The sequence below is a fragment of the Cryptomeria japonica genome, chromosome 8, assembly GCF_030272615.1.
Source record: "Cryptomeria japonica chromosome 8, Sugi_1.0, whole genome shotgun sequence".
NCBI classification, from domain to species: domain Eukaryota; kingdom Viridiplantae; phylum Streptophyta; class Pinopsida; order Cupressales; family Cupressaceae; genus Cryptomeria; species Cryptomeria japonica.
The window spans coordinates 123081876-123226054 of NC_081412.1; the positions used below are offsets into that span (position 1 = coordinate 123081876).

A 144179-nucleotide genomic window follows, 5' to 3' on the forward strand; every position below is an offset into this window, starting at 1 on the left:
TAATATCTTTGTTCCTTCTAAACATGCGTACACTAAAAATTTCAATGAAATCTATTATAGTGTTCCTCCACCTTTTCAATTAAAATATTCCTATAGGAGTGGCTTTAGCATAATATCAAAACAAGGTTTTAGAGGATGAGGACTTGGAAAATTTGAACAAGGAATTTGAGTCCTATAAACCCTCTCACACAAACTAGTATAGAATGCCTAGGACATGATCACAAATCTCCTATGGATGATCTCCTTAGGATTCAAGACTTCAAATATTATTTTGCAAGACAACAATCTATTTGTGTAGCTAAAAGTGCTTCTTCTTCAAAACCTCCTTTTTGTTCGTATCACCAAACTAATGATCACACTACCTATGATTGTCCTGATTTTCAAAAAAATGAAAGGACTCATTGATAGAGGCATAGTTAAAATAATAGATGACAATCATTCTTCTTCTAACAATCCTAATCCTACATCACAAGAGACAAAACCTAATCCTATTTATGATCAAGAAAGGTTAGCAACTAGACTCTTTTGGAAACTAAAATATGACAGGAATGTTGTTTTTCCTTTTGTAAAACTTAGCAAAAACCATAAAGAAGGTGATGAGAATTATCTTTTTCATCGTAGATATTGTCATTCTCTTGTAAAATGTAGAGCATTTAAGGAATTTGTTCAATAACAATTTGATAAAGCTCAGATAAATCTTTCAACTGATATTGCTATCTTTCTAGGTGAGAAAGTAGTGCCTTAGCACTCTTCTCACCATCCATATTGCTCCTCACCCTATGGCACAAGTGGTTAGCTTAATTGGGGGATCTTTTTCATAAAATTTGATGCTTTTTTTTTCAATTTTAAACATATTAGGGCAGGAACATGGTTCATTATTGCCTCTATACTTGGGGGGAAGAACCTTATTCTTTTCTTTCTCTTTACAATACCATTATTCCCTTTAGGGGTTGCATTTTTTATATCCTTTCTTGCATTTAATGTTATATCTCTTATCCCTCCTTGGGGGAATCTATGATCCTCTCTCTCTCTCTCTCCCTCTCTCTCTCTCTTTGAAGATTACCTCTTATTTTGAGTCGCATTTTAGATAAATTAATGTATTTTCTTACATTGAATATTCATGTGAGTACATTGTGTATTTTCTTATGTTTTATCTCTCCTTAGAGGTTTTGTAATTCTTCTCATTTTCCTTACACTTTGGGGGCAATGATATTTTCCTTCTCCTTTCTAAGAATCCACTTCTCTGAGGTGTTTGTTTATGATTTGGTGTCATTCCTTGTGTGAAATTGTTGTTTGCTCAAGGATTATCTCTTATGCAAGAGGTGTAAGTCCTTGGCTACAACCTCTTTTTCACTTGTCAATGTACATTTATCATAAACTTACCCCTTACATTGGGTCAAAAGTGTGTCATTCTTCATCAAGAATCCCTTTCACCTAGCAATAGAGAGAAGGTATGCATTCTTGTTCTCCTTCCCTTCTTTTGGTAGAAGATGCTATGTTTGTTCAAGAAACTCCTCTTGCAGGTAGATGTATTTTGAGCAATGATCTATTCTCCTCCAAGGATCCTCTTTACACTTGTTGCAAGATATCTATTTTTCAACTGTCTTATCATTGGTTGAAGAGTATTTCTTCTTTTAGATTGGATTTATGACATTGTTGCCTAAACGATAACTCCTTGGTATCGAAGGTTGATATCCTTGTTCTAATCTTCCTTAAGACATCAACATAGGGATATGTTGACACCTTAAGGGGGGCGCACCCATATTGCCCTCTTTGTACTCTATTGTACCATATTTTTGCATATCTTAAACGGGGTGTTCATTCTTGAAACCAGAGGAAACAAACTCTTATATGAGATGTTTCATGCCCAAAACTAGACACAACATTTGATATATCTCTTAGACATTGGTACACATTCCCGAAACCAGAGAAAACAAACTCTAACACAAGATGTCCTCGAAACTAGGCATGTATCTATCTTAGATGGGGTTACACATTCTCGAAACCTAGAGAAAAACTCTCAAGCAAGATGTTCCCAAAAATAGACATTCGCCCCTTGCCATTTACACATTCACCCCTTGGCATTTGAATTTGCATTATATGTCTTAAACAGGTTGAAGCATGCTTGAAACTAGAGGAAACAAACTCTTATACGAGGTGTTATACACTTGAAACCAAACATCACTTGCACACATGCATGAGGAAGAGTGGAACTAGCAGAACATGGCTAGATTATTCCTACTATCCTCCCCAACATGGATCACCTAGAAAAACACATCTAGCGTGTATATGTTCTCTCTTTTTCCTTCTTCTCATGAACTCATAGCTTTGTTATTGATGGTTCATGAATGATGCATGCTTTTCTCTTTTATGTGATCACTTGTGTTCTTTAGATGGAATTTTTCAAGAATGATATTAGTTGTTGAGACATTTTGATATTGAGGTCTCTTCATCTAGTTCACTTGAGGTCTTGTTTCTGGTCTTTAGCTTCTTTGTCTTTTGCCTTTTGTATTAGATTGTCTTTTTGTTTTCATTTTATTTTGTGTGCCCTTGCATATTTTGAGTGAGTTAACCTCAAAAAGATTGGGGGCTTGATCCCTCAAAATTAGTGATGTCTTATATACTCCTTGTGATTATGCTCCTCATTGCTCTTCTTCTTTATTTCCCTTTTATCTACTTTACCATGAGTATTTGCATAGGCTCATACTCCCGCTAAATTGGGGGATAAATGCAGTGTCCTAAATTGTACTCCCTTACAATTTGGTCCACATTTGGGCCCTCATCTCAGCATTCACATCCTTGAGCCGGATTAGGACCCAATTATACTCGTATCATTCAATTCTAGCCTAATCTCCACCTAATGCATCACATGGCCCTTTTTTTATAGCCCTAAAATGGGGTAGGACTAGGGTGTGGCTCCATGGTTCTCAATAGGACCATGGTGTGGCACCTTGGTCCTTTCAAAAAGGACCTTAATTTTGTCCCCCTTAATGGTCATAATGAGTTGGTGGGAATGTGATCTCTGTGTCAGGCTATGTCAAAAATTTGAGGTGTTTTTTTACGAGCAAGTATAAAAGGAGGTCCATCCCTCTCATTTCAGGGATCATATGAATAACAGGAGAATCATAAGGTGTCCAATCAATCCATATTCAAGAAATCTATCATTCAAGCATTGAATCAGTCATCATCAAGCATTTATAGAGATCCTCAAGGCTGCAACTTTCTTCATTTATCCATTGTGGAGAAACATTACATCATTCATATACAAGCATGTGTGTGTGATTAGGGTTTTGTCATTTTCATGTCATTTCATGTACAACATATGTGGTTACATTCAAGCAACAAAGCATCATTATCAGTCATTGTAGATCTGAGGTATATATTTCCACCATTTATTTCAATATTTGCAATGTGTCATTCAAGGTTAATTCCTAAACCGAGGTTTGACTTGGGCAAGCCCTTATTCTCAACCTATTTCCCCTTCTTTCTCTATGTAGGAAGCATGTACAAAGATGTGATCTTCAGAATAAGCATTATTTACAATGACGAATCGATCCCCCATTGGAGTGCAATTTAAGTTCAAAGGACCAAGGTGATAGGCACCACGGTCCCAAAATTTTAGGAGCTCTTTCTGGGAATAGGTCTGAATCTGCTTGCATTGCTTAGATTGAGGTTCCTAGCTCAATCTCACAATTGTAGCTTATTGTTTATGCATTTCTACTTCAATTTTTAGTGCTTTTACCCTAATTTCAACAATTCAACTCATAAAACAGGTTTTATTAATTCACATCATCAAAACCCCCAAGCCGATCAAAATTATCAGTCCTAATCCTTGTTGGTTTGTGACTAGATCTACTGGATTAGAACCATATTTTGAATGTAATGGTCTCTAAGCCACAAAATTAGTGATTTCTTCCTTCTATGGTGGAATCCCTATTTTTTCACCATTACAGAAATATAAACTCAAGAAGAGTTATACACATGTGCATTGGATCGAGGACCTATGGGCTGAATGTATGAATAAAGAAGATGTAATAAGGCTAGATTACAATCAACTTACATTGAAACATATTGAAAATCTTGAGCTTGCTAATATTCCTAATACCATGGAAGATGATGGTGATATCGTGGACCCTGTATATGTGCAAGATAAAATCATGGACACTCCTCTTCCAATGATACAATGGTCCCAAAAGGAATAAATCTACATAAGGGAAAGATTCCAGTTCATTCTTGCCAATACTAATATTTGGTTGCAAAAGGGATCAAGTTGAAGCCCTTTAAAAAAGGCTCAGAAGAGGATACTATGGGGCCTCCTAGATAGAATTTAGAGCTAAGGACAAAGAATAGGGAAGATGTCTCTACCCTATAGAAAGTGCCTAAGCTCAAATTTATAATGGGAAAAGATAAGAAGAAAGGAAAAGAGGAAACATATGTTCAAGTTCTAGAATAGGTTGATGAGAAAGTTTTAGAAAAAGATGAATAGTGGAAAGATAGGAAGAAGAATATCAGAAGGAAGAGCTACTATAGCCTCCTGTTACAACAAAGAAAGAATCTACCTTCGAAGTGGCTCTAGAGGTTTCCACCTTTGTCTCTACAACAACCAATTCTTGTGTCACTAGTGTATAGTCTCTTCCCCTTGTTTCTTTTGTATCTTCTATACATTATTCACCTACCATTTCCATTGTTGTAGCTACACTCATTGTTTCTACAGTCCATGTCACTATCCCAATTATCTCTACTCATTTTTCTACTTCGAGTGATCAATCCTCTACACTCCTTAGTGTGGGAAATATTTTGGTTCACTTTCTTCATTTCCTAGCTTGTCAAATTTCTCTACCAGCTTGCTCGATGTGTATTTCAAAGATTTTGACAAATTCATGTTTGGTGCTCTGCCTAATACTTTGGCTATATAAATTCCATTTGTAGTGATTACCCACACTGCACCCATTGTAACTGCCACTACATCACAACAAACCACATCTATTCAGATAGCAGTTACTAGTTAGAGGTAGATCATACTCTTCCTCCTTGGTTAGAGTCAGTTGCACCCAAAAGGAAAAAGCAATCCATCTCCCCAGATGACTTCAACTTCGGTCAGTTGGTTCCTTCTAAACCAAAGGGTGTGAAAAAGGTGAAAACTCTTTCAAGGGTAAGAGTGGATGAATCAAGAAATAAGTATGTAGAGGTAGCAGTACCACCATAGAATAAACCTGCTAATGAATTCCAAGAATCAAATTATGAGATAAGTAGGATTGAAATAGGAAACTAGACTCATGAAATCACTAAGGAAGATACTCAAGCCACACTTGAAGCTTTGATTGTGAGGTATGATAGGGACAAAGCTATTAAGGACAAACTTAAGCTTCAAGTAGAATAGCTCAATGTTGTGTTAATCAAGATCACTCAGTCTTCTGAGGTGATCGAAGCAATGGACACTTCAGTGGATGAAGAAGCTATCAGACAAGCTCAATGCATTGGAGCATAGGGAAAACAAGTGAGTGCATGGATATACTAAATGCTCTCAAAATATACACACTTTTTTGAGTTCATCAATCAAATTTGTGAACAATTTGAGCAGTGTAAGGTCTAAACTACACCGAACACTTGATTTATTATCTCAATAATTGGAAACACAAGAGAAGGACCTTGAAGCTTGGAACAAGCTAAATGACTTCAAGTTAGAAGGGTTGGTGGACAACAAAGTGATCCCCACCAAAAGTATGTACATACAACAAAGAGAGGCAATAAAGATTCAAAAAGAAACTCTTGAGCAATTAATGAAAGATTTGCAAGATGTAAAAGAGGAATGTATGGAAAAGGAAGTTGATATCACTACCAATGCCTTCGATCTTCCTTGAAATTTGCTCGATGAAAATTAGAAGCTGCTCCCTATAGACTCAGTTATCCAAGAATTCAATGCATTGGTCCAAAAGGAGAGCAAGGCAGAAGAGTACACCCTATCATCAATAAAAATTGATGGATTTTTCAGGTGACTTTGGATAGCTTGAGAATAATTTTTAAAAAGCACAAAAGGATACATCAGCATAAAGGATGCAATCATAGTAGTTCACACCATTTCTAGCCTTACCTCGGGACCTAATGAATCACAGATGCATGTTGCCCTCCATAAGTTTGAAGAATTTTTGAAGAAAGAATCTGATGAAGAAGGACACTTAGTATATTTGTATGCTTTGTAGGTTGTAGTTTGCTTCTTGTTATCAACATTTTACATGTCTTTTTGTATATATGAAATTGCATGTAAAAAAATACAAGTTCTAAATCAAATTGGACTGTATTTTTTAATAATTCAAAAGTAGTTGTAGGATTCCTAGTGTTTCTCAAGGCTCTTCTCTATATAAAGGAGAGCCTCATTGTATATAATCATCTCTAATTTATGCATTGAAAATCTACTGGTTCTGAGGAGTAATTTGAGACTTTGAGATTAAGTTGTAAATCAAAATTTTCAATCAATATAGAAAGTAGATCGACATCCAACCTTTGCTTTGGATTCAATGTGTGGCTGAAGTGAGATCTTTCTTATGTCTTTCTTGTATATCAGTTGAATTGTGCATTGTGGTGAAGGTATTTATTTAAAGAGAATCAAATCTAATATTGTAGACTTTGTGCTACATTGTTGTAATTGTAAATATTGTTATGCAATTGATAAATAGTTGAAGGCTTTGTGCTACATTATTGTAATTGAAGATATTGTTATGCAATTGATAATAGTTGAAGGCTTTGTGGTGTTTTTTGTTATTATATAAGAGTAGTTAAATTAGGTTGTGTGTGTAAGACTTTGTGTTGCACGTACATCACAGTATTGTTAGTTTGATCAAGTGGTAGAAATGATGAAAGGCTTTGAGCTTGTGTTAGTTTCTTGCTCTTAGTTATTTAGGATTTGCTTGTACACTCTTCAGTAAGAATTCTTACGTATAATTGTATTGTGGCCCAAATTAGCATCAATTTATAACAAGGAGAAAGCCTATTCTAAAATAAAAGAATAGAAAGAACACATGTCTTGAAGAAAGAAGGTAAGGTGAGTTTATCACCCATTAAATAGGTTAGTGAATATAGTGTAGTTTTAGATACTGGTTGTTGAAATACCACAAGAAGGCATCCTCCCCTTGATAGATATAATCTCATCATAGTTATGGATGAATCTACCATTTTGTAATCAACCGCTTGATTACAAAATATTCATCTAACAAATTTGAAAACATGTGGTAGAGAGAGAAAACCCTAATTGAGAGCATTATGGGTTGGTGGAAAGAGAGAAATATTTATAACGGTACAATCAATTACTATTTAAAAAAAAAAGAATTCAATTCTTGAAGAATAAACTTTGAATCTAGAATAAAGAAGTATTCAAGAACATATTTGAAGAAAAGGAAAATGTAGAAGCGGAATTAGAGGTTCTCAATGAAAGTATTATTAAGAACAGAATGTACAGAGAAGACTATTTAAAGGAAAAAGAATTAAAGGAAAGGATTTTTGAACTACTTGCTAGGGAAGAAATATTTTGGAAGGATAAGGCCAAGGAGAGTTGGATAAAAGAAGTTGATGCAAACACTAAATGCTTCCATACTTCAGTCAAGGCAAAATGTGCAATAAACCAAATAGAGTAAATTTAAGACGGTGGATGGATCGTGCTACAAGAATAGGATTGGTATAGGAGAGGTTGTGGTATCATATTTTCAATCTATCCTTGATTTGGGTAGCTTCTTATATAGTAATTCTTGGGACGGGTTGTTGTCATTGATACCAAAACTCATCAATAAAGAGGATAACAAAATGTTGCTTAATCTATTTTCTATTTTCAGTGGAGGAAGTTCAAGTTCCAACTACACAAACAAAACATTGGGACCGAATGGTTTCCCAACCAATTTTTTTCAGACATGTTGGAGCTTCATGGTAGAGGAGATATGGAGACTAGTAGAAGATGTTTGACGTAGTGGAAGATTTGTTAAATAAATAAACAATACTATCTTAGTGGTCATACCTAAAAAGAATGACTACAAAAAAATGGAAGACTATCATCCAGTTGCTTTGTGTAATATGGTTTACAAGATAATTTCAAAAGCCTTAGCCAACAAATTGAAAAAAATGTTGGGAAAGTCAATATATAACAAACAAAACGACTTTATTCTAGGGCACGACATTACTGCCAACATTATTCTCACTACTGAAACTTTGCATTCCATAATGGCGAACAAAATTAGAGGTATGGTAATCAAACCTAATACCAATAAAGTTTATGACAAAGTATGTTGGGGTTTTCTTTATAAGATTTTGGAAAAAAATGATTTTGATCAAAATTGGATCAAAATTATCAAAGGTTACATTGAAACATCTCAATACTCAGTGTTGGTAAATGGTTTTTTGTTTGGGTTTTTGGAGGGAAATAATGGACTATGTCAAGGTGATCCAATTTCTCCATTTCTATTTGTTCTTATGGCTTAATCCCTGAGTAGACACATTGGTAGTCTAAGAGCACAAATATTGTGGAAAGGCATTACAATTGATGAAGAGTTGGATCCTATTACACACTCACAATTTGTGGATGATACAATATTGTTTGGGAGGAGAGGAGTACATGTGTGTATCGAGATAAAAGATCAACCAAAAAACCTGAGATCTTTTTCTTTAATACTAAGAAATTCATACAGAAGAAAATAACAAACATTATTAGTTGTCTGATTGTTGAGCTTCCTATGAAATATTTGGGAGTTTGCTTATTTTCAAGTGCATCAAAAACAATGTTGGGAGGATTTAATCAGTAAATATAGAAGTAAATCGGAGGCTTGGAAGCATAAATGGTTGTTACTTGCTGGTAGAATCCAAATGATCAAATATGTTCTTACAGCGCTACCTATCTATGCCATGTCATGCTTTAATCTGACAACCAAAGCAATTAATGCACTAGAGAGCTTCATAAAAAAAAATTTATGGGAAGGCACTAAGGAGACCAAGTGTATCCCCCTTATCCACTAGGAGAAAGCTTGCCCATCAAAAGAGGATGGTGGAGCTAGGCTAAGAAGACTAGGAGTCAAGTTATCATGGAAGATCTTCAACAACCCAAAAAAAATTATGGTGCAAAATAATAAGGAAAACAAATTTGGATAGCAATGAATCAAATAGGGGAAAGGACCTAGTAGTTGAGTGCATTCTAATTCTTGTGATAGAAGTTGTTGATTTAATAGTTCTATACTTCCTGATTTAATGTCCATTTTTTGTACAACATTGCACCAATAGTTGTGACTTTAAAGTTGTTATCTCTACGATGAGTACCAATAATTAAAAAAAATATACCATTTGTTGTAAAAAGTAACCAATCATGTGATGCCACATTAGTTGCACAAGTACTGGGGGCCCTTCTGCTTGCCTATTGGTCTCACTTTTGGGGGGGCTGTTTTGGACACCTTGGCAAAAAGCATGCTGATGTGGCATCGTATTTGATGATGTGGCCCTGAAACCTTAGTTATAAGCAGGGGACTTGCCAAGTAAGTTGTTGTACAAAATTTGGAGTGATTTGAAATTTCCACCAAGGATTTTGAGAAGCGTGAAATTAGGGTGCACAACTACTGGGTCCTCTCCCCTAGAATTCTAACCTTGGCAAATACCTCAGGTGGATTGGCAGTGTGACATTTCATTTGGGAAATTTGACATGTGATTACAAAGCACATCACATGGAAGATCAGAAATGGAAGGAAAGCAAGATTTGGGTATGACTCATGGAATGGTTTTGATGCCATCATTAAGTTATTTTACACTCAGTGGATCAATGACATGATAAGAATAAATGGAGAATATGTAAAGGAAAATGTCTCTAGAAGTGACATTTATGTGTTGATCTCAATTTTGTATCTACACATTCCTAAGTGGCCCCAACTTATTTTGGCCTATGCTCTTAAGGAAAGAAGTGTCTCATTAACAACTAAGGAAGATGGAATTATTTGGTGTACATCTAAGTCGGTGAATATACTACCAAATTGGGATACAAAATTCGAAGGAAACAATTGGGGAGAAAGGATTGGCCTGACACGTTGTTGGGAAAGTTAACAGTTGTGTGGCTCCACGTGTTGGGGCTTTTCGACTCTACACGATTGTATCCTCACTAGAGATAGACTAAAAAATATGATATTTTGGGACCAAGTATTTGTCCATTTTGTATGAAAGATGAGGAAACATTGAATCATCTTTTACTTTGGTGCCCATTCGCTGCTTCTTGTTGGGATCAACTTTTGTCTTCTCTTGGGTGGTCAATGACAAGGAATAACTCACTAGCTTGTTTTCTAATAGGAAGTCTAATAATTGGAAGAAAATCATTATGCGGAAATGTATGGATTATTTATCCTTTACTAATCATATGGTATATTTGGAAGGAAAGAAATCGAAGAATATTCAAAGACAAATTCTATTTTGTGGAACAAATAATTAGGAAATTAAATGATGGTATCTGTGAAATTGCTAATGTCAAAATCTATAATAGAAAGGTGGAGAACATTTCACAATGGGACAAAAAAATCTAGGTGACCTAGGACTCGCTCAAATCTCCCTCAATCGACGTGACAAGTAAGGCCAGCAAAAGAAAGATGGCAAAATGGATTAGACCGCTGAATGGAATTAAATTTTGATGGTATTGTCAAAGGTAACACTGAACCAACTAGAATTGGATGTATAATCTAGAATAGTGAGGGTGAGTGTATGTGGTGCTTATATGATTATATCATAACAACAACAAATAATGATGCAAAAATTTTGACCCTAGATAGAGGAGTTAAATTATGTGTGGATAAAGGCCTTAACTCAGTTGATTTTGAAGGCAATTCTCAAATCACAGTGAATGCATTAAAAAATGGTCACAGCTCTAATTGGAAACTATCAAGATTGCTTCAGAATATAATAAGTAATTTAAACACAATCCTATATTACACCATTTCTCATGTATCTCAGGAAGCCAACATGTAATGCCTCGCCAAGAAACCCTAAAGGAAACAACTACAAACACTCAAAAAGAGTGCAAAATATTTTTGCATATATTTATACTATGTATTTTGAATTTGCAATGTTTATCTTGTACATTAGTGTGTTCTAATTAATTTTTTTTTAAAAATATTTTGCACTCTTTTTGAGTGTTTGTAGTTGTTTCCTTTAGGGTTTCTTGATGGGGCATTACACAACAAGACAACAGATTGTATTACTAACATTGGAGTATAGGCATATTGTAGGGAAGTCATTTTGAACAATCTCAATCAATGGCATGAAATACAAAGAATTGTTGAAAATGGCAAGTCTTGCCTCGAAGAACCAAAAAGAGATGGAGTAGTAAGAAGATTGAGGAACTATCGAAAAATGTGTAAATATGGAAAACTCACTATTATCCAGATCTTGAGAATATCTAATATAGGAATGAATGGTTTAGGAGACATGGCCCGGTCGGCTATCCTTTCTTGCTAGAATATGATTTACTTATGCAAACCTTGTGGATTGGTAAGTCATTTCTAATGGAATTGATCTTATCTTGAGTCATATACAATCATATCAAATAAGGATGCAAAGGAGTTATGTAACAAGATCACATAATATTTAAGGACGTGTATGCATGAGTGCAAAATGGAAAAAGTCATCAGAATGTTGTTAGTTTAGATTGCACTGAGATTTACAATCTCGAGATCCTTAGGCTTTTTCTATATATGATGCTCCTTTGATCTCTTAGTCTTCACATTTTTTTGTGTTGTTAAGAAGGTTGGTCACATGGGTTTTGGTGTTGTTGGTAATCATATTTCTATGGATTTGGACATCTAAATTTAGAGGTAAGAGGCAGATAGGGAATTTTATTGTCAAATAGTTACTATGTCATATTGTTTTGGTACAACATGTTTATGTAGGGATGATCATGGGAGGATCAATGTCACAAACTATTTAAGAAAATTGATGAGAGGGCTATGGAAGTGATGAAATCAGTGGTGAGTTCCAGCCTCAGTGAAGAGAATCACAAAACATGATGTGCAGATTTATCAGGCTCTTTTTTATCTGATTGTTCAGACTGTGGAATCAAGAGAGAAGGGTTTCCTCATTGGAAACAAGTTGGTGGTAGAATACAATTGGCCAACTGTGGCCAGTGCCATTTTTTACATAGAAATGGGAACGGTGTATTACCTCTATCCATATATTTTTATATAGAGGTAGATGAAAATGAGGAGCAAAAAGATGATAGAGAAGAGAATGAGGAAGAGGAGAATGAATAGAAGGATGAGGGAATGAATAGAGTGGAAGATAAGATAGTGAAGGCAACATGGAATGCATTTTAGAAAGGGGTGAGAAAAAATGAGTTCTCTAATTTGACCAAGATATTAGTAGAGTCTTCTCCATTCAGCGAGAACAATGTCTCTAGAATTCTAAAACTAGGAAAATATTAGCTTATCTTTGCAATATTTCTCAATAGTTAGTTCATTTGGTAGTGGCTTGGTAGGTAGGGATTTTGTATTAAGTTTCAAAATCACATGTAATGAATATATTTTGATCTTTATTAGATGGATATATATATATACAAAGATCTTATGCAAGTTCTGACAGTAATCAAGGGAAAGATGCTCCCAACCCTCAACTTTCCAATTATCACCATCTAATGAAGCCCACTTAGCCAAACAATCAGCTACTCTATTCCATTCACAAGGAATGTGGATGAAATACACCTTCTCCATCATAGCACTAATTTGCAAAATCTGGTGCACAATCCCTGCCAGCTGCCAATTAATCCCACTCACCTTCTGCTCAATCAACAGATTAAAAATAATATGTGAATCCAATTCATAGATAACCTTACACCACCCCAACCCATATCCATGCTTTAGGGCATAGAAAATTACTAATCCCTCCATAAAATTATTAGACTGCCAACATCCCCCATGCGATCCCTACCAACACCCCAAATCCTAGTAGGACCCAGATTACCCCGAGAGGAGCCATCGGTGTTAATCTTAATGGATTCATCCCGAGGGGGTAGCCATCTTCCCACCCTTTGAACCTTCTTCTTAGCACGACTACCTCTCCTGACACAAGCTGAGACGGGAGACATCTCCCGCAAACCCAACCTACTCACAATATCAACCTCTCCTCTATCCAGAGGAAAATTCACCTCACATATAGCTTCCACCATCTCCTGCATCATTACAATGATTCTATTCCACACTTGTTGAACTAACAGTCTAACTTCCCTAAAGATCCTCCTATTCCTCTCTAGCCAGATCTACCAAAGTATGAAAATGGGCCCAATGTGCCAAACAGTCTAGAGAAAAGAGGAAAAAATAGGAGGCCTACCTAAACTGCTCCAAAACTCCACCAAAGACTCTGTGTGGAAACAAGGCTGCTTCCACACCCCCCACTAGTAATGCCAGAGCAGCAACGGGAAAGGGCATCTGAAGAACAGGTGTGAGGAATCCTCCTCTCCATTACCACACAAAACATAGATGGAAGGCCTGTGAAACCCACGCTTGCGAATATTGTCCCAGGTTAGACATCTATTCAAAGCCAAATTCCAAGAAAAACAGTTACACTTTGGCCAAGAGAAATTGTTCCAAATATATTTCCACCAGTGCACCTCCCTCCCCTCCAATCTATGGGACAACAACTCTTGGTACCCACTGGCAACAGTAAAATCACCCTTAGGATTCAAAGACCAAGCAAGTATATCCCTATCCTTAAGGGAACTACAATGTCTACTAGCTAAAATGCCATGAAGCTTAGCGCAGTCTTCCTCCATACCAACAACTGGACATTCATTAGGAACTTTCCACCACACCATCTGTAATTGCCCACACCTATAAACAGACTTAAAGTTGCTCACCCTAGACCACCCTGCCTCCAGGAACCTTTGGCAAAGATTCACTAAATTAGGAAACTGATCAATAATGGGGGGGTAGCCATCCCAAGAATCGAACCAAAAAAGCACCTCTTCCCCCCCCTCTTACAGATCCAAAAAAGTCCTTCTTTGATCAGTGTAGCCTCTTTCTTGAGAGTACTCCAAATTGTACAAACTTTTTTCCCGCAAGCGGATATCTTAGGATTTCCTCCTTCAGGATCCTCTGCATATACTTGTAAGACAAAATCCTAGCCCAACCTTGATCATGTTCAACACACCACCTCCAGTACAATTTTGCTACCAAAGCCTCCCCAAATAAAGTAGACTGCCTTAAGCCAAGCCCACCCAACTATTTTGGGCTACACACCAAGTCCCATTTGACAAGACTCCATTTATAGGAGGACAGGTTGTTTGCCCATAAGAATTGTCTTGCCAAAGAATCCAATTCCTTCACAAACCACTTTGGGGCCACTTGGAGCATACACCTATAAATCGAAAGAGCTTGAACCACCGACTAGATCAATTGAACCCACCCAAGAAAGGATAACCATCTATGTGTCCAATGTTCAACCTTCACGCGGAATTTGTCCAAAATACCCTGCCAAGAGTCCCTGGGAGAATTACCAGCTGAGATAGGAATACCCAGGTAATTCAAGGGAAGAGAACCGACCTGGAATCTCAAGATATGAGAAATCCTCAACTGAAAAGTTCCAGGTGTGTTGAAGAAGAGAATGGAAGACATATCCTCATTGATCAATTGGCTAGAAGCAGCAAGATAGACATCCAAGACTTTACATAAATTTATAGCTTCTCTGATCCTAGCTAGTCCCATTAGGGCCGTATTATCCACAAACTACAAATGGGAATGAGGAGGTATGTCAATACCCCAACTCCAACCATGAATAATACCCAGTCCCACATTATACTTAATCAATCTCCCCAGACCCTCAACCAGAAGAATGAATAAGTACGGGGAAAGAGGGTCCCCCTGACGAAGACCCCTAGACACACCAAACAACTTAGTATGATCTCCATTAATTAACACAGAGAATGAGGTAGACGAAACATAACTCATAACCCATTGGATCCATTCATCAGCAAAACCAAAGGCCCTAAGAATCTTCTGGAGAAAGGACCAACGGACTCTATCATAAGCCTTTTCCATGTCCAGCTTGATAAACATAGCTTTTTCCTTGGAAGTTGCCATAGAATGAATGGTCTCAGTAGCAATGACCACTCCATCCAAAATTTGATGACCCTCCACAAACCCACTCTGCTCTTTAGAAATGACACCCTGAAGCCAATTCTTGAACCTTTCTGCTTTCAGCTTAGAAATAATCTTATAAATCACATTACAGAGAGAAATAGGGCCGAATTGGCCTAACTAGTCAGCCCCATCACACTTGGGGATGAGCGCAATGAAAGTCACATTAAAATCCCGAAGCATCTTCTTATTCCTCTAGGACTCTTAGACCACCTCCAATAAGTCCAATTTGATAATATCCCATAATTCTTGATAGAACTCAATCGGAAACCCATCCGGTCCAGGAGCCTTCCCCTTCTTCATGTGGAAAACAATACTCTCAAGTTCATCCAAAAAAATGGGTCCCATAAGCTGCTCATTCATCTCCCTAGTAACTAGAGAAGGAATACAAGCAAGAACCCGATTTTCCTCTTTCGATTCCCCCTAAGAATCCTCACTAAAAAAGGATTGGAAATACTACATAGACTCCCTAGAAATCTCCTACAAGGATAAACATTGCTCACCTCTATCATTAACCAGAATAGGGATGGAATTGCCATGTCTTCTTGCTTTCACTGAATTGAAAAAGAACGCAGTATTCTTATCCCCCACTTGAAGCCAATCAATACGAGCTCTTTGTTTCTAGTAGATTTCCTCCCTAAGCTCCCACTCCTCTAAATCCTTGACTGCCTTGACTTCCTCCCTAAGAAAGGCTTTTGACAATCCATGTTCTCTTATCTCTCTAGTAATGCCATTCAAATCTAATTGACCAGTTGTCTTAGCATGAAAAATATTACCAAAACATTGATGATTCCATCGTTTAAGTTGAAACTTAACAAATTGCAGTTGCTTGGAAAAAGTGTACATAGTAGTGCCAAAGGCTGACCTCCCTTTCTTCCACCACTCCGCAACATGATCCTGCAAAGAATAATCTCGCAACCACATAAGTTGGAATTTGAATAAAGGAGTGTGAGCGACCCGAGAAGAAGAAGACACCAATTTGATGGGCTAGTGGTCCAAACTTCTCCAATCTAAAATCTCAGAGCATGTGGACCATCCCCCACCAACCCAAAAACTAGAAACTAGAAAGCGATCCAGCCTCTCCGCAATCCAATACTCCCCTATCCTCCTGTTGTTCCAAGTGAACAGACCATTACCAGGTTTGATGTCAACAAGATTCAAGGTTGATATAGTATCCCGAAGAAGGAAGGAAGAAGAATCCAACCACATCACACCACCCTTCTTCTCACTCGACTTTAAGATGGCATTGAAATCACCCATCATAATCGTCAGATGAAAAGGAAAAAACCCATGCATAAAATTAATATAAGACCACAAATTTTGGTTACCCTGAAGATCAGTGGGGACATAAATGTTAGTAAGCAAGATATATTCCCCAGTCTCAAGACCAGAGGAAACCCCGGATAAAGATAATCTGGAAGAAACCCACCATATAGGACGAATCTTCAAGGGGTTCCAAAGACAAGTCGCACCTCCAGAGGAGCCAAATGCCCCAATACACTAACATTCGCCTCTCCCCCATAGCTTTGGCACTAGACCCAACATACTTTCCACATATAATTTAGTTTCCTACAAGAAAAGGACATCAGGAGAATGACTCCTTATCAATTCCCGAATAGATTTTTGTCTAGGGACACTGTTCAATCCCCTCACATTCCATGATAGCATAATCATTTTGGGGGTTAGAAAAATGAGAATCCAGAGTCTTTACTGACCTTGACTCAACCAAATTCTCCCCCATCAATTTGATCTTATCCAAGTCCTTCTTCCTACCAACCTTCAAAATCTTCTTCGTTGCTCCTTTTTTAATGTCTTTCTGAAGAAGACCCAGATGTAAAGGGATCTTATTACTTTTAACCCCAACAAAGTCCAATTTTTGTGCTGCAGGAGAAACATCCCCACCAGCCATCTTCACTTCAGCACTAGAGATGGGTCCCTCCTGAGCCACTACATGTTGATCCATCTCCATTTGTTGACTCCCAACCTCCTGCAGAACCTCGGTAGTATCCAAGTTCACATTATCAGGAATCAACCCTGTTGCACTATGATCCAAAGAAATCATCCCCAGATTCACCTCCTGCTGGCCAAGATCATCCAAGTCTTCAAATATGTTAAAGGTATCCTCCTCCTGAATCTCCTGCAAAGACCTCTTTTGACCTCGGTTCCTATTCTTAGTCTTAACTGGGATGAAACCCTCAGCACCCATAGCCTCACTAGACAAAGAAGCTTTTCTTTTATAAGCCTCATCAACGTTACAGGACGGTTGTTAAGGCTGATGCTCAGCCAGTTTAGACCTAGGGCACTTGCATTGCAAATGACCATACTCATGACGTAGAAATCACCAGAATGGTAAAGTCTCGTAATCAAGTTGTTGGACCCAAGAATAAGAGCCTGCACACATATCTATAGCATCTGGCAAAGGCTTGCTAAGAGCAATTTCAACACAAATACGAGAAAAAGTCATTACCTTTCTCCCCAAGGTTTGCGTTAAAGATCCAAAAGGATTCCCAAGCAATGAAGCTAGCATTCACAACACATCCTCCCGACAAAATTCCACTGGAAAATGAGGTAAACGAACCCACACTGGGATCCAATTTGGGAGCTCCTCCGAAGGGTTAAATCTCGCATGCCAAGGTTTGATGAACAACCCCACCTGGTTATAAAAATAAGGGCCTCCCTCAAAGACCCGATTGCAATCATCCATGCAATTAAAAGTGACCATGAAGTAATTGTTTTCCAACAACATAACATCCATTTCCCCTTTCGATGCCCAAGTCCTCTGACCCCAATTCTCCAAAAACTATAGAGAAACCCTCATCCCCAAAAATTTGCAGTATAATGAGTGCTTTGAGAAATATTCCACATCTTCAGCAATCATCTCAGGCGGAAATACAAATTTCGGCCTCTCTTTGCATCTCTCAAGACAACCATTAATCTTTGAATTATGAGAACCACTAGACATACATGCACTAGATATACCCGAATCTAGCACAAAAAGATTATTAACGAAGTTCTTAGTACCCTGGGACAGAGATTTCGAACCCAACGCAGCTCAAAAATCCATGTCGGGTTAAACCCTGAAGCATCACCACCAGCAATAGACATTGCACCCGGCAGCAAAACCACACCCCTAACAACAGAGGGCAACAAAGTCTCCCTCAGCAAGCACCACTCACCTACTACTCGCAAAAATTGACACAGGAAAAAATGGGCCCAATCCCCCTCACCCCACAAGCTCCCCACGGAGTTGTCGATAACCCAAGCCCCAATCGCACCCTACACAAACACTGCACCCACAAACCACCACGCAGTCGCCAAACACCAGTCATGCTACCAAAAGAAATTGCCCCACCTTGAAACGCTACACTACCCTCCCCGCCACGCACAGATAGAGAATCTGTCACTCACGTGCTAGGGCTCGGCTGCCCTAGTTCGAACCCTACAACCACCCACGCCCACAAAGCCATCCAATTTTCACCAAAGATATTATCAAATATTAACCAATTAATATTAAATTATTATTTACATATGATTATATTATTATGATTTAATATATTCGTGTTATTATATTTTTATATTCCATTAAACTCTTTATAAAAGAAAAAATAATTTCAGTACCAAATTATTATTATTATATTTTCATATTTCTATTAAAGCCTTGACCAAAACAAATAAATCTATTTAGACAAGTGGCTTTTATGTAGGGATACTTAACAAAAATAACAGAAAAGTCGCTTAAACGGAGAGAGCGACACTACTGGGATTGGTCATTCGACCAATCGGCATACTTATACACATTTAAAATAATGTAGAAATGTTTTTTTGTTTTAATATATATATATATATATATATAGTTATTTAGAATATTAACGTACTAATCTTGTAATAAAAATAATAGTAAATTTTTAAAATAAAAATAATTTTTTTATTTTTTAGACATTTAAATATAACAACATGTCAAATTAAATGTCTATTTTTTATTGATAAAAGTTTTTGCATCCATAATGTGAATGAAAGACACCTTCCATGTAATAATTATATTAAAGTTAAAAAGAAACCACAACATATTTTTTAAAGTAATGAAATTGTTTTAATTTTTTAATCTTTCTAAACAAGAAAACTAAAGTAGTGGCTTTATTCAAATGATCTTTATAATATCATAAACATAATAAAGTTAAAATAAGTTTTTTTTCTTTTGAATTTTAAGATTAAAATTCTAAAGATCATCACAAACAAGAAATCGAAGTGGTTGTTCATTAAAGGGATTATTTTTATGTTGAGATAAACTAATAAAAATAAAAATAAAAATAAAAAATAAAGATTATTATTTAAAAAAACATAATAAATAGTATATTTCAAAAAAAAATTAATTTTTAGGTTCATGTCTTAAAATTAATTGATAAAAGTGTGTATCTTATAACTGTATACATTCATTTTATATCATGTGTATACATCCTAAATGTATAGCCACGACATGTGATTTTTCTTATTTGGTACATAAATAGACCTTTAGTTTAAATCATTAATTTTTTACTGTTTAAACTATTTCATCATTAACCACTTCATATTTTGCAATGCTTTGTCACCTTGAGCTAGCCTATGTGGCATGATGTAGTCATAGACTAGTCAACAAAATGTTTCATATTCTTCCATATTTAATTATGTCACCTTTTAACACCCAAAGGATAATCCTCTTACAAAATAGTCACTTTGATCTAATGCATCAAATAATTTGAATTAATGATTATAGACATGTATTGTATGACATTTTATAGGCCATTTGAATACATCTATTAGATCATTCGAAACTTGAAAGATTATTTGACTCAAGAGCAATTAACGCTAGATTCTACCCATAGGCATTACATGAATTCACCACTTCATCATTCTACTAGATTTCACATTCATGTTATGTGCTTTGTATGTTTATAAAACCTTGATCCTCATTAGAAGCTTGACTAATATTAAGAAAATTTAAGGAAACTATTCTCTTTGAAGAAAGTCCTAATGTGCTTATCATCATTACCAACATCAACAAGTTCAAAAGACAAAGGTGAACAAGTCCAATTAATGTATAATACTAGACAATTAGGCCACACCGTTTGGACCATCTTATGATGTGACCTAATTGAAGACATGCCAATTGACACAAATCGATCAAAAGTAGTTAAAGAACACCACACAGTCGCCAAATGCAGAATTAATATATAGATTTTCAATACAGATCTTCTATCACAATGTTTCAAAAAGTCAAAAATGAGGTCAAATCACCCTTAAGACAAATCACATAAGCATATATCCCTTCTCTTGTTAGTTTGTTGCTTAAGTTATTTCTTAAATATAATGCATTACATATTTTATTTGGTCGTCTAAGTAATATCTAGATTATTGTAAAAGAAATAAGTAGGAAAACACTTATCTTCCACATATATATATGATTGCATGGGTGATGATATAATTTCATAAGATATTCATGATTTTAAGCATTTTTTAGTAAAAAAGTTGGTAGTAGAATAAAATTATCTCAAGGCTATGTAAAACTCAAAAATATATTTAACTATTAAGAGGGAGACTTGTTTATTTTTTATTAGAAACATTTCTAAGAGATATATATTAATTATAAATATATTAAAAGTATATATTAATTTTTTAATAATTAAAATTAGTTGATTGGTATGTATGGCTCATCAAATTACAAGATAAACCCCACAAAAAGTCATTACTCTCGAGACACATGTGGTTGCAATTTGGGGAGGAGGTGAATCATATTGATGAGGAACCACCTATAGATAGGGTTCATTAGAAGAAGGATTAGGGGCCTCTAACCATCTAGAGTTTCCTTGACAAAAAGTTGAACAAAGACACCCCACTAAGAGGCAAGTACAAATTTTGTGTAGATTCAACGTCCCTATACATGGGAAGAGCACATAGCCAAACCAATATATTTTTCATGTGAGGGCAGTCTAGTCCCTCTAGTGAGAAGGAAATGGAAAGAAATGGCTCCAATTAAATGTGATTGACTCTACTACTTAGAAGAAGATCATATCTCTATCTGATATGATCTTCTCTGGTATTCCATGCAACCTAAATATTTCCTTAACAAAGCGCCTTGCTAAGGTAGGTGCATCATCCGTCAAATTCCCTAGTATAAAGTGTGCCACCTTAGTGAGTTTGTCAATTACCACCATTATTGTATCATGCCTAGAAGGTGACGTGGGCAACCCTTGCACAAAATCCATGCTAATAACTTGTCACTTGTGTTGAGGTATATCGTGTAATTGTAATAATCCAGCTGGATGTCTATGTTCTGCCTTTACTCTTTGACACTCCAAACATTTAGCCACATACTTGACTATGTCATTCTTCATCCCTTACCAAAAGTATAACTTCTTTAAATCTGCATAAAATTTGTTAACTCCTGGGTGCCTTGAATAAGGGGCATAATGAGCCTCTGACAAGACTATTTCCCTTAAGTCTCCTAAGTTAGGAATATAGATTCTATTATTGTATCTGAGAAACCCATCTTTGTCTAATGTATACCCTTCAATCTTAGGATTGGTTGGATCATACTCTAAAGTCAATTTGACTTGTCCATACCATGGGTCATGTTCCTGCTCATCCATTACTTGTCTTTTGAAAGAAGTTTTGAATGTTGCTATAGTCATCAAGTGTCTCCTCCTACTCAAAGCATCTGCCACCCTATTTTCCTTCCCCTTAATATATTCAATTTCAAAATCATATTCACTTAGAAACTCTAACCACCTTCTTTGTCTAGCATTTAAGTGGGGCTGGGTAAAGATGTACTTTAGTCCTTGGTTATCTGACTTTAACTCAAAGGGCTTCCCTAGTAAGAAGTGTCTCCATTTCTGTAGGGCATGCACAATCGCTGCTAACTCTAAGTCGTGGGGTGCATAGTTAACTTCATGAGTCTTTAGCTTCCTGGATTCGTAAGCTACTACCCCTTCATCTTGGACAAGTGCTCCTCCCAAACCTTCGATAGAAGCGTCAATTACGACTATGAAGTGTCCATTCGGATCTGGTACTTTTAGAATGGGTGCTGAAGTTAGTTTCCCCTTCAAAATTTGGAATGCCTTATCACTTTGTTCTATCCACACAAACCTTTTACCCTTCCTCTATAATGAGGTGATGGGGTTTGCTATCTTAGAGAATCCTTCCACAAATCTCCTATAGTACCCTACTAGCCCCATAAAGCTTCTTACCTCTGAAACATTTTTAGGGATCAACCATTCTACTATTGCCTTTATCTTATCTGGATCAACTACTATTCCTTCCTTTGATATTATATGCCCAAGGTAGTGAATCTTTTTTCTCGAAGAAGGCACATTTTGACAGTTTCCCATATAACTTATGTTCCCTCAACCTTTGCAAAACAATTTGTAGGTGTACTAAATGTTCCTCCTCATTCCTAGAGTAAATCAATATGTCATCCAAAAATACCAAAACAAATTTGTCCAAGTAGTCATGGAGTACACTATTCATTAGGTTCATAAATGCAGTTGGGGCATTGGTTACACCAAAAGGAACTACTATGAATTCATAATGCCCATATCTAGTCCTAAAAATTGTCTTCGGAATGTCCTCCTCCTTAATTCTGAGTTGATGGTATCCTGACCGGAGGTCTATCTTTGAGAAAATTGCTGCTCCTTTCATTTGGTCAAAAAGATCCTCTATGCGAGGTAAGGGATACCTATTCTTTATTGTGACCTTGTTCAACATCCTATAGTCGATGCATAGTCTTAAGGTTCCATCCTTCTTCTTAACGAATAAGATGGGTGCTCCCCATGGTGATACACTTGGACTTATTAATCCTTTAGCTAAGAGTTCCTCTAATTGCATCTTGAGCTCTTGTAATTCAGTTGTGTTCATTCGATAAGGTGCCCTTGATACTAGTTCAGCTCCTGGTAGTACGTCGATAGAAAAGTCAAACTTCCATTTAGGAGGTAAGTCGGGTAATTCTTCTGGAAATACATCCTTGAATTCTTTTAAGAAAGGGGTATTCTCAAAGGTTGGGGTATTTTCCTCTTTTCCTTCATCAATTTCAACCATATAGATTAGGCCTCCTCTTCTTCTTTCCTTCTTTGATTGCATGGCTGATATGGTTTCTATACTAATGGGGTTAAACTTTCCTTGGATTTTGACCCTATTTCCCCCATCATCCAAACATTCAACAACTTTATTATAGAAATCTACATTAGCTTGATGGTCTGTTAACCAACTCATTCCAATAATTACATCATATAATCCTAGGGGTGCCACACAGAGGTCTACCCTTGTTTCAAACTCAGGAAATTGTACCCTTGCCCTCGGCAAACACTTAGTTACTTCCCTAGTTGCCTTATCCCCATATTGAACCGTCCATGATGACTCCATTTGATTAACTTTTAATGCATAATTTTCTTACTAATTCAGGTGAGATGAAACATTCAGATGACTTCGTGTCAATTAGGATTGAAATTGTTTGTTCAAATAGTGTACCTGTAGTTTCCATGGGAACATTCTGGTATCTTCCTCTTCGGTTCCTAACTACTGCATGAATCCTTTGTTGGGGCCCTTGTTGGGGTTGATTGGCCCTAATCTGACCTTGCATCCTAGGACACTCTCTAGCAAAATGTTTTCCCCCACACATGAAGCATCCACCTGGAGGACCCCTACTGCCTTGATTCCTAGGGGGATCATTCCTTGTTTCATTGGCCTTGGGTGGATAAGTTATCCTGTTCTGCTGGTCATTCCTGTTATAGTTGCCCCTGTTATTATTTTTATTTCCATTCCTCTGATATTGATTAGGGGGTGGCCTTCTTTCAGAAGAATTATTCCTTTGACTTTTGTTGAAGTTAGAGTTCCCCTTGAATTCCTGCTTCCTTTTAAAGGAGTGGTTCCCATTATAGTTCTGCCCAGCTAGTGTTTGAATCTTCCTCTCTTTCCTTAGGGACTTTTCAAGCACTTTGTTCATGTTTTTGGGTCCGTGCATGTCAACCTCTGCCCCAATGTTTGTATTTAGTCCCAAAATGAACTTCCTCGCTTGGCCTTATTCATCTTTCTGGTACATAGGTACATACTTAAGCAATTTGGCAAACTTATCCCAATATTGTTGGACTGATAGGGGTCCTTGACGTAGATTATGGAATTCTGTCACCTTCTCATCAAAGAACAATTGAGGGAGCCACCTTTTTTAGAAGTGGTGAACAAATTGATCCCATGTGATCGTATCCCTGCTATACCCATTTTGCTCCTTAGTGTTGGTCCACCAACTAGCTGCCTCCCCTATGAGTTGATAGGAATCCCATAAGGCCTTGGTTGTTTTGCTAAAATCTCTTAGTTCAAAATACTTTTCCATTTCATTTAACCAATTCTTAGCTCCTTCACCAATTTGCCTCCCATCGAACTTAGGAGGGGTGATTTTCTTTAAATCCTTGGAGAGTTCCAATATGTTATTTTCTTTTCTATTACCCATTATATTCCCTTGATTGCTACCAGGGTTTCCATTTTCCGTACCACTTTGATTTTCAATGTTATTCTGCCTTGCCCTAAGGTCCTGCATTGATTGTTCCAAGAAGTTAATTTTATCCCTTTGCTTGGTTAGAAGGTTGATTATAGCCTTGACCCCATCTTCATTATTCCCTGGGTTATGTTGATCCCCTTCATGGTCTTCCTCATGGTTTCTTTCATGGTTTCCTTCATGATTTTCTTCATGATTAGCTTCCCTTTGTCTCCTAGTGGTAGCACGACTTCCATTACCCCTTCCTCTTCCTCTTCCTCTTCCTCTTCCTCTTCCTCTTCCTCTTCCTCTAGCCATTCTAGGGTTTTACCTGAAAGTTAAATCATGCAGTTAGTTATTGGTTTAAGATTTTTAAAATTTAGTTCCTACCATTGCAAAACATTCCCTTAGTTGTGTAAATAGAAGTGAGCACAAGGCCTAGATTTGAACCTTTGCTCTGATACCACATGGAATAACCCACCTTGATTAACCCAACAAAATTGACCATTCTTTTTTTTTTGTTTAATTTAATCATTGTGTTTGATTCAATCGCATACTCTGGGCATCCATCCATTTGGATTAGGCATTCATCCATCTGGGATGAGTATCTAACCATACGGGTTAGGCATCTGTCCATACGGGACATAATATTTCATCTATCCAATATGGGATCCAATCGGGATAGGAGGTGCTCTGGCCAGAGACTTAGACTCATCGGGACCATTCGGGTCTTGAGCCACTCACTAAGTACTACACTCTTCTAATAGAAGTGCACCGAGGTCGCCGTCCTTAGGAGTAATTAAATAACATAATACAAGCTTGAATTCCGCCTCCGAATTTGGCTTAAAGCCTCAGGAAGTCAAGCGAATCCATACGGGATTCCTTCTGAGTATGCATTGAATTACTTTTTCCTTTTTATTATACTTATCTTTCAAATTAGGATTCTTCCTCAATCCTTCTTCTTACCAAGCCTAGACCCCACCCACGAACGCTTGAGTACTAGGGACAACTCCGTCCCAAGACTGCCTACATACCCGTTTCGGCACGGGATCAAGGCGTAAAGTATGTAGTTCTATTTTCTACTCTATGGTTTGATGTAAACTTATTAGTGGGTACGCAACCCTTTCTAGGGTCAATGTCCTAGACAGTTTCTCTGCGGTTGCTACCCACGGTGGTAGCACTTAAGCAAAGGCTCAAGATGGCCTATTGCTTGTGGCCTAAAACAACTAGATCCTAATTCTTATCATAAGCGTCACCCTTGACCAATTGTCAATCGACAACAATTCTTCAAGATTAAATCAATTTCATAAAAGCATTTCACTCAAACAACCTTAAGGGGGTTTAGTATGATTTAACTCAGCGAATGAAAAATCATTTAAAGATTATCTTATTAGATTATCGATCCAAGGGGGATTACCCGCCCCTTGGATTTTAACTTCCAAGTGTCCCTTATTACCCCCCGATGATTTATAGGGATGATACCGCAGACGTCATTCATGCAACTTTATTAGGCGTTAAGTGTAGTAGTTCAACACGACAGCATTACCCGTAAGCGTGACCCAGAGGCACTGTATATACCGAACGCTGCTAGGTTTTGGTTTCCATCTTCCTTTATTTAGTTTTCTAACTAAGAGCTATGAAAAACATCATACTTGAAAACAATTACGAATTGAACGTGTATAATTTAATTAATTGAAATAACTACTTGATGAACCACGTAGAATAAAAACCATAACTAAATTATTCGAAACTTGAAATATAACTTGTGTAAAAATGACAATTATGAAACTTGCATATTAATAATTAAATGTGTAACTTGCATGGAGATGAAAACGCCAATAAATGTAATTAATGTGTAAGTAATTTGCATGATACGAGAATAGTGTAACTTGCGTGCAAGATTAAGCAATGCATGATTCCTATCACGAGAATAATTAATTGTGGTCATAGGTTCCAAAAATAGCAATTAGTTTAGATATTTGATTCAAATCATATTAATATACAATAACTGCTTTTAATGAGTCCAAATACCAACTAAGTAACCCAATGAATTTTTAGTAGTTTTTATAAAATTCCAATTATAAAATTTAATACAATTTAATTTGAAAATTGCTAAAAAGAAATTAATTATTATAAATTTTACTAAGGACAATTATACAATTTAATTTACAATTGGAAAATTGCTAAAAATATATACATTTCGAAATTACCTAAGTTAAATTTTTATTAAACTAAAATTTGGATTTTTTTTGAAAAGTTTAACAATGTCCAAATTTATAGTGGCATTTCTTTTTGAAAAAAAAGAAAGGGGAGCAAGTGGTAGTGGGACCCACGGGTCCCATCACCACTGCGGGTCTGCGAAAGCAAGCCCACAGTGATGAGGGGACCCCGTGGTCCCCTCCACTACCCTGCGGCCACTGTCATGACAGTGACAGCAGGGGAAGTGGAGGGTACCACTTCCCCGGCGGTTACAATAACCGCCTCCACTACCCTGCACGCCGCCCGATACCCAAAATAAATTTCGAAGGACATAATTTTCATATTAAAATTACTTGCAATATTGAATATATTCATTTTCGTATGAAATAAATTTTAATATATATATATATATATGGTTTAAATTTTTCAGATTATTTAAAGGTATATAAAAAAGAGTATTTATGAAAATAAGAACAAGAATAGAATAGATAATCAAGATATCACAGGGGTAGATAATTGTTTTAAATTGATTTTACAGTAAACAGGAGATTAATATTCAGAGAGAGAGAGAGAGAGAGAGAGAGAGAGAGAGAGAGAGTTTATTCCTGCATTCACAGGGAGATAGTTTATTTCTACATTCACAGAGAGAGTTCATTTCTACATTCACAGGGAGAGAGTTTATTTCTACATTCACAGGGAGAGAGTTTATTTCTACATTCACAGAGAGAGAGTTCATTTCTACATTCACAGGGAGAGAGTTTATTTTTGCATTCACAGAGAGAGAGTTCATTTCTACATTCACAAGGAGAGAGTTTATTTCTACATTCACAAAGAGGGATTAAAGAATGAGATTTTCTTTCAGATTTCCATTCGAAGAGCCAGAGAATAGAATTCGAGAGAAGAATAATAAAGGTTAAGATTTATATCATTTAATCACACAGAGAAGAGTTTTAATCTCAAAAAAAAAAAAAAAATTAAATAAGGAGAATGTGATTTTTATTTTTTTGCACAGCTAAAAGAAAGAAATCTTTTGGAAAAGCAAAAGCAAGATCTGATATCTATTTTCTAAAGAGAAATAAATAATAAGTTTATCTTTTGCATGCAATATATGAAAATACTTTTATCAATATTTATCCTTAAATAAGAAGAAAAAGATTTACAATCTAATAACTTTTTTCTTTTATAAAAGAGGATCTAGAAGCTATTTTTTTTTATAATATAAATTTCTCATATGTAAATGAGAGATGACAAGGAAGAGAACCTGGCTTATCGAAGCTTGATGTTGAATCCTCTAGCTATCCTTTGATCCTTCCTTGCAACTTGAGAAAAATCTTCAAGAACAACTTAGCAAACCTACAACGAAAATGAGTCTACCAAAGAAGATCCTACTACTAACAACAAGGAAACTTGGAAAATTTTCTTCAACACATAATCAACTCCCTTCTTTGAAACTTGCATACAATTTTATAAGAAAAATCTCTTAATTCCACTATCTAGAGAAATTAATTAAGAGTGGGATTCTTTTCCAATATTGGACTCATGCAAATTGATTAAAAAACCTAGTGGGGGAGTTGCATGCAAGGCATTGAAGATTCCTCTAGAAGCTTCTAATTCCTCCTACAACATGTGCCATAATTGGGAGTGGGGAAATAAAATAAAAATAAAAATAATGCCTTTGAATTATATTCTCCAAGTGTGTGTGTGTGTCCATTTTTATTCTTTTATATTATTTATTCGATCATTTTCAATAGCTCAACCCAAAATTATATAATAGAATTGTATCAAATCAAAAAGTGATAAAGGAGGGTTGTGACAGAAATGGCTCCAATTAAATGTGATTGACTCTACTACTTAGAAGAAGGTGATTTTTTTTCCCTAGGAGGGATCTATAGTGAGATTATGCTCATAGTAAAGTATCTACTCGCATAGTATTAGAGAATAAATTAATGGTGTTGGAATTATAATATAATTTTTCATACCTAAACCTAGAATTGAAATTATGCAAAGGTGAAAACATGTTTTTTCTCATAAAGAGAACAATAATAGTCAATAGATTCAACAATAAAGAGTGCATTATTTCAATATTTCAAAACTTAAAACATAATAGATTCTCTAGAAGACGCTAAATTTTTAGCAATATAAGACAAATAAGGAAATGAATACCCAAACAAAGTAGTTGTATAGAAAAATAAACTAAATGAAAAAGATGAAAAGAGGCTATTGATCCACATTCAATTATTTTGGGTCCTAGTGAGTTTCCATAAAATATAATTGAAGATATCCATCATGTTGCAAGTAGGATAACTTAGATGAACAAGTTACCAATATGTGAAACATATCTCCAATTTGAAGTCATTTGTAGAATAGAGACCAAAGAAAGTGGGAAACTTTAGCCACTAGTTGAGATGTTAAATATACTTAAGATGATAAAGCCAAGTATGGGGGAGGAATTTAACCCCCACTATCTATTGATATTGCAAAGTGTAAAAGAAAATGAGCTAAAGGAGGTTGTAGAGAATCCATGTTATGTTATTAGAAGTAATGTCAAATTTCTACTATCAAACAAGTTGTAAGTGATTAAATGCCCAACTTATGAAGCATTACATCAAACACGAGATTTTGAATGCGATAGATAGAAGGCAAGTTAATATTATGAATATGGAATGCTACTAATAATAGGATATTGACAATACCTATCAAAAAATAATAGGATATTGACAAAGATATAACCATTAAAAGTGAGAATGAATCTAAAATTAACTACCTTAGAAGTATTTATAAATGCTTTAAACCACAAAGGACACTTTGATTTTAATAGAAGAAATTATTATAATAAAAAAAATTGTAGGCCAAAAATTTAATAACCTCTTTTCTCCATAGGAAAAGTTAGAGGCATTATAGTGTTTGAGAAGAATCTTCAAGAATTTAATACCTTCAAGGTACCACACTAACCATTTAGTGTAAAGAAAAATGTTTTTTTCATGAACATCTATTGAGCCCAGCTCACTTATTGTGGCTTTTAAACACATCCCTATTATATTACAATTGGGTACCCTTTGTGTTTCAATTTTTTCATTAATTTTGTCACAAGGGATTAGATGTGTTGGTTGTAAGGTTATGACACTAGTTTTACTTTGTATCTTGATCGTAAATTTTCTAGTATAAATTCTAGATCCTTAGTTTAAGATTTTAAATTTTGATAATTTATGTTAATATTTGTTAAGATGAAGCCTTTTCATGCTTAGATAGTCCTAGAAAAGGATGGTTCTCGAGAAAATAAAATTTTATTATCAAAAGTATAAAATTTATTTGAAGGAAAAATGTATATTTTTGTTGCAATGACCATATATTTGCATGGAAACCTTAAAATTATGCTTCCTTAAGTCAATAGAAGTTACATAATTTTGTCATAAATTTGTAATTATTGTACAACTACATGAGCTATAAAAATATAAGAAAATTATAAAACTCCATTAATTAAAAACTTGCACAAGACATGTAAAAAGCCTTCATAGTCATAACTTATAGTTACAAATTTGCACAAAAACTAAAAAACTCCCCTATACTTATAGGCTTGCATGAAAATTTTAAAACTCCAGGTCATTGTTACAAACTTGTACAAGAAGTTTCAAACCTTCATACAAGTGTAAAATTATTTTAAAAAATAAAAAATCCCTCGCAATAATAAACTTGTGTAAGAAATCAAAAACAACTTTGTTGTTATAAAATTATGTGAAAAGTTGACACTCCCTTGTAGTTGTAAACTTGTTGAAACTCCATCATATTAATTATATTTTAATTACAGATAATTCTTAGAACACAAGTTAGAAACTTGATATCAATTTTGATATTTTAAGCAAAATTTGTTTTTAAAGCTTTGTAATTCGATAAAATATGTTATTAAAGCTTTGTAATTTTGATATTAGAGATAAAAAAGTATTTATATTCCATACCAATATAAACCTTTCTATATGTATAAGAATTCCCTATTAGGTTTTTAAACAAAAACATTTTCTTATTTAATACAATTCTATTTTATTTATTTGTTAATTTTTCCTTTTTTCTAGTTTTCTAATGAATAAGTTATATTATCTTGCACTCTCTATGTTAAATTAATGAGCATGTGACAAACTCAAAAGGTTTTCCATATCACTAAGAATTTTCTAATGGTAAATTATTTTGCATAGTTAACTTGAGCATCTTAAAGTAGTATTTAAAACACATATAATAATGATTGTGGGAGTTGTATCTATAACTTACAACTGTTAATTTTTGTTGTAAAATTCTCATTTTTAAAAAATTACATCCTCTTCCATTTTATTTTTTAGTCGTTGGGTCAAGAAAAAGAGTGTTTATGATGTTGGGAAATAAATAGGTTTAAAATCAAATAATGTGAAGATCAATCTCTATCCAATAAACTAATTTCAAAGGATGAGATTAAAAGCTTGGATATCAACAACATGAAAATCTGAAACTTGTATGCAAATCGGAAAATTAAGTTGCCTTGATTGTGGAAAACCCATGATTAGATCCTTCTTCTTTATGATGCCAAAAATCAATCTGTTAACCATGCTTAATAAACATATCTTATGTGAACTTATAGTTTAGCAATAAACAATGATTAACATAGCATAAGATAAAAACAATAAGGCATAAATTAGCAACATAACATTCACACATAAAATAGGATTTATGTCGAGAAACTCTTGCGAAAAAAACTCCACCGAGAAGAGAGGACAAGCTTGTATTAACAATAATAAAAATGTTTATAATTCAATCACTTACATTCTCCTCTTTGCCTCCACCATATCAGCACCTATGCACATGTAAATCGCCTTCATATGCCTCCTATCCATCCTTCATTTCTACAGAGAGAACTACATCCAACTGTTCTGCATTCTATTACACTTTAAATCTACACCCAAAGGTTAACTTTATAGAATGGCAAGAGCTCCAAAACCACCAATAAAGGTTCCCAAAGAAGACTCTTCATTTCTCACAACCACAACCCTTGGAATGCCTTCATAAAACTTGAAAAGGCATTGGTTTAGCTTCCAATGCCTTCCCTCCAACATAGACACCTATACCTGCAAGATAAACACTACATTAAATGTAACAATTGACCAGAAACCAAGAGAAACATGTTGCCTCTTATGTACTCCCACTTGGAGAAGCCCATAGGTTTCTCTTTTTTCACTTTCTTAAGTCATTAAACGTATTATTCTAGACATTCATAAGTAGGGAAAATAATATTAAATATTTGTGTTTACAGCCCACTTTTACCGTTACTAGTGTAACCCATCACCCCTTATGAATGTATTACAACTGGTGAGAATTAAATATTACAAATTATTTTCCAATACATTAGGTAAGTGCCTTGGTGTCCACTTTCCAAGGATTTACAAGGTATAAGGCACCTTAATCCTAATATTCTCCCACTTGACATCATACATTGTAAATACTCCTACAGGAATCACAAACAAGGGAAAACCATCCCTTAGTCATACATGTACCATCTAAAACTTCACCATGCTCTCATACTCCAACAAGACACCTACAAAAGCAACCATGACAACCACCATCAAGCAACAATCTCCTCTCATCCTCCAACATGCCACATATGGAAGAAATAAGGAGCATGCCAAGGTGAACCATGTCCACTATCACTGAAGCCTACACCAATCTCTACATGAACATAAGCATCAGATTCAAATGATGATGAAGTCTTTGAGTAAGTTCCTTACTCATACCACCTGGATTAGCAACCAAAGCAAATTGCAATTAATCCAAGCAAACCATGCCTTAAAACAAGGTATACCAATATAGATAAAACTTCATGTCATCAACATATCAACTCTAAACCTACAATCAAATCTTTGTATATCCAATCTCCTATCTCAAAGAAATGTACCAATGCACAAATGACCACAAACAAGGTCAATTAACAAAGTATGCATCGCCATTGAAACAATCTCATGGATATAGATAGTCTACATTTGAGTCATCCCACTACAATCAATAGGCTATACACACCTACAAATTGTATAACTCGTAGATCCAAATCCAATGAATCATGCAAACTCACTATCGCATTAGTAATCAACAAACCAAGATATCATAGAGGATAAATAGACATATTCATAAATTCTCACTACACAAGTAATGTCAAATATGAAAAATCAAAGCACACAAAGTCTATCTATAGTACTTCACATATAAGATGTGGCTAACTCCTCAATCACATAGTGGCAAGGAAACATGCATGATCTACAAATCCTGCAACCAAAAAGGTGCGGTACTTCTCTCTACATCAATCTCCATATCTCTCCCAAGTTCTTCACACTCAACCATGTGCATACAAACATTCAAGAAGAGAAACAAGACCAAAGAGAGAACCTGCAAATCAAACTACATTATTGTCCCACACTAACATGTACCAAGCTATGTAATGTAAGACCTCCTTAATCATTCCCATACTAAAAGCATATCAACATCTAACATTCAATCAAATAAAACATGGCAGGAATAGATGTAAAACTCTCATACCAAAGGTAGATTGGGCAAACCATCCATTCCCACAACAAAGGGAATTATACCCAAAGCCATTAACCATTCATGTACCTCTCCAAATAAGTCCATAAAACTATATCCATAGCTTAAGACCAACAATAAGGAGAACAACATAAATTCATAAAACCATGCATCTATTTCTTAATAAGTCATCAAAAATTATATATTCAAGACATTCACATGAGAAACTAAGATACAAAATAAAGAATGCATCTTATAACCAAGTGGGAAATACCTCTCAGATCATTCATATGTCAAGTAGACCAAGATTAGGAAACAAGATTGGCATGTGCTCACAACACCAAACAATAAATCTTATAATAAATTACAATCTTCTCTTCAGGTCCATAATGGATTCACATCCATTACCAAGTGTAGGCTCCTTGATCTTTCTGCTAAAATTGTCATCAAAGAGTCACCATCGCAATACATGATCTCAAAAACATGAGATCTCATAGCCTTACCCAAGTCTCTCCAGTCCTCATGAGCATAAACCAATCAATTCATGCTAACTTCAAATGCAATCCTACAAAATCATGAAGCTCCAAGAAAATGATTAATACTGGAAACAAAAGAGAAACAACCACACCTCACCAAAGACTCAAGAGTCCTCCATGGCACCAATATGTCACCATATCCATCCATCATCAAATGATGAATCCACATTACTGCCAAAGCTCCCATTGAACTGTATAACAAAGCTCTTAAGGCATCAAGGCAACCATCTCCTAACTAAAGATCATCCATGACCCCAACATGATCAAAGAACTCAGCCAAGAGCTCCCAAAAGGAAGAGTCAAACCACAATCTCCAAACCAAGAAGATACAACTGCGCATCCTTTGTCAATAGAACCAAAGATGTCAAACTCTCACTGCAATCTAAAAGAAAAAACCAAGAGCTCCTCATGACACCAAAACCCATTGCAAAATATCATCCATCTCCTAATCAAATATTGTTCATGGCTCACAATACACTGCAACCATAATAGCTTAGAACCAAAATATTGAAACAAAGAAAATAGAACACATTATGTGATTGCATAAAAAATCCAACTAAAAGTGATACCAATTAAACCCACAAAATCATCTTTGTAAATCTGAAACCCATTTAAACATCCAAATATTTACATTATACATTTCATTTGAACAATGGAAATACCACAAATCTACAAAACCCAATAGCTAAAAACAAGAGATCACTACAACCCAAAAAAGGAAAGGAAAGTTGTCCAAGAGCTTAAATCATATGAAACATACCATCTACATAACTCTCAAAGAGGTTAGTGGTTTATCTTCTAATTCTTTCATGTAACCATGGGCTAAAACAATGAACCCAACATAAGCACTCCATTATGTAGTCCAAATAATTGGTGTATATCCATATGACCATGATGTCCACATGAGAAACTTTTCACTACACATGAACAAAAGGTAAAGGAGAAAAACCACCATACAAGAGGATGCATACATATTATCAAACTCCATGAAGATCCATAAGCATGAGCTTCAAATGCCCAACATAGATCACATTGATAATATCCATGGTCTCCAATCTCACAAATTTGCAAAATAGAGTAAATTCACAAAATATTCATTGCAACCCCAAAAACCTTCCAACAAACTTTAATTCCTTTTAAATTATTCCTACAAGCTTTCCAAGCTAAGAAACCAAAAATAGAGGAATACTCAAAACCAGTAACCTTCGACTCTTATACCAAATGTTGGGAAATGAACAGGTTCAATACCAAAGATTGTGAAGATCAATCTCTATTTAATAAACTAATCAAAGGATTAGATTCAAGGCTTGGATAGCAACAACATGAAAATCTGAAACTCATATTCAAATCTTAAAATTAAGTTGCCTTAATTGTGGAAAACCCATGATTAGATCCTTCTTCTTTATGATGCAAAAAATCAGCTTGTTAACCATGCTTAATAAACCTATCTTATGTGAACTTATAACATGAATAAATAATGACTAACATCAGCATAAGATGGCATCAATAAGGCATAAATCAGCAACATACATGGAGAAACCCTTGCGGGAAAAAAATCCACCAAAAAGAGAGGACAAGCCTTTATTAACAACAATAAAAGTGCTTACAATTAAATCAATTTCATTCTCCTATTTGCATCCACCATAGAATCACCTATGCACATGTCAATCACCTCCTTATGCCTCCCATCCGTCCTTCATTCTTGCAGAGAAAACTACATTCAATTGTTCCACATTTTGTTACACATAAAATCTACACCCAAAGGCTAAAATTATAGAATGGTAAGAGCTCCAAAACCGTCAATAAAGTTTACCAAAGAATATTATTCATTACTCACAACCACAACCCTTGGAATGCCTCCACGGAACTCAAAAATACATCGGTTTAGCTTCCAATACCTTCTCTCCAACATGGACAGCTATACTTGCAAGATAAACATTACATTAAATATAATAAATTACTGGAAATCAAGAGATACTTGTTGCATCTTCCATACTCCCACTTGGAGAAGCTCGTAGGTCACTCTTTTTCCACTTTCTTAATTCATTAAATACCTTATTCTAGACATCCATAAGTGGGGAAAATAATATTAAATATTTGTGTTCACAACCCACTTTTATCGCTGCTAGTGTAGCCCATCACCCCTTATGAATTTATTACAAATAATGGTGAGAATCAAATATTACTAATTATTTTCCTAATACATCCTAAGTGCCTTACGACACTTCCCAAGGATGTTGGAACCATGTCATAGGACTTACAAGGTAGATGGCACCTTAATCCTAACATATGAATCAAAATTGTCTTCTTTGGTATTTAGAAACGATTGATACACTCATACTTTCCTTTTATATTCCATCTTTCTTTTGAATGCTTTTTTATCGCATTATATTTTCTACACACACACACACACACACATATTTTGTATTGTAACTAATATGGTATTACCTTGGACATAAGGCTTGAGATGCCAAATTTTATACTATTCTTATATTCTTTTCACATGCTAATACCTAGATTAAGCACTATGTTATTGAGATGTATTTGGCACTTAATATGATTATTGAGATGTTATATTTAGTTTTTCTATTATTTAATTTATGATCATTTATTTATTTTTTAGATAAATTTTAAGGGGAGAGGACCTTTACATTTTGTATCTGAGCTTTAGGTTTAACATTAGGTCCTTTTGTCTACTACACTAAGGTGCCATAATCAACAACGGTGAACATTAGGAATGGTGCATCTAGCAATGGGGCAAACAATGTGCATAATAATAGGTTGGACCAGAGCCTTGACCTACTAACCTAACGGAGCTCAGATGGACAACCTTAAGCAAGAGGTAAAAGGAATTCAAGGTGGTCAAAACCATAATGAAGAACAAAGGAATGACAACCCCTAGATCAAGGATAAAAAGAATGTAGAGTGCAACCAGGAGAATATTGAAAGTTCATTAGAGACAAATTTGAGGCATGGATTATTGAAATGGAGAAATATTTTGAGCTTTGGAACTTATCCAGTGAGACCAAAGAAATGTGGGGATCATATCAACTTTTTGGAGAAGTGGCAACTTGGTTGGATAATGAGAAGGTTGAAGAGAAGTAAATGTCGGGAGATCACTTGGGATCTTTTCCTTCAACTTTTTAGCAAGAGGTGATTACCTAAACTCTTCTTTGATAAGAAGACAACCAATTTTTAGAACCTATTCTAAGCTAGTATGATAGTGACGCAATATTGGGAAAAATTGTCCCATTTTTTGAAGTATGTGCTACAAGACCAAATAGACGAGCAATTTAGAATTAGGAAGTCCATTCTAGGATTACAACCACCAATTAGAGTAGAGGTGGATATCCATAACCCATAGAATATAAGTGATGCATTCAAGAAAGTGACTAAGCAAGAATAGAATCTTCGACAAGTAGCTATCTATTGTAAGAACCATGAAAGTAAGTTTGGGAATAAGAAATTTCAAAACAACTGGAAAGGTGGTAATAGTTGGTAGATCCACAACATGAAGAGAGACAATAATTCTTATGACAATCTAGATGGGAATCAAAATGGAAAAAACAAGAGGGCCAACAATAATTGAAATAATAGAATAGGGGTGAAAGACCTAGAGCAATTTGAGATGGGTGTTATGTCTGCGGAAGTGAACATTATGCCAATTCTTATTCTCAATAAATAGTAAGATGAAGGAATCAGCCAGGAGCACCACAACACCATTTGCATGTAGCTATAGACAACCATCAAGCTAAGTTACAAGCCATACGTATCCAATTTTTAGGTAATATCTATGATCATGATGTTTTTATATTAATTAGTACTAGAGCCACAAAAAGTTTGTTTGATCCAAGAGTAGTTTCTAAATTACTAATTAGACCTAGAAACATGGCTAATTCATGGATGGTACAATATGGTAATTGGCCAAAAAATAGGGAAGACTCATTTTTTGGATGGTACAATATGGTAATTTGAATGATTCCTCTTTAGAAGTGGGCTTAGACTCGGGGGTATGTTGTGAAGAATAATCCTAAGATTTCTCATTAGACATAGAATCCTTAGTTTGTTTTTTGTCCTTTCCACTTGAAGCCTTTAGATGTGGATATTTTGAAAGAAGTGGTTGAGACCTAGGAGGTGTCAATGTGCCCATGTGCATGCCAACTTTGCTTGTTTCCTTGTGATTTGAGCTACAAAATCATAAAAAGAAGGAAATTTGTGTACACTACCTATATCACCCATAGTAGTATAAAATATAGAAATAAAAAATAAATAATCGAGACCAAAATTTGAGACAATAGATAGAATCAACTATTCATCCTTTTTAGTAACACCACATTCTCTCAACTGAAATCTAATGGAATTTATCTTTGTGAAGAAGTACAAGATATTTTTAAAATCTCTAAGATTGAGATTTATTAGTTCATTCTCCAATCAAAATTTCCTCATCTTATTTGGCTTACAAAAAATATTCTTTAATCTAGTCCAAATACCATTATGATGCGTGCAAAGATAGCACATGATTACCTAAGATCAAGAGAAATTGACATAATAAGAGTACCAAGATCTTTATCTCTTCTATCAAACCATTTTCTCTTTTCTACAATACTTATGGGTTTAGGATCTTGGCCATATGTGATCCTTTAAAACTTCAAAATTTCAACAACAAAATCTCCATGTCGAATTTCCACTTATGATAGTTGTATGGAGTCAAAAGTTTAACTTTAGGCAAATTCATGATAAAATCAAAGAATAACAATTGATTACCCCCAAAAAATACCAAAAATCAACCCCTTTGTTCACAATAAATGTACACTATTGTGCATATCTACAACAATGTATCCAAATACCAAATTGGCTTCAAAATAAAATTCTAAAATTCTTGGAAGAAATCTACAAAAAAAGCAATTACTGAAATAAAGTGCTCCTAAATATCATTCTAATGTCACATGAATCACAAAAAAATGGATTTTGGATCAAAAGGATATGATCTTGGAGGTGCAAAAAAAGATCTAACTTCAAGTATAAGGAAATAGCATCAAAAAACAAAATCTCTAAAAAGAACCTAAGCTCACTATGAAGTTGGCTAAATCATCTTTTCATTGATATCTTGTTTGCAAATTTTTGCATCCATATGGAAAAGCTACAGTCATTTAAAAGAAGGATTATTTTAGGACCTTTTGGGCAAAACAGGGCCCCTTACGGGTTGGGCATGTGACCATAGGTAGAGAGTTTAGCACTTAAAGGCTGGAAAAAAAATGTCACCTAGTTGGCAGATTGACTGGGCGAAGGAGGTTTGATGGTCGACAAGCTCAAGTTGTGCCAACAAGGCAATATCCTTCCAAATAAAGTGGGCCCACCAATATAAAACCATCACCTTCTTTCAATAAAATGCAATAGCCAACCAATAGAAAATATACCAACCAATAGAATACATTCCAACCAATATGTGTTGGTCAACCATAGCTCAAACAAAAGTAGACCAAATATAATGCCAACAATTGATCTCCACACAAAATGGCACTGTAAAAAAACTCCCAGATCTGCAAAATACAATGTTATTTTTCCTAATTTTTGGTGTTTTTACAGCAATGGGGATGCAGATCATGAATATTTAGCTACTGAAAATTTCACTAAATTTCATTGTGTTTTGTGGATTTTAGAAACTATACGAAATGTTGTTTTGTGTGGAGATTAGCCACATCCAAATAGTGTTGATCCTTCATAAATGTACCTATCACTAAAGTGCGTTGACTGGCAAAAAACTACCCAATTCTTTTTGAGTGTCAGACCAACTAGGATATCAAGTGGGCCAAACACTCATTACAGTCTTCCATTGATGGAGTACACACAAACCTTAAATAGAAATCGGGCCTACAGAAAGTGCCTCACCATTAAGTGCAGATTATAGAGAAGATAGGTAGGTTGCAAGATGATAAAGGCTTTCAATACCTCCCCACATCTAATTAATATGGCTATAGAAGCCTACAAAAAGCTACCAATAGAAAATATACTCATCCAAGTATAAAATGTGGGTTTGACAAGGATAGTTGTGTCAATCAATACACATGAGAATTATTAAATATTGTCTGCCCAAAAACCAAGCAGTAGCACCTACTAACTATAATAGGGGATGCACAAAGAACATTAAAGTTGCCACCAATAGTTAAAACCACTAGACAATGTGTTGATCAAGGTGTGATGGGTCTGTGAACTTGTACGGGCTACAAGGCCCATATAATAAAAGATGTCACATTTATTTTTGTATTTCAGCTATGTAAAATAAGGGCCCAACTAAAACAATTTGCCCAACCCACAGTGTGAAGTGTAGAGATATAAAATGACAAAAAAAAAATCTTTCATACCCTGCAAGCTTGGGGAGGTCGTACAACCTCTCCAAACAAAAAAAAATTGCTTCAAAAACAACTACCTGATTTTGAAGTACTTTATATGAAAATAGGGATTTTTAGCCTTTCAAGCACAACCTTCATGCCCTTTTCACCCCAAACTACACCTAGCAACAACTTAGTGCTAAAACACACCTCTCAAATTTGGGAAGGAGTCTTCAAATCTGGAGCTTTAATACCATGCTCGTGTAGATAGGTGACTCCACAACACCACCAAGGTCCCTAAAAAATCAAATCAACTTACACAACAAAGAATGGCATGAATAGATTGCTTCAACAATGTAATATTAATTGAATACTATTGTAGACATCCAATTTTGTCCACTTAATTCAGACTATTAATTAAATAAATAAGACATATTTGTTTAATCACCAACCTGAGGCACGTTGGGGCATGTACCATGTTGACTTGTTTTTCTTTGAAACGATGTGATTAACCACATCGTCTCAAAGAGGGGCAAATGTAGGCACCCAATTCTATCCACTTAATTTAGACTGTTAATTAAATAAATAAGACATATTTGTTTAATTAATTCATCTTATCCCTTTATCCCTTATCTCACATTTAAACAAATATTTATTTAAATTCCTAAAATCCCTCACCCACTTGCATCTTCTAGAAAATGCAAGTTGCAAGTTAACCCTCCTCCTAATCATTTCTAACCCCCCTATCATCAGCCTAATCACCCTTTAATGATTTACACATTCTTAAACCAAAGGTTAACCCAAAACCCATCAACACAAGCCTCCAATGGCTTTCTTCAAAGTCTTCTTGCCTTTAATGGCTTCCTTCAAAGTCCTCTTAAGCCTTTAATGGCTTCCTTAAAGTATTCAAGCATTTAATGCTTTGTCCCCCTCTCCTCTCAAGCCTTCCCTTGTTGACACTTGTCAACATGTGATTGACTTAAAAGAGAGCACATGGATTGAGGATCAACACTTCCTCAATCAATCCCAACCCTTCTTCAACCAATTCAATCTCAACCCTTCATTTGCCCATTTTGCCTATAAATAGAATTCCCATTTTCATTGTGAGGAGGAATGTTTTCCATTTAAGATCAAGTTGTCCATTGAGAATAAGGTTTTCCATTGTGAAGAAGGTTAAGCTAGATTGAGGTTATCATTGTTGAGAGTTTAGCAGGCATTCTCATTGCTTCTTTACACAACTTAGATCATTTGCATCCATTTCTCATAGCAACACTTCATATCATAGTCAACCATCTCCCATCCTCCATTTGACATCCTTTTATGCTAGTGCTCAAGTTGAGGGTGTACTTCATGTAGTAACGGGATCTTGGAGAGGAGGAGGACAAGGAAGAGTCATGGCATAGGGAGCATCATGGGGAAGTATCATATTCATTTTGTTTATTTATTTCCTAACTAACTTCTTGTGCTAATCTTCTTTGATAATTATTTGAGTGGATTTTTCTTCATGTAATGCTTATGGTTGAAGGATCTTTACTAACATGATTTCATATTGATTTATACAAGTCCCATTTCTATTGCATTTCAACTACAATTAGACATATTAATGTGCATGAGAAGTCTTGCTTATAAAGACAAGTTGATGAGGTAGAGTGACATCTACTATTGATACAAACATTGAATGCATGATGCAAACATTAAATTTTAGATAACTAAAAGTAAATAAGGTAAACATGGCCCCATTATAACTAGCTTCTAGATAATAACACCTAGGATATAAGAACAACTAACTTAAGTCCTAAGTAAACTTAACATGTGAATAGGATCCCCCCAATAACTAGATAGGTAATATCCTCATCCATACTAACACTATGTAGGTGTCCATATCCCCAATATAGATACTAGAATCACCCTTACACATTGTGGGTTTACTTCAGTATTTTATTCATCTCTTTTTCTTTCAAAGACTTATTCTTTGTAATGGATTTTTAACTTTTCTAAATCTTTGAGATGTGAATCTTTAGTAATGGGTTAGGAACCATAGTGGACATCTTGAAAGTAATTTAACTTTGGATTTTTCACTTAGAATAGATTTATCCCATCTAATACAAGCTACCTTATGGAAATCTTACAATGTGTGAAGAATGTTGGATTTTCCACAATTCCCACAAGAAACTATATAATGCTCTAAATCCTAACCATACTAGCATACTTTAATCTAGAATGGATGAATGTAAATCAAAGTCTCTTAGGCGCATGAATTATCAAGTATTAAATAAATGCAAAAAAAACCACGCGAGCAACCCTTAGTCATGACAAGCATTCAAAACCCATATCCTACCACTTAAAATGGGAACTCCTAAAAACAAAAGATAAAAGAAAGAACATAAACAAACAAAACAAAATAAAAAACAACTAATCTAATATGGTACATGATAGCTTCACATTTTAAACAACTAATCTAATATGGTACATGGTAGCTTCACATTTTAAGGACCAAAGTGATGTTTAATAAACTATCTATTAATTGGAAATGGGACAAGTTCTCCAAGTAAATCATTGATCATAAAAGTAGTATCTCTAAGGATCTCAAAATTTTGGTATGGCCCAAGCCAATGTTTCTCAACTTTTTTATGGTCACCTTCCTTTTTCTAGCCTTATCCCATAAGAGAACTAGATTAGATATTCTTTAGCTCTTTTTTTAAACCATCATTTGATGACTACTTGATTCTTGGAGAAATATTAAAGAGAAGCATCTCTTCTCTCTTCAAGACCGAGTAAATTCATAAGTTTATCCTCAATTTTATCTTCGTCAATAAGAAATTATTTCATGAATTTGAGGAATGGAATATGTAGGTTTACATTAAACACAAGGTTTTGGCCATTAACTAATTGATAAGGGAAATTCCCTAAGGAAGCTTTGAATCTATTTTGGTCTTATTATAAGGCAAACTTAGGTTTTCCTGCTCTTGGGATTATTTTCTAGAAATCTCTTAATAACATTTAGCAAATTTTAATTTGTTGATTCAATTACCTCCCTATCTTGAGAGTAGTAATCAGAAGAAAACTTTAAAATTATCTTATGCCCAAATGACCATTGAATGAATTATGGAGAAGAAAAGGCAAGGTCATCATCACATACCAGAGAAAAAGGCATTCCAAACCTTGTTCTAATTTTTTCTTCAATAAATTTGATCATTACATTTGTTGTATAGTTTTTTCCAACTTGGGCTATCGTCCAACACATGCAATAGTCTACTGTTATCAAGATAAATGTGTGGATTGTAGGATAATTAGGTTTGATTACATCCATAAAATCTAAATTCCATTGGGTAAATCGTCTTGCCTCATATTCAAGTTACAAAGACATTGGAAGATTACACTCTTTGGAGGTAGTCATTTGACAAATATGACGCATCCTTACATGTTGATGTACATATTTAAAGAGATGTGGCCATTAGTATCTCAATTGAAGTATTTGATGTGTGGTAGAATCACTTGATCCATGTTTAGTCTCATATTTTCCATGAAATTTGGCAAGAACCTATTTAGATTCATGTTGTCCTAGACACCTTGAGTATATACCATCAAAATTCTTTTAGAAAAGGACTCTATTCATCATCATGCAATTGAAACTCTATAGTCTTAGTGCTCTTCTCTATCTGGGGTTCAATCCCTCTAGAAATTTACTATTGAGAAAGAAGTAAATTAAATCTACATACCAAGGATGTTTTGTAAATTAGTCCATTATGTACTACTTGATGAGCATAGGAACTCCATTATTTTTGCCTATTATTTTTTCCTTTTTACCCTTGTATTTGTCTACCTTCCTGTCACCAATTGTTGAAGGAACTCTAATTTTTAATAAAATGTAAAAAGAAAATTAGGATTGATCATGCTATTGAAATCCATTAACATGCTAACTATTTTATGAACAAAATGACAAGGAATAGTTGAAGAGGAAATGTGGCCGAGTATATGTGGCATGAAGGAGGCAAAATAGAGTTGTTAAGCATTAGGCAACCGATCATTTTGTTTTATTCGCAAATTAGGGGATGTTATAGTGGTCGGTGGCCTTAATTTTGTCCTGGTCTATCTAGTTTGGTTTAATCTGTTACATACTTTGTTAAACAGTATCGATTTAGTGGCCTACGGCCCTAATCGATTATATTTAGCTTTTTCTATTTGCATGGGGAGAATTGATATGGCTCACCGACATGTGGTAATCTTGGCATACAATATAGTATAAATATGTGTGTATAGATAAGACTGATAATAATATAAGGAGATCGTCTATTTTGCTTAAAAATCTGAAGCGCTACTTTGCAGAATTTCTCAATTTCTCATTATGCATGTGAGTTGAAATAAACTAGAAGTACGTCATTACCAGGCAGCTAAGGAGGCAAGACCCACCCCAAAGTTACCCAGTAATTCTTTAATTTCTATGTGTGCTATGTTTACTTGGTCATTATTTAATTTATGTATGTGATATGTGTTTAATCCATTTTAACTCAGTATAGTATATGTTTTACAAAGAAGAATTAATGGTACGGTTTTGATAGTATCTACTTCAATTAAATCTACTAAGTTTGTTTATTTCTTATAAGGGTGTGATATATGTTTTGATTTATAAGGATTCAAGTCTGTGTAGAATTAATGATTTGTTATCTACTGTGTACAGAGAGTGAATATATATATATATATATATATATATATATATATATATATATATTGTAAATTAAAGTGTTGTTTTGATGATTGTGATTGTTCCTATCAAAACTGTGACAGGAAGGCAATGATCAAAGAACTTACATTAGCACTTTAATTTTAAGGGTGTGTAATTAGTTGCATTTCATCCCATAGGCAAATAGCCACTATACCTTCCATAAGTTTACATTTTCCGGATTGACACTCATCTAGGTATAAATTGGGAAAATTAATACTAAGATTCTCAATACCAGAACTAAGCACAAGGGCAATTCCTATTTCCAATGTTAGTCCTCGGTCTTACCCAATCACTACTAGCAACTTATATGAGGATCCACATCAGCTAATGTTTGAGATAATCCTTCTCCACAAATGATTTTCATAGGTTGAAACTCCAAATAAAATTATTGCAAAATTGCAATACATTTTCCTGTTCTCTAACCAAGTTCACTTTGCATTAGCATTGGTATTATTGCTTGGTCAAGAGCAATAGAAAATATTTTAATTCGCAAAATATAGTCTAATTTTTTTTACCAACTTTACCAAAGAAAAATCTTATTTTTCACTTAGGATTTTATTTTTCTACATTTGTTGGTATAAATGTAATAGAGATTAGATGAATGTTGCAACATTCTAAATCATTCGTTGTAATAGTCTTTTGAATATTACATATGGATTTCTAGATTTTGGAGAAGGATGGTTAAACATGTTTAGTTATTGATATCTTATCTATTTTTTCATTTCTATGTGTTGCCTTCTAATAACTGCAACTAAATAACCCAATTTAACACTAGTCCTAGAAGTGTTTGACCCTTTATACTCCTAAAATGGGCATCTTTAACGAATAGTTTAGGAAAAGGAAATAGTTTGTATGGACTTCATGATTTGTTGACTTATCTATGAAAATAATCTATAAAAAACTTGAAGTATTTTACCTTAGCAAAATCATGTCCTATATACCCACATCTTGTAGTGTTGCAATAAGTCTTCATTAACTTAATAGAGTTTAGAAGTGTAATAGGTTAGTCCTCAATCTAGTGACAACACTTGTGGCTTTAAAAAAATTAAATACCATTGCAAGTTTATCAATTTATCTATTTTTAGTTGTGATTGAACCTTGTTAAAGTTTACCTCTAGGACTACCTTGTCAGGTCCAAAGTAAATGAGAGATTATCCACTCTTAGCAATTGGTTTAACATCATTCACATTTTGTTGATGAGCTAATTCACCCTTCTTTGATAATTCCATATACCTAGCCTTGAAATGGGTTGAATCCTCTAGGAATAAAGCAATGGGTGTTGTTAGCAAGAGATATAAGGTTGTGAGGCACCATAGATGTTAGTTGGGTCATTTATAGACACGTATATATTATATACCACTTAAATAATCTTCAAAGACCTCTAATATGCTTAAATAAGCAATAAAAGAATAAAATATTATAGAAGAAAAGGAAAAATCATGGGGATAAAATAATTAAGAGTTACTATGAAAGGATGTGATGGAAAGGCATTATAATAAGGCATAAAGAGGCTATATACAGAGGGAAAAGTGGGAGATAAGAGTATGGAATAGAGTGGAAACATGTGTGGAATAATATGAATTAAATATATGTGAAAATAAAGAAGTGTAAAGGATGTGTGTGTGTGTGGATAAATCATGATAAATGAATTGTCAGACGTGCAATCCATAAAATTTATGAATATATGATATTATGAATGCATATATGAATGTATGTAATTTACTATAATTTGGTTTATACTTATTGCATATATAAGTTCTCCATTTTTATTGTGTTACATCAAAGATTGAATACATATAACAAAATATTAAACCTTAGACTCTGGTCAATTTTTTTTTGGGAAACATTTGGTTACATTGTGGGGACCTTGATTGTTGTTGTATAAGGAGGAAGAACTTACAAAAGAAGAAATTAATGTTAAAAATTTGAGCGGAAGTGAAAATTTTGGATTTTTTTTTATTTAATTTGTTTCAATAGGAAAGAATGGACAAAGAGTGAAGAATCAAAATAAAAATTTAATGTGTGAAAAGAATATTTTATACAAGAAGAAATCAAGAAACATAAAAAAAAAAAATTGAAGAGTAAGAAAAGCAAAATAATTTATAAAGAGATCAAATATCAAACTTGAAAGAACAAAATGATAAGTTAGATCAATTGCATGTAGCATACTAAAAGAAAAATAATTGTCTAAATTCTAAGGATTTATTATATGATATTTATTTTGATATAGATGATTCATGTTATTCATTTGATGAGTCATTTAAACATGATATAACTAAAAACTATTTTGATAAAAAACGTGTAAGGTTGAAGATAACGATGATTTGAATCTACAAGTCTTGATAGTTGCGATGATAATGACAACAAATGTTCTCCAAATATTATTGATCTTGAGACAATTGAAAGAATAGGATATGTAAAAAAAAAAGCCTAGTGTACTAATTATAAGGCTAACTAATGAAGGTCCTGGAAATGGAAAAGAAGATGATATTACTATTGGACATATTGTGTCATTGATATCAAAAGGATGATGTCTCTAAGGGAGACTGTTGGACAAATGTTATTAGTTACGTACCAATATGTTGCTTACTCAGTGAAATCCGAAAGGATAGGGAAATTATGTTACTATCTTGTCATGTCAGAGCATTTTGAATTACGGCAGTACTATTGATTGATATGACTACGGAATTAGTTGGGATATGTTTGTAATATCTTATTGCATCTATTCATGTTGATGGAAGTGTTTTGGAAGTCTATTATGGAGTGATTGACATATGTCACCCATGCAATGAGCTTGGTCTGGTAACCTATTATATTTTGCATTTGCTCATGCTTGGGATTTTTGTCCTACAATTTGAATGGAGAGTATGCTTACACATTTTTTATCATTATCTGGATTTTTTAGAATTGTGGCATAGTGGAACATGATTTTTATTATGTCAGTTTGGTTCCTATGTTGTCAGCTGACCCAGTTCATGTTTTGAAATGATGTAGTAGTGGTCCAATGTTTGTGCTATCAAAAATTAAGGGTGGATGTTCCTTGGGACTAGATATATCCTTAGTAAGATCTTCATGATGTGTTCTCTTGTGTGGAACCGTGTGTGAACCTTTTAATCCAAACCTATTACATGTTTGATGAGGCTAGCTTGTAGATGAACTTTAGCATTTGTCCATCAAAGATTGTGTGTGGACAACCTTTGGGACTAGATTGAGCTACCTTACGGAGCGTGTGGTGTCTTCCTTTATTTTGTGAAGTGTGTGGGCTAATTGTACTTGGCATACTACATGTTTGGTGAAGAAGAGTGTGTGTGGCTAAAATATAAATGATTAATTATGTATTGGACTTACTTGTGATTGTAATTGTAGTTGTAACACATATATATATAGGTATCGTAAATTTATTTCTATATGTGGTTCTTAATGTTATATATGTACTTCTGAGGATACAAGTTCATATCATGCGAATTGGAGAATGAGGTTGAGTGTAGTTTCCTAATTCATATACACCATTATCAAAACATCATAATTTGTGAAGAAGTTTGAAGGTTGATCAGAGTAGAGGCAAACTATATGTTGAAGATTAAAGTTTCTAAATTTATATTATTCATATTGTTGAGATTGAGGTCCTAGTTACTATTGGTTTCTAAGAAATAGGCATATGAGATCGGTGTCTCTAGTTGGTTGGTGCTTACAAGTACATTAAGGGGATTGGTGTCTCTGGTAGGTTGGTTCCTATTGTAAGTGAATAATTATTTTGTGAGGCTAGATATGTGTAGTAGATCCAAGCAATTATTCTCACCGTGGTTTTTTTCATCCAGGGTTTCCACATATATCTATTGTTCATTGTGTGAATGTGTGTTGACTTATAAGTTATAATTGTTGCATAATTGACGAATTTAGATCAAGAAGATTTGGTGATCTCTATTTATTTCTTGGAGAGAGTTATTTATGGTAATTTATGTTTAACATAGAGTAAAAAATTGGGTATTGTGAAGAAAATACTCAAATCCTGAACAAGTTGAGTATGGATGAATTACATGGATCCCTAACCACTTTTGAAACGAGATTTGATAATGACAAATTTGCAAGGAAAGAGATTGATTTCAAGGTACCTAAGAAGGAAGATAGTTAGATTCTGATGATGAATCGGATCTACAAGAAGCAAACTTTTTCAAAAGACTATAGAGAGATTTGGGTAAGTACAAAGGTAAATTGTCTTTCAATTGTTTCAATAGTGGAGAGATATGACATTTTATGGATAAGTGCCCCTATAGAGATTCTAACAATGAAGATCAAAAGAATGGCAAAAGGGATTTCAACAAGAAGAACTTTACCAGAAATTAGAAGAGTTTCTTTGTGAACGAAGACAGTGGATCGTCTGATGAAGAAGAAGATCAAAACACTACTAGAAATGCAAGTGAGAAATATTTATTCATGGCTATGGAGACTCCAGACAGAAATGCCAAAATGATGTTAGATGATGATGATGAAGTTGATCTTATGAACAAATTACTTTGCACCAACAAAAAGTTAAAGAGTATTAAAGAAGAGGATAGTTGAACAAGTGAAGAATTTTGAGAAGTTGTCTCAGAAACTTGAAAGAGCGGAGAGGACATTTATTGAGTTGAAAGTTCAAATAGAAGAAGAAAAGAGTATTGAAGTATTGACAAAGAGGTTGCAAAATAGAGACAAGGACTATGAGAAACTAGAAGCAAAGATTGTTGCATTGAGAAAAGATCTTGACAAAGAAAATAATCAACTAAAAATGAAATTTGAAAAGAGTATAGAGATGTTGGATTAGATTATTGGAAGTCAAAGATCATCACATATCAAAACCAATATCATTTTTAGTAAAGAATAGAAAGGAGAGAGTGTAGAGAAATCCTTGAAATCAGAAGTAGTGATTCTGAAAGAAAAATGGTCTAGAAGTTCAAAATCGAGACAAGATGTGGCAAATGAAGACAGTAGAAGGACGAATGATGGTTACATTCAAGTCTGGAGGCAGAACGAAAAATCCAAATGACAAGCACCAAGAGGACAAGGATTCAATACCAAGTTCAATCATTATTTTTCGGGTTATTGTTTTAATTGCAATCATTTTCATCATAAGGCTATGGATTATAGGAAAGATTCAGTTAGAAGGAATAATTTTGTTAGCAGAAACGTGTTTGCTCTATTTTTTAATTTCGATATCATTTTTCATAAGTGCGACAACTATGTTCATGTTGCAAGAAACTATAGAAGAAATTTTGTGAGTTGTCCTTTACCAAAAATCAAAGGAAACAATCTTGTTAATAAGAATAGTGACTTTGGAAATATTTGGAAGTAGAAATCAAAAGAGTAGAAGACTGAGAAGTCTCTAGTGGCTTAGACTACACTTCATTCCCAAAAGGAGAAGAATTTGTGGATTATTCATAATAGATGTTCAAGTCACATGAATAAAAGTAAGTTCATGAATCTCAAAAAGTTTGATGGTGGAGATGTTACTCTTGGTAACAATTATGTTGTCAAGATTTCCAGGAAAGGTATGTTGAGTCTTGATGGTGGTAAGACAAGAACCTATAATATTTTGTATGTAGAAAGCTTAAAGCATAATCTTTTAAGTGTAAGCCAAATGTTCGACAATGGCTATAGATTTAGTGAAAAAGGTTTTGAAATCATAAAGGAGAACATCATAGAGTTGGTGTCAGAAGCTAGTAGAATAGATAATGATGTGTATCATCTTGTGAGGTGAATGGACAAATTTGTTTCATCGTTCAGAGCAAAGAGAGTTAGCTTTTGCACAAGAGAATGGGACATATCAATTTTGATGATCTTGTGAGAATTAACTCAAAAGGAATGGTAAGAAATATGCCTAAGATCAAAAAGATTCCATCTACCAATTATAAACTATGTTATGAAGAAAAACAGATGAAGACCAAATTTCCTGCTAAGGATTCTTCTACTGCAAAGCCACTAGATTTTATTCATGTTGATTTGTTTGGTCCTATGAGGATAAAGAGCCTACAAGGTGACATGTATTTTATTATGCTTACTAATGATTATTCTAGAATGTCTTGGATTGGATTTCTAAAAGAAAAATTAGATGCTTTTGAAAATATTAAAGCTTTTAAGACTCTGGATGAAAATGAAACCGATAGAATAATCAAGTGTTCGAGATCAGATAGAGGTGGAGAGTTTACTTCTAGAAAATATGAAGAGTATTGTGCAAAGCATGAAATTCAAAGATAATATTCAGCACCTAGAACCTCGTAGCAACATGGAGTGGTGTAAATGAAGAATCAGATTGTTCAAGAGATGGCTATAACTATGTTGAAGTAGACATAATTATTGGATATGTACTAGAGAGAAGCGTGTCTGATAGCAATATACATTTTCAATAGAGCTCAAATCACGCCAAGGACAACAAAGACACCATGTGAGCTATGGAATGGGAGATTGGTATCTGTAAGGAATTGTAGAATCTTTGAGATCAAATGCTATATCAAGAGAGATGAAGAGAATCTAGGTAAGTTTTGATTCCAGATCCGATGAAGATATTTTTCTTGGTTATTCAATGAAAAACAAAGCATACAAATATTAAAACAAGAGATTGAAGAGAATGGTAAAAAGTGCAAATGTAAGTGTTGATGAAATTGTACAATCATTTGAAGATTCGAAAGACAATGTCAAAGTTGATGTACTCCGCAAAAATGAGGACTCCAAAGGTGAGTCGTAGATAACGAGTAATAAGACTCTGAGAAGGTATGTGTAGAAGAAACTTTCTGAAGATTAGATTAGAGGATATAAAGACAATGATGTTCAAACTAGGAGAAGATCTCAAAGAACAAGTGAGCAAGTGCATTTTGCCTTACTAACAAAAATTGAACCAAGCAATTATGCAGAGGGAAATAAGGAGAAAGGTTGGCAAGATGCTATGGAAGAAATGTTATATCAAATCAAGAAAAATGAAACATGGGAGTAAATTCCAAGACCTAAAAACAAGAATGTGATAGGTACTGAGTCGGTCTTTAGAAACAATTTGAATGAAGAAGCCAAGATAATTCGAAATGAAGCTAGACTAGTATGTAAGGGTTATGTCAAGTTGAAGGTGTAGATTTTGAGGAGACGTTTGCTTTGGTAGCTAGACTAGAAGCTATCATAATGTTTTTGGCACCATCAACATTCAAGAACTTCAAAGTGTATCAGATAGATGTTAAGTCTACATTTTTGCATGGAGAACTCGAGGAAGAAATTTATGTTGAACAACCAAAAGGATTTCAGTGCTCAAACAAACCGAACTTTGTGTGTAGATTAAAGAAATCTCTATATGAACTCAAGCAAGCTCCAAGAGCTTGGTATTCTAGGCTAGATAGGTGTTCACAATAGCAAAGTTTCAAAAGAGGTTTGCACATAGAAATCTATACGTTGAATCATATGGTAATTAGTTGTTAATTGTTGTGATTTATTTTGATGGCATTATCTTTGGAGAAAGTAGTAATGATATGTGTAAAGAATTTTGGAATGTAATGCAAAGGGAGTTTGAGATGTCAATGCTTGGTGAGTTGTCTTTCTTTCTTGGTTTACAAATTTCCCAATCAAAAAAAGGTATATATATTTCTTAGACCAAGTATATAAACGAGATGTTGAGCAAATTCAAGATGGAAAAGTGCAAACCGATAGGAACACCTATGGTTACTGAGTGTAAGTTGAGTAAGGATGATGATTTTGTTCCTACAAATCAAAATTTGTACAAAACAATGATTTGTATCTTGTTGTATGTGACTGCATCTAGACCAGATATCATGTAGGCAGTTGGAATGGTGGCTAGGATTCAAGCAACACCCAAAGAAATTCATGTTGAAGTTATGAAGCAGATTTTTGGGTACTTAATTAAAAGATACAATAGATTTTGGATTATGGTACCCTAAGGGTGAGGGTTCCAGTTTGACTACATACACTGATGCAAATTGGGTCAGCTGTATTGATGACTGGAAAAGTACAAGAGGAGCGCTCTTTCTTGGTGACAATCTAGTTTCATGGCTAAATAAGAAGAAGGATTTAGTGTCCCTGTCTACCAAGCTAAAGCAGAATATGTTGTAGCGACTTCTTGTTGCGCTTAGGTATTATGGATGAAGTAAAATTAAAGGAGATGAAGGTAGAATTTGATGAACCTATTTCAATTCTTTGTAATAATACAAGTGCTATCAATATCTTGAAGAACCGGATGATGCATTCAAGGACAAAGCAAATTTCCATCAAATGATTATAATTGTAGGTGTCACACATGTATATAGGTATCCTAAATTCATCTATATGTGGTTCTTAATGTTATATATATGCTTTCGAGGATACAAGTTCATATCATGAAAATTGGAGAAGAGTGCAATTTATTGATTCATGTGCACAATTATCATAACATCATAAGCTATTGAGTGTTTGAAGGCTAATAAGACCAAAAGGCGAGTTGTATTGTGAAGATTGAAGGTCCTAAAATCATATCATTTGTATTGTTGAGATTGAGGTCCTTGTTACTGAGTGGTTGCTCAAACCTAGGCATATGAGATTAGTGTTTCTACTAGGTAGGTCCTCACAAGTACATTAAAGGGATTGGTGTCTCTGGTTAGTTGGTGCCTAGTTAACCATTGTAAGTGATTCATTATTTTGTGAGGTTGGATTTGGGCAGAAGATCCATGCAACTATAGTCAACATTGTTTTTCTTATCTTTGGTTTCCACATGTATCTAGTGTTCATTGTGTGAATGTGTATTGGCTTATAAATTTTAATTGTTGCACCATTGAGGAATTTAGGTTAAGAAGATTTGATGATCTCTATTTTTGGATGTAATTGGAAAAAGATTACAAATATGTTTAAAAACCTATACAAGTGTGCATATTCATATATATAAAATGATAGAAAGGTTGAAATGTTTGAATGGACATAGAGTGCACCAAGGTGGGTGGTGTTGATAAAAGTAAGGTAAATATTACAATGGAAACATGTCACAAAAACAAAGACGGTTGATATTGAGGAAGAGACATGACAAGAAAGGTATCCATAAAGGATGCAAGTTGTTTTAAGGACAAGACATTGTTTTAGGCTTGGAGAGAATGTTAGCAAGATATTGAGGGTTGTGAAGCACCATAGATGTTGATTGTTTCATTTCTAGATCTATGTATCCATTATATACCACTTAAATAGTCTTAAAACACCTCTAATATGTCTAAATAAGTTATTAAAAAGTAAAATATTATAGAGGAAAAGGCAAATTCTTGGGAATAAGATTATTAAAAGTTATTATGAAATGATATGATGGAAAGGCATAAAGAGGCTACATAAAGAAGGAAAAGTGTGAGATGAGTGGGGAATAGAGTAGAAACATGTGTGAAATAATATGAACTAAATATGTGATAATAAAAAAGTGTGAAAGATGTGTCACATACACACACGTATGTATGCATGTATATGTGTGTGTGTGTGTGTGTGTGTGTGTGTGTGTGTATTAAGTCATGTATGTATATGTATATATATCAACAAGATCCAACAATAAACATGGTGCATGTACAATATCCTAATCTGTGATGAGAAGGTAATGGGGGACAACTTCCTATCCCAAAATTGCATTATAGCAAAATCCCAATTATCATTTCCATGCCTTTTTCACTACACTTCCCAATAGCATGACTCGAGTCATATATAAGCCCCATACTAACCATGAAGATATTTTTGATAGTTTATTGCAAAATAAATTGAAATGAAGCAAATGTCAATGAAATATTTTACATAAATTACAAAATATTTTTCAAGCACAATTTTATTAACACTAAGAATATTCAAGAAAATTTTGGACTTAAATCCACAATAAGAGCTTATCAACTAGCTATTTCACTAACCAATAATCATGCCTTGTTGATCAAAATGGGTATGATGAAGAAAAGAACCTTGACACACCTCAAGGTACTAATGGACACTTCTAAAGCATGGTTGTGTATGAAGACATGTTATTAATGAGGCATCAAGCATGGGCAACCTTTTCAATTGCTAACAACCTTGTTCCTTTCCCAAGGTTGTCCAATGATGCTTGGAGATATATAATTCTGCGTTTTCAACATTCAAAGGGTCAATCGTTATTTCTTTCCTACATGACTACAAAAGTTGAAGGGCTTCTAGGGTTGCAAATTCTATTTATCTTAACAATTGTGGAGCAACTCATTTCACAAATCACAAAGAGGTAGCTTATTTGTTACAAATATTTATGATTGGTATGGGTAGTTGAATGTCTCCTTGGTCATTTGCATATCTTCAAAGAAACTTCAAAGCAATCAAGTATTACAAGTTCTTAGCTTAGAGTTTTCTCTTGCCACAATTGTTGATTTGTGTAATAGAGAAGAAATGAATGTTGCAACATTCTACATAATTCTTTGTAATGGACTTTTCAATACTGCATATGGATTTTGTAGTTTGATGAAGAATGATTGAGCATTCTTAGTTAGTGATATCATATTTGTCTTATCAATTTTCAGTTATGTATTCTGGCAACCCTTAGTCTATAACCCAATATAAAGCATCAATCCTACAAATGCTGATCCTCCATGCACCTAAAATGAACATCAAATTAAGAATAAGAACAGTTGGTATAAACTTCATGATTTAGTGATTTGTTTGTAGCAAACCTAAAAGATTTTACCTTAACAAAATCATGTCCTACATACCCACATCTTGCAGTGTTGCAATGATATCTTCATCAACTAAATAGAGGCTACAAATGCAATAGATTAGTCCTCAATCTAGTGATAGCTTTTGCGCCATGCATACATTGGATACTAATGCAAGTTTGTCCATTTGTCTATCTTCAATTGTGATTAAATCTTGTTAGAGATTTGACTCTAAAAATACTCTTAGGTCCGACTAAGCCCAAATTGGAGAAGAGTTTATCCAATTCCAACAATTGACCTATTGTCACTCACATTTTGTTGATGAGTTGATTCACCCTTGAAGCAGGTTGAATCCTTTAAGAATGTGAGCAACAATTTTGGGACATAACAACAATCATAGTGCATATTACAATATCCTAATATGTGGAAAAACAATGGGGGCCAACTTCCTAGCCTGAAGCTCCATTGCAATAGAACTCCAATTTTTGGTTCCATGCCTTTTCGCTACACTTCCCAGCTGCAATGCCTAGTATCATTGCCCATGTAGATATTTTTGATAGTTTTTAGACAACTACATTGAAATGAATCAAATGTCTACTGAAATATTAATGAAGACTAAAAAATATTTTTCAGGCACTGTTTTTTTAACACTGTTAGACAATATTTCAAGCAAGTATTTGGACTTGTAAGTACACAAACAAGAGCCTATTAGCTAATTATCGCACTAAACCAATAATAACCATGCAACCATGTTTTTAGGTTAATGAAGGAAGAGCTTAGACTTACTGAAATCCAAGCCTTTCGCCAGGCAATGTCTCAACTAACCAATCTCAGCCAAACAGATGTAACTACGAACCTTGCAAAGGAAAACAGGTTGGATTGTGATGCTAGAAAACAAGCCAAATCAAATGCCAACAAGCTGTAACTACATCAAAGCATTCAATGCAAATTCAATTAAACCAAGAACATAACCCGGCAGTCTCACATATAAACACTCAATTACTAAAATCAGATATCAAAGAGTATGTTACTCCTAATATCAACAAATCCAACCATATCAATACATTCAATATTATTGCATTAAACCAAGAATTTAACAAAGCAACCTAAAAGTTTAAACTAAATCACATGTCATAAAACATGCATTCATATGCCAAGAAGCCCAACCATATCAAAGCATACAAATAGTCTTACCTTTATGAAACAGAATAATTTGTCTGATCTCTTAAACTTCTTTCAGAATACAAATTTTTCATACGATGCCTCAAAAAATCCATACTCTCAATTAGAATGCAGACATCAATTAAAGCTTTGGACCCTCTGTATCAGGTTAACTATATACTATAAGATGCCGTTTCTCTGCTTTACAGCGATGGTTATCACAACATACAACATTAAACATTAAACATAGAGTCTTATAAATATATATATATATATTCTACTGCAAAAAGAAGAGGGAAAAAACATCTAGACACTTGAATGTGCAGACTTTTCTTAAATATATTTCTGAACTCTCATAAACTTTACATTCCAATGATTGGCTGCAAAGTAGTTAGCTTCATAAAAATTGCCGTAAAAGCAAATAATTGTTTCTTACAAGAACACTTCCGTGGGTATATTCCTTAGCCCCCACCAGCAGTGTCCATGTCTGTGACCTCATCTGAAATTCCCTTAAAAGAAATCCGCACTTTTCTTGTCGTAGTGCTCTTCTTATCATTAGTAATTACAGTACCACTTAAATGTACACTGTCTTTTGGAACTTTACCCATAAGCTCAAAGAGAGGAAGTTGTAAATTGGATCGTGTCATTTCCTCCAGCACAGGAGGCGCTTGAATATAAAGATTGTTTCCTCTATACATCACACTTGGTCTTGACAACTTAAGCCTTGGATGTTCTCCAGCAAGATCAATGAACTGAATGACAACAAAAATAAACAAACATCTATGAGCAGCAAATCAAGGTAAACAGACTATTTTTTGTATTGAGAACTTATGGGCACTTTTCTATAAATATTAGACAGTTATGGATAATTTTCCTACAAATATTGAACAGGTGCAGATAATTTCCCAAAAAGTAAATTTCATTCTTGCATTAATTATTATGATTATCTATTAATAAGCTTAATAAATTGAAGAGCAGTGCTGACTAATATAAACTGGTCACCGTAAAGGAAGGCATTTCTAGTGTACAAACCTTTTGCAAAGTTGTACAGGAATCTATTTCCATCAACACTCCAGGGCCACAGACCAAACAATCATCATTTTTCGTAAATTCAGTTACACCTGTATGAACACCTTCAGTTCCATTATACCTGCCAATTATATAGCACATGAATACATAATCATTTTAGCAATCAAAAAAAATGAGAAAATTCCAAACCATGTAAAAGTTTCAATTTTCCCTTCCAAAGTTTCTAACAATGCCCAGATGGTTCTGGTATAAGTAGTTAATAGAAACACTTGTAAATTGTAAAAGAATGTGACCCTGGTTTGAATCTCCCCACAGAAACACCCCTACCCCATATTATCAAAAGGCAGCACATAATACAACCAATATTTACAAAGAAACAAAGTAGTTTCTAACTTTCTAACAATCCAATAAGAGAAAAAAAAAGTCCAAGAGTATTCCGCAGTGGCAATTGGCATGAGCTACATATGTTCACTTACAGTTTGAATTAAACATTATCATTTTTGTCATGTCTCTTGACAACTTAAATATGCATTTCCCTTCTATGTGTGCATGCTGAACTTACCATATTAAGAAGAAGAGTTCACAAACAATTAAATTTATGCAATATAGTTTATTTTAAGGAATGGACAGTTTCCACCTAGAAAGCACAAAAATTACTCAGAGATGATAACTTCAGACGCATCTTACGTATCAGATGGCATCACCTGGAAATTTGAAGACGAGTTAAAACATTAACAGCTGCATATTACAGGATGGAATATAAAATAAGTACATATGATTCCTCTAAGTCTAAAGCAAAGCCATTCAACAAATGCTATGAAAATGACTACAAATTAATTGTTTTCATATAAAATGGCACATCATTTCAAGAGCTGCAATTGGAATGTTCATTAACTCTGGGTCATCAGAAAAAAACATGTCGTTCTGAGCTCATAACAAATGAGCATGAAAAGAAGCCTTCACAAGGCTGCAAAATTTTTAGTCTTTGTTAAGAATCACCTATTGCAGAGACCACCACATCATGCACTATGTACCCCAATTAACGTATCAGTGTCTAAACTTAAAAGCATCGAACTTTCTCGTGACTGAAATCCCTGTTATGTAACAGCATAAAGGAGACATACTACCAAGGTCGAGACAAGGCTTCTTGTAAATTGTTGAAACATTTGCCTTAGTTGTATATATGATTATGCATACTAATCTTAAACATAAAACAGCAACTTTTTTAGTTCATTTTACTCTAAAAAAAATTATAATACCAAAAAAGCTTACAAGTAAAATTGCAGTGCATGAAACATGACATCAGAACATCAAAAAATCTAACTGAATATTTACATTCTTCGTTTTGAGAGTTTTATGCCTTTGTCAAGCTCCTGACACTATAAATATATATAAGAATTAAAAAAGTATGTATTGATGTTTTGAACCTACGCTAAATAATTTGACAATGATTTGCTGCATCCTGTTGCAATTTTCAGTGCCTCCAGTGCACATACAGATGATATGATAGCATTTGTTGATGCGATGGCTGGTACAATATTTTTGACAACACCCTGCAAAGAGAGCTCCAAAAATTTTTTAAAAATCAGACATTTTCATCAAAAGATCCTACCACCTGAAACTAATGATAAAAGAAGCATTAAGTTATCTTAGCCAGTTTTATGTATCATATAAAAAATGCCAGATGTCATAAGAATTTGTTAAATTGGGACTCTAGCCTTTCATAGATGGTGACATATTGAACCTTAAGTATGACATTTTAAAACATGGCACCTCACATAATAAGCATAAGAAATAAACTAGCATAATGCTCTGTAAATCCTGCATCTAGGAGAGTTTATGATATCAAAGTGGGCTCATGAATTCCTCATAGCAAGAAAGAATGCATTTAACGAAGGTATCAACTAAGTGAATGTTCAAGCTGTCACATTAGCCTCCTTGCACTTAGGATTTTTCTTTTTGAACTAGAAAGGAGCAAGGCTCAAATGAACACCATGCCTATTAGCCACCCAGGTTCATGCTCAACTACTGGATAATCTCAAACACAAGATATGCACCAGTCATATTGAAAGGCAATCACAGTGACAAAGGGATTGTAACCAATTCTACGAGAGATTACCCACCCCAGCAAACAGTAGAATACCAGTAATCTTAACTCTCTGTAAGCAGCACAAGAATTTACCCTTCCCAATTGGGTGCTGCCTCAAAGTTGGGTGGGTACCTTTTCAAATTGTCTAGTTTTGGCAAACCATGTTATTCCGTTCAAATTTGAATATAAAAGCAAGCTTTTTGTACTGCAATTGTTTCATGACCTAAGGTTTCAGCTATCTATCCTATGAATATGATTTATACAGGAAGAGGATTCTAGCTTTCTGAGACGTGATGCAGTTTCTACCAAACTGCAGAGACACTACAATTAAGATCTTCTAACATTAATAACACTTCATGTTTAAGTAGGTCCTGCACTTAAGTAGAAATGCACTTCACATAACTATAGTCATATTGTCCAGAAAGATTTCTTGATGAAAAACCAAAAGGTCAGTCTAGAATTGGAATCGAGGAAATAAATAATCATCTACCCTGCCTGCATCAAGAAATAAGTAGCTCATAGATTTGGTTTCTTTCTTGTAATCATGCAAATACCATAGTAAATGTTAAAAATCCCATTATTTTATATTCTTTTGTGAAAAGGTAGGAAATAATTAGTTGTCAATTCCACACACATCAAGACAAAAATGATAACTTTAAGAGCTGATTGGTATCTAATTATGCAAGTGTCATAGTAAAAATAGTACTGTACTACACCCATTGATCTATAATTAACTACAAGATTGCACTAGTTGAATTTCCATTCAATAGTAATGGCATTGCTCATATGACAAGAGTTAGAATGTGTTTTCAAAGTAGAAATATGATTTAACAAGCATAAATTATCAAACAGAAATAAAATCACAAAATAGACATAGATCTGTCCTGTAAACCTCAAGGAGAGGAAAACAATTGGAATTGACAAATGTACATCTTCCAAGCTTCCTTGGAATATTGAAATAATTACAAGAGTGAGACACTCACTCCACACATTTTCTTTCTTCCTGGTGCTCTCTCTGGAGTTGAATATTTCTAGTTTCAGCCACACAATGCATTCTTATGGAATTCCTTCCTTCTGTAGTGCTCTCACACTTTTTGTACTGTGCTTGCCTTCTCATGCCTATATTGAAGATACATTCACTATGGAATGCCTCCAGTGATTCAATACAGCACCCTTATGTTCTTAAATGGATGTTAAAGCATCCTCCCCATGCATTGGAAGACTCTAGAATTGGAATAAGACAATCAAGCCTCAAAACTGTTTGCTTCAGATTCATGTTTATGCTGTCGAGACAAAACCACACCTTTCAGCAGACCACCAATATCATTATCACCCTGGTAGTTATGAAACCACCCCTAAGGGAATTGGGGGTTTCAATACCACCACTTCATTGGTCATTGTCTTCCATCTTCCAAATGCCATAACTTTTGCATATGGAGGTGCATAAATTTTCAAGAGGGACCTTAATATCTATAAATATTTGACTTTCGGTGCCACCAAAGACTGTTTTTGCTCTTGCGAGGCCATTACATCTATGAGGCCAAAACCTTATACATCCACTCCAAATAGTTATCGGGCTCCTCTAAACAGGAGGGTATGGCAGGGGACAACTAGCTATCTCCTACGACCATACTTTTAAGATAATGGTTTTCTTTTTAAATCACAAAAATGAGGATGGCACTGATCATTCAGCTAGCGTTTTTTTGAATGCTAGTTTGCATAATGGTGTTCTTTTTAGAACTGAGGTGGATATAGTCACTTGACAACTTTCAGACATGCATACAAGATACTTGGGTTAGAGAACCCCTTTTTCCTGCTATTGTGAGGGGTTGCTGCACAATGCTTTATTTCATGCACACCTTGGCTAGGTTATATTCATCAAGGACACTTTCCTTTAGCTCCTCTTTCGTATGGGACTCTAGAATATGCAGCTTCTTTTTCTTCTGATCTGTGTACCAAAGGAGTAAGTGTGATTGCCAGGGATGCATGTTAGGGGTCAATAACACATGTTAGTTTGTAGTTGGTTTGGGTGTTTATGTTTGGTTGTGTTTGAGTCGCCGAGAGGTTCCCGTGGGGTAATTGATAGTTAGTGACGGTTGGCAACTTGGCCAACCGTCGAGTCCATATATGGTTCGGATGGAACCTCGGCAAGGATGGTATTGTACTGACATATTCTTGAGAATTCAATAAAGATATCATTCTTTTGTTATAACTGTTCTGTTATTGTTACTCATGCTTTGATATATGAATGTTCTATTACATGAATAGTTGGTACGGGTGGGAGATCCTTGTTTTACCCCCAAGTTTACCAACCTCGCATTAAGGACTAAACATTTTGGCGCCGTTGCCTGAACGAACCTGGAGATAACTATGGCTACAGGCAAAAGGAATTAATGGGCTGGCCATTCAACCAGTAATTAATTGTCGTAGACAGCGACACACACAAAGAAAGTACCGCGGAAAAGGCACGAGAGGATCAATTGACAGCAGACTTGGTAGAGTTGTAGGACATGTCGGTCACGTAGTACGTGCAGAGGGAGGCTCAGGAGAGAGCCGTCTCTGAAGGCACGGTACATGGTGAACTCACCGTCAGCGCTCCCGTCTTTGACTTGCTCGGAAGTATTCCAAGGTTACTCACCAGAAATTTGATTGCACTCCAAGACCGAAGGGAGGAAACTGCACGGGAACTCCGTCGGCAACAAGTACTCCAAAGGTACAAAGAACAGAACCGTAGGCAAGAAGAGGAAAGAGAGACAAGCTGACGCCGTACCCCTGGCACTTAATGCCCCTAAGGCTAAACAAAGACAAACGTACCACTACCACCGGAGGAGTAGACGAGGGAACTGTACGGAGATCTCTCTGTATAAAAGAACAGGTCGAGCGAAGACGACGGCTAAGGGAGGTTGTTGACTCGAAGAGCCCTGAGGAACATAGCAGAAGTCGGAGTGTGAGTCGGAGTCGTAGTCGAGAGAGACAAAGGTCGTGTACATGGAAGGAGTTGGCGGAGGTCACCAGGAACCTACCACTTCCAGACGTAGCGGAGGAAGATCTCGCCGACCAGGCCCCACACTCGACGTCGAGTGAAGAAGACTCCAGAGCCGAGTCGCAGAGCAACCCGTCAGAGTATTCTGAACAAGGAGAGGAGGCGGTACGGGACCTTCACGAAGAGATCGCCAATATTTTTGAAGCAACATTATCCGGCATCAGGAATTTGTCCTTGTCAGAGGGAACCAAAATAGAAACCCCGGAAAGGAGGGACTATAGGAGCGAGGGTGACCAAAGCTCTGCGAACAAGGGTCCAACCAGGTCAAAAGCATACGGTACTTTCCAGACACATAATACCTTTCGGGCATATAGTAACTTCCAAGCGCTACATAAAACCCTCCAGACAAAAACAATGGCACACACCCCGGAGAAACAGAAGCTTCCAAAATTCATGGGTGACAGGTCGGAGGATCCCGTACGACATTGTAAGACATGCATGACCATTTGGGAGGCAATTGGCCAAGACGACCAGGATTACTGGTTGAAGGCATTTCCAGCCACTCTGCGAGGAATAGCAATTGATTGGTATACAGACCTGGATGCCTAGTATAAAACGTCATGGAACAATCTGAAGAAGGCTTTCCAAGAGGAGTTCAAACTCCTACGGGATGACAATGAAATCGTGACAGAGATTTACAATACCAAGCAGGGAAAAAGTGAAAATGTGTGGGTCTATAACAGAAGGCTGAGGGAACTGCTCAACAAAATGGAGAACCAACCGGCTAATGGCCTGAAGAAGAGATGGTTTGTTGAAGGACTGGTACCATCTCTCAGACGGAAGATGAAGGTGGTCCCTCCGCCCTCATATGACGAGGCATACAACCGCGCGATGGATATTGAGAGTGAAAATAAGACATCCCAAGGGAAGCGTCGAGTGAGCGATGGTGAAAGTACAGATGAAGACAGCGATGGGGAGTCCAAGACCGTGCAAGCACTCCGAAGGGATATGATAAGGATGATGAAAGAACTAAATGCTGACAAAGAAAGTGGCGAGGAAGGAAAGGAACTATGGTGCACCAACTATAACACAGAAGGCATACTAAGGGGAGTTGCCCTCGAAAAGCCTTTTGTGACATCTGCCAAGTAATGGGACATTCCATTAAGGAATGCCCGTACAACTTGAAAGCACGGAGCACACAAGTGCTCTACACCCAACCCAACCAAGTCACACCGCCAGCGACACCTCTGAAGCCGGCAGCAAACTCTGACGCCTCTCCTGGAGGGTACCGAAACAACCGGTGGGGTAACAATAGGCCCATTAATAATACACCGAGGAGTAGAATTCAATATGACGCAAAGGGACGACCCATGATCCAATGCCGGAAATGCAACGAATGGGGTCACTTCGCGCAGGAATGTCAAAATGGAGATGACGCAGGAAGTTTGTTGTGCAAATGGTGTGGTTCGGGGAATAATGAGGACACAGAGTGTCCAAAGCAAAAAGGGGTGAATATGCTGGAGGTAGAAGAACCAAAGGAGGGCGTACTGGCAATCACAAGATTGCAAAACAAGAAAGCCATGTATCCTGACCCTCGCATGGAGAAGGAAAGACTCCAGGAAGCCAAGGCAGATATCGAGCGAGCGATGGCAAAAGAACGAAGGGCCTCGCACCTGGCTGCTAGTACCCCACTCCAGTCAAGACCGGAAAAAACCATCATTAAGCAGATGTTACAGACCACTATACCTGTACGGGTATCCGACCTTCTACAGACCATGCCACAATTGAGGATGGCCTTGACAAATGCAGCCAGTGACATCACCGTCGGCTAGGAACACTGGACGATGACAGAACCACCTAGTGTGGCTCCGGTGAAGGAACCTAGTACGGATGCCATGGACCCTATGCTGCTCACGGTAAGCATTGGACGGAAACCTGTCGTGGTAGAGATGGACATAATGGGACAGAAGCTCACAAACACTATTGTGGATGGCGGGTCTGGAGTCAACGTGCTACCGGAAGAAACTTGGAGAGGTCTTGGCAAGCCTACACTCTAGCCACCAACATTCCATCTCGTCGGTGCAGATCAGCACGACATCAAACCCCTCGGGACTCTCATGGCACAAAAGGTGGTGATCGGGACACAACAATTTCTTATGGATTTCGTAGTCATTCCACTGGAGAGAAAAGCGTACGATGCCCTTCTGGGAAGGGGATGGCTGATCATGACTAGAGCCAATCATAAATGGAAGAAGAATACACTCTCAATTGAGAGTGAAGGTCATAAGTATGTGATTGACCTGAGGAATCAGTCTGTCAGTGAAGAGCTCGCGTCGTCTGACTCCAACTCGGATGACTCAAATAGATGGGAGTGGAGTTCCGAAGGAGACAGAGGAGGGAGGGAACCCAACGAAGGAGTGTTGGAATTGGACGGATGCTCTGAAGATGGAACTAGTTCGCTGGCTGGACTCTTCCATTGGCAGATGGAGGACTACGAGGTCTTCCACCCAGAGTGCGACATGCTACAAATATGCGAGATTGGAGAATCAAGTGGTGGTATGGAATTGCAATCATTTCCCCCAGAGTACGGTAGGTACCAGGAGGGAATGGCACAGGTGGATGACACACCAGCCCACCAGTTTGAACGAGACAAACCCATCAAGTACGAGGAAAAGGATGTGAAAAAAGTCAATCTAGGCAAGGACGAGGACCCGCAGGTGATACTCAGACCTACAAGGACTTGAAGGGGGTACCACCGAAATTGTGTGTACATCGCATATCCCTCGTACCAAGAGCCCAACCCATACGGAGGAGACCGTACAAGATGAACAAGAATTACGTGGCCAAGGTGATGAGGAAATCAACAAAATGTTGGAAGCTAGGATCATATTCGAAGTGGAAACAAGTGACTGGGTTTCCCCAATAGTCATTTCGCTCAAGAAGGAAGCTAATCAAATAAGGATATGCGTAGACTTCAAGTACCTAAACGCAGTAACAATCAAAGATCCAATTCCAGTCCCATTCACTGACAGCATTCTGAAATAAGTTGCTAGGCATGAGATATACACATTTTTGGATGGGTTCTCGAGATACAATCAGATAAGTATTGCGGAAGAAGATAAGCTAAAGACCACATTCGTGGTGGAGGAGGGGATGTACACCTACAATCGCATGCCCTTCGGACTATGTAATGAACCGGCAACCTTCCAGAGAATAATTTTACACATTTTTGACAAAATGTCTGTAGGAAACTTCAGGGCATTCTTGGATGATTGGTCGATTTTCAGTGATTAAGACACCCATCTAAAGGCACTCGGAGAATGTATGGAGAGGTGTCGGAAAGCTAGGCTAGCTCTTAACTCGAGGAAGTGCAGGTTTATGGTACCGCAAGGAAAGCTTCTTGGCCACATTGTTTGTAAAGAAGGTCTGAAGACAGACCCAGATAAGATAGGAGTGATTGTCAACATGGAGAATCCGACGAATGTGACGGGTGAAGTCATTCTTGGGCCACATTGGCTACTACCGGAGATTTATCAAAGGCTTTGCACAAGTCTACTGGCCCCTAGACAAGCTGACAAGGAAGGGAGAGTCGTTCGTATGGGGTAAAGAGCAGGAAGGAGCCTTCAAGGAATTGAAAGATCGGCTGGTAAGTGCACCAATACTGGTGTACCTGGATTGGAATAAGGAGTTTCACGTACACGTCAATGCCTCCAACTTTGCAATTGGTGCTACCCTTGCACAAGTAGGGACGCAAGGACTAGATCACTCCGTTTTTTTTCGCCAACCGACTTTTGTCAAGGGCTGAACGAAACTACAGCACAACGGAGAGGGAGGCACTCGGGATGGTGTACATGGTACAAAAGTTTAGCCACTACCTGTTGGCTACTCCGTTCACGTTTTACGTGGACCATCAGGCACTAATGTACTTGGTAAATAAACCAATTATCCAGGGTCAGGTAAGTAGATGGCTACTACTCCTGCAAGAATTCACCTTCACCATTATTGTACAGCCAGGCAAGTCCCATGTGATAGCCGACCAACTATCAAGGATCAGATCAAGAGAACCAGACGAAGGGGTGAACGAGGAATTCCCAAATGCACACTTGTTCCAGATTGCAGTACTACCATCATGGTACGAGAAGATCGGCCAGTACCTCTCTACTTCCACATTCCCACAAGAGATGTCCCCGAGGGAACGACAGAAGCTAGCACTGAAGAGTAAGGCTTTCCAGCTGATCAATGGCCTGTAATATAAAATGGGCCCCGACCAAATCCTAAGGAGGTGTTATAGAGGAGGAAATCCCCAGTGTTTTGAAGGAAGCACATGACGGGTTAGCAGGCAGACACATGGGACTAGATGCAACAGCCAGGAAAGTACTTTTGGCCGGTCTATGGTGGCCAACTCTACACACTGACGCCCGGGAGTGGGTGGTCAGGTGTGACACTTGCCAACATGGAGGAAAACCACTCAAGCGGGACTTCATGCCCCACTTTTCCTCGCAGCCAAAGGAGCCATTCGAACGGTGGGGTCTGGACTTTGTAGGACCCTTGAAACTGAGTAGCATGCACAGATGCAAATATATTGCAGTGGCTACGGAATACCTCACCAAGTGGGCAAAAGCGAGAGCCTTGCTAGATAACACGGCTTTGAGTACGGCATGGTTCTTGTATGAACAAATCGTCACGAGGTATGGGATACCCCTTCAAATCACCAATGACAGAGGAGTGCACTTTGTCAACCAAGTAATCCGTACCATGACCGTATAGTTCAAAATCTTTCACAATCTCTCTAGTCCGTACTACCCCCGAGCTAACGGACAGGCAAAAGCGACCAACAAGGTGTTGGTGTCAATAATTTACAAGTCGTGTGGGGTGGAGCAAGAAGACTGGGAGGAAAGGCTACCAGCCGTACTATGGGCCTACCGCACAACCTACAAGGTCACCACAAGGCATACCCCGTTCCAGCTCATGTACGCCCAAGAGGCAGTGGTATCGGCCGAGTACACAGTAACTAGCCTCCAGGTGGCGGTGGATAATAGACTCGGTGATGAAGAAAGCTCGAGTGCAAGGCTTGACAACTTGGTGAAACTGGACGAACGAAGGGTAATGGCACAATGGGCAACGAAGGTAGCGCAGCGACGGCGGAAGTGCTGGCATGACAAGCGCTTACGGCAAGTCAACTTCCGGCAAGGGCAGTTGGTTTTGAAGTATAACGGCTGGAACGAACTCCAACCGAGGAAGTTTAAAGTTCGTTGGCTCAGACCCTATAAGATCAGAGAGGTCGGCAAGAACGGGGTGGTGAATCTATCCACTCTAGATAACAATCCAATCAAGGACCCAATGAATAGTTCAAAACTAAAAGTCTACAAAGAACGGAACAAACCTGTGATCGGGATTAACATGCTGGGATACGCTACAAAAAGGAATTGGACCATTGGCCAGAGAAAGGAAGTCGACGAAGACCCGGTGATAAAAGCAGAGCCCTATTGGAGAGATGAAGAGTGGGCAAAGCCTTTTGCAGCCATGGAAGAACGGCTTGTGCCAAAGCAGGTGGAAGGTGTTGTGATTCCCAAGAACCACAAGCACCTCACAAACGCATATTTTGGGGATCCAGCTATATGGGTACGGGTTCCAGGACATTGGAACAAGCGGGCCCCATATGAAGGTCTTCGAGAAGGGTACATAGCATACGATATCGATGAAGAGGCTGAAGTCCGCAAGAAAGCCGAGAGTGCAAATAAAGAGAGGAACCTGTAGACCCGGAGGAAGAACTTGACTTAGAGGAGTACGGGGCAACCCTAGGTCCTTGTTTAAAGATGGTGCTGAAAACGGAAGACTTATTCATCATCACCTCCCAGCCAAGCGAATTGGAAGCCGGACCAAATTCATTATACCGGGTGATCCCTAACCCCGCAAGACCATCAAAGGTTGACAGAGAGAAAGTAAAATGGTACCAACAGTACGGAGGTCGCTACATTGACGGGTGGTATAAGGGGGTTGGACCCGCTCCGTTAGTTGACAAGATATGGGACCTGGAGTACATGGGGACATGTTGTGCACAACAATGCTACAGGAGGATGTCGCACGTATGTATGTGGTTGCACAATTCAGAGATAAGGCTAAGGACTCAGAATGACCCCTCAGGAGTGAAGAGGAATAGAGGAGACGAGGACGCCAACCAAGGATCAAACAAAAGGTGGAAGGAAGACGGGATGAGTGGCAAGGGAAGAGCAAGGAAGAAATCAAGTACCCGAACAACAAGGAGGAAACTAAGGGGGCGAAAAGATCATTTAGCAGCGTTCGCAGAGGCAATAAGCTACCCTGGGGATCAAAAAGGGCCATCTGAATGACGCAACCTAACCTCGGGATACCTTAGTAAACTGAAGGTACGAAGAGTTACATTTAAAAAGTGTTGTCAAGTAAAAAGTTTAAAACCGTTGATAAGAGGGGATATTAAAAGTGGAAAAAGAAAAGTATATGGAGGAGATAAAAAGGCCAAGGTTAGCAAGTATTAAAAAATTAAAATGCAAGGCAGAAGTAAGCGAAATAAGTAAGGAAAAAAAACAATTGATAAAAAGGCAATTATTTTATAAAAAGTTAATAAAATACTTATGCCTAACCCTAACCCTGACAAAAGATAATAAAGATCCCCAAAAAGGCCATTTGTACACATTTCAGGAAAGAAGTCAGAGTCGGAGAAGCAGACTTGACAGCAGGAGAAAATCGAGAGAGGGAAGGAAAAATCTCGTCCAGTCACAGGAGAAGTTGAATTCGTACGGTGCAGGCGAAGAAGTAGAGGTATTGTAAAGTGTACGGATTACGCATACGATCGGCACATAAGTGCAGAGAAAGGAGAGGAGTCCGTACAGCGTACGGCAGAGCACATCTCCCCATACGACGGAGCACACCATTCCGTATGGCATAGCTCACCCAATCAACTCGTACGACGTACGGCAAAGATTGCACATGAAACAAAGTATGGTGTACGGTGAAACCGTACAGCGGATATTGCAAAAGAAACGTTGTACTGTGGACAATGAAGTCGTACGGATATTGCACAGAAGACACCATACGGTATACAGGGAAGCAAATAGGGAGAGGTCGTACGACCACTCTACAGGTACGGCAACCCAAGGCAGAGGTCGTACGACAACCAAGAAGAATCCATACAAACAACAGGAAGAAGGTTGTACGCTGACGTACAAGCGACGAAGGGAAGTCCGTACGGACAAGGAAGCGGTTTATATAAATTTTAAAGGCATCAGTTTGGAAATCCATGTCGTCCGTACGGTGTTAGGCGTAGAGTTCAAACAACGACAAGTGTCACTGCCGCAGATCAGTCTAGCTATACTCGAGTCACAAGTTGCACCAACCGCATAACGTACCAGTAGGCCTGATCGTACGTCTAGTGACCTAGGTGGCGATATTATGGTAGATCGTACGGTGGCAGAGGAGGCCGTACAACATAGTCCGAATAAAATGGTTCAAGAGACGGTCATACCAGGGGAAGAAGAGGGAGTCGTACAGGAAATCGGTACTGGTACGACAAGTTCGAGTACTGGCACAACAGGTACTAGTACGGTACCATCAGAGAGAGATGAGTCAAGGGATGTACTGATGACGGGAGATGGTTTGGAGGAGTTGGCAGTACTAGAGACACTGACGGATGAGGATATAGATGCATCGTTGGATGGGTGGCTGGGGCAGTTTGTACTCACACCTCACCCTCCCCCCTCGCCTTCACCACACGCCATGGTCGTTGGACCGAACCAGACACAGAACAGGGCCACCCCTATCACAGATCAAGATGAGAGGATGTCTACTGAGGAGCATAATAGAGCAACAGGAAGTGGTGGGCAGAGCCCAAAGATCATCAATGTTGGGGAAAGCGGGTCTGAAGGACTACTGGTAGGACTTCACCTCACTCCACCAGACCCTAGCAATCCAGCAGGCTCGCTCTGGCGGTTCCTTGGGGAGCTACAAGGGATTTCAAATATAGCACGTGGAATGGCATAGTTGACTAGGCACATGGACGTCGGCAACTTCGCTGACACTGAGAAGCTGCGCCACTTCATGACTTCCGGATGTGCGGACGAGTTTGCACGCCACTTTTAGCAGCAGGGGTGGCCAGACAGTAGTACGCTAGAGATGGTACAAGAATGGGCGCGCATACAACTGGTGGAAGGAGTGGGCACCTTGGGCTGAGATGTCTATCTGCAGATGCGACAAAGTCAGATAGAGCAGCAAACACAGCGGCTGTATGCAACAAAACTAGAGAAGGAAGGGGAGAAGCGTGCGAAGTTAACCGCACTAGAGAAAAACCCGAGGTCTGAGCTAGAGACGAAGGTGACTACTTATGAGGCCTGTTGCAACATGCAGAAGGAGGTGCAAGTACTGGCAGCACAAGCGGCTGAGCTTACTCTACAAATGGAACAAAAGGACAAAAAACTGTTGGAGGCCGCACACATGGTGAAGAAGGCACGAGAATGGCAGCTGATGGTAGAAAAGAACCTCAAACTCCACACAGGCCAACAACCTTCTTCTTCGACCACCACAGGGACGCCTCCTCCCCCTTCTCCGTCTTAGTCTTTTGTTTTGTTTTCCACCTCCTGTTGTCTTAGTCGTCTGGAAGACGATCCGGACGACTACTTTTTGGGGGGGCTGGTGTTAGGGGTCAATAACACATGTTAGTTTGTAGTTGATTTGGGTGTTTATGTTTGGTTATGTTTGAGTCGCCGAGAGCTTCCCGTGGGGTAATTGGTAGTTAGTGACGGTTGGCAACCTAGCCAACCGTCGAGTCTATATATGGTTCGGATGGAACCTCAACAAGGATGGTATTGTACTGACATATTCTTGAGAATTCTATAAAAAAATCATACTTCTGTTATAGTTGTTTTGTTATTGTTACTCACGCTTTGATATAAGAATGTTCTGTTACATGAATAGTTGGTACGGACGGGAGATCCTTGTTTTATCCGTGAGTTTACCAACCTGACATTAAGGACTAAACAATGCATTGAGAATATCATGATTGAAAGGTTGGGAAAAACTTTCAATGAGACTGTTATGCCTCTGTAATATCCCAAACGAAATATTTTATAATATCCCCAATTTTAACTTGCTTCACAATTTTTTGCTTCAAAATGAATGAATATTGTTAATTGATATATAATTACCAATTCTGCAATTATAAAATTATGTAGGAGCAGTTTAATAGATCTAATTAAATAAATGACAAATAGTACTTGGAAGGAAATTTCTTCACTGATAGTGTCTCCAGAGTTGTGTCATACAGTGATCAACACCAAATCACCTATTATACGACTCTGCTGGACTTGAATTCAAAATCTCTATAAACAAATCAACAACAAAGTCACTGAAGATCTCTGTAATATAATCACAAAATTCTACCACAAATTTATTAATTGCAGTCCCTTGATCAATCTGCCCTCACACCCTAAGCACAAATCAGCCTTTCAACCCTTCAATATAAAAAGCAGATGTAAGTCGCTGCTGCAATCTGAACATGCAAATTTTCTATTGGAGGTATTGCGCAGGTTTCAAGATTCAAACCATTGTTCATATGCAATATAAATCATTCCAATCCTGCAAAAGAATATGGATCTCTACACCAATTATAAATTGTAGATTTGAAAAGATATTTCTTCAATTACAAATTGAAAATTAATCAATTCTGCGCAACGGTGAATAATGGGTTTATGTCCTCCAAATCCGAATCTAGAGAGACTTCATCCTCAAGTTATTTGAATTTTGAACCATAGTTGCAAAACTCACCAGGTACTCACAAAACTCGCAAATACTTGCTAGCTAGCACGCCCAGCGAGTTGCTCTCCATCTAACTCATTGTCGAATTTTTCAAAAATTAGCAATAGTTTTACCAAAAAAAAAATTGCGATTAAACTACAATTTTCAGGATTCATTTGAAAAAAAATTGTCGAAATCACTGTAAAATCCATTTTTTCACCTGCGGTTTAAAAATCACACTTTTTTAAGCATTTTCCACGTTTGGCACACAACTGCTAATTTAACACATGCAATTTGGGACACAAATCATAGGTTTTCATGAATAAATTTTTCCAAATTCTGGCAATGCCATTTAGCATTTTTTTTGGCTTGAAATCAGAAATTTTATAAATAAAAAAATTGCAGGATTTGAATTTAATTTTCACAGTTTTATATGCTTTGATTCATTTCCATGTTGGAGTCTAAAAGCTTGGAATTTTCATAGTTACAATTCAAACCTGCAGATCATTTAAATTTGCAATATGAAATTATTAATAAAATGTCAATTAAACAGCTTGTAAGTTTGAATTTCACAATTATAACTATGAAAATTCAAGTTTGCAAGTCGTGACTTGCAATATGAACAAAAAATCATTTAAACGACCTATATGCTTAAATTTTAATTTAAATCGGTAATATGTTCTACAAATTCAATAATATATGTTTTTTGAAGAATATTTTTAAAACTTCAGGTGTTTTCAAATGTTCAATAAATTTGTCAAATTATTGCTGAGTTTTTCCCAGTTTTTTGTCGACTCCTAGTTTCTAAAAAATTTGGGCCTGTCAAAACTCTACAAATACCTACACTCCCGAGATGTGGCCTATGCATGAAACTGCAGAGGCTAGGGTTTGTACAAGCACTCCTAAGCAGCAGTGCACAAATGAGCATAGCACTGGGGTGAAGCCACCTTTCGATGCCAATGTTCTCGCACAAGGGCTTCAGCCTTTGCCTGATCCAACAAGATGAAAGTCTTTTGCAGACCTAGCATGGATGACCCTTCAATTAAACCGCTCCTTTGTGCCAATTCCTCCTCAATTGTAATTTTTGGTGAGGAAATCAGAAAAGAGGTCACAGAAAATGAAAAGTATTTTGCAAAACTGGGTCTGGTTGGAAGGTTTCGAGGGTTTTGGTTGTGCCTCTATATGTTGCACAAGTGGATCTCAGATACATGGCAGCTAAAAGGTGATATACAGATTTATCCCTGTGCATGGGGTTTTTTCATGGTGGTATTTGACAATGTCCGAGATAGACATACAATCCTCTGTAATTACCAGTGGAGTTTTGAGCAATATTTGCTTATGCTGAAACCTTGGTGCCCTTCGTCCAACCCTATTATTGAATCTTTTGATGCTACTCCAATATGGGTAAGACTTCCCAACCTTCCATTGCATTTTTTTTATTTGAATTTCTTGCTTTAAAGCTATAGGCAATTTGTTAGGAAAGTTTTTGGGGGTGGATGAGAGCTCTTCAAATTTTTATGATAATACCTTTGCCCGTATTCTAGTGGAGTTGGATATGACCAAAGAGCTTTTGGCTGATATCTTTTTAAAAACAATTGATGGGGATTGGAACCAGCTGTTAGATTATGAGGGTTTACCCTTTCGTTGTTGTAGATGTTTCAATGTGGGTCATATTGTTGCACATTGTTCGAAGCAAAAAAGTGATTGCCAATCTTATTGGTAGAAAGATGCCTCCCCCCATTACTATTCGGTAGAGAAAGTGGAAAATAACCAACGGGAAATTCCCCAAGCCGCTTCCACGATAAAAGTAGTTGTGAAGGGCTGTCACAAGGTTTCACTAAGAAAAGTTCAAGCCTTGCTTAGGACCAACGAGGGGTTTCCTCCTACAGAGCAAGAAATTATTAAGATTACTTTAGTTCCTCTGTCCTATGAGGTGGTGGGGGATCAAACGAACAGCTCAAAAATTGTCTTCAAGGGAAAAGGAAAGTCTCCAAAGAAATCAAAAGAGGTGGTTGGTGTTGGATCACCAAAGGATAACAGGACTATGGTGCAAAGGAAAAGGAAGAAGAACAAGGTAATGTTCATCATGCATCTTCGCTCCTACTCTAAACATGGAGCAAAATCATTAACTATAGCTATTATGGTGTCCTATTTGGATCTTCATGCTTTTCTGTATCTCGTTAATGGAATTCAATTTTGGTCCATGGATATTCTTCAATGGGGATAAAGTCCCCATTTGTGGCTTCACCTAGTGCAGGTCAAGCTAATGTTCTTGTAGTAATCAATGGGTGCAGTTCCCTTTGACTGCATTTACCGATCAAAAAACAACAAAATTGGGCCTACCAAGTAATTGTCGAGTCTGAGTTTTACAACTACGATTCAAACCATAGTTCAATGCTCCAAATAAACTAGAAAACAGAATTGTTCATCAACGCATGCCTCCTCTCGCCTAGCCTCTCTTAAATAGAATTTTCCTTCAAAAGACATAACTCTTCAAATGACCCTTGATTATTTGAGAGAATTTATTATTTTAAATAAACTTTTAGAAGAGGCCTTTATTTAATATTTTAACTTCAATATAATTTCATAGTATAACTCAAGCCCTCCTTTTTGTGATATTGTGACACTCTTATCTATACGATAGGCACTTGGGTTTGTCATGGTTTAAATTTTTAAGAGGGGACATTATAGTCTGCCCTTTCCATTATTGTTTGTCCTCCAACAATCACAAATGAGGATGCCTTTGGACTTACCAAGGTCCCAAATCAACCTTGGAGATGTGTAATTCCCAATCCTTGATCCTCCTTATGATGTAGTTAGCTTCTATTCCAGTACTCTAGTATAATTAGTTATTGGAAACTCTACACTAGGTGATGCTTCTCCAATTGTCTCAGTTATGTTTGACTCTAGACTTACTATGCTTGCCTCAACCTATGCTTGCTTCAATGCCACAATAAGGTCGACGCCATTTGTATGTAGTCATATATTGCCCAAACCATATTCTACGATCTCAAAATACCCTTGAGCCACTTGTACTGACTTGGCCAAAATGTTTATGGATTGCCCACCATCTTGGAGAGCACCAAGTACATTTTGTCAATCCAAGCAATTAATCGCTATATACTCTATTTGCCTAACCATAAGATGAAAACCTGTTGTAACTATACCCATGTGTTCTCTTTCAAAGAAAAGTGTTGAAACCTTTGCAAGTGATGCCAACTCTATGAGGTCTAGCCGTGTTTCTACAAGATTAACGAAATCCTCATAGCTTGCATTATACTCTTCCAGCATTTGTATATTTATGGACTCTGTATTCCTTCTATCAGCACAAACATGATAAGTAGATGGCTGCCTACAAAAAGAATTGTGCTACCATTCAAATTCAGCCACAGGAGCAAGATGATTTGTGCCTTTGTTGTACCAATTAGCCTAGAGTCCCCAAGATCTCTTAGCATTTCTATGCATGTCATTTCAGCCTCATGTCATTGGCTGCTTCTGATCATATCATTATGAATTATAGCTGCCATTTACTTTTTATTAACCCAAACAGCCCTGTAGGTAAATTTTGTATCAGATATTGATTGAATCTTTTGTGCAAGGACCAATATAATGCTTTTTGTAAAGGCTAGTCTTCCTACACTCTTATCCTAAATGTAAAACATAGGAGCATTGTAGTTCTGCACTATGGATGGGATTGGCTACTCTGCAATAGTGGTGTAAACAAATTTCTCCTCCCCATTTCCAATGATGACAAAAAAGATCTTCACTCTATGATAGATTCCCTTCATAGGTAGGTTGTAGGAGTATGTTATTATTATATCCCATAAACCAATTGCCAGCTGTTGTATGAACTTGCCTGCACCAATGTGATCTTTGTGGGATGATATCACTTTAGAACAAAGGTTTCACATCAAATGAATACTATAATAAGAAATGAAATCTGTATCATTCCCATTTCCCATAGCAACAAAGGAGCCTTCACAAGTTACTCCTTACAAAAATCCATTTTCATGCACCATCCTCTATGAGGTGGTGGTCCTGGAGGTATGTCGTTAAACAATATGCTCTGCTCGACCCAAGTACTACAAAATTTCTGCTTATTCATACATCTGGCATTATGTCTATTTTTCAGCTACCATTGTGAAACACCTGTATTAGCAAAAGCATATGTATTATCCTTGGTAGAATTAGGCCTCAAAAATTGGCTTGATCAAATTGAATGAAATCATATGCTGCCATGATCTTTTGCTCCCTCATTACATATTCACCAAAAATCCTAGGCAACAAATACAAATTTTTGATTGCCATTGCTGACATCCAAGACAACAGCAGTGTTGCATCTTCTGTCGGCATGAATTACAGGAGTGCCCTGAACACCAAGATCTGGCTCCTTTGTGCATAGTCAATCATTTATTTCAATAAAAGGATCTAGTTGTCCTTTACTGCAAGTCATATCTTTCGTCTTTTTAAGTTTTTTCCCATGCTTACAGTACTTTCCATGATGACAAAAATATTGAAAGTGCATAGGTTAAAGTAAGTCTATGCTATTATCATTTCTTTCATATTTTGAATTGTACTCATAGAAATATAAATAATTAGAATGCTTACCTTTTTCTTCCTTGATGATATTAAGCAGATTAACCTTTCCTAGTCCTTAGTGGATAAAAGGGTCAATGACTCCAACTTGAAAACCCAAGACTGATTGCTTTGTTATCACATCCTAAGGTTTCCATGCAGGATGTATGAGTACACAAGTTAGTATCTAAACTCTTGCTTTCCGTTATCCATGTAAGCAAATTTTTCCTTGAATTCTTACAAAGGTTTTTTTGCTTGAGCGGCTATTAACTTAGCTTCTTTTGCAGTTTTGCCCTTCTTTTCCAATCCTCACATAATTTCAAATTCAAGGTTACGTCTTTTGTGCTTGGCTGAAATGAGGTAAGCTTCCCTCTTTTTTCTGATTTGAAAGGCTTTGAAGTGATACAAAAAGCCTTGTGACATTAAATCTGTAGCTTGAAGGTTAGTGGAGCCAAATTCCATATCCTCAATAGTTTTGTGCTCCTCCATACTGCTACCTTTCTCTAATTTGTATTGTGGATTCCTTCTGTTCTTGTTTACTGATATGTCCCTTCTTAATGTTTCGTAGCTTTGGCTTTAACCCTTCTTTTGGCTTACATTCCACATATTCTTCCTTATCTCTTCCTCTTGTAAATTTGTCTCTGGTGTATTTGTCACTGTTTCCAAGGTCTGCTCGACATCTTCATCTGATTCTTTTGAATCCTTTTCAAGATGCATTTTACTCCATGGTATAAACAAATCTAGGAGTGTATTCCTCTTGAAGACCCCTGGTTCTGACTTTTGTTCTTCTCTACAAATGAAGTTCGATCGTAGAGGTCTATCAATAGACCCAACAACTATTCTCTCTGAGTGATTGTTCTGATTTTTGTTGGTGGCTCCTGAAGTGTCTGACTCACTATTCTGATTTCTAAAAGCATTCATATTATTCTAGGTTCTGTGAAGCATCTGACCCAAAATGTCTATATCATTGTATCTATCTTTTTTTCTTTATCAACATCCATCTCCTATCGTTAATAATTCAATAAACAAGAAAGATGATGAACTTATGTTGCCGCCTAGAAAATGTTGATTTCTATTGATTGCCAACTGTGTCACATGGTTCAAATTCAAATTCGTGTTTGACAACAATAAATTTCAGATGAAGTTTGGCAAGAGGAAAAAGTTCAAAAAACAAATTGTCAATAAATTTGAATTTTTTTAAATATAATAAATTCATAAAAAATAAAATAATAAATTTAATTTAATTACTATTAATATATAAAGAAAAAAAATATTAAATTTTATATATTAAATAATAAATATATTTAGTTTTAAATTTTAAATGCAAAAGATATAATTTAAAATCTAATTTAAATATTTAAAATATTATATTTAATATATTGAGTAAAAAACAAAATTAAATAGACCCTAAGGTGTAGACCAGTTGGTCAAGCCATTGAAAGACACGGACGATCGATGCAGGTTCAAAGCTCATCCAAACGAAAAAGGTAGTTTAACCAGCCATGCTCACGGTGGGTCCCCTACGGGTTATCGTGTAGCCCAGAGGATTAGTCTCGCCTTACCTATACTAACTCGACAACAGGGTCGCAGGCCAAGTCGTGGGGACACCTCTAAGATAACCAAAAAAAAAATTAGACATGGTGGTTTGAAACATAAAATAAAGATATGAATTTTATTTAAGAAAGAAAAATTTAAAATAAAAATAAAAAAGCCTAAAAATTAAAATCGAACTGTAAATTATTCAAAGAGCACCCGCATTAATTTTCTCCATCCTCGGAGCAAACAGTCTGTGTGTCATTTCCCCTCGAATCAGCTCGACTTGCAACTACAGCCATCCATGAACAATGAACAACCTCTCTACTAGCTGCAAGAAATCATTATAAATACATTGCTACAGGGCCACGTTCAAGTGATTCTTCTCTTTCAACATGGAAAAAACGCAAAAAAGGGGTTTTTTTTTACCCATACAAATTTTAGGCTAATTTTAACAAAAAAATTTCCATGTTTTGAAGTTTGTCGAATTTTAAACCTCATGGCCGGAATTCGGCAAACATCGTGACTTGGATTGCCAATAAGAACACCACCACTGAAGCGAAAAGAAAGTATTGGCATCAATGAAGTCTAATGTTGAAAACTCAAAGTCTAATATGAGATCACTACTAACATAAGAATAAATTCGCCACTCCTTTGCTAAATAATAATTTACTGGTCTAACGATGTGAAACAATGAAGTAGAGAAGCTTATGTAAACCTAAAGCTCACTCTCTCTTTAGAAACCTTGTCTCCTACATATAACATTGCTTTCCCACCATTGATTTCTATTACGTAGGACATGATTTTCACTTACCTGGTCACTACATCTTTAGGCATGCATTTGCATTTGAATTCCTAGATTCAATTGGTGTCCTCTCTTTCACAAGCTGACAAGATCTGGTTCTCATACCACTGCAATATCCCGAATGAAATATTTTATTATATCTATCCAATTTTAAGTTGCTCAACATTTTTTTGCTTCAAATAAAATGAATATTGTTATTTGTTATCTAATTAACAATTCTGCGATTATGAAATCATGCGGGAGCAATTTAATGGATCTAATGGAATAAATGGCATAGTACTCAGAAGGAAATTTCTTTATCGATAATCTCTCCATAATTCTGTCATACAATGATCAACACCAAGTCACCTATTATATGACTCTGAATGTATATCTTCTCGAGTCATTGGGTTCTGAAATCTCTACAAACAGATCCAAAACAAAGACATTGAAGATCTCTGTAAGATAATCAGAAAATTCCACCAAAAAAATATAAATCGCAGTCCCCCGATCAATCCGCCGTCACACCCTAAGCACAATTCAGCCTTTCAACACTTCAATATGAAAAGCAAATGTAAGTCACTGTTATAGCAAGAAAGCGCAGATTTTCTATTGGAAGTATTGCACAAGTTTCAAAATTTAAACCATTGTTCATTATGCAATATAAACCATTCCAACTCTGCCAAGGAATATGGATTGCTGCACCAATTATAAAGTGTGGATTTGAAAGGACATTTCTTCAATTAATAAATTCTGCACAATGGCGATCTTTGTGTGAAATCACCAGATGGAATTGTGGGTTTTCATCCTCCAATTCCAAACCTAAAGGGGTTCCGTCTTCAGGTTATTTGAACCATAGTTCAATGCTCCAACAAAGAGTAGAAACTAGAAAATAGAATTGTTCATCAATGCATGCTGCCACCTCCTTGCTTGGCCTCTCTTAAATAAAATTTTCCATCAAAAGACATAGCTCTTCAAATGACCCTTGCTTATTTCTGAGGAATTACTAGTTAAGATAAACTTCAATTATAAGAGGCCTTTATTTAATATTTTGATTTTATTATAATCTCATAATATAAATTAAGCGCTCCTTTTTGTGACATTATGACCCTCTTATTTGTATGATGAGTGCTTGCATTTGTCTTGGTTTAAGTTTTTAAGAGAGGACATTACAACCTCTGAGATACACACCAAGTTAGTTCATTTTACATCCTAAGCATAAATCTTTAATTATTATTGAAAGTGACAAGGGCCATTTACTACAGATGAACATGAAGCTGCTAAAAAGGAATGCCTAGAAGCTGCTAAATTAGGGTAGAATGGGAGGAGGCACAAGAGGGATTGGATGGGGTTCCATTGGATGATATTGGTAGTAACTCAGATTCAAAATCTGATTTTGATTAAGTCTTTGGCAAAAATGAGGCATAGGCATAGCAGCAGCAAATATAGTTGTCTACATTTTATCATCTAGTAGTTGTAGCCTTTTAAGCTTTTTTATTTGTTGTATGTGCACATTGATAATGAAAACTCAAATCATTAGACATTGAAACGTTGTTAATTTGTATGTCTCGTGTAAAACCTCAATTCAGCTGCAATGTTTCACAATATGGTGAATGCCTCTTATCATATGAATATTTGAAATTTCCTATATTTTTATATTTTTCCTATTTTTTTTAATTGTCATCCCCTGCTGACCCCTAAAACATGCCATGCCAGAAAAACCATCCCAGAAACATGTCTCCCTCTCTCCTACTGTCTCCATCCAGAAAACTTGGTGGAACATAGATTTAAATTATCCTGCATTAGCTTCAATGTTTTACTCGTGACCTATCTGGTAGCTGGACATCGACCCAACCCCTGTTAATTTAAACCCTAGGTATGATAACCAGATTTATGTTATTAATTATGCCCTAGGTTGTATTAGATTTGCAGTAGTTTAGTGAATCAACATGGATTAAATTGTGCCCTAGATTGTAATCAGATTTGCAGTATTTAGTAAAACAACATAAATCAGAAATAGAATAGAAGACAAACAAGCATACCCTAAACGGAAACTGGTGGTGGCTCAACTGCTACAGGTCAAATTATATATTCTCCTCTAAATATCAGTACAATACTTAGCTCGAATCTGATCTTCACATATCAGATCTGTCCTTGTATGCTTCAATGACTTGCCTCAAGATATGCTATGTCCCCTTGGACAATATTACACCAAACTGAATAAATTCGCCTTCTTCCTTAGGTTCGCACAGCAGAGCTAAATCGCCTTCTGATTTAATTGAACTTGATTGATTGTCATTGACTTGCAAATTGACCTTTACTTATATGCCTCTTTACTCTATTAAAGTCAGCCTCCTTGTAAGTCGGCCTCTTTGATATTTTTGCCACTAATGTTATTTTGGCGCTAATGTTAATTGTGGTGTGTTTTAGCGTGGCATTTAAGATAGGGTCAAGTTAGGGTAGGACCCGGTCCTAAAGGGGTTCGGATGTTGCCTTAAGGCAATCTGAACCCCTATACCCCTAGTTACAATCAACACTCCCTCTTAACTAGGGAGGAGGAGAATACATAATCTGAACCTTTTAAGTTCCATCTAGCACACAAGCATAGAATGGATCTAACACACAAGCATAGAATTACATCTTCCACCTAGCACACAAGCATAGGATGGTTCTAGCACACAAGCATTGAAAGTGTAATACACCAGTGGGTCTTTACATTATTACAACTATCCATCTAGCACACAAGCATAGATTGGATGAAATTCATTCTTGCACACAAGCAAAGAATGATTCAAAGTGCTACCAATAGTCACTGAGATTGAAGCTCCCTCTCAATCAAGGTTCCGTTTTCCATGACACCAAGTCTATCTCTGAAGTACTCGAACTTCACTCTGGACAAGGGTTTGGTGAGGATGTCAGCAATCTGTTCATCTGTGCTAATGTACTTTAGATGAATGGCGCCTCTCTGCACCATATCCCGAATGTAATGATAGTGTGTTTCCACATGTTTGGACCGATCATGAAATATAGGATTTACTGACATCTTTATGCAGCTTTGATTATCACAATGAATGGTGGTAGGATCATTGACTTGACCTTATAATCCAACAAGAAGCTTACGAAGCCACACTGCTTCTCTGGATGCAACAGATGCGGCAATGTACTCAGCTTCTGCAGTGCTTAATGCTACCAAAGATTGCTTCCTGCATGCCCAAGAGATTACTGCGGAGCCCAAGTTGAAGCAGATGCCTGAAGTGCTTTTCCTGTCCTTGACACTTCCTGCCCAATTTGAATCTGAGTAGCCTTTCAGAAGGATTGGGGTATTAAGTGTATACTTCAGCCCATAACCAATCGTGCCACGTAGATATCTTAGAATGTGCTTGGCAGCAACCAGGTGAACATGTTTCGGTGAACTCATGAACTGACTAAGAGCATTCACAGCATAATAGATATCTGGCCTAGTATTGACTAGGTACATCAGGGAGTCAATCAATTGCCTGTACTTAGAAGGATCTGCAAAATTTGAGTTCGCTGAAGAAACACTTAACTTCTTTAAGTTAGATTCCATAGGAGTACGCATAGGTTTACAATCTATCATTATAAATCTTTTCAAAATATAAATAGTGTATTTTCCCTGACTTAGAAAGATTTCATTAGCTCTTTGCCATACTTCTAACCCTAGGAAGTAGTGCATTAGACCTAAATCTTTCATTTCAAATTGTGAGGCTAATTCCTTTTTACATCTTATGATTAATTTATTTTCACCCGTGAGAAATAAATCATCTACATACAAAACTAAAATAAGCATCTCATTATTATAAATTTTCATGTAAATGTTAGCATCAGCATCATTCTTGGAAAACCCTAAACTTAGTAAGTACTTATCAATTCTTTCATACCAAGCGCGAGGAGCCTGTTTGAGCCCATATAAAGCTTTCTTCAACCTGCAAACATGAGAATCTCTTTTATGGATTACATAACCTTCTGGTTGCTCAATATAGACTTCCTTCTCAATGACTCCATTGAGGAAGGTTGTCTTAACGTCCATTTGATGCAACTCCCAACCTTTGGCTGCAGCAATAGCTATTATAGACCTAATAGAGGTATATCTAGCAAAAGGGGCAAAGGTTTCTTCATAATCTATTCCTTCCTTTTGAGAAAAGCCACGAGCTACAAACCTAGCTTTATATTTTTCAATACTACCATCAGCATTATGTTTAATTTTAAACAACCATTTAGAGGAAACAACAGACTTACCTTTGGGTCTGGGTACAATGTCCCAGACATCATTCTTGATGATAGACCCATACTCTTCATCCATGGCTAATTTCCAAGCATGATGGGACATAGCTTCTCCGATATTGTGGGGTTCAGACTCAATTATATTGCACATCACAGAAATGTAGTTGGCGTGAATTTGGACACTCTTGCTATTTTTGAAGGTTCCTCTGAGAGCAGCAAACCCTTCAGCATCTTGAATTGTATTTCTAACCCAGAGTGGTCTCTTCTTGCAGACCACGATATCCTGAGGTATATCGGTAGATTGCATGGGTTCTGATGAGTCATTCTGAACTTCTTGATCTGGAAGATCAGTAGACTCCTCCTGTAACTCAGGGTTAGCATCAACAATTGAATCTTGTTTTTCCATCATCATATCATCATTGTTGATTAATGAACCTTTAGATCTTTTGAAAGCAATATCTTCTTCAAAAGTTACATCTCTACTTACCTCAACATACCTTTGACCTGAAATGTAGATCCTGAAGGCTTTGGAAGATTCGTTGTATCCTACTAGGATGCCTTTCTTTCCAGATGGATCCAGCTTGGTTCGTTTTTCTTTAGGCACATGAACATACACAGGGCTTCCAAATATCCTTAGGTGACTGATGTCAGGTTTGATTCCTAAAAATGCTTCTTCAAGTGTCACATTCTTTAGGACTTGATGAGGACATCTATTCTGAATATAAACTGCGGTTTTGGATGCTTCTACCCATAGAAAAGGTTGCAAGTCCTGATTATGAATCATGGCTCTTGCAGCTTCAACAATGGTCCTGTTCTTTCTTTCAGCAACTCCATTTTGCTGAGGGTTGTAGGGAACACAGAACTCCCTCTTAATTCCTGCTTTAACACAAAAGTCATAGAAGCTACCTAAGGTGTATTCACCTCCATTGTCAGACCTCAAACATTTAATTCGATTTCCTGTAGTATTTTCAACTAGGGCTTTGAATTCTTTAAATCTGTTTAGGACTTCTTCAAACTCTTTAGTTTTAAGAAATAGATCCATGTTTTCCTAGAGAAATCATCTATGAAGATAACATAATATAGGAAACCGCTAGGAGATGCTACTAACATGGGACCACATAAATCTGAATGAATAAGCTCTAACCTTTCTTTAGCCCTACTATTGCTTTTATGAAAGGGATTCTTTACATTCTTACCCATTGCACAACCTTTACAAGCATCATCATGAGATAAACTAAGATTAGGCATACCTTTGACCATTTTACTGAGAGTGGGAAGAGCTTGAAAGTGAAGATGACCCAATCTTCTATGCCATAGCTCGCATGATTCAAGGGTCTCATGAATGAGAGCTTGAATTGGATTGGCTCCAAGCTTATATAAACTATTACACCTATTTCCAATAATACGAGCAAATTTGAAGTTAGATTTCTTAGACCAAACGAGTACTTTCCCTTCAGAAAATGCTATTTGCAAACCCTTATCTTCTAAAGCCGAAATAGAAATATGATTTCTTTTAATACCAGGTACAAATAGAATATCACAGAGTTGTAAGGAAATACCAGAATCTAGTTTTAGAGAGGTAGTACCAGAACCTTTTACCGAGTATCGAGCATCATCACCGATTACAACATGAAGATTGGTGTCTTTTTCAATCAGATCTGAGAGATGCTCACGAAATCCTGAGATGTGTCTGGAGGCACCACTGTCAAGTATCCACGAATTGCTATCCGTAGGAATATTGCTGGAAAGAGCAGAGATAAGAAGGTAGTCTTCACTTTGTTCGGCAACCTCATTTAAGTTATCTTCCCTTTCCTTTGGGTCATTTTGACAATCTCTGGCATAGTGACCATACTTATCACATCTGAAGCAACGAATGTGAGAGGAATCTCTTGACTTTTTCCTTGGATCATAGGAGGAGGATCTAAAATCTTTGCTTCTCTTTTCTTTCTTCCAATGACCACCTTTCCTAGATTTAGATAAGAGAACATGATTATCTTTGAGAGAGTTTTTGAGTTTTCCTCTTACCTCAATTCGAGATTCCTCTTCGATGCAATCAGATTGAAGATGCTCAAAGTTGGGACGATCAGCTCTTCCACCAATGCTACGAATGAATGGTTCCCATTCATCTGGTAGACCATTTAATGCAATCATAACAAGGTCTTTATCTAAGATTTGGCAATCAAGAGTGCTTAGCTTGTCCTTTAGTTCATTGATCTTAATGAAGTAGGCTATGATTGAGTTTTCTTCTTTCATTTTTATGTGTAGAAGTTGTTGTCTTAGGGCAAGAGCCCTGCTGAGATTGTTGACTTCATAGATCCCTTCCAAGTGTTTGATTATTTCTCTGGCAGATGTAAACTTAGATATGATAGTGACAAGATGATTCTTGACAGACTCAATTATGATCCTTCTAGCCTTGAGAGAATCTTTCTTGAACAGTTTCAGCTCTTCAGCATCTTCTGGAGGAGACAGCCTTTCTTCTTCTATAAATTTCAGTAGGTCATTTTCTTCAAGGATCAACAGAATACGAACTTTCCAAGCAACAAAGTCAATGGCTCCCTCAAGCCTATCTTCAGCCTTTAAACCTGACATCTTTAATCTAAAAGAAAACAACAGCTATATGCAACAATTGATCTGCTAAAATCAGAAGTTAGTAACACCTAGAGATCTGATACCATGTTAATTTAAACCCTAGGTATGATAACCAGATTTATGTTATTAATTATGCCCTGGGTTGTATTAGATTTGCAGTAGTTTAGTGAATCAACATGGATTAAATTGTGCCATAGATTGTAATCAGATTTGCAGTATTTAGTAAAACAACATAAATCAGAAATAGAATAGAAGACAAACAAGCATACCCTGGGAAAACCTTCAAGGAGGAAAAACCCAGCATGAAAGACCCACAGGTCAGATTATATATTCTCCTCTAAATATCAGTACAATACTTAGCTCGAATCTGATCTTCACATATCAGATCTGTCCTTGTATGCTTCAATGACTTGCCTCAAGATATGCTATGTCCCCTTGGACAATATTACACCAAACTGAATAAATTCGCCCTCTTCCTTAGGTTCGCACAGCAGAGCTAAATCGCCTTCTGATTTAATTGAACTTGATTGATTGTCATTGACTTGAAAATTGACCTTTACTTATATGCCTCTTTACTCTATTAAAGTCGGCCTCCTTGTAAGTCGGCCTCCTTGATATTTTTGGCGCTAATGTTAATTGTGGTGTGTTTTAGCGTGGCATTTAAGATAGGGTCACGTTAGGGTAGGACCCGGTCCTAAAGGGGTTCGGATGTTTGCCTTAAGGCAATCCGAACCCCTATACCCCTAGTTACAATCAACAACCCCAAGTGGAAGAAGATATGAGAAACAAGTTACATCAGTGTTCTCATTGGTCCGTTGCACAATAATTTCTCAATGAGAATTATTTTGATTGGCTCAGTTCGGTGTTTTAGCTTGAATCATAATTAATTTTTCAGCTTCTAGGGTTCTATTGAATCCTAGTACTGTTCTGTAATGGTTAGATGTACTTTCAAATCACACTGACTCACTATGGTCACTCAATGCTCACTAATAAAATTACTTTCTTACTTGCCAAGCATATCCTTCCATACAGCATCAATTTTCATACATTTAGAATGAGCACATTGTGGGATGGAAGTATACAAGGAAACTGTGATAGAAAGAAGTTTATTTAAATCAGCACTTTGGATCGCACTCCATGATCCATCTTTTGCTTTCTTCTTGATGATGGATCATGGAGTGCGATCTGAAACATTGATGCAAATATTTAATAAATTACACAGCTTTTCCAGAAGCATTTACTCTCAATCTAATTGACTGTGAAAATCTCATGTACACTACAGAAAGAAAGAAAACAATACAAATGGCTAGAAAAATTAATTAGAATTCACAAAGACAGTCAACAGTAAAACCGCATTGAGCAAGTGCAGAAAGTAATAATGTAAACAAATACAAGGAGTTTTATCAAGGAAAAACTAAGGCCAAAAGGCCCTACAAAATTATAAGTGAAAATCACAACCGCTGTAATTGTACAGTCCTCTTGAGATAGAACAAGTAAAATGAATAGAGAGAATGGTATGTCTGCTGCAAAAAATTTATCACACCTGAGTTAAGGAGTATGTGACTCCAGTTATGCCAAATGTGTCCGCTCTTTCAAGTGCCTGTATAATAAGAAACATCTTTAATTTTATTTAAATACAGTTTTAATCCTTGAAATTGATGAGATACTTCATTATTTCCTTAATGTTGCACCTGTGAATAAATCCATTGAATATGCTCTGGATTGTCTTCATCAAAAGGTTTTCCATGATGTTCCTACAAGACAAAAAGAAAACATTTGAATTCAAGTTTGTGATTGTGGGAACAATAGTTTCAATTGCAAAGCCTGCATAAGAAAGTATTTATTAAATCTAATCTCACCTGGTCCCATTGGATTAGATGAGCATACTCAATACAGTGAGCAGCTGACCGAGGAGTCTCTGCAAGAGTACATAAAGGAAATTTAACCTGAGGTGGGAAAAGATATATGGTACACTCGAAGCAAGGTGTGACTCCAGGTAAAATCACTTTGGCCTGGCCACTGAATCCTTCAGTACCCCCATCAACCATAGGTTTGATTGTTTCTGGACGTGGTTTATCATCAGAATCATATTCTGTATTTGAAGACAACAAAAATTTATTTTCTTATATATGAGAGACAAGGTTAATCAAGGAAAAAAATTCTCCTTGATATTCTAAATGCAGTAAAACATGAAGAAGCAAAAAAAAAATAGAATATGATTTTTTAATGTAATGTCCCCACTTTATACAATTTAATGATAAATGATAATAATAAAATAAAAACTAAAATATAAAAGAATATAATTAAATATAATTAAATTTTAATTTAATTAATGAATGGTCAAAGGCATGAAATGAAAAGTTGTGACTCTCTCAAACATGAGATATAAAAGGGAGAAGAGAACCTCATTTGAGGGGGATAATTTGGGGAATCACAAGTGCAGATCTGATTTAAATACGAAATGCAGATCTGATTGTGAAAGGTTGTGACCCTTTCAAAGGGCAGAAGAAATAAAGAGTTGCACTCTTTCAAAGGGTGCTAATGGTGAAAGGGTGTGTCTCTTGCCAAAGGGCATCCATAATGAAGAGGTGTGACCTCTCCCTCACATTGAGAGCTATAAAGAAAAGGAATCAAAAGCATCCAGTGACATGACCATCAATCAGATCAGATCAGAACTGTTATTAAGTTACAAGCAAGAAATGGATCATTATCAACGGGTCAATTCTAGGCATGGATCATCTCACACATAACCCCTGTCAAAGAAGACACTGCAGATCGCATGAACAAGTAAAGAGTCTTCCACATAATCACTATCAAGAAAGTAATATAGATCGACCCCCAAACAAGAGATTATCCTCTACCTTATCGCTGTTCAAAAAGGAGAATTCCGATCTGCGTTATTTAATTAACTAATAACAAATTAAGTGAAGAACAATAAGATTGATCAAAAGATGATTAGTTAAGTTAATAATCTGGACTATAAACAAAAGGTCAAAGCTGTTAGAAGTTTGATTAGTTTAAGTTGTTGAAAAGACATGACTGAGGAGATACAACCCCTCACATCATGACCACTGTAAGACATATTAAAGGAGGATCATATTGTAGACAAGGACAATGGATATTTGTTATTTTTACTGATTCATAGCAGAGTACTAAGTCAGCCAAGTGAATGTGGTGTATCCACCAGTTTGCAAGGCCATAGACGCTTATAAAGAGACATAATGGATAGAGTGATCAGGGATCAGAATCCAGATCCACAGACATTCAAATCGCATGGTATAAAGGAACCCACTAGACACAGCGATCTTACTATTAGAGGGTCAAAGTTGGTGAACATAGCAATCACAGATAATTCGGCATACATCTATAATTATCAGACCTCTTATTTGATCTCATAACAGATTTCTTTTGGAACATTATATTAGAATCTACATCAGATTTGAAAGGTTATATTATTGTCAAGAAGAACATCTAATATTCATATAAGGTCTGCTAATTGAATCTTGTCTAGAGTCATTATGCAATTTTAAATCAAGTCCATCATGAGTATAATTATCTCACTAAATAGCCAAGTTAGTGGAAATCCCAAAAGAGGTCATTACATTTGATATAGGACATGAGGTTGATGATCATAGATCTAATTAACACATTAGACCCTCAATCTATAACTGACGTACAAATCCTTTTTCCAAATCTTAATCTTAATCAAGAGAACATAGGGGAGAGGACCCAGTAGTTGAGCACGTTCCAATTGTTGCGGTAGTAGTTGTTGATTTAATAGCCATACTTGTTGATTTAATGTCCAAAAAAATGGTGCTAAAAAAGTGACAATGCGGCCGTCGCGCAGGAGATCACGCAAGCAGAAGGTCGCGTAGGTGGGAGATTTGCAACACTAGGTACACAAACAAAAACCCTCAAACACGATTTTTTTTTTTTTAAATCGCAGTAAGAAAAAAACGACCCTGCAAAATCGCAATTTTCAGAAGAAGTTCTCCCAGAAAGATTTCGAAAAAAACTTTTGAAATTTTTCTAAAAAAAATTCTTTTCAAAAAATTTTAGAATAACAGAAAATCTCAAAAAAAATTATTTCTCAGCTCTGATGGCTCTGATACCATATTACAAGATGTAATTGGTAAAATATTCGATGATATTTACAGAATGATCAATAGATCATTCTAAAGAATTACAACAATGATGTTTATAAAAAGAAAAGGTCGTATATAGAAACAAACTAAATCAAACTAATTATTTACAAAATATTACATAATTGACCATTAACTAATAATAAATAATATTATTCTAATATAGTTGTGACTTTAACACCCATAATTGAATGAAATGTACCCTTAGTTGTAAAAAGAAACCAATCATGTGATGCCACATCAGCTGCACAAGTATGGGGGCCCCATGCACAACTATTGGTCTCACCTTTTTTTTGGGCTGTTTTGGACACCTTGGCAAAAAGCATGCTGATATGGCATTATATTTGATGATGTGGCACTGAAACCTTAGTTATAAGCAGGGGACTTGCCAAGTAAGCTGCTGTAAAAAACTGGGAGTGATTTAAAATTCCACATAGGATTTCAAGAAGCGCAAGTTAGAATGCTCAACTACTCGGTCCCCTCCCCTATTCAATTTCCATATTCAAAGCAAAAATGGCAAAAGTATTTAAAAAATGATAAGATATCTTTATAATAAAAATCCCTTGTACAAACAATGCTGTAACTCCAAGTAAATGGTTGACTAGGGCCATTTGAGCCACAGATGGGATGTAGAACTAATCAGGGTTCAAAAACTCACTGAATTCTTCACCTGAATCACAAGAACTTGTGAGATTTTTTGCAGGCATAGTAACTCAGTAAGTTTTCTACAGCAACTCGGCCGCCCAGAAAAAAAAAATTAAAAAGCAAACCCTTGATAAAACCTTTACTTTTTGTGTTTTTGTCATTTTTGTATTCAGTGATTACAATCTCAGTGGCATGAACTGATTGTTGACTGATTGTGCATGGATTTGAAGGCTTGTTTGATGATTGGAGTGCACTTGGAAGCATTGGCAGATAACAGACTTGAAATCACTCACTCCTCAAAATAATTTAGATTTTCCTTCTAGATTGATGTCATGCCCCGTCTATTAACAACCCTAAACCATTTTCAAGCAGGGAGAAAAACAGAAAACAAATAAATCAAAGAGACACCAATGACCAGAAAATTGTCTCATTCTGGCAACTTAGTTCAAACCACAGCAATACAAAGGATCGACTGGCTATAGAGGATGATCATGTTCATGGTTTAGGAGTATAACACTTTAATGAATCGCTTCCTCTCCTAAATGACAGTCAGCACACAATTAGTGAAAACAATTGGCTACATGCATTATTAGTATTACTAGGCAGATTGGTTAACATATAATTAAGGCGACTCCAAAGGTAGGCGTTTAGTTATGAAAGGGCCAGCAGTTAAACAGTGAAATGTCGTGTCTCCCTCTAGCTGGTTAACATATAATTAAGGCGACTCCAAAGGTAAGCATTTAGTTATGAAAGGCCCAGCAGTTAAACAATGAAGAGTCGTGTCTCCCTCTAGCAGTGCAACTGCAGGAAAGAGACATGACTTCCCATCACCAAGGGAGGGATACAAATAACCACTCCAACACCCAAGGAAGAGGCATCAAAGAGATCAGATTTGATATTGGTAATAAATTAAGGCATACAGCAGTTCAACCATATACTGTGATTTTGGTGTGAGTTTCTTGTGATATACATAGCATAATGAATCTAGTTTACTTAGTTGTTTCCTTTCCTTAGTTTTATCTTATTTATCTTTTATTTCGCTGTTTTAAAAAAGAAATTCACTTCCTTCTTTTTACTTTATTCATTGTTTGGGACGTGTGTCCTCTGGTGTGTGTTCTTTTTATTTTATTGTTGTCTCCTTTTCTAATTTCAGGTTTTATTATTTTTATCTTATTTTTTATTCTATGTGCTAGTCTCTCCCCTGTTTAACCCTACATGGTCTGCAGTTTCACTCATTTTCATCCTGCAGCTCTCTCGTCCTGATGATGGATCATTGAGTATGATTCGAATGTTAATTTCAAGCAATCAGATGTTAAACTAACCCAATTAATTATAATCAGACTGTGAATAAACAGTAATAGTAATAAAACACAAGACACGAGACGCTAATACCCTAGGAAAACCTCCCTCTTGGAGGTGAAAAACCCAGCCTTAAATATGATATGTATTATCTCAATTGTGGGCAATTACAATATAGCAAACTTATCTCAGATTGCTGTCCAAACAGCAAGTTGACAAGGTAATGAAGGATGTAGCCCTAATCAACAGTAGATGACCAAAAGAGAGGATCAGCAGCAGATGACAACAATAGGCTGGAGCAGAATTGCAGAAGATCTTGACAACTTCGCCCAACAATATCCTTGACTGAATTCGCACAAGTGAAGAGTTCTCTAAAGTGTAGGAGAGCAGATTGCATTTGCTAAGAATGATTGTATAAATGACTTCATCTTCAAGTGGATTATATACCATCCTTTTGGCGCTAAACATCCTCAAGTCGGCTTGCAAGATAAATAATTAATATTATACATTTTCCCACATTAGGTATTGGGTCCAGCCCAATAGCCACCACGTTACAATTGAGCCCAGCCCAAAACATAGTTAATTGTTACATTTGGGTCTACCCTATCTACAAGTTACATTCAGTATAGGACCACAAGTTACATCGCCCAATTAGGGTCAGGCCAAATTGCAAGTTACATTTGTAGGGCCTGTCCTATCCACAAGTTACATTATAACAAGACATAATTACAAGTTACATGTATTTGGGCCCAGCCCTAAGTTCAATTTACATTATAGATAATACATGTGTATTTTAATTGCCATTGACAACATTAAAATACAATAGATAGGTATCCGAGCTAGCTACTATTTCAACACCGAAATGTTTATGCAACAAAAGTGTACACAGTGATATCTAGAAACAAAACAGCAATGTGTATACAATATATATATATATATATATATATATATGCCATAATGTAGGACTCTTTGTAAGAAGGGAAGGATTTCTGGGACACCCTATTGTAAATGCACCCAACCCTCTATCATGGTGGATCACTATGCTAAGGAATCTAATCATAGGAAGTGGAAAAGGATGTCATGATGAAGGACACCTCGCTAGGTACACCTTATATGGTTGGCAAGGGCCACATGAGGCCAAGATGGATGTTATATCCACTCTTGGGCCTAGGGTAGAGGATCTCTACGGAATCCTATCAAGTCACCTTATTCTAGCTTTCCTATGGTTGAATTTCCTGAATAAATTAGAGATATCTTATGATTAAGTCAATGTTCCTAACCCTAGTAGGAAAGTTACTTGGAATTGTGATTTTAGGGCAAAAACTAGGGCATTTATAAAAAGGGGACATTACAAATGGTACCAAAGCATGATCCTGCCAGCCTGCAGGGTAAAGATATATCAATGGATGTATTCTAGTCAATGAGAAGAAATCTAACAATAAGTGTATTTGTGTGTATGCTTCGTGTTTGCATATATCCATGCGTGTATGCTTTGTGTTTTCATGTGTATGCTCCGTGTTTGGCATGTCTATTACGTGAATATCTATGATTATTGTAAACATGTTCCTATCATCATGAGAATTATATTTTTGGTTGCTCTAGAATATGAGAGTAACAAGAGTGGACCCAAAAGAGAGATGAAATTATAGATGTGTGTCAATCCTCTTTGTAATATATGGGAAGTTCATCCTTCCTTTGTCTTGAGGAGATATCCATAGGACCAACCAAAACTGTTCTCACGATTACAATTGATGAGAGAAAACTTGTCTTAAAATTACAAACCTTGCAAATTTCCAATCATCAGTCAAGATAACTCACATTGAATTAAAAATTAAAATAGAGATATATACTTTGGGATAATATCAGAGTTGCGCAGCAAAAACTAAATATATCATAAGGAGATCTAAGGATTAGATTAGGGATCCTCACATTGGAAAGGATTCGGATAAAATTAACATTGCTCGAGCACAAGCAATTTTGGGAAGGGTGGACTGTCATGCCTCGTCTATTAATAAGCCTTAACCATTTTCAAGCAAAGAGAAAAACAAAAAACAAATAAATCAAAGAGACAACAATGACCAGAAAATCGTCTCATTTATGAGACTTCACAATTTACTGGCAACTTAGTTCAAACCACAGGAATACAAAGGATCGACTGGCTATAAAGGATGATAATGAATCGCTTCCTCTCCTAAATGACAGCGAGCATACAATTAGTGAAAACAATTGGCAAAATGCATTATTACTAGGCAGATTGATTAACATATAATTAAGGCAACTCCAAAGGTAAGCATTTAGTTATGAAAGGGCCAATGGTAAAACAATGAAGAGTCGTGTCTCACTCTAGCAGTGCAACCGCAGGAAAGAGACATGACAAACAGCAGTTCAACCATAAACTGTGATTTTGGTACGAGTTTCTTCTGATATACATAGCATAATGAATCTTGTTTATGACTGCTCACTGCTGATTAATGTGCATACAGTTTAGAAATGTGATACTTGTTTATGATTGCTTATATATATATATATATATATATATATCAGTCATGAGAGGGGTTTTAAAGGCTTACAAGGAGGGGAAACAGCATTGATATACTGTGATTTTGGTATGAGTTTCTTGTGCTATGCATAGCATAATGAATCTTGTTTGACTGCTCACTGCTGATTAATGTGCTTATAGTTTAGAAATATGATACTTATTTATACTTGTTTAAATGTTATAATCAGCCATGATGGGGGTTTTAAAGGCTTACAAGGAGGGGAAACAGCATTGGGATCCCCTTCTAAGTACACCACCTCGTGGTGGTGACCAAGAGTCCCATGAGGCCAAGGGGGTACAAGGAGTGCTGCCCTTGGACTTTAGAAGGGAAGGATTTCTGGGACACCCTATTGTAAATGCACCCCAACCCTGTATCATGGTGGATCACTATGCTAAGGAATCCAATCATAGGAAGTGGAAAAGGATGTCATGATGAAGGGGAACAGTTATAAGACACCTCACTACGTACACCACCTCATATGGATGGCAAGGGCCACATGAGGCCAAGGGGGACGTGTTGATGTGTTTTTTATGACACCTCTAACATAGAATAAAATACTAAGTATTCTATCCTCTCTTGAACAAGGAAACCTTATATACTAAACAATGTGATCAAGGCAGGCTACCCCAAGGTTGCTTTAGTCAAGTCTTCACATGCAAATTGGATAGACTCCGTTGAAATGATGTGATATGCTGGTATCACAAAGGGACTTATGCTTTGTTGGAACTTGGAAACTAACTTAACTCCTCAAACAAACAAAGATCAAAAGGGATAAAGGGATAGGAAATTAATCTAAGAGGGTGATCCCATTATACTAGGTTACACTTTTTGGCCAAACTTGACATTGAAATCAGCATTTTGCACTAGATATTTACTTTCTAACACTAATAGAAGCTCAACCATTAAGAATTTGAAGATGAAGTAAAATACTGATTTGTAAGATTTTTCATATAGATTCTACATATATTTTTTTTTTAATAATTAGAAATGGATTGTCCATATTGTTATGTAACTTTTAATAATTTAATTTTTACAGTAATCAACATTTTTCAGAAGTGACGTTTATTCTATAATGCATAAAAAAAAATTATAGAAAGAAGGAAATTCTAATTTTCAAAATATATATTTGTCACACCAATATCTAGTGGATGGTTTTTTTTTCATAATTTTCTGTTAAATATAATTTTTTAAGTTAGAGTAATTTAAATCTGGCTAGATGTGTATTCCGTAATGCATAACTTTTTGTGTGCATTTGAATTAACTTCTTCTCATGTTGAAATGAGGATATCAATACCTAGGGAAAAATATTTTTTACAGTTTTTTTCTCTAGTTTTTAAAATTTCCACGTGTGAAATACAATCCTTAATGTTTGATGAAAAACCTACATTTGTAAGAAATAAAACATTAATATATTAATTAAATTAAATATATTAAAAATTATACTATTTGGAAAGCTTGTAATAAGGACTACATATTGAAAAAAACAAAACTTTTAAATAAATTCATTTGGCCCCCTAAATGCTAATGTAAAAGTAGTTTTTTATCAGCATTTTGATAGGTTCTAAGGAGACTCCGTTGTAGGTATGATTCAAGTGTAGAGAGGTTCTATCCAAGGGATTTTGGTCTAAGAGGCTTTGATCTAACCCTCTTCAATTAATTACTTCAAATGTGACCTATCAAGACTTAAATCATTATAATTTTTTTTTTAAAAGTATGATTACAACAAAAATCAGGATGTACCAAAAAATGTAACCTAGTACTGTGGGATCACTCAAGACGTAAGGACAATAATGATAATGGACAATGTTTTAGATGGACAAATTCCTTATGGAACTACTTTCTACTTGACGAGAGATAGCTCACAACGCCATAGAAAGAGTGCAATCTTCTAAGGTAGTGAAAGATTTTCATATTGCAAACATTCAATCAAATACTTTGCCGACACAATCCAAATGAAACATTCACGATCAAACTATTACCAATTATGAACTTCAGACTAACCATGCAAAGCAACTTGCAATCAACAAATCACCAATGGTATGAACCAAGGAATTCATTAAATATCTTCACATATCACCATCATAACTGTTGTCATTTTATGACACCCTTGGTCCATCAGTGAGAACCAATCAGAGATATGTTCCATGGACCAGCGCTGCCCCAGCTGATCAAGGAGAGAAGAATCATGAAGCGTGAAGTGTTGCCTTGTTCAGAGGAAGTTCCTCCCTTGGCCTTTTCTTTTTCCCCGGAACCCTGGAAGCCCCAGGTTCCGAGGTTCTTTTCTCTTTGCCCTTGTCTCTTTCCTTCTTCCTTTTCCGGAACTCCGGAACCCTGAGGTTCCGAAGTTCTTTGCCTTAGCTGCTTTCTTTCCTTCTCCGGAACTTCAGGGTTCCAAAGTTCTTTGCCTTAGCTGCTTTCTTTCCTTCTCCGGAACCCTGAGATTCCAAAGTTCCCTTCCCTTCCCTTATCTTTTCTCCAGTTTCTCCGAAACCCCAAGGGTTCGAAGTTCCTTCCCTAGCTTAGGCCCTCCTCTCCTTAGCCTTTCTCTCCTTTTGCCCGGAACTTCGGAACCCCGAGGCTCCGAGGTTCCTTTCCCTTTTCATCTTTCTCTCCGGAACTCCAAGACCCCGAGGTTTCGAAGTTCCCTTCCCTTGCCTTGCTCCCTCCTTCCCCTTCTTCCTTCTTCTCCCCGGAACATCGGAACCCCGAGGTTCCGAAGTTCCTTCCCCTTTTGCCTTCTCTCTATAGTTCCTCCAGAACTCCGAAACCCCGAGGTTCCAAAGGTCTTTTCCTTCTCTTCTTCTCTCTATCTCGAAACTCTGGAACCCCGAGGTTTCGAGGTTCTTCCCTTGTCTTCCTCACTTCGGGAGTCCGAGCTTCCGAAGTCTCTGGGCTTACTTCCAGCTGGCAACACTTCCAGCTGGCAACACTTCCAGATGGAGTGATCGACACTCAAGGCTTTAAATGCTCCGACAATTTTGGTGACTTATGCACTTTTTTTGTGGAGCCACAGGGGTGCATTTAATGTTTTTGGCAGAATTTCCATCAAGGGAGGTACGGGGCCATGCTTGGTGACTTGTGTCATGACTGCATACTCTGACTTTGGAAGGTCAGTCAATCCACCCTTCTCAAGATTGCCTTTTGAGGTATGGCTAGGTTGCTTGCATTCCCTGCACTTCCAGACTGACATGCAGGGGTCATGATCACCATTGTAACCCATTTTTCTATATAAGGCTATTAAGCCTCATTGTAAAGGGTTCTCTCCCTACTGGCTTGAGCTATTCTATGCTCTCGCACTTCTCTTGTATTTATCTTGCATTTATGCAACTGTAAGTTTGGCCTATGGCCTTTGAATGAATTGGAATTACATTCTTGCCTTCCTTCAACTTATGCATGTTGTGTATGTTTTCTTACCTTCATCATAGGTGTATGTTTTGTGGCTCTTCTCTCCATATATGTTGTGTTAACTTGTTTTTTCTGAGTGTGGCTTGTGGGAATCCTTCTCCCCTCTTGACACTTAGCAAATTCTAACCTCCATACATGCGTTTGGGTCACTCATGCAACTGAAGTTTGTGCATCTCTTGGGTATTTCAGTTGATTCCTTGTGCCATTTCGGTTGGGAGAGAAACAATCTCTTCTTGGTGCATCACCTCCTCTTATTTCAAGCATTTCTTTCTTCCCTTTACCTCTGCAAATTGTTAGGATAGGCTTAGGAATTAGTTTTGAAGTGTTGAGTTGGTTCAACACTTGCACCTAGAGTGAGAAGGAAGCCGGCCTTCTCCGGAGATTCAACCCCCTTTACGCAAGGTCCCACACTTCAGGGTTGTTTCCATGTTTCACAAGGTTGCTGAGTTGATAGCTCAGCAAGGGTGCGAGCTTTTGTGATAACAATAACCAATGAAGTTCAACTAATTTTTGAGAAGTAAAAAGAAACCATGCAAAATGTCGAAACAAGATACAAAGATCCACCATATCTTCAATGAAACTTATGTATTAATTTCAACACAATCTTGGCAACAATTTCTCCTCCTCTTCCTACTCTAATCTATTTTGTTCTACTACTTCCTAATTAACTTCTATTATCCCTTACAAATGAAAAGGTCAAGCCTTTTATAGACTTTAAATTACAATTCAAGGGCCCGAATTAATTTGAAATCAATGGCCAAGATTTGGACAACAAAAACCCTAATGTGGGGTAGTTACAATTACCACTGCTTACATTTAATATTTGACCAATGATATGATTACACAACTTTGGAAACATGAATGTGGACCAATGAGAGATGAGGTGTGGTATATTAAATAATATTTAAATGTAACTCCACGTCACTTGCTCCTCTTGGAATGAGTCGGGTTCAATGCACTTGGAATGAGTCGGGTTCAATGCACTTGGACATGTCGATGTGGAATAACTTGATTGGTTAATGATGAATGGGAGCCACCTCAACTTGCATTTGTTGTAAACTTTCTTCTCCTTACAATATCTCTTGATACCCAATATCATCAAGCCTTTTGGCTGATTGTGATGGTTCATATTCCCAAATTGCATCATCTTGATCAAGTTTCTCACTTTGATTAACTTTTCTGAAACTATCTTCTTTCCTTGATCATCCTTGTGCATTTCATCTCCACATTTGGGAATCCTCTTTGTGTTCACTATCCTTGACTTTGATTAAACTTGTCTTTCCTTCATTTGTTCGCCATCACTATGAAGTCCTCTTCTTCCTTCATCATCTTTCCATTCCTTGTATGACATGGTCTTTGACCTTGGTCTTCTTGTTGTCTCCTCCATGTGGTTGACTCTTTCATTTGACTTATCATCCTTGCATCAAATCTGAAAAACAAACACATTTTGAAACAAAACACTATGGAATAAATGAAAGCAATATTTCACATATCATGCTTCTTAAAACCTTCCCCAAATAAGTCTGGAAATGTTGGTGTTACAAATCTAGAAATAGTTTTTTTTTATCTAGAAATGCACCATCCAATTCTGGAAGACTGCTCCTAAACCATTGCATTTAACCTTGATCCACCATGTCAATGTCTCCTAATCAGGTTCACATTCCTTGCTGATGCAACTCACCTCTTTCAGGTCTGATCTGCCTTTCATTCATCTTCAATTCGCACTTGAATTTTGGTCTTAATTCGCACTTTGAGTTGCTTGTGAAGATTCACTTCTTCTCTACCCTGATCAGATTTATTCCTTGACAATATTTGCAGCTATCTCTGGAATTTGTTCTTCAGTTATGGAGTTTGCTATCCACCTGCTCCTGGAATTCAGATCCTTTTTTCTGCTCTGCAATTAAACCCATTTGGATTTGAATTAGAAAATGAACATGATCTCTCTTTTATAGGCATTATTGTGATCATTTCACACTTGCTCAAAGGGGTTGGCCAAGGGATAATAAATCTTGTAAATTTCTTTTGTTCCCCTCAAACCTTTTAAATCATTTGTAAATAGAACCTGTCGGCCAAGATCTCATGATCTTCTTTGCTTTAACATTGTAATTTTACCCCATTTGAATTGTAAGTCGGACACTATTCTCATCTCTCATGCTTCATTTTAAAGGATTCAATGTTCTAAGTCAGGTCAGCTTCCTCTTTACTTGCACTTTCAAACTTCACACGTTTCATTTCTCCAAGTCGACCAAGACCTACTTATGCACTTTCACACGTTTTGTAAGGTTTAAAACACCTAAGTCTAGGTCAGGCCGCACCCGTTCATACACCATATATATATGTCATGGGATTTCACAATCACCAAGCATTTCAAATCTAAAATCAGACCGTGATTTAGAGGGTGTCTTGGAATGTTGAGCACATTTTAGAGGGTGAGAGGAAACTTGAAGGGTGCAATTTCATGTTGAGCAAGGAATGTTGAGTGCATTTCCACATAGAAGGAGAAATTTTGAGCTCATATTCACCATGGAAAGGAAATGTGGGATGCAATTTCACCATGGACAGGAAATCTTAGGCACAAGTTCACCATGGACAGGAAATTTGTTGCATTTCCATGCAATGGAAAGGAAATTTCTTGCATTCCACGACTTGGAAGTAGAATTTGCTTGCACTTCATCAAAAAATCGTGGATTATTGAATTTTTTCCAAGAGAAATTAGTACTTAGTCATGGATTTTTATCCATTTTTCCTTCATTTTGTGTTGATTTCCTTGGATTTTCAAATCTTTTCCAAGCAAATTTTTCATGATTTTTTTTAATTTTCCTCTCCTCAAGCCTTGAAATTTTTATTATTTTTCTCCTCTTTTTTTTCGTCAAAGATGAAATCTATATTTCAAATTTGCAATTTTGTTGAGGAATTTTCATTCATTTTTTCCTTAGGAATTTTTCTTTCACAATTTTCAAATCCATGCTCTATCAATCAAATTTCCATGATCTCACCTCATTTCATCTTTGAAGGTTGTCTTGGATTTTGCAATTTAGACAAAGACTTCCACTTTCCAACTCCAGATTTCCATACTTCAAACATTGATTTCCAAATAATCATCATCTCAATTCCGGATCTTGAAAAGGGAAACTCAACTAATGTAAGAATTGAAAGGGAACCTTGACCAAGAGGTGGATTTCCTAGATTTCCTAAAGGAAATCCACCTCAAACATGGATTTTGTCCTTGAGAATCAATCCTTGGAAAATTTCTTCACTCCACATCTCAACCTAGGAATTCCTGACTTGACTCACCCATTCTAGACTCAAACATACCCTTCCAAGGACAGACTCTTACAGTTACTTCATGAATTGAACAATGGATTCCCATCCCGATTGACAAGACATCACTTTCCTTTTCAGAGCTAGGAGACAAAATTTTACTACCAAGCTATGCAAAACTAAGCAAATGACTAAGCTAACAAGCAAAACAAAGAGGGGTCACCATTTGCAATGAGGCGTGGGTGTTTGCAACACAACACGATGGTATATCCACTCTTGGGCCCAGGGTAGAGGATCTCTAGGGCACCCTATCAAGTCACCTTATTCTAACTTCCCTATGGTTGAATTTCCCCAATAAATTAGAGATATCAATAATGTTCCTAACCCTAGTAGGAAAGTTACTTGGACTTGTGATTTTAGGGCAAAAACTAGGACATTTATAAATAGGGGACATTACAATTGAGGCTGGATACTAGCAGTATTAGGAAGGAAAACAACAAATTGTAGACTGTGGTTGGTTGTTGTACAAGTATACAAAGTTTGAAATTTTAAATTTTAAGCATTTGTAGGTCATATGATATGTAGTATTTGAATTATGACAAACTATGTTACCAAGTACTACATTTTTGAACTTAGATACATGTATCGGTACAGTCCTAGTACTGGTACGGTTCAGGTTCATGCTTGAATCTGCCCATGGTACTGCTTGGGCACCGAGGTTCAGTACCCAGCAGGGCCCTGGGCAAATATTTGTGAAAATTGTAGATATTTTATCTTGCCTCAGTTAAATTCTCTCTCCTTTTCCATTTCCTTTCTGGTTTTGCTGGACTTTTGTGCTCATAGCATTTTTTTTTTAAGAATGTGGATAACAAATCTTGTGGTTCTCCTCCAGCACACTGTTATGCAAAGCATTAAAATTGTCCTAATTTGGAAATCTTGTTTACCAATAGATGGCTGTCTGGGATCCCTAAGTGAAAAGAGATAGAGGCTGTAGGAGGAGAAAAAGAATTGCCATACTGGGTTCCAATACCTGTACCCAAACCAGTAACTTAGCAAATTAATAATCAAAATAGACTTATGTGTTCTCTATATTCATTGTTTATGCATCTCATGCATCAATCTAAGTTTAGTTTGTGTATTAATGTATTTTTTTGATTTGCCAAGTCCGAAGCCCCAAGTCCGAGTCAATAATTTTCAATTCAAAAAACTTTTATTGACTTCAACCTGAAACTGTAAGATGTGGCAACTGGAACTGAAAGTGGTGCAACAAAAAGAACACAAAACACAAGATTTTACGTGGAAACCCAATTTGGGAAAACCACGGTGAGAAACACTGTTAGGATCTACTATCCTAATCCAGCCCTACAATTCATCCAATTACAATCTTATCTTTTGGGCACCAACCCAGTCAACTGTCTAATGAGAGCACCAACCCTCCAAATTTTCAATACATAAAATGAGCACCTGCTCCAGAACCTTAGAGCACCAACTCTAGAAATAACCCAGCTACAAAGTATGTTTATTTTCAGATCAATAAAGCAAATTCTAACAATCTGAGACAGAAATGAAATGTGCTAAAATATAGTCAATCTTGATGCCAAATGTCTCTGTATAACTGCAAAATGACACACTGAAACAAGTGCTGGAAAGGTTTAAGATTTTTCCATATATCTGAAAACTGATAGAGACCTGCAAACAACTTCCCAGAACTGCTGTTCTTCACTCACTATGATCTGAAACATAAACTCAGAAAATCATTACTGTATGGCATCAGTAATGTACATAAACCTTCTGTAAAAATTTCTGAATATATCAAACAGAAAACAAATCTGCAAGAACCTGATATTGTCCTGTGATAAATGAATATTTGAAACAAGACACAACCAATGATACCTAGCGCAGACCAACCAATGATACCTAGCGCAGACCATTTGGTAATACGGATTTCTTCAATTCAACTTGCTGATGAAGCAGATAAACTATCTTCAAAATCAATACACACTCATTGATTGATTACACATTCATCATCTGTGCATCCATCGTATATGCTTCTATTAAAAAACTTTATTTACGCGTTTTTTTTTCTCTTTTAAAAACAACTCACTATCTTCCATCGAACCTATGCTATAAATACCATGCGGTGGTTCTAAAGCAGTTTGGAGGAAGTTGTAACTACTTCCAACCAAAACTTAGTTAACTGCCACATCATCCAACTGTACTTTGTCTGTTTGTACAGGTCAGTAACAAACTTCAAACCATCTTTAACTATCGATGAAAAATAATAAAAACTCCCAATTCCCTCCAATGATTGATGTGTCATTAAAAAGAAAAAAAATATTGATTGAAGCCAACACAAATACAAAAATATCGATCAGATCACAATGATATACAGGTTCAGATAATTATTGACAGATTAAAAAATTTGATCCATCTATCAAAATTCAATCCTGGATCAATCTATGTGCAGATATAACAATATGCAGTTCGTACAAACTGATCTACATTCCTAATAGCAGGTATGGCTGTCATCAATGTCACAGCATCAGTCAATGTGTTAATGTCTTCTGTTATGCAATCTGATCATTTCTTTCGGGTGTGAAATCAATGACAAAAGTATTCTAACAAGCAAAGTTGAAATCTTTAAGTTTTGAAGTCATAACGATCAAAGTGTTTAAAAGGATGTTAAAATGTTAGGATGATCCTAAATTTTTCTAAGTGTTGAAGTTGCAACTTGCTTTAGAATGTGAGCAAAAAATGGTAAAAGTGTTGCAAAGTGGTGTGAAATTTGTGCTAAAGTGTCAAATGTCCCTATAGGAGTCGTTTCCCCACTCCTCGGAGGTGAAATAAGTTAAAAATGTACAAAGTCCCGATGGATTTCAATTTCCCACCCCTCAAACCTTGATGAAATGTTAAACATCCCCCGATGGAAATAGAATTTCAACTGCATAAAATGACAAAATTTGATAAGTTTGGCCTTTTACAGTGTGAAAATCATCAAAGTTCAGATGGAAAACATTTTTCCACCAAGCAATTAAGGCATCAAGTGAAAAGTCCCGATGGGAGGCGTTTTTCCACTCAGTTACAATGGTGAAAAGGACGAAAGTCCTGATGGAGGTCGTTTTTCCACTCCTAGACTTAATTTGCAAACAATTTCGTGTAAAGTCTCAATGATAGGAATTTCCACTCAGAGGTAAAATGACCAAGGTAAAGTGCAAATATACATGTCTTGATGAGGTTCGATTTTCCACTTGAAGGGAAATGATTGAAATGAGTGAAATGATGATGAATTAGTGTCCTGATGGAGGTCGATTCTCCACTTCGGACAAAATATAAGATTTGATTGAATTTATGTGTCCAGATGGACATCGATTTTCCACCTGGAGGTATTTTGCTAAGTTTTGATGAGATTTTAATGGGAAATGAGTCCCGATGAAGGGTGGATTTCCACTTGAGATCAATTTGTGATGATTTGAGCGAATTTACATGTCTAGATGAGGGTCGCTTTTCCACTCAAGGCATGAGTGCAAAATGGGGCAAATTTAATTGAAAATCTTGATGTCCCGATGACCCACGATTTTCCACCAAGGGCTGGAAGTCAAATTTAAAGAGATTTTGAAGGCAAAACAAATGTGATTTTAAATGCACATTGGTCCCAATGGAAATCGATTTTCCACCATTGCATTTGGTGGACAAACAAAGGTGAAGATCAGGTAAAATTTAAATATCCCAATGCAAGGCTGGCAAACACTTCTTTTTATCCCACATTCACTGTGTGGTGAAAAGTTAAGGAGAAAGGTTGACTAAAAGACACAGTCCAGCAACTATTTTATTATTATTGAGTGGCTGATGTGATGCTTGGAGGGCTGGAAAGGAAGGATTGAAGTCGCTATTGCTGGAGAAGTGCGATTTTGTGCCTAAGGCACCAAGTTTGCCATTGTTGAGGAGGTTTGCAACATTGAAGAAGACACCATTGCTGGTCAAAGGCGCCATTACCAGACTTAAAACATTGTTTCCAGCTATCATTCTCAGACCAAGACATCACTTCTTACCATCGATTCAGGCTAAGGTGTGGTAATTTCCAGCTGATTAAGGGCAGATTGCCGCAAATATGAGGATGGCGCCATGACTGACCATTTCCAGTCATTGAAGTTTGATTTATAAGGGTGTTCTCAAGCATAAAAAAGAGAAAATCAGACCTGAAACATTGTATTGGGTGTCAAAATTTCCCCATTTTCTGAGTTTAAGGAGGTGTTTTCAGACTTAATGATCAAAATCAGACTCATTCTAAGTCTGAGATTCAGGTCTTTGGAGGGCAAAATGCCTTATTTTGATTAAAATTCCCACATTTTTCAGAATTCGCGTCACATATTGTTAATTTCTGATTTTAATGAGCTCATAAGTCTGAGAATTATTCAAAAATCAGAACTTAGGGTAATTCTGAAAATTAATTATTTGTTAACTTCCAGCTTTGTACAGGTAACATGTCTAAGGCGGGGATAGCTCTGAGGAAGGCTCAATTTAAGAATGTACAAGAAGGATACAACTCGGAGTCACGGATATCTTCCAGGTGGAAGAGAATTGGAGACACCAACATGGAGTACTTGGATAGGAAGAGGATGAAGTGGAGAATGTATGGAACAAAGAATCATCTACCATCTCCCTTGGCAGTCAACATCATGAAGAGTGGCATTTACCATGCAGCTGGCTTTCTGCCATCTATACAATGCAACGAGCTTATGGTTGAGTGTGCAAGGCACTGTGATCCACAAATCAGAATGATCAAAACACCTAAAGGGTTGTTGCTTGCATACCTAGCCGAGGAGTCAATTGGGGAGGCGTTTGGGATCCCAAGGTATCAAGACAAGCAAGAGAGAACCAAGGAAGACACCCAAGCTATGTTTGAAAAGAAATCAGGGTCATGTATGACACTTATCAATAACGAGTGGGTCCTTGAGACAAGGCGGCACCACTCTAAGTTACCCAAGAGGCTCCTATGTTTAGACTTCAAAGAGGAGTACAACGATTTGATATTTCTACTCAATAGGGTCATGGGAACACCTCAGGGAGCTCTATTTGAGACATGGATGTTTTACTTCATTGAGGAGATATCAGAGGGCGAAGTTGGAAAAAGGCCTGGACAGTAGAGGGTGTATGATTGCTATCCACAACTCCACCTGCGTGAGATAGAACAATATAAAAGGATAGCTTTCACCATGTACATCACACGGTAGTTGCAAGGTGGGATACATAAACGATTGTCCAAGGAGGCAATGTCACTTGTTGAGAAGTACGGATCGTGGTATATTCAATTTCCTACCTTCACATACCTAAGGATTCAAGGATTCACTTCTGAACCATACAAGCTTCCTAGGTATCCGACAAACTAGATGGTGTTACTTGAGGTAGTGAGGCAGCTCGCAAAGTTTGATTGCATCCAGAAGGGGAAGCATGGGCAACAGATTACTTTTCCTATCACGCTTGGGAAGATGATGGAGATATGCCCCACCATAGCAGTAGCAGAGATAGTTAATGAAGAGTCGAAGTTCTTTCATCTTGGAATTTATAGAGCCAGGGATCCATATGATCCATTTCAAGGAGTCTTAACAGCTAAAGGAGGAAAGTTTACGCACAAGATAGACATCGAGGATTATTGGGCTCATCTTACTGATGAGCTTGGAGTGAGAAGGAAGATGTGGTCTTGAATGTCAGTGGATTTCATGAGGAAGTTTGACTTCTTCTCTATTCCAGATCAGGTGAAGGATGATGGGAATCATATTCATCCGCAATACGCAAAGGAGAAGGACAAGCCTATTCTATCACCTAATTGGTCGCAACCTGAATTGGTAGATTTGAATCTTTTGATGAGATAAGACAGTGATTGCTCCAGGACATGGGTGGATGAGAAGATTAATTGATTGAGAAAACAAAAGATCATCCTAACCTATGAGAAGATGAGAAGCGAGGAGTCCCCTCTCAATGATGATGAAAGGATGATTAGTAATGTAAGGACACATAATGATGAGGAGAGTCAGGCTCCTAAAAGAAGAAAAGGTATGCCTAGAGGATCACAAACGAAAAGCAAGGAGATTGTTAGCCAGAAATCAAGACATAAAGAGGCATAAATCTAGCAGTCCCCAATCTACAATGAGTTCCTCATCCATGAAGGAGAATGATATGACACAAAAGGACAATGAATCCTTGCAGGGTTCCAATACAAAAAATCCTACCGGAGAATGATCAAGATGAACATGCATCAGCACAATCGGCACCACATGAAGATGATGAAGAGCAACCAGGATCTCCCACAATTCAGCTTGATGTCCATTTGGATAATGACGTGGTAAATTTGAGTAAGAAAGGAGCGGAGGATGAGGTTATTTCAGCCTTGAGAGGACTTGATGAAGATCAACAACTCAAAGATGGGATAGAATTTTCTACAATTCCCAATTGGTTGATGAGCAGCATGGAGAAGAAGAAAGTGATAGAGACGCAGCCCACTAAAGATATTGATGACTTCCTAGCCATAATGGTTAACGGTAAAGAGAAGAAGAAGGCGAAGAAGTTCTCTTAAGGTCATTAGAGATGATTCAGGAGCACGCATTACACAGGTGGTTGTCCTGACAATTGATAAGACTTGAGATGTGATCACTCCTATGGATTATTAGGTTATCACAATTGACCTTGGACCTACTACGAAGCAGTAGAGTTTCAAGAACTAAATGATACCGCCAAGGCAATTGAGGCGCGATTGAACAAGGTTGAAGAGAAGAAAGAATTGTTAATGTAATGTCCCCAATTTTTCAGCTTCTCTAGCAAGCTTTAGTAGCTTACACTCTGGGTTCACGTCAACTTGTTCATATGAGTAATCTAATGTTTCCGATGAGCTCAGTTGGTTTAGTGGAGTTATACGCCACCTTCCGAGGTGATTTTTGGCCTCTGGATTGGTCTCCAAGAATCTTGGAGAAGCTGTCTATTTTTAGTAAGTCAGTCGATCGGCCTCGTTTGCTATTATTTGTCATCAAGATCACTCCAGTGTGATCAAAACTTGATTCCGATGTGTTTTGACAAGTTTTCGCAAATTTGGTGCATTAATGAGTTATTTTAATTATTTTACTAAGGTTGCTTAAATTTAATTAAAATATTTAATTCCAACCTTAGTGTTGCAGCTCGTTGGAATCCGGGCGAAAGGTTTTAAATCTTTGGCGCATAAAACAGTGAACTTAAGTGTCAAAATATTATTATATTATTGAAAGAGGCATTTTCAGAAGAAAAAGGGAGTTTAAACTAATAAAAGTGACTATTAAATTAAAGAACATTTATTTATAAAGTCACTTTATTTTTAAAAGGTACATTTTATTCACTTAAGTGAGAAGTGATATTTTAAAAGGAAGTTATTTATCCCACATTCTTGGTGCATTGGGATTGGAGCCCAAATGAGGTCTTAAATAAGGGCATTTAATGCTGGAAAAGACATCTTGAAAATTGTGTTTTCTGGAATTGATGATTTCTGGAAGTTAATTCTGGAGATTTTTTGGGCATTGAGGACAGAACCCCACACAGCCAACAATTCCTACAGTGTTGAAAGATACAGCCTGGGAATTTTCTCATGGAGGATAGGTAAAACAGATAGCTTCAGCTGTGTAATGTTAATGGTATTCTCAGTAATTTGTGGGGGTCGTTTTGGAATCATTCTGTGATGAGCAAACTACTGGGAGTTTTCGCAGAACATGATCATGTTAGTATTTTATCACTGAGCTGGCTGCATAGAAATAGCAAACTGAAACAGTTAGCCACGCATTTCTCAGAGTGGAGGGATTCGAACTCACAAGGAATGCACAGAGAGTTTTGAGCTACAGCTGCACCTGAGGTTCTAGCCGCCATAGTCCACATTACTGCTGCGTGGGCCTCCCTGGACGTGTATTATCTGAAAACGCTGCTTTCTGTCTGAGTTTGGCAGGGTTATACTAGTTAGACAGCACCTTGGTGAGTATACAGCGAATAACCTATACCATTGGCTGGAACGTGAGAGAAAGGAGATGTCGTGGAGTGCTGACATCAGTGAATGAGGTTTAGTTTTCAGCGCCACTGATTTGCCAGGTTCTTATTTGCTATGTGTGATATTAAACCTGATTTCTTTGCTGGAGCAGTAGATGCTAAAGAAGATAACTTTAAAAATGGAATGTAATGTTTAAAGATGAGCTTAGAAAAATTAATCTGGAAAGAGTCGCTGTAACCTTCAGATTTAAGATAAATAATTTTAAGTTAGAGTTTGGAAAGGAAATGCTGTTGTTATTCTAATTCTCTTTTCAATAAGTTATATATGCAATTGTTTGCTAAAAAGTTGATATGAAAGAAGACATCAAAAACAAAGTAAACGCACCAGGTCACAACTTAACTACAGAACATTGTTTAAGAGGGAAAAAATCAGTATTTTCAGTATTCTGGCTGCATACATGACAACTGTTTGATAGAATTTCCCAAAGGTAGTTTGAGAAGAAATTGTAGCTAATAGGCCAGCCTATTACAGTTGAAGATTGAGAACAGGAAATTCAAGGAATATATTGAAGGGTTGAATTCCTTAAGACACGAGGATCCTACCTATGTTTCACCTATCGCTATTGCTCATGGATCACCTAATGTTCATGAGGCAATGAGGAATACATACCAGGAGGTTGGAGGATGGATAGAGGATATTTCAAAGCAGGCGGATGATTTCCTATCTCAGTTTGTCCAAGGATATGATAAGACAACAATGCTCATATTTAGAATGCAATACTTGGGGTGGAGTATGGGAAGAGTTCCAACCAGTGCAAGAAAAGACTATTCCTCGCCTCAGGGTGTTGAAGCGGATTCCTATATCCACATTGATTCAGGAGGTAATGTGTATGATTTCCATGGATGGTATTGTTCCTTAGCCATGAGGAAATCAATGTTTGAACATGCAAAGCAAGAGTGCATGGAGATGGAGGGATCAATCCAAGAAATACAATCTAAGATCCTTGCATCTACTGAAGAAATATTGGGACAAGATGTCTACACTTCCAGCAGTTTGAATTTGGAAGAGTTGTAGGAGAAAATGAAGTTTATTTTACTTCAAACAGTTGGAATCCATAAGGAAGAATCAGTTGAACGATTTGGTTTCTCTCATGATTCACATCAACAACTTGCAGAAGCTTATGCCAGATTGGGAAAGCATTTTTGATGCTTGTTCAGATGCCTTGGATGTAATCGATTTGCAGCAGGAAGGTTTACCAAATATTACGATGGAGGAACTCAACTCGGTCTTGGCTAGATTCGTTGAGTATGCAGCTAGAGAGAGGGATGCGGGTCAGAATATTCTAGAAGATTCCTTACTCGATGACTAGGCGTCATCCCATTGGACCTCATTTTTTATTCCACTTTTGATGTAAACCCTAATTAGGGCAATTTTGGTATGATCTTGACCCTCGATTCTAAATGAATCTTGGCCATTCATTTCAGTTTGAGACTCTATATAAATCCCTTTGCCTCTCATTTGTAAGGGAGAGATTTTTCAGAATTGTCACCTATATGCTGCTAAATTGAATTTGATCATTGAAACTTGGTGATTTTTATGAGATTTTGAAGCATTGTGTGGTTCTCTTGCCTCCAAATTTAGTTTAGAAAATTTGTTTTAAGTATTTGTAGTGAATGAAAGAAATTTTGACTGATTTCATATGAATTTGTTTTATCCATACCACTAGCTATTTACTAATTGTGAATTTGCCTTGTGTAGTCAACTGGAATCAAATTTGCTCATTGATATGCATTGCATTGATGGTGTTAGTGTTGTTAGTATGAATTTGAATATCTATTAATTACCTTAGATGATTGCAGTAAGCTTGTGTGGAGTTGTTCTTTGATGACAAGACCTAGCCTAGTTGAATTTCATTGAGTCATTCACTATCTCTTGCATTCTAGGTTTAGCATACAATTAGAATAGAACTTCTCAACCCTTCCTCTTTTGCATTTATTTTAAAAATCTTGTTAGAAATGGACCAAGTGCTCATCTTGCAAAATCATAAGTCATTTTAGGCCATTGGCAAACCTACTTCCATTCATGATAAATTTAAGTCTTTAGAACAATTGTGTAAGTCCCTTTGTGCATACAGCAAAATCATATTCGCCATTGAGTTGCCCACACGTCAAGAACTGATATTAGAAACCTTGGAATCGTCTTAGTTGATCAGATATTTAGCATCTGAGGTGATTTTGTTCAAGAGAGGGTAAAATACTTTGGTATTTTATTCAGTGTTTGAGGTGCCTAAAAAACACATCAACAGTATGCCCCTTTATAAATCGCACCTCCTCTCTTATTCTAATCGCTATCTAATTAATCTTCCTTTGTTGGAGCAATCACATTTATTAGGGAGTTGTTATCTTAATCTTGATTGAGGCAAATTTGATCAAGACATAATGAATGTGCTGTCATCCCACTCGATCAAGGTAAATTAATCATCTAACTCAATCAAGGCAGAGATTATTGGATATGCTGTCATCTTATTCTCCACGATTTCCTAAGAAACCACGAACCAGATTCCCAGAGATTACAATAGTAAGACGATTTCTCATTATGCTTTAACATTTGCTAGGGATATGACAATAAGGTTGAATAATTAATTAATCACAGTTCTCTCCTTATCTTAATGACTTATTTCCCACATTTAGTTGGTCTCCCTCTCTTTGCAAATTAGGTTTTCCAACAATTTTGTGTTAAAGATATGAACTAGTTGTCAATTGTCTATTTAATGGCATAGCTTCAGATAAATATCAGTAAGACTTTCTCCAAGCCATTAATGCTTACATAAATGCAACATAAAAACCAAAAACTATTCTACAGAAAACATGGAAACATGTCTGGTATCAAACTAAAATATTTGACAGCTTTCTTGCATCATGAAAAAAGATGGATGGTTGATAGCACCAAGTACACAGTATGACTAAATGGTCACGATTCTAAACTTTTAATAATATGCCAAAAATCTTAAAAAACAAGCATATATGGAAGTACCAAGAAAGCTACAGGCCACTGCATTGATATAGCTTCGAGCCTCAATTGAATCAAGACCAAGTGCAATTATATTAAACTCGCTGTAGAAGTCAATATCTTTCTCCTCAATCCGACAGAAATGGGGTACAATGTTTACCCCACTAACTCGCTCCATGACTCGCTTTGCAGCTACTTCTGCCTTTGGCTTCCCCACATCTTGCATCCTGCAAAATCATAATCATAAAGGTGAGGACAAAATTTCCACACATAAATGAAGTATCAATCAGAAACAGTCAGATCAAATTCAAAGTGAAACTTCCAATATTGGACACACTGCATATCTCACTGTGACAACCATAACCAATTTCATGGAAGTTGATTTTATTTAATGTCACAGTGCGCTGAAAATTTCAAAAAGATGTTTTTTTCCATTATGCAATCTTCAAATATGCATCCCATCAGCATGTATGAAATGTTTTAACAAACACATGCAGGTCAGCATTCACTGGAATCCAACTCCATCTCCACCTATCAATAGTTGGGCATACGTACACATAAGGAGGCATTGTCATTAATTCATTTGAAACCAACCTTGCCCAACATCCCACACAATTAGCACAAGGGTTCCCTAAATTGCCCCAGAATTAGTAATAACTAATTAGCCACAATGCATTATGGTTAGAGATTTACTCATTTAAATTAAAAAATGTTTTTTATAGCAAACACATCTGAGATGCCAAAGATTCGATAAAACCTGAAGAGGAACTGTCGATTGAGATTGGATACATCAATAGTATCCATATCTATCACCTCAATGTTCTTAAATCCAGACAAGGCAAGATCTTTTAGTAACTCACAGCCAAGACCCCCAGCTCCTACAACCAAGACCTTGGCAAATTCTTGCAAATCACTTCTCAACTGCAACATGAAACAAAGATAAAAATGGAAATGATACATAGAAAACAGTAATCAATAACAATAAACATTTAAAAGTAATACCCACCCTCCTAGATGTTAAAAGAAGAGAAACTTGACTATAAATTAATTTTAATTATAAAATTAATACAGGACTCTTAGCGTAATGTAGCATAAACCTTTAAAAGTTGATATAATATGCAAAAGTGTTGCTATTGTTAAACAAACTAGAACCCCTCTAAACAATTATTAACTGCTTGTTTTTTACTTTTAGTCTTACCACTCTGAAAGGATAGAAATTGCTAAAACTGCAGATCATGTGCATATCCCACTGCAAAAGTCCACCATATCATTGAAGAAAAAGCATAATGATGAAATAGAAGGGCTTTTGCTAACCATGTGGTTAAACTTGACTCGCATCTTTCTCTTTGACGTGCATCATGGATCAGTAAATTCTTGCTTACAAAAATCATTGGAAGCAGTTGGGCACAGTGGCCCCTAACCATTCTGTTTTTGCTAGCAGGGGAAAACACAAAACATTTATCATTCGAGAAAGTGTCAATTTGTTCTTGTGCAAAGCCACTGGCAATTTTGGCAAGTGTTGTAAGCCAATAGTTAAATTCCATATTGCTTGCTTTTACACGTAAATAGGGATTGGTTAATAATTTAATGGTGTTGCTTCTAGAGATCTCATACTAAAAGGGATGGGCTAAAAAAGGTTTACTCTAATCATGACAAATGGTAATTCTCAGCCAATAAACACAATTTTGAAATACAAAGATATTTTATAGTTACATAACCAAAGTACTCTCCAGACCCAGATTTTGACATGTTTATGAGAAGTTCTGTTAGCTGCCTTAAGTGAAATCATCCTATTGATAAAAATAAAAATATATTTCCTATGATCCCAAAGTCAGATGTTCCAAACTTCCAAGTATAGTATCCAATTCGCATCAAAACGAACCAATTTGGGAGCCTTCATATACCAGGTTGTATTGCAGTCAATTCAATCTTATAAGTCCAAAGTGGTGAGGTTTGATTGGAAATTGAATGATACTCTGATTAAATACTACTTTAAGACCCGGAAGACCCTATTGCGTGCAAGTCAAGCTACTGAACAAAGGCCTCTACAGAGTTGCAGTTATAGTGGTCAATTCTTCTCCAAACCAATGTATTCTGTGTAGGGGTTAAGGATGTATATTAGCCGAAGCCTACTAGAGTAGGACAAGCAGTCCCTTCGTGGCAAACAGTAATACAGAAAGCTAATGGATCACGACCATCCATGGAAACGCACTGCATCATAGAGAAAGACAACAACTACCACTATAATATACAAGAATATAAACATGACATTACTTGGCTGGTCTATGGGAACGAAAATGGCCTTAATGACAACTGGGTATTTTCAATTTTACTTAACTAGAAACTCAAAGGATAATATTATAAAAATTTCGTGATAAAACAAAACCCACAAAGAGAAACCAAAAGTAAGAGTACATACAAAGCTATTGGGCAAATTTATTTGCAGTAAAAACGTAAACCTAAAGATGTCTCCCAATTCCCAGTTGAAAAAGCTGAGAAATGAAACCAAAATCCACAAGAGACGATCTAAATATGAAAGAAGAAACAAAGAAAAACTAAAACCTACCTCTTCCCCTGGCTCAAAATTTTCGCCGACAAGATTCCCTGGCCTGAGAAGCAAGCAATCAAGATCTTTCCATCTACCATTGTCAATGTCCTCCATTTCTCCTCTTTCCTACTGATTTTTTTGTTTCTGCTACAAATGCAGTTTGTTATTAACAAAGCGAATGACAGTTTATTATTTATACTGCTAACCACCCAATCAAAGTCTCGAAACTGTTTTCTTGGGAGTGGGTTTTTAACTGTATGTAAGATTCAAGTTGCTTATGACCACCCTTACATGAATTTCTATTTGGTGTATTATATAGTGATTTCATGTATATGAACGTGAGATAGAGATCGTTGAGGACTATGATAGGGATTGGAGAGAATAGATCAATATTTAGGAGTTCGATCAATGTTAGGGCTTTAAAATGATCCTCACAAGTGGGGAAATTTGGATGTGTGATGAGGACAAAAGATAGTTTGGAATAACTGAAGATGTATTTTATGTTTCGGTTCATAATATTGTTGTTTTTTTTTGTTTTTTTGAAAAATAAGTGGAATGTAAAAATGTTAATATTTGGGGTGGTAGGTAAGGTTGTGTTGAGGTTTTGGGTTCTTTTCATGTAATTTTGACATCGAGCTAATCAGATGGACGTGGCTTGTGAGTTGTTGTGTCCATCCCTACGGAACTAGTTTGGCCACATCTCACCTCCTTGGTACCCCAACTTGGCATCAAAAATAAGCCCAATGCAAAGTCTAGTGGGAATCTTGGGATGAGTTGCGAGGATATTTTGGGTCATTAAAAAATGTTAATATTTTTAATTAAAATTATTTGTGTTTGTTTATTTATATATTGAATGGAAATATTAATATGTTCAATTAAAATTATTTGTATTCATTTGATTGATTGATTGATTGATTGGTTGAGTTGTCCTCTAGTATGATATTAAATGTTTGTTATTATTGTCTACTAGCATATTTGTCTTTAAAAAATTCTATATAAAAGATATTGAAAGATAAGTAAAAAAAGGCACCTCGAGAATGATATCTATAGTCTTTTACATTATTTTTTCTAAAATAAGTCTGTGGGTTTATTTTACTTTACAGTCAGTATATTTACTACACACATAAACACATCAATTTTAAATTTTAGTTAATAATTATTTTTATCTTACGTTAGTTGCCTTATTTTTCTTCTACAAACAATTTTGAATTTTCTCTTTATTTTTGTAATGCCTTATTCTTTTGCAATTTTGAGATGTGAATATCTTGATATGTTTTGACCTTGTCTCTAGAGATGATGAGTTGTGAATGTGTTTTGATCTTGAGTGCTTGATGTATGTTCTACTTTAGTGTGTGTCTAATGCTTTCATGCCATATATGTGTTTGGACCTCTCATCATTGATATTATTGTCTTGAGATGCGTGCATAAATTCTTGTGCCTAATAACTTGTGGAGGATTGGATGTATTCTCTCTTGGTGATATTCCATGAGATTAATGTGATGTAGAAATGTAATATATGATTATTGTTAATCATGTTCCAAGTTAGTGATTTTCGAGATGTTGTTAGTATGGATTTAACATTAGTATGAATTAGATGTGATTGTGACATTAAATATATGTTGAGATGAAACTATTATGTGTTTTGGATTTTTTGGGTTTAGAGATATTAATATTGATGTGGAAATTAAATGATAATGTATTTTAAATTAGATAAATACATTTAGTTAATAGTATGTGATATTTTACCCCATTTTGAATATTGTATGTTTATATGTGTGTGTAGGTACCCTTGGTGTTTTTTGAGTGGTCTAGGTATTAGGTTTCAACTCCACTTGGCTCCACAAGTTTGAGCATACCCTCCCCAAAGGTGGTTAACAAGAGATAACACACTAGCCAAATTGTTACTAAACCTTACCTAGCATACCTTATCTAGTATGATTCCCCACGTGTTTACCGGCATATACTCCAACTACAACAGTTGGTAATGTTGAAAAACCCTTTTGTCCCCTTATGCTTGACCAATAAAGAGTGTTTGCACAATTTGGTTTATTTACATATTATCGTCATTTTTTAAACATAGAATTGAATTTCATGATTTTTATTGCAATTATGTATTTTTTAATCAAAATGTGTCGTATGTGTATTTTTTCCAATGGCTATTGCATTATTAGGCCATTTGGTTATTGGGAAAATTAGAAATGAGAATTATTTATTATTCTATTTATCCTTTCTAAAAGGGAAAAAAGGTAATAGGCTTTTATATTGGAAAATTAGTCTATTTTTTAACACTTACCTTATTCTTGAACATTGTTTGCCCAAAAACCCTCCTACATTTAGAATTTCATTGGGAGAATTAAGGGAGAATTTTTTAGAGAATTTTGTGGACAATATTTCATTAGATTAGGAATATGAACAAGTGCGTGTCGCTCTTTGGATTTGGAAATTGATTAAGAGTTTTTGAAGATTTTTATCTTTTCCATTTGATGCATATGAGAGGTAGGAACTCTATTATTTCATTGTTATTTCTTCCATTTGGTAAATGAATGGTTGCAAATGAATTAGATAGGAACTAGGAACATTCTTTCTATTCAAAGCATTGCAATTTATGGATTGAATTAATCGTTATGAGAGAATTTTATGAAAATTGCATATATAGAAAAGTTATCATATCAAAGTTTCAATTGAATGGATAATTTGTGAAATTGAGTGTGAAACACAGTGCTAGGTGATTAGGAACCAAAAGAATGTCCTTAGAATTTAAGATTTTCACATTGAAACTTTATTCCCTAACTTTTGGGAAAAGTTTGGGCATTAGGAAAAAGTAGAATTTTGCATATTTGATGTTAAGTTGTGATGTGGGATGATGGAAAACATATATGGAATTTCAAATTTGGATCGATTTGGATTCATCGTCATGTTCTTATGGTCAGTTGATCAATTGTGCAGATTATGTGAATGGTAGTGAAATGTGTTATTGCAATATGGGCTTGTTTTGACTCCTCATTCATGTAGATTGGGATGAGCCTTAAGATTAGGTACTAGAGTGGGTCTAGAGGGTGGCTCCCAATGTGTCCCTAGCCCAAAGTGGCTTGTAGACTTGATCACGATGTGGAGAGTCTTGTGATCAAGTGATAACTTAATTAAAACTTGGCTAAAATATTTACAAGATAATTGGATGCCCCTTGCATACCTTGAGCATTGATATATGCCAAGGATGACTTAAGAAGGCATGCTCGCTTACAGAGTGTTGTGACTTAAGCTAAGAAGACATGCCCACTTCTGGGGCGTTGGGTCTTGTATGTCTATACATTATCGTCTTTATGAGAGGATGCCCAGTTCTGCATGGTGTCATCCCTTTGAGCACACGTGATGACACTGCATATGCGTGTACTCTAGCATCTAAGTCCTAGTAGTTTGAGTAGTGACTAAAATATGTTCATGTGCATTCCCTATCGGTGTGGAAGAATTGATTATAATGATATTCCCATGTATGATTGACCTTATACATATGTGTTATCTTATGTTGGATGTTTTGTGATCTCATGCCTTGATGCTTTATGTTTTGTAGAATTGTATGAGTGATGTACCTATCTCCTTGTATGGATTGAGTGGCACTTGAGATTTATGGCATTCCCTCGATTTTGATACTTACTCTATGATTATGGATGATGTGTATACTCTATGTATGTCATGTGTGTGAGACTATACCATCATGTGTATTCATTGTATAAGTGTTTGGGTTGTGTGGCTATCTTCATGAGCACAGGGGGTGGACCTAAGGGTTTCACATGGTCATGTAGTTTTTCCAACCACCAATAGGGATTGAAGATCTTGGCTTCGAGGATCGACATCGAGTTCACTCCATTCTCTCTCCCCCTTATGCTTTCAAATTCATTCAATTCAAGCAATGTAATGATATTATGTGTATATTAAACATTCCTCAAAGAGGATGATGTTGGATCGAGCACAAGTTTTATGCATATTTTCCATATTTTTCAATATTGTATAATGGTTATAAGTACATGAACTTCTTATTTGGGTTTAAAATGAACTTAATGGTTTCTTGTGTCATCTTAGATGGTACAATGTTGCCATGTAGTCTTGTAAATATTTGAGTAGATTTGAAGCAATCAAGGTCTGATTGGGGCACTTTAGATATATCTTATAAAATTATTTTAGTATCATTTCTATTGGTTATTGTGTGTTTTAGATTATGGCAGGATTTTAGGGTGTTGTGGAAGTGTATGTATCTCTCCCTATCCTCTCCTTGTGCATGTTGGTGGTGCTTATTGTTTGAGGGAGTAGTTTGCATACTTCCTCCCTTGGTCCTTTTTGGCATTTTTGTGTTCCTCAAAAATTTACAGGGTATTTTTTCTACTCTTGCACATTTGTGGTGTCGGTGGGACCAATCCATAGCTCTATTTTCTCACTAGCCAAGACACCAACATGGAATGGAGGACAACGTGAGACAGGATTGTAGGAGGCGCACCCAAAATGGACATTAGCACACCTAAAGGACTAAGGTGAACCATGCTAGTGTCGTTCTAATGTGCATGTGTATTATCAAGGTGTCATAGTTCCATATGAACACCCTAATCCTATGTACTTGTCTGGAAGGCCTTTTGAGGTCATAGAGGGGTAGTTTGAGTGCATCAAAGTTGTTGTCGGGTCTTGGAGATTCAAGTGAAGCTATAAGGTGGTTCAAGTGTGTTGTTAGTGAGTTATAGGGGTGTTGATTGCATTGTTTTGAGTGATGGTGTTCGTAGGAAGTTGATCATCACACCTAGGACCAAGGAGAAAGCCTAATTTTTTGAGAGAAGTCTTGTAGCTTCTTATGAAGCCTTGTGAGGGTCGAAAGTCCTTGTTGATCATCCTTATGATGTCTTGAGGCTTTCCTTATGATTGGTAAATATTTAGGACTTTAGTTTTCTACTTGTGCTTTATCAAATTGTGACAGGTTGTCATATGTTGCAATTGAGCTAGTGTACTTCTACAAGTGTCATTAGAGTTTGGGCTCAAGTTGGTCAACCTAGTATGGTGTGGATTGGAGGTTGATGATTTCATCATCCCATCCTAGTGCCCTTCGTGAGAGGATATTATCATGTTTTGTGTCGATTGCCATCAAGGAGTCATCTTTCCTTTCTCTCTATTTTGTCATTTCATATGGCAAGTGGTTCCATTATTAGTCTTACATTGTGGTCACCTTGCTTGTACAATGGTGTGGTCTTGATTAGATATTCTAGTATGTTATGGTCTCTCTTGTGACGCTCGTGTATACGTCGCCATGTAAGTGTGACATGTTGTGATGTATCTTTAGCATTGTAGTTGCAAGTTTATCTATAATATTCAAAAAAAAAACTAGGTTTTCTTGGCTTGTTTCCTTAGTGGTTCCATAATGAGGCATTGCATATGGTATTAGAGAACATGTTGCAACACTTGGATCTTTGGTTATATCATTTCCCTTGAAGTTTTTGTATATGGCACATAGTTGCACGAGTACTTGTGTTGCGAGTTGCTTGTTCAATTAGTTGCTTGGGTGCCTTATGTGGAATTTCAATGAGTTCAATATAAACCAACATGAGTAATATGTTGTTGGGGAGTAAAACCTCATATACCCTTCTACACCTAGCAAGGAAGGATAGATACCCCTATATGAGAGCCTCTTAAGATGGTCAAAGATCAATTTTGGTGCCTTTCTCCTTGTGTTCGAGCTCTTGTTGGGTCTTCATGTGGTTAGGAGTGTGTAGATGCTTTTGGCAATAGTTATTGGTGTTGCTTTGTTTGACCTAGCATAATATATTTAATGAGTGTATATCACTAAGGGTTAGTTAGATCCTTACATGTGTTGAGGAATGTCTTCTAGTGTGATGGTCTCATCAATATTCAATTCTTGTTTAACATAGAGGTTTAGTGGTCCTTGAGTGGCCCTGTTTGCTCTTGTGTGCCTCTTGGATGGTGTGATCGATGAATATATTTGTCTTGACCTGAATGTCTATTAATTGGTTCTAGATTGAGCATTGTATATTGTATTATGTGAGTGTATTATTTAGACGCGAAGGAGAATAAATGACTTGTATTCATGATATGTTGTTATGATTTATTTTTGCATCGAGTGCTTTGTGCATCAGTCTTTACGAGAATGAATCATTGCATATCTAAAATCAAGTGTTCATGAGTGAAAGATGTGTGAGTTATCATAATATATTTAATGAGTGTATATCGCTAAGGATTAGTTAAATCTTTACATGTGTTGAGGAATGCCTTCTAGTGTGATGGTCTCATCAATGTTCAATTTTTGTTTAGCATAGAGGTTTAGTAGTCCTTGAGTGGCCCTGTTTTCTCTTGTGTGCCTCTTGGATGGTGTGATTGATGAATATATTTGTCTTGACCTGAGTGTCTATTAACTAGCTCTAGATTGAGTATTGTATATTGTATTATGTGAGTGTAGCATTTAGATGTGAAAGAGAATAAATGACTTGTATTCATGATATGTTGTTTTGATTGATTTTTGTATTGAGTGCTTTGTGCATTAGTCTTTACAAGAATGAATTGTTGCATATGTAAAATCAAGTGTACATAAGTGGAAGATATGTGAATTATCGTAATAGATCATTTGGTTCAATCACTTATGTCCCCAAATTTGCATTGTTCATTATATTTATGTGGGAACCCATGTAGCTTAGTCTCTTATCATTGCAAAGAATTTTGTTCGATCCATCTGTATCATGTGAATGCATGCAAATGTTATAAACGAAATATGTGTATAAACTTAGCTTATTCAAACAAGAACATTCAAAGCTCAAAATAGTAAGTAGCTTGATATGTTGATGATGCATTGGATGTGGTTGCTCATTGATCCAACAACATGATTGCATATCAAGGATGATTGAGTGATGACATGGACATTATAAGGATAGCATATGAAGAGAAGAGGCCTCAATTTATAGATTTTTCATGAGGAAAATCAATGGCCAAGATTTAATGTCAAATGGAGGGTTAGGATTGAATAGGAGCGTGGTCCCAAATTTAGAGGCTTAGCCTTATGACTAGTGTCACAAGGAGAAGTGAGGTACAAGGGTAAGTGTGCTCACACATGGGGAAGCTCATGAATGGGACATGTCTATGGCATGTAAGAGATAGGTTGACTCGTGAAAGTCACATGTGTAAAAGGTAGAAAACTTGTGAAAGTGACATGTCTATGACATGTGTAACAGGTAGGGTGGCTATGAGGTGACCTTTCATACTCACACATGTGAGAAAGAGGAGGGTAGGGACACTTGTCATGTGATGACAATTTTAGATCTCGATCCATGTAGATGGATTCAAGGGCTAGGACTGAGTGGGCAAGAATTGAGACAAAGTGAAATTTAATAATAGGGAAAATGGTAATGAGGGTTAATCAAGTAATTGAGTGGGTATTAATTGATTGATTTAGTAGGGGGATTTGTAGGATAAGCTTAGGCATAATTGAATAAATGTAAATTTATTTAATTAAAGGTGAAGGCTAAATTTATTTAATTAAGGTCGAGGGATAAAGGTATAGGTTTAATTAAATAAATAATAAATATTTATTTAATTGGCTAGAATTGGATAAGGTCAAGTGTGATTGGGTATGGACAAATTTAGGTGTCTACATTTTGCCCCTCTTTGATATAGCATCATGAAATGATGCTATATCAAAGAAGAAAAAAACATAGTGGATAAAAAAGGATAAGGACTTGTAGCGTGATGCTCCAGTCACTAGTAGGATGAGGAAGGATGACAAGGATGTAGTGGTATGCCCCCTCGAGAAGACATGCATATTCCAAGAACATGGGTGTGCTCTTAAAATGGATAGGACTATAGGATTAAGGATGTGAAAAGGATAAGGATTATGGAGGGCTGGATAAGTAGAAGAATGGAGGAGAATCATGTTGCAGTGATACATGAGCAACCTAGATTTGATATTTTACTTCACATTATGCACCAAGGTATGAGGAATCGGGGTGATAATGTGCCAAGTACGTGATAAAAAAGGTCAAGTGCAAACATATGCCTTATGACACCATGATATGGAAGGCCATGTTGTCTTTATGGCAATAGGATGCAAAGACAACGATAAATGCAAACAACAATAACAAACACACAAGCAACAAGAAAGCATGCACAAAAAACCAAAAGCAAACCAAAATTTTGCCCCTAGTCAAGAAAAAACTAATTGATTGATTGATTGATAAGAGGATAGCAATGTTTATGATAAGAACAATGCATACCCCAAGGATTTAGAAGGATACATCCCATGATGATAATTGGATTAAAGATCGATCAATGGATTATCAACCGATTTGGATTGATGGATTGATTAAGGATGATGGGCTAGATTGCAAGATTGGATTGCATGGATTAGGATTGATTGCATTTGATTGGACTGATTTGGGATTTTTGGATTAGAGGGATGAATGGATTGGATAGGATGGGAGGAGAATAAATGGACTGGATATGATAGGACTAGGAGGATAAATGATTGGATATGGTAGGAGGAGGATAAATGATTAGATATGATGGGATTGGATGGTGGAAAAGAAGGATAAAAAGGATGGGAGTGGATGGTGGAGAAAGGATAAATGGATTGGGACCAATGACAAGGGAGAACCAAGGCTTGGTAAAAGAATGGATGGATGGAGAGATTTCTTGGGTAGGAGATGGATGCATTGAGTGGATGGATAGTGATAGAATATGGAGGACTAAATTATAGAGGGAAGAAGTATGGAGACCTAAGGAATATGTTAGAAAGGAGTGCAATACCCCACACTAGAGGTAGTGGAATTAAAGATCGAAGGATGGTGGATAAAGATGTATGAGATGGAAGGATAATATGTAAGGGATATGGATGATGAAGGAATTAAGGCTTGGATTTTCCAAAGCATGCATGGATCTTATTTTTCCTCTATATTGATCAAGATCAAAGGTAGGAGTGGGGGATGCATTTGGATAGGTTGTGGGATATGAGATGGAGGATATGAATAGGATAGTCAAGATCAGAGATTGGAAAGGAGGATGGACTTAGATAGGATGTGGGTAGAGGTTAAGGGACATGGAAGATGTGGACAGTAGGATGGCATGGATGAAGCTTGCCCCCAAGTGTAGGGTGAAAGAGGACGAGGGATTACACATGATGCTTGTTTACCAAGTTTTAATCATGGTACTTACCCAAGGTGCCACAAGAAGTAGTTTTCACCATTGGATATATTTTTTCTCTTTACTTTTTTTCTTTTTTCTTTTCTTTTTTTTGGAATAGTCTGGATGGATAAGGATAAGGATAAGTGGATATGGAAGATGGTGGATGCATGAAAGGGAGATGGAAGGAGGACTCAAGCATCTAGTTCCATGCACAGTATCCCTTAAATATGTGTTATAATGAACTCTGAGAAATGGAGGTATGTTCATAGATGTTGGTAGAAGTAGATGAGGAGATGAAATAGATGGAAGATGAAGGGGAACACGTAATTATGCAAAATTTTGGACTAAAGGAATGGGATTATGGAAAATAGATGGGGTTTTGGAAGACTTGTGGATAAATGTATGGGGATTTTGGGAAGATCAACATTGGCACACACCTTGAAGGGTGGTGGAGTTGTAGAGGAGGGGGTTTTCAATTATATGGAGGATCAAGTGTGGATTTTGGGAAATGAGGACCTAAAATAGATGAAGGGAATGATGGACTTGGGATGGTAGATTTTGGGACATAAGGACCCAAAATGGATTTTGAAGATGGAGGATTGTTAGACAGAGGATTGGATAACTTATGAGTGGAGGGAGCTTTGGGATTGTCAAGTTTGGATGCCAATTTGGATTTTACTTTGAGATGCATTTCTTCTATGAGTGGATTGGAAATCCACATATTTTTTTTTATTATTTTTGGGCTTTTGTGGCCTTTTGGATTTTTCTTTCTTTTGGATCATATTTTTCTTTTCTCGAACATGTCTTTTTTTATGGGACATGTTGATCCTTGGATTTTTGTGATTTTTTTAATTTATGCATTTTAGATTTGGAATCCAGATTACTTCCAAGAGAAGTGGTATAGGTGAATGAGGATGGATGACTTGGAGATTTTATGGATGGAATGATGGAGGGAGAATGTTGGAAGGAACTCAAGGATGTGTGCCTTTGTTGATCTTGTGTAGCGAATTGAGGTGACAAAGTAGTGCACTTTGAGATAAAGTCGATGGATGTGGTGGATGGAGGTATGTAAGGACCCAAGATGAATGGAAGCAATGAAGGATTTTCTTTTGGGATACAAGGGACCAAAATGGATGTGGATGAGGAAGGAATGGACTTTTGGACTTAAGGGCCCAAAATAGATGGGGAAGATGGGGATGGTGTGATTTTGATTTATACGAAGGGATTTTGAATTTAGGAGGGATGGAAGATATACCAACATCTCGAGCATGAGATTTATAGCCAAGGCCATGTGAACTTTTATTTTCCTTGACTTGAAGGGGTTCCAATACACCTTGTTCACAGAGCCTAACCCTTTACATTGATAATTAATTTTTTGACAAATTCTTTTTTCAATAGGATACTTATTATTTTTGAAACAAGATGCAATTCTATTTTGAGGGGAATGGGATGTGGAACAGATTGTAATCTCTTGGAGGAAACCAAAGTGGCTGAAGGTGGAAGAGCCAAGTTGATAGGTATGGGATTCATGGATGGCTTGGATAGAGGTTATGGGATCATGTGGAGGACTAGGATCATGTGGAGGATTAGGATCATGTGTGGGATTAGGAGGAATATTAGGATCGTGAGATGGATTGGTATCATAACATGGAGATGAAGGAATACTTTGATCTTGACTTGGGATGGGATCATGTGGTGGAATATGAGGGATAATTGTATCTTGAGAGGGAAGGGAGTCGTGGGATGGAGTAGATGGTAGAATTTTCTCTGGAAATGTAACGGGATTATGAGATGGAGTGATTTGATCTTGACATTGTTACAAATGTGAAATTGATTGATGTTTCAGTATGGTTGTCATTGATATCAATGTATTGGTTCTATCTCAATGTTTGGTTTTGCTTCGTATGTGAACTAAATTATTGTAGATATATTCATGATATGTTGACATGTTGGTGGATATTTTCTTGAGATTCTCCTCTCATATTTTGGTGGTCTGGAAGGTGTTATAAAAAATTCTATGATGTGTTGATGATGTTTGTCTGACAAATTTTGCAGAGCTCCACATGTTGGCATTATAATAGACAAAGGGAGATTGTTGGCATTTCAATAAGGATATTGAGAAGGTTGCTGATGATTATGGGTATACCTGATTAAGGATGTTTACTGTCTTAATATTATTATTTTGTCGTTGATGTCAAGTAATTAATTTTCTAATTCAGTATGATGTTGACATATCTTAAGAAGTATGATTTGATGAGTATAAAGTTGTTAGTAAAAGACATAGAAAGAATGTGATGAATAAAGGGAGGAATAAGTTATTCAATGGGCAACTATTACCGAGTCAGACAATGATGAGATCATGATGTTTAGATTGTTTTGATATCATACATATGTTATTGATTGTAAGGTTAATACTATACTATGTTACCGAGCAAAGAACCTAGTCGGTAAACCCTAAGGATATCGCTATCGGTTAATGAAGGCAGAATGTCTACCGAGTGAAGTTTAGTATTTACCGAGTTGCAACCAAGTAATAACATAACGCATTAAATGATTATTAGCATTATTTAATGAAGGAAGCTGATGAGCTGGAACTGATTAAATGATTGGTATGACGTGCATGAAGTTTGTTAAAGAATCTATGGCAAAGGAAAATCGATAGGAAGATCTACAATGCAGATTGAACTGCAATACCCTAGCACAAGTTCCAAGGCGGGGTAAAATGTTTTTAGATCGAAGGATACATTGAACTTGGTCAAGTTTGAAGATCTGATGGCTATGATTGATCATGGGAAATGTGATCGAGGAGATTAAGCAGTTAGCAATTGTTTATAAATAAGGAACTGTTGATAAACAATGTATGCGGGCAAGTGTATGCACAGGGATGCTACATAGTGATTACCGAGCACATAAGCTTGAATACCTATTTGAATAACAGAGTATAAAGCCCACTAGATGGACAAGATAAGTCCTATATTATATTGAGCAAATAAGAATCCACTTTAGCATTTTAGATGTGAAGTTACAGATAGATTTTTATTACTGTTATTTTGTGAAGTGACAGAAAATCTCTTAACCGAGTGGACTTAACAGTCTTATTTGTAAAACCCTCTAGCAAGGTGACATTCTGATTGAGTGTTTGAAATCCTTTAACAAGGTCACTTCTAACAAGGTGAAGATCCTAACAGATCTGAGGTAAATCCCTTAACCGGGTCACATCTAGCAATGTGTTTGTAATCTTTAACAAGATTTGCTTTTAATCGAGCATACTCTAGAAGAGCATATTTCTTAGTGGGTCTGAAATCCCACAGTGGTTTTTCCCTAGTTGGGTTTCCACGTTAAATTTGGTGTTATGATGTTTATATGCTTTTGAGTTTGCATGTTTAGCACTTTTGGTTATATTACTAAAGTATATGTTACCGAGGTTGAATCTATTGTTTTTATGGAAGATTAAGTTTGTATGATTCACCCCCCCCCCCCTCTCTCATCTTATTAGCTTGGCATCTGTACTTAACATTAAGTATCAGAACTATCAATTGGTATCAGAGCTTTGGACTCCGGAAGAAAAAGTTTGAAGGTACTTGAGTAAAAGATCCAAAGATGTATAAGAGGGATGCACCGAAGCTAAACAAGTCAAGTTTCTCTACATGGCAGAAAAGGATGAAGCTGCACCCATCAGGAGTTGGAGAATATGTTGTATATTATCTGAAGAATGATTTCATTACACCGAGCACCTATCCATTGACAATGGAAGAGATAAAGGCAAAGCAAGAACATATTCAAGCAATGATTGAAATAACATATGCATTAACCAACTCAAAGTTTAATGATCTAGAAGGCTGCAATGATGCAAAGGCAATGTGGGACAAGCTCATATCTGTATATGGTGGTGATGAACATGTTCAAAGAGAAAAAGTGGACAGTCTAAGAAGGCAAATTGAATCTATGAGGATGAATGAAAGTGAGAACATAACCCAGTACAATACAAGACTAAAGGAGATTGTCAATCAAATCAAAAGAGCAGGTTGAACTATTGAAGAAAAGGATATAACAAGTAAGTTGTTAAGAACCCTTCTACCAGCTCATGCAATCCAAGTCTCTGCAATCAATGAACTAAGGTCTGTACCCAATATACCAGTTTCTTTAGATGCTACTATTGGTAAGCTACATGCATTTGAGTTAAGTAATTTTGATAACAGTGGGTCTTCGGTAAATAAAGTTGAATCTGCATTTAGTTCTTTTCATCTGGGTAAATCTAATGATTACAATGATAGAATGAGTAAGTATTTTGAAGGAGATCACAGTGGAGCGAGTGAAAGATTTCATAAAAACATGGAGGAAGTACACAAACTATATGAGGAAATCAGAAAGCAAGAAGAGTTTGAAGCACTATTAGCCAGAAGGTTACCGAGAGGCAAAGGTAAAGTATAAAGGAAAACTACCTTTGAAATGTTTCAATTGTGATAAGATAGGACATATGGCTTCTAACTGTCTTGACAAAGATTCTACTGAAAAGAGAGATTACCGAGAAGACAGACAGAAAGATAATCATTACAGAGGATACCGAGATTTCAAAAGAAGAGATAGAAAGTCATGCTTAATAGCCGATGAGGAATCAAATGATGATAAATTAGATGAAACTGATACAGAGGAAGTAGTTTATGTTGCTATCAAAGATGGATTAGATGAAGAAAGGTATGAAGAAAAAGCCCTAATATCTCACATAAATACTAATGATTCTTGGATCATAGATAGTGGGTGCTCACACCACATGACAAGTGATAAACACAAGTTTGTTATGTTAGAAGATTATGATGGAGGTTATGTAACATTTGGTAATGATGCACCATGTCCGGTAAAAGGTAAAGGATCTAAAACACTTCTTGACAATGCAAAATGTAACGATGTTTATTGGGTTGAAGGATTGAAATACAATCTGTTGAGTGTAGCACAGCTAAACAACACAGGTTATCAAATAGAATTTCAGAAAGGAATTGTCAAAGTTCATGACAAGCATGGAAAGTTAGCTACTACCAGGACACAAACAAAAGGTAATACATTTCATCTTGACTCAACTAGAAATAAGTGTCTATATGCAAAGATAGATGATACCTGGTTATGGCATAAAAGGTTTTGTCATGTAAATTTTGATAATCTGATCAAAATAAGTAAGAAGCACCAAGTAAGAGGTCTACCGAGTCTTGAGAAACCTGAGAACGCTATGTGCCGAGGATGCCAGATGGGTAAGATGACAAGATCAAGCTTTACAAGTAAGTCCTACACTTCTAAGGGAATTTTAGATCTTGTGCACACTGATCTTTGTGGTCCTATGAAAGTTCAAAGTTATTATGGTGATAAATATTTCATATTATTTGTGGATGATTATTCAAGAATGATGTCAGTCATGTTTTTTAAAGAAAAATCAGAAGCTTTTCAAATGTTTAAATGGTACAAGGCAAGAGTTGAAAATGAAACAGGAAGACAACTGAAATGTCTTAGATCTGATAGAGGAGGTGAGTTCACATATGATGAGTTCAACTTATTTTGCAATGATCATGGTATAAAAAGACAAGTCTCTGCACCGAGAACTCCACAACAAAATGGAATAGTTGAGAGAAGAAACATATCTATTGTGGATTGTGCCAGAACCCTGATGATTGAAAAGAAAGTGTCACAAACATTTTGGAGAGAAGCAACGAGCACAACAGTTTACACCCTGAACCGAGTACAACTGAAGAAAGGAACTTTGAAGACACCATATGGAATTTGGTATGACAAGAAACCTAATGTAAGTTATTTCAAAATCTTTGGAAGTAGATGCTATGTACACAAAGATGATAGAAATGGAAAGTTTGATCGGAAAAGTGAAGAAGGAACATTTCTAGGTTATTCTTCTAGAAGCAAAGCATTTAAATGTCTAATCAAATCATCTAACAAAATAGTAGAAAGTGCAAATGTGAAAATTGATGAATTTGCAGAAAGAAATGATGAAGGAAATTCCAAGGAACTAGAAGACTATGATGAATTTATCCATGTTCAACCGACAAGTCCTACTGAGAGAACTGCAAAAGGAAATGAAGAGAATATTCAATTACCGAGTGATGAAGAAGATCATACAGAGCCTATCGAACCTGTATTAGCCAATTATGTCAGAAGACATCATGCATCAAGTCAGATTATAGGAGATAAGGATGATCTAGTGATGACAAGGAACAAACTGAGACAGAACACATGTCTGATATATGAATTTGAACTCATAATAGTGAAAGAGGCATTTAACAGTGAAGATTGGATAAATATTATGACAGAAGAGATTGATCAAATCAAGAAGAATGACACATGGACACTGGTCCCAAGACCGAAGGACAAAAATGTAATCGGTACAAAGTGGATTTTTAGAAACAAGCTGAATGAAAAAGGTGAGGTCATTCGAAATAAAGCTAGACTAGTTTGCAAAGGTTATGCCCAAGAAAAAGGAATTGACTATGGTGAGACTTTTGCACCTGTGGCTAGACTTGAAGGAGTAAGAACATTGTTGGCATATGCTACTTACAATAATTTCAAGGTATGTCAAATGGATGTCAAATCTGCATTTCTAAATGGTATATTAGAAGAAGAAGTTTTTATTGAACAACCTGAAGGATTCGTTGAAGACAAGAATAAAGATCAGGTATGTAAATTGAACAATGCTTTATATGGTCTGAAACAAGCACCTAGAGCATGGTATGGAAGATTGCACTCTTATTTAATCAAGATTGGTTTTATAAAAACAAGTGAAAACAACAATATGTACATGACGAATGATGAAAATGGAATACTGATCTCAGCCATATTTGTTGATGATATTATCTTTTGTGGAAATGACTCTCTATGCAAGAACTTTGGAAATGAAATGAGCAAAGAATTTGAGATGTCATTAATCGGTGAGATAAAGTACTTTATAGGTTTACAGATACTGCAAATGATAAATGAGATTTTCATTACTCAATCCAAGTACATAAAGGAAATCTTGAAGAAATTTGGAATGGAGGATTCAAAACCAGTAAGTACTCCTATGACTACCAACTGTAAATCATCAAAGAATGATGAATCTGCATCTGTTGATGAGACACTTTACCGATCCATGATTGGAAAGCTACAATATGTTGTTCACAGCAGACCAGATATAGCACATGCAGTAGGCATAGTTGCAAGATTCTCTGCAGATCCTAAGGAAACACACATGACAACAATCAAGAGAATTTTCATATACTTGAAAGGCACTGAGGATTATGGCTTAGTATATCAGAAAGGAAATGACTTTGATTTAAAATTTTATACTGATGCTGATTGGGCAGACAACATTGATGATAGGAAAAACACAAGTGGAGGAGATTTCTTTTTAGGAGAAAGACTAGTGAGTTGGCTTAGCAAGAAACAAGGATGTGTTTCACAATCAACAACAGAAGCTGAATATGTTGTTGCAACATTGAATTGTACCAACATAGCATGGATCAAAAAATTGTTGGAAGGTATATGAGAAAGTTACCGAGCCAATAAATATATTCTGTGACAATACTAGTGCCATTAACATTTCAAAGAATCTTGTTATGCACTCTAAGACAAAGCACATCTCTATCAAATATCATTATCTTAGAGAAGAAGCTCAAGAGAAGAAAGTGGTGTTGGAGTATATTAGCATGAAGGAACAAATAGCAGATATCTTTGCCAAGCCACTGCCAAGAGACACTTTTGAGTATCTTAGAAGTAAGTTAGGGGTCCTACCCCTATCTTCTACTCATTGACCGAGTTCGGTGAAAGCATCAATTCAATGACTCTACAGAATATCTTTTAGGAGTTGATGTTGATTTACACACTTCAGGATGTTTTCTAAAGGTGTGCAGAAAACAAATACAGAAAATAGGAATTGAAGACATAAATGCTCTGACCGAAACTAAGTTGACACATAACAACAGGAAATCACTTCATACAGGATGAAATTATGTTTTAGTTCTTTACTTTTTGGCATTGTTGTCAAAGGGGGAGAAGATTGGAGAAAAGGGGAGAAGACTGATGTATGGGGGAGAGCATTTCAGCATTTCAACAATCTGAATCCGAATCAATTAGGTCAAATCAATTGGTTTTGCCATCAATGCCAAGGGGGAGATTGTTGGCATTATAACAGACAAAGGGAGCTTGTTGGCATTTCAATAAGGATATTGAGAAGGTTGTTGATGATTATGGATATAACTGATTAAGGATGTTTACTGTCTTAATATTATTATTTTGTCATTGATGTCAAGTAATTGATTTTCTAATTCAGTATGATGTTTCCATATCTTAAGAAGTATGATTTGATGAGTATAAAGTTATCGGTAAAAGACACAGAAAGAATGTAATGAATAAAGGGAGGAATAAGTTATTCAATGGGCAACTATTACCGAGTCAAACAATGATGAGATCGTGATGTTTAGATTGTTTTGATATCATACATATGTTATTGATTGTAAGGTTAATACTATACTATGTTATCGAGCAAAGAACCTAGTGGGTAAACCCTAAGGAACCTAGTCGGTAAACCCTAAGGATATCGCTATCGGTTAATGAAGGCGGAATGTCTACCGAGTGAAGTTTAGTATTTACCGAGTTGCAACCAAGTAATAACATAACGCATTAAATGATTATTAGCATTATTTAATGAAGGAAGCTGATGAGCTGGAACTGATTAAATGATTGGTATGCCATGCATGAAGTTTGTTAAATAATTTATGGCAAAGGAAAATTAGCAGGAATATCTACAGCGCAGATTGAATCGCAATACCCTAGCATAAGTTCCAAGAAATGTATGCAAGTTCCAAGGCGGGGTAAAACATTTTTAGATCGAAGGATACATTGAACCTGGTCAAGTTTGAAGATCTGATGGCTATGATTGATCATGGGAAATGTGATCAAGGAGATTAAGCGGTTAGCAATTGTTTATAAATAAGGAACTGTTGATAAACAATGCATGCGGGCAAGTGTATGCACAGGGATGCTACATAGTGATTACCGAGCACAGAAGCTTGAATACCTATTTGAATAACAGAGTATAAAGCCCACTAGATGGACAAGATAAGTCCAATATTGTATTGAGCAAATAAGAATATGCTTTAGCATTTCAGATGTGAAGTTGCAGATAGATTTTTATTACTGTTATTTTGTGAAGTGACAAAATCTCTTAACCAAGTGGACTTAACAGTCTTATTTGTAAAACCCTCTAGTAAGGTGACATTCTGATTGAGTGTTTGAAATCCTTTAACAAGGTCACTTCTAACAAGGTGAAGATCCTAACAGATCTAAGGGAAATCCCTTAACCGGGTCACATCTAGCAATGTGTTTGTAATCTTTAACAGGATTTGTTTTTAACCGAGCATACTCTAGAAGAGTATATTTCTTAGTGGGTCCAAAATCCCACAGTGATTTTTCCCTAGTTGGGTTTCCACGTTAAATCTAGTGTTGTGAGTGTTATGATGTTTATATGCTTTTGAGTTTGCATGTTTAGCAGTTTTGGTTATATTACTGAAGTATATGTTACCGAGGTTGAATCTGTTATTTTTATGGAAGATTAAGTTTGTATGATTCACCCCCCCCACCTCTCATCTTATTAGATTGGCATCTGTACTTAACATTAAGTATCAGAACTATCACCACATTGCTTTGCATCTTCAATTCTCTTGTTGCATTTATGGATTTATATTTCTAATGCATGTATCTTTGTTATTTTGATTTGGCACATGTTTTTGTGCTTCAGAATTGTTCTTACCTGGTCCGATTAACCCCAGACGCTATATCTTTTGGTCTGGTGACTGCGATTTGGATAGCGTGTTGTTGATTTGTGGTGTGGTCCACTTTTCATTCCTCTCCATCATGGGAATGCTTAGTGAAGACCTATTTTTAATTGTGTTTTATTATCTCCTTGGTCGACTTGGAAAATCTATCTTGGAGATCTCTCTCTCTCTCTCTCTCTCTCTCTCTCTCTCTCTCTCTCTCTCTCTCTCTCTATATATATATATATATATATATAGTATGGTTGTAATGTAATATCAATAAGAAGGTTTATGTAGAAGGAAGTTGATTGTAAAAGGAAGATCTATCTTTGTGATGCGAAGTGGTTAATCAATTAAGTTGTGTGGTGATGTTGTTTGGTACCAGTGGCAGTGAGCCTAAGGTTTCTTTTGGCATTGCAGCAAAGTGGCAATAGTGCCTTTGTGGTGGATTTTTTCTTTCTTCCTTTGGGCAGTGAGCCCTCCTTCTTCTGGCAATTTTAGCTGGGCAGTGTGCCCACCTCTAGTGAACAATTCTAGCAGTGAGCCATCTTGTAAAAATCACCTTAACCAGTGTCACCCTAACAGGTGTTTTTATTTTGAGAACTAATATTCTCCATGGTTTTTCCCTTCTTGGTTTTTCCACATCATATCTAGTGTTTCATGGGTGTGTTCTTTCATGTTATTATCTGTTCATGGTTAAGTAATCTAAAATTTAAATTATTGGATCTGTTTCTATGGAAAAGTAGTATAAGTTTTAGCTGACAAATGATTAACCCCCCCTCTTAGTTGTTTGAAACATTCAACAATTGGTATCAGATATTTGGTTCCTAGACAGTGAGACTAACCACTTGAGGAGATCCGATGGCACATAAATTGACTACTCCTACCTTTGAAGGATGCAACTATACTTTCTGGAAAGTAAAGATGCGAGGATATTTTATTTCTCTAAGTTACAAAACTTGGAAGGCTGTGGAGACTAAGTATTCAACATTGGAAAATGGACCTACTACATAAGATGAGATTGAATCTTATGAAGAAAATGAGTGAGTAAGGTATGCTATCTTTAGTGCTTTATCTAAAACTAAATTAGCGTAGTTTGTTGCTTTAGACACTACTTATGAAGTCTAGGAAAGATTGAAATTTTTTTATGAAGGAAATGAAATAGTCAAGTGTCTAAGATGCAGACTGCTAAGGGCACTTATGAGAATTTGAAAATGGAAGAAGGTGAAGGTGTAGCAAGCTATTTTTAGAAGGTTGATAGTGTTGTAAATGAGATTAGAGATCTTGGTGGTGTCTTGGATGAGAAGGATGTGATACAAAATATCATGAGGACTTTACCAGAGAGTTACAGTGACAAAATTTTAGCTATTGAGGAGACCTATGATACAACAAAATTCACTACAGAACAATTATTTGGCACCTTAACTGCATTTGAGATGAGGAAGTTTGGCAAAGACAAAGAAAAACTAGCGACGACCTTTAAAGCATCAAAATTTATCGATGAAGATTCAGACAATGAGAACTTGGATGAAATGGAAGCAAAATTTGTGAGAAAACTGAAGAGAGGAACTAACAAGTATAAAGCTATGTTACCCCTTAAACATTTTAAATGTGGAAAGATTAGTCGTTATGCATTTAGATGTTTAGGAAGAGGATCAAAACAAAAGTTTAAGGATAAAAAATGAAAACTCAATAAGAAAGCCTACTATGTTAGAGATGATGTTGGTATTTTAGATGATGAGTCAAATTATGAGGATGTTGATTGTTTGATCACGGTAGAGAAAGATGGACCTAAATCTAATAACTCTAAGATTGAAATGAAACTATTGCTTCAGCATTGCATGTTAGGAGAGATAGAAATGAATGGTTGATTGATAGTGGATGTTCAAATCATTTGACTAGTGACAAAAGTAAGTTTGTAAAGCTTGAGAAGTATGATAGTGGTTCTATTAGATTTGGAGATGATCATTCTGCTCAAATTGTTGGAATTGGCTCTATTACCTTTGATGGAAAGCATAACACTGACAATATTTACTATGTAAAATGATTGCATCATATTCTCTTAAATGTCAAACAAATGTGCGAAAATGATTACAATGTTGTCTTTTAGAATGGTGGCTATGAGATTCAAAAGTGTTATTGTTGTGGGGAAAAAGATTGGTGGAAACATATCTTAATTGGAAGCTACTACAAGACATTGTTTATTCATAGATTAATGAGAGTTGGTTGTGGCACCGAAGGATGTGTCATATCGATTTTGACAATTTGGCGAAGATTAGTATGATAAAAGTTGTGAGAGATTTACCAAGACTGACTAAACCAAATAACAATATTTGCAAAGAATGTCAAGTGGGAAAATAGACTAAAGGAACATTCAGAGGAAAGGAATAATTGTCTACCGGTTTGCTGGATCCGATACACACAAACCTATGCAGATCGACCAAATCAAGGAGTTTACAAGGTGAGAGGTATTTCATCCTCTTAATTGATGACCATTCTAGAATGACTTGGGTTGCATTTCTAAGAGAAGATTTAGAAGCATTAGAGAAGTTCAATATATTTAAAGCTAGAGTTAAGAATGAAGTTGATAGAATAATTAAGTATCTGAGATCTAATAGAGGAGGAGAATTTATTTCTGATGAGTTTGATACTTTTTGTGAGAAATATGGAATTAGAAGACATTTATCGTCTCCTAGGACACCTTGGTAGAATAGCTTAGTTGAAAGGATGAACGAGACTATTCAAGAGGTAGAAAGAACTATGATCAAGGAAGCTAATCTACCAAAAGTTTACTAGAGAGAAGTTATACACATTGTTGTTTATACTCTTAATAGAGTTCTATTTAGAAAGAAGTTTGGGAAGACATCATATGGGTTATGGTATGGAAGGATACCATCTGTGAAGTATTTCAAAGTTTTTGGAAGTACATGTTATATCCAAAGAGATGAAGGAAATATTAAAATTTTTGATAGCAGAGCAGATGGAGGTATATTTCTTGGTTATTCTACAAGAAGAAAGGCTTACAGATATTATAACAAGAGGTTGAATAAGATCGTTGAAAGTGCAAATGTGAAGGTTGATGAGAACATTTTAAAAGAAGCTATTATTCAAGCAGGGTATGTATCTGATGAAGGAGAAGAGAAGAAAAGAGATGAAGAGAACCTGAAAGAAACTCAGGTTTCTTCGACAACTGTATCAAAAACCTAAGGTATGTGGAAAAAATCATTATGAGAATCAAATTATGGAAGATAAAATTAGATGAGTCATTATAAGAAGCAAAGTTGTTGAAGAGCAAGTTCTTTTGTGTTTACTTTCTAAGTCCAAATCGAAGACAATTGAAGAAGCCTCCAAATATCAAAATCTAATGAAAGCAATGAAGGAAGAACTGGATCAAATTGAGAAAAATCAGACTTGGGAACTGGTTCCTAGACCAATAGATAAGAATGTTATTGGAACATAGTGGGTAAGGTGGACGAAGATGGTCAAGTTGTGAGAAACAAAACAAGATTGGTATGCAAAGGTTACACACAGGTTGAAGGTATTGATTTTGAAGAAATTTATGCTCTTGTTGCTAGAATGGAGGCTATTAGGATGTTTTTGTCTTTTGTAGCTTATAAGGATTTTAAAGTCTATCAAATAGATGTGAAGTCAACATTTTTGAATGGAGAATTGAAAGAAGAAGTTTACATTGAACAACCAAAAAGATTCAAATTATTAGAATGATTTGGATTTTGTTTGCAGATTGAGGAAGGTGTTGTATGGATTGAAACAAACACCTAGAGATTGGTATGGAAGGTTAGATAAGTATCTACTCAATCAAGGTTTTCAAAATGGGTCTGCTAACAACAATCTCTACTTCAAAGTTGAATCAAGTAAGACCTTTATTGTTATTGTATATGTGGATGACATTATTTGGTGGCAATGATGATATGTGCAAGGAATTTGCTAGTGAAATGTAAAAGGAATTTGAAATGTCTTTGATTGATGAGTTGAATTTATTTCTTAGATTACAAGTGAATCAGAACAGTAAAGGCATTTTCATTTCTCAGTCAAAATATGTTAAAAAATTGTTGAAAAAGTTTGGATTGAAGAATTCCAAACTAGTATGTACTCCCATAACTACCGGATGCAAGTTGACTAATGATGATAAATCTCCTAAGATTGATGCAAGCAAGTACAAATCAATGATTGGAGGATTGTTATATTTAACTATAGACACCTAAAATTGTCACGTCTAATTAAATAAATATTTTATTTATTTAATTATCTAAGCTTAATTCTTCTATTAATTAAATAAATCTTTATTTATTTAATTAATTCATTTATCCTCTTCTAGCCTTATTTCTCATTTAAATAAATACATTTATTTATTTAAATTATCCTTTTCCTAAATTAAATAAATATCTTATTTATTTAATTGATCTCACTTCTTCTATTAATTAAATAAATCTTTATTTATTTAATTAATTCATTAACCTTTTTTACCCATGACACATGTCATTCATCTCTTAATTCATACACTACCTACCCCTTTCATTATTTTATTATTTCTTCTACCTACCCTCTAATCATAGCCGACCTCCTTTTACACCTCTCAATCTTATCCCTCCATTTCATATAGTGTCTTCTATATAAGGAGATGCTTCCCTCATTATCAAACCCTAATCAATTATTCTAATCAATCATCTTAAGGACTTGACTACACTACGATCCTACTTGCAACCACATTCCATTCTTTGTTGATCTCTTGTGCACATAAAATCCGAGAGAAAATATATCAAGCAAGATCAATGGAGATAGGAAGAATGGAGATTCAAACCCTATTGGACATGTGATGGTATAATCTTTGTGATTTCATTTGATTTGCATTGCTTTAGGTAATCTTCATATGTTATGGTGGATCTTTGTTGATTGTTAGGCTAGGGTTTTGTGGTTGGATTCATTTAGCCTTTCAATATTGTTATTATTGTTATCCATTTTCACCATATACATTTTGGCACACCCGGTGGGACCCTTGTCCCTTTTGCATTTAACATCCTTGTTGCAGATTTTGTAATGTGAAGTTGCAGATTTGACTTTTTCGGCAGCATTTTGTTATTTCCGCGTCTGCGTACTTTTGGATAGCATTTTTTATTTTCTGGCACGTCTGCGACATCTGGATCCGCGTCTGTGTTTCGACAATATTTTATTTTGCAAGTTTCAGGAAAATGCGTCTGTGTTGTAAAGTCACGTCTACACTTCTTTTGGTCGCGTCTGTGTTCTGTAGCCGCATCTGTGTTATCCAGTCACGTCTGTGTTGAGGGTAACCACGTCTATGTTTATCAGTTTCAAAATTTTGGGTTTTCATTGATTCGGTTTTTCGGATTTTGCATTTAGGGTTTCAGATTCGATTTATTTTGAGCTAACATTTTCAGATCTAGCTAACAAAATTGGTGCAGCTTGTCTTGAAAGCAAAATCGTTTGGTCGAAGGCCCCTATTTTCACAAAGTCTTTTGGGTTTAAAATTTACCTAACTTGTGTGCTTGCAGAAAGGGGTAATCATTTGAAACAATCCAAACTACTAACAACTCTTTGTTATAGGTCCTTGGCAAGGGTTTTTGGATTTTTATTGTGTGCCTTGTTTTCATAAACTAGCAAACACTTCAATTGGTGCACTAAAATTGAATCATTGTCTTTTGTGTCTTGAGCAATAGGCTCTTTTTGTTTAATCTTTAGAGGGCCTGTCTTCCCATGTGGTCATTAAGACTACTAGTGAGAAGAGAACGACCCAAGCGGTAGCAAGGAAAACCCACCTCATCCGAACCACTATAAACAAATGTATTCATGGTGAAAACTATGGACAACGTGTGCTGATTAATTCATACCGACACTATGTCTCCCCATAAACCCGTTTGATCAAATTTATTTGATCAGTTGTAGGGCGTAACCCCTACCAGCTGGGAGCCTTCTGTATTTACAGAGCTGAAAGTGCCGCATGTATGGCCACACGAGCGGATGCCCTTACTAGCACCATTTTGTTTTAGAGGCCCAAATCCTTCTAGTTGTTGGGGCAGGAGGTCGGACCTCTGGTAGCGACCCACACACATACGGTTCTTAGTAGAGATACAAAGTTCGCCATGGAGAGTTTTCGTGGGGACTGATGCTTGGCTGACCCGAGAAGTGAGTGCTGAGGGTGGAGCTAGTGAGGTCAAGCATCTAAGTATCCGCTCTGAATAGCATAGCCTCGGGGGTAAAACCCCATGTGGGATCAACAACTATTATCTTGGCCAGCCATAAGAATTGTGCTTGACTTATGTTAAACATTCAAAACATTCAAGACCAAACAATAAAACATTGTGTCTTTTGTGTCTTCAAGTGTATGCAAAACATTTTTACATCAAACAACACACTTTTCTTGGAGTCATTTTGAGTCTAGACACTTGCAAACATTGGGTCTTCATCAACACTGTGTCCTCTTGTCACAAAAAACAGTCAAATAGTCAGATCTGGTCACAACAAAATGACTTCACAGATTGAAAAAAAATTGCACAAATTTTACAGAAACACGTCTGTGTCGGACATAATAGCGTCTACGTCAGGAAACCGCATCTGTGTCGGACATAATAGCGTCTGTGTTGTATAACCGCATCTGTGAAGGGCAGAATCGCGTCTGTGTTCCAACAGTCAACATTGCGCTTTGCAAAAAAACTCAGAAACGCGTCTGTGTTAAACAGAGTCACGTTTGAGTCAGGAAATCGCGTCTGTGAAGTATACAGGCGCGTCTGTGTCCAGAATTGAAAAACTGTTACAATCCAGCAAACAAACACAGTCAGTTTCGAAATTCTTGAGCTTCCTGGGTCATTTCTCCAGGGTTCATCTAGCATTCAACCTGTCCTTGGGTCTCACATAATCCATCATTGCTTTACATCTCTCATTACATTCACACTTGTCTAAACTTGAGTCAAAAAGTCACTTGCTTGTCCTCACTATACTTTGTCAACACACTACATACAACAACACTTTGCTAAGTGGTCCCTCATCAAGGTTTCTTACCTTTGGGTCTCGTTTTAGAGTCAAGGTCAACTTACCTCATCAAGAGAAACTATCCTCTCTTTGGAAGTCACACCTACTCTACTACATACATACTTGGTCTTACACTTTGGACATTGCAAGTACACTTCAGATTCATTTACATTTCATCCAACTCTTAGTCTTCCATACTCTTTCCATTTTTCATCTAGTTTCACACGTCTTGGTCAATACCTAGTTCATGGTTGAAACCCGCCTTCAAAAATCTAGGAGAGAAACTAAAGAGGCTCAAGAGTCCACAAACATGAGTTCTTATGAGTATGACAATGAGATCTTTTTCAATTCTGATCATACTACATTACCTGACATGGATGCCTATAGAAACATTCCAAATGTTGAGAACATGGACACTATAAACAATAATGCTATACATAATGACAATATGGACAACTTTTCTGTACATTCAGCAAATGTGGAAGAATCCATTATGAATCCCCATTTCAATCGATTGGTTGAGGAAATCATGAGGAGGGATAGACAATACTTTTTACAAATGATGGCACAAAGTGGAGCCAAGATACCTCATGATTTTGACATGTCTCAAATAATGGAAAATCTACCATTGCAACAACCTCACTCCAACATGGATCAAAGGAGACCTAATAGTGGAGGAAATAGAGGACCATATATGGTACCTGAATCACCATCAACTTTGCTTCAAAAACCAGAGGTCCCACATACACATGGTCAAACATATGATACTCACCTTCGCAGACCATTATGGAAGTCTTGTGGAGAGAAATATGCTCAATCACATATCAATGCTAAGGATCAACCACCAAAGCAATGGGATATTCCAAGGCATGCTCAAAATTTGGACACAAGGAAACCCCGTGTCAAATTTGGGGGCAATACAATAGAACATGACATGCCTGTAGAGTATGGTATACATGCACAAAATAGATATGGGGTTCCTCAACATGAATCTATACCAAGTGGTCCATATACGCAACATCATTACAGACCTCCTCCATATGAACATGTGTATGATCAATATCATCCATATATGCAACATGCTCCTCCTCCAATGGGTACCTCAAACATAGGATATGGTCCAAGAAGTCGATCTCCACCTAAGAGCAATTTGGAGCAACAAATCAGGGACTTACAAAAGAAAATGGAGGACATAAATACACCGAAGCCAACATACACAATGAGAGACATATGTCCTTATCCATTTGACAAGAGCATTCCAATGCCTCCTTTTCCTACACACTTTGTGACGCCTAAATTTGATAAGTATAGAGGCAAAGGGGATCCTAAGGCACACATAAGATAGTTTTTCACAGCTTGCATTGAGGTAGCAGCAGAAGAGACATATCTGATGAGACTATTCCCACAAAGCCTAGGTGATCAAGCTATGGAATGGTTCTCCCAACTCCCACCTGGTATTAAGTCATGGGGTGACTTAGCAGAGGCATTTATTCAACATTTCTCTTACAACATAGAGACAAACATATCAGTCACTACTTTGTGCAACACCAAACAAAAAGATGGAGAGTCTTTTTCATCATTTTTACAAAGATGGAGAAACCTAGCCAGCAGATGCTCTTGTGAAATTCCACAAAAACAAATGGTAGAAATGTTCACCCAAAATGTTAACAAAGAGATTGGCTATGATCTAAGAAAAGCTTGTTTGTCCACCTTCAAGGACGTTATTGAAAAAGGCTTAGCGACAGAAAAGGTCTTAATTGAACAAGGAGTCATCAAGATATTCAAGGAAAACAAAGATGACTTTAAAGGAAAAGACAAGCCAAGATTTTGGAATAAAAACAAGAACACAGTCAGTGATGGTGTTGTTGATGCCAATACAGTGTGACCCAAAGTCATATTTTCAGGATCAAGTTTTACAAACAATCAAGTGAATACTCAAACAACTTCCAGATCACGAAGGAAGTACACTCCATTGGGAGAACCACTTGAGTCAGTCTTCAAGAAGCTAGTGGCAAACAAGGTAATCACAGTTCCAGATTTTCCTCCATATGAACCAAAGGTTAAACCAAATTGGTGGAATGATGATGAGTATTGTGAATTTCATAAGAGCAAAGGTCATAAGACAGGAAATTGTCATTGACTGAAGAACATCATACAAGATCTCATTGATAGAGGTGACATTGAGATTGAGGGACATTCGTCTAATCGAGAACATGAGATGTTTAAGGAACCATTCCCAAAACATGACAAGGGAAGCTAAAGCCACAGAGGATCAAACCAACTATACCAGAGCATCTTACAACTATGATTCAACCATCAATCACATCTCGATGGACAATTACGTCTCTACCATTATCATCAAGGACAAAGCGTCTGAGAATTCTACCCAGAGACCCAAGATTTTCCTAAAAGGTGTTGGATCTTCTTCCGAACCTACCTCTGAATGTCATGTCACAACTCATCGAGGTAAAATCACTTTGCAAGGTGCTCCAACTAAAAACACCGCTTCTTCATCAACCAAACTTGAGTATGACCTTGTAGAACAGCTAGGGAAGACACCCACGCTCATTTCAATCCTTGAGCTATTACGCATATCTCCCACACATAAAGCCATTCTTGACAAAATCTTGAGAGATACTGTCGTTCCTACTGATCTGAACGTGGACTAGTTTCAAGCCATGGTGGGATACCTTTCCGTTCCACATTCACTTACTTTCACAGAAGCCGATGACGCCTCTGTAAGTCAACCACATAAAGCACCACTACACATTGAAGCCTTCATACACAAACATCGAATAAAAAGAGTCCTGATAGATGGAGGAGCAGGTCTAAACATTTGTACATTAAGCACTATTACACAATTGGGATATTCTAATAAAGCTGTGAATTCTACAAACAAAATCACCATTAAAGCATATGATGATGAAGAGCATTCATCCAAGGGTACAGTCATTTTACCTCTCAGAGTTGTGCCAGTTACAAAGGATGTGGTCTGTCAAGTCCTGGATTTAAATCTCACTTATAACATATTGCTAGGACGTCCTTGGATTCATGAAATGAGG

General features: G+C 36.4%; 1 protein-coding gene across 2 annotated transcripts; it reads right to left on the reverse strand.

Annotated features, from left to right (window-relative positions):
- Nucleotides 1-57044: 57044 nt before the first annotated feature.
- On the reverse strand, nucleotides 57045-115587 carry LOC131041581 (NEDD8-activating enzyme E1 catalytic subunit). 2 transcript variants are annotated; one of them, XM_057974709.2, is made up of 9 exons: nucleotides 115190-115587; nucleotides 113381-113544; nucleotides 112648-112850; nucleotides 88186-88418; nucleotides 88018-88080; nucleotides 87870-87926; nucleotides 59198-59319; nucleotides 57770-57887; nucleotides 57045-57489 (listed from the first exon to the last, which is right to left on the reverse strand). In XM_057974709.2, the coding sequence occupies exons 1-9, from the start codon at nucleotides 115283-115285 to the stop codon at nucleotides 57199-57201; spliced, it is 1347 nt and encodes a 448-aa protein (XP_057830692.2). In that variant the 5' UTR covers nucleotides 115286-115587; the 3' UTR covers nucleotides 57045-57198. The 2 variants fall into 2 exon arrangements, with proteins under 2 accessions (XP_057830692.2, XP_057830693.2); XM_057974710.2 differs by lacking the exon at nucleotides 113381-113544 and having other exon boundaries at nucleotides 115190-115566.
- Between the last annotated feature and the right edge of the window lie 28592 nt (nucleotides 115588-144179).

Coding starts and splice junctions, on each gene's coding strand:
- LOC131041581 (XM_057974709.2), bottom strand. CDS start 115,285: ATGGAGGACATTGACAATGGTAGATGGAAAGATCTTGATTGCTTGCTT. Junction 113,545..115,189: donor ATTTTGAGCCAGGGGAAGAG/GTAGGTTTTAGT, acceptor TTCATGTTGCAG/TTGAGAAGTGATTTGCAAGA. Junction 57,490..57,769: donor CCTGTACAACTTTGCAAAAG/GTTTGTACACTA, acceptor GTTGTCATTCAG/TTCATTGATCTTGCTGGAGA.